This window comes from Micromesistius poutassou (genome assembly GCF_964030765.1).
Source record: "Micromesistius poutassou genome assembly, chromosome: 19".
In the NCBI taxonomy this organism is placed as follows: Eukaryota; Metazoa; Chordata; class Actinopteri; order Gadiformes; family Gadidae; genus Micromesistius; species Micromesistius poutassou.
The window spans coordinates 13,077,737-13,185,373 of NC_140289.1; the positions used below are offsets into that span (position 1 = coordinate 13,077,737).

The 107,637-nt window shown below is 45.3% G+C and overlaps 5 protein-coding genes across 10 annotated transcripts; 2 read left to right on the forward strand and 3 right to left on the reverse strand.

The window, feature by feature from the left end:
• Nucleotides 1–714: 714 nt before the first annotated feature.
• On the reverse strand, nucleotides 715–28,491 carry LOC311363631 (uridine-cytidine kinase-like 1). Of its 3 annotated transcripts, none has more exons than XM_084483586.1 (15): nucleotides 28,358–28,491; nucleotides 27,421–27,629; nucleotides 25,681–25,787; nucleotides 18,191–18,361; nucleotides 16,507–16,578; nucleotides 13,295–13,484; nucleotides 11,922–11,983; nucleotides 11,586–11,602; nucleotides 9,010–9,108; nucleotides 8,783–8,876; nucleotides 7,982–8,044; nucleotides 5,959–6,081; nucleotides 4,865–4,972; nucleotides 4,349–4,490; nucleotides 715–1,221 (listed from the first exon to the last, which is right to left on the reverse strand). In XM_084483586.1, exons 1-15 carry the CDS (start codon nucleotides 28,447–28,449, stop codon nucleotides 1,175–1,177), a joined length of 1,596 nt encoding a protein of 531 aa, XP_084339712.1. In that variant the 5' UTR covers nucleotides 28,450–28,491; the 3' UTR covers nucleotides 715–1,174. The 3 variants fall into 3 exon arrangements, with proteins under 3 accessions (XP_084339712.1, XP_084339711.1, XP_084339713.1); XM_084483585.1 differs by having other exon boundaries at nucleotides 717–1,221; nucleotides 4,349–4,505; XM_084483587.1 differs by lacking the exon at nucleotides 7,982–8,044 and having other exon boundaries at nucleotides 717–1,221; nucleotides 4,349–4,505.
• A 4,340-nt stretch (nucleotides 28,492–32,831) lies between these two features.
• On the forward strand, nucleotides 32,832–49,903 carry slc30a2 (solute carrier family 30 member 2; the record flags this gene model as incomplete). The annotated part of the gene is made up of 8 exons (XM_084483890.1): nucleotides 32,832–32,914; nucleotides 37,046–37,251; nucleotides 42,229–42,375; nucleotides 42,647–42,800; nucleotides 44,936–45,155; nucleotides 45,974–46,079; nucleotides 47,831–47,965; nucleotides 49,758–49,903. 8 exons carry the CDS (start codon nucleotides 32,832–32,834, stop codon nucleotides 49,901–49,903), a joined length of 1,197 nt encoding a protein of 398 aa, XP_084340016.1.
• Nucleotides 49,904–51,674: 1,771 nt separating this feature from the next.
• Nucleotides 51,675–69,035, reverse strand: gtf3c2 (general transcription factor IIIC, polypeptide 2, beta). 4 transcript variants are annotated; one of them, XM_084483659.1, is made up of 23 exons: nucleotides 68,920–69,035; nucleotides 68,610–68,664; nucleotides 68,269–68,354; nucleotides 67,996–68,098; nucleotides 66,735–67,130; nucleotides 66,359–66,689; nucleotides 65,344–65,462; nucleotides 64,682–64,869; nucleotides 63,104–63,198; nucleotides 62,827–62,904; nucleotides 62,573–62,671; nucleotides 61,833–62,060; nucleotides 61,302–61,416; nucleotides 60,985–61,093; nucleotides 59,889–59,923; nucleotides 59,109–59,238; nucleotides 58,097–58,241; nucleotides 57,136–57,297; nucleotides 56,883–56,970; nucleotides 56,278–56,406; nucleotides 54,385–54,633; nucleotides 53,953–54,060; nucleotides 51,675–52,963 (listed from the first exon to the last, which is right to left on the reverse strand). In XM_084483659.1, the coding sequence occupies exons 3-23, from the start codon at nucleotides 68,272–68,274 to the stop codon at nucleotides 52,775–52,777; spliced, it is 3,102 nt and encodes a 1,033-aa protein (XP_084339785.1). In that variant the 5' UTR covers nucleotides 68,275–68,354; nucleotides 68,610–68,664; nucleotides 68,920–69,035; the 3' UTR covers nucleotides 51,675–52,774. The 4 variants fall into 4 exon arrangements, with proteins under 4 accessions (XP_084339785.1, XP_084339784.1, XP_084339783.1 ...); XM_084483658.1 differs by having other exon boundaries at nucleotides 59,889–59,920; nucleotides 66,359–67,130; XM_084483657.1 differs by having other exon boundaries at nucleotides 66,359–67,130.
• Nucleotides 69,036–70,674: 1,639 nt separating this feature from the next.
• znf512 (zinc finger protein 512) lies at nucleotides 70,675–95,176 on the reverse strand. Its single transcript, XM_084483662.1, has 16 exons — nucleotides 94,968–95,176; nucleotides 92,078–92,210; nucleotides 90,986–91,050; nucleotides 90,753–90,805; nucleotides 86,618–87,192; nucleotides 84,441–84,530; nucleotides 84,009–84,125; nucleotides 81,508–81,632; nucleotides 81,199–81,285; nucleotides 80,962–81,060; nucleotides 80,258–80,425; nucleotides 75,011–75,214; nucleotides 74,436–74,537; nucleotides 74,260–74,322; nucleotides 73,891–73,989; nucleotides 70,675–73,789 (listed from the first exon to the last, which is right to left on the reverse strand). Exons 2-16 carry the CDS (start codon nucleotides 92,175–92,177, stop codon nucleotides 72,941–72,943), a joined length of 2,796 nt encoding a protein of 931 aa, XP_084339788.1. The 5' UTR covers nucleotides 92,178–92,210; nucleotides 94,968–95,176; the 3' UTR covers nucleotides 70,675–72,940.
• Nucleotides 95,177–101,998: 6,822 nt separating this feature from the next.
• LOC311363990 (uncharacterized protein) lies at nucleotides 101,999–103,989 on the forward strand. Its single transcript, XM_084483985.1, has 5 exons — nucleotides 101,999–102,025; nucleotides 102,363–102,382; nucleotides 102,516–102,728; nucleotides 102,871–103,311; nucleotides 103,667–103,989. The coding sequence occupies exons 1-4, from the start codon at nucleotides 102,003–102,005 to the stop codon at nucleotides 103,092–103,094; spliced, it is 480 nt and encodes a 159-aa protein (XP_084340111.1). The 5' UTR covers nucleotides 101,999–102,002; the 3' UTR covers nucleotides 103,095–103,311; nucleotides 103,667–103,989.
• Nucleotides 103,990–107,637: the final 3,648 nt, after the last annotated feature.

The window sequence follows — 107,637 nt, forward strand, 5'->3', positions numbered from 1 at the left end:
ACCTGACCTTTGGACTATCATTACATAAAAAAATGTGAATTTAATCCAGTTTTAATAGACATCTTAGTCTTGTCATCGAGCACCTTGAATTGGTTCAGATACACGCCTTCTAGAGCGGTGGAAACACCTGAAAGACATTTACATTAAAATAGTGGAGAGGGCATTCAGCAGCAGGTGTTGTCCTCAGGGGGCAACAAGCTATCCAAGCAGCCTTCTGTCAGCTTGCCACGAGCATGACACATTAAATACCACCAATACAACGCTCTCATCATTAACACAAAAAAGACAGAAGAGATTGTTTTTGGTGCACCACTAGAGATTCACAGATCCCCCATTGCTGTTCATAGTGAACAGATCAACCAGGTCTGTTCGTATACATACCTAGGAGTAGTAATACACCATCTTCTGTCATGGAAAGATCAGATTGAATCAGTGTGTAAGAAAACAAAGCAAAGAATCTTTTTCCTTCGCCATCTGGAGATCTTTTGGTGCTAGTAGAAGGATTCTTCTTTTGTTTTTCACTTCTGTGATTATGAGTGTTCTTCAGTACTGTAGTACCACCTGGTATGGATGTCTGTCTGTAGCCTTAAAGTCACAACTGCTACAACAACTAAGCATTTGTTCAAAGATTGTCGGACAACCACTTCATAGTCTGTATACCTCTACGTATGATAACAGCATTCTGAGGTTGGCAAGGACTATCAAACACCAGCCATGTGTTGTATAGAGAATACAGGTTGGTACCTTCAGGAAGGAGATGCAGTGTTCCAACACACAATAAGGTTAGACTAAAGAAGTCCTTTGTCCATCAGTCAACCTTAAGGCTGAATCAGGAGCTTAGCCATAGGTAAGCTCAGTGGTGGACATTTGCTCTCATCTGTGTCTATATATGTATTTGTGTTTTGTTTCCACTGTGTTATGTCATGTGTAATGTGTATGTGTTCTATGCATACAATGGCTGCTGGGTCGCAAGACAAATTTCAGCCAAGCTGACAATAAAGTTCTATATCTATCTATCTATATCTATAATACCAAGACCTGTTTGATGCCAGATTTCCCATTTTTTATTGAGTTTGAATTAAAATGTATTTTTTAATTCCAGTCCAGTCCAGACTTCAAATGGAATGTCTCACGCTGCTTCTACTCAGTAGTCCGTCTATTGGTCACTTTCATACTAGTCCGAAGGGGCGTCCGTCCCAAAGTAGCGGTCACCAAAGTTACCTGGAGGAAAGAGGAGAGGAGAGAGGAGAGAGGGGTTAGGGCAGGGGTCGGCAACCCGCGGCTCTAGAGCCGCATGCGGCTCTTTAACGCCGCCTAGTGGCTCCCTGGAGCTTTTTCAAAAATGTTTGAAAATGGAAAAAGATGGGGTTTCTCAAGCCAGGTGGCGCATTAGACCAGGGGCTCATCTCCTGTTTCCAAAATGCATCACAAACTCTAGTATAATTTACTACACGCTTACTATCACAAACTCAAACGCGGGAAAATATAACGGCGCCGGGACGTGCTCTCGCTACAGGTCCACGGCACGCTCGTCTCCGGTGCGCGTCGCGGCAGCCGGGGCGGCGGCGTTGACGGCAGACGGCTGGTACGCGTCCGCCTACCGCCGTACCAAGGCGGGTAGCTCGGAGGAAGATTTGGATTATTACAACAACAACAACACCAACTATTTCGACGCTCTGATGTCACGATCAACCCAAAACGTGTCATCGCTCACCCAAGTTGTTTCTATTATCATTGCTACATTGTCTCCAGCATATGGCGCGATTATGGACAGTATATTTTATTAAACACTCAGCTTCTGGTTAGTTCAATTTTGAGAATAGATTAACGGCGATATTTTTTTTATCGCCCGATAAGAGTCTCGCGTTAACGCAGCACGTTAACGCCGATAACGGCCCACCACTACGCAAAATATTATGCTCCTGTGCCACCACGCTGAGAAAAAAAGACTGATGGACAACCACATAAGCCACATTTTACAAACAAACAACAGCCATGCGTGCGCCAATTGAGACGATCAAAAGGGTTAAAACAGCGCCACCTATACGCCTGGAACATGAAGTAGCGTGTTGAGTCGTATTGAGATGGATCCGTGTGGACGCAAATGTTCTTGAAACGATGCCAGGGAAAACGGAGAAAAAAAAGATCGTTTTGGTACGTGTGGACTTGGCCTAAATCATGAAGGCTCATTATGTATTTGTAGTTAATTTAGTCATTTTGATAAGCTAATATAGCTACTATAGATACATACAGCATGCGTTGCCTTCATTATAAGGGTTATATAAGGCTTTTAATTTTTTGCGGCTCCAGACATATTTGTTTTTGTTTTTTTGGTCCAATATGGCTCTTTCAACATTTTGGGTTGCCGACCCCTGGGTTAGGGTTATGAGAGCGATGAGAACCATCTGGTTTGGTCTTGGGACTAGAAAATGCATTTCCTGCAGAAAATGCGGTGAGTGCTGTAATGTAAAGTGAGGTTGAAAATATGTTTGAGTAAAGCCACATAGATTAAGACATGAAGAAATGTTGAATGGCTTAAATCAAGTGAAAAGATTTTAACTGAGTTAAAAAGTCTAAATGTAAACCATTTAAAAAATGTTAAACAGTTGGAAACAAAGTTAGAGTTATACAAATAGCTAAAGTGATAAAGTTTGAATACATTGAGATAAAATATAGAAAAGCTGAGCTGTTTTAGGTGATAAAGTTTGAAATGGTTGAATCAAGTCAGTGTAACAGTCAAGTGTGTGTGTGTGTGTGTGTGTGTGTGTGTGTGTGTGTGTGTGTGTGTGTGTGTGTGTGTGTGTTCAGAGCTGGTCTTACCATAGAGGCATAGGTAGGCGGCTACTTGGGGCCCTCATAGTAGGGGGGCCCCCAACCAGCCTCAAAAAAATATATCTAGATATTATTTATTATTATTATTATTATTTTTAAGTTAACAGATGAAGCAAGACGAGTCTAAACGCGAAAATAAAATAAAGGGTTAGGGAATAAAGTTACCCAAGCGGCTCAAATAAAAGAAAAAACCGAAAAGACGCCGATAAGTATTTGGCAACGCTGCCAAAGATGACACACTTTTAAACGGCTACTGTTGGGATACAGACAGGAACAACAACGTCCAAAGCGTTGGCCGCTACAGCAGCAGCAGCTCGCTGTGAAGTGGCGCTAGGTGAAGACCTGTGAGAAGACGTCAATAAGTAGGAGGGGGGTTTACCCTGACTACTTGTCTTGCTGTTATACTGATATTGATTTGATCTTAAAAATAATAATTAGCATTGGGTAGGAACATACAATTTGGGCTGGTTTTGAAAAAAACTGGCGGGATCATTATAATTCTTTTTATAAACAGCCATGAATACCAATAGACGTGAGGTTGATGTTTAGATTTGACCCAATAACGTTAGTATTAAGGGGTGGCAGATGGACCTGTCCAATAGTAATTAGGGGCGAGGGAAGGACATCAGACCTGTCACTCAAACTTCAGTGCCATCTATCATATGACAAATCGTTTGTGTAGTTAGAATGACATGAAAAATATCGTTCTGTTAGCATTTAGCTTCCACCGGAAGTACATCGGATATGTAAGAAGCCTCTAGCCATATAAACGGGGGTCCCCACACAAACGCCCGATATATAATAATCATATTTCAAATAGATTCATCATTTTAGCACCAGTGTAACAAGAAATAACGTAACCGTTTAAGCTTAGCATTGTGTTTCTAGGTTAAATATTGACTTTGTTAGGCTCTGCGACGTCTGAAATGGTCAGCGGATCACAAAAGCTGTGATCCGCTGTAGCCCAACTAGACGTCATCATGACCTCAACGGAAGACCAGCTGAAAATATATAATAACACAACTGAAGGTATGAAACTCAACTGTTGATTCAGAAAAAAGTATACATGAAATTGAAAATCTGTTTAGATACAGTTTAAGATACAAGTGTGTTGATTCGTTAAGTGTTTGAACGAAGGTTAACTGTTAAAACAATCGACCAAGCGGCAGACTGCTCTGCCGCCTCCTGTTGACTTCCATTGTAAAAAATTATATTTTATATTTATATATTTTTTTAAATATATATTTTTGTAGAATATCTTCAAAAAGGTTTAAAATAATAAAAATAAAAATAAAAGTGAATGGTAGCGCGCGATCTCAAGCTAATCTAAACATTTAAAAGTGGAGTCTAGGTGAAAAATTGTGGAAGGAGATAGGTCCCGAAGTTTGTGGAGAAGAATAAAGAAAAAGAAAGCCTAAGGAGAACAGTAGTTCTTCTTAGAACTGTTGTTCTCAGTAGCGTGACCTCCACCAGAGGGCGACTGTGGAGCGGGGCTCTGAGGAACAGCTCTGCTCACCGATGCCGGGGATGATGTGGAACTGCTCGTTGACCTCCTTGTCCACGGCCGTGGTGATGATGCGGACCCTGGGGAAGGCGTAGGCCACGGAGTGGACGCCCATCTCCGCCATCAGGAGGGACAGCAGGAAGATCCTCTCCTCCTGCACGTCGTGGTCCTGGACACACGGCGCGGGACGGACGGGCCGTGAGCCTGGCGGTCTGAGCGCTGCGTTCATAAAGACTAAGACATGAAGAACCAACTACTACAGCGCTGTGTGTGTGTGTGTGTGTGTGTGTGTGTGTGTGTGTGTGTGTGTGTGTGTGTGTGTGTGTGTGTGTGTGTGTGTGTGTGTGTGAGTGTCTATGTGTATATGTGCGTGCGTGCGTGCGTGCGTGCGTGCGTGCGTGCGTGCGTGCGTGCGTGCGTGCGTGCGTGCGTGCGTGCGTGCGTGCGTGCGTGCGTGCGTGCGTGCGTGCGTGCGTGCGTGCGTGCGTGCGTGCGTGCGTGCGTGCGTGCGTGCGTGCGTGGACCCACCAGCAGCACCCTGACGGCCATGAGGGCGGCGGCGCCGGTGGACACGGTGGAGTCCATCAGGATGACGTAGTCCTCACTGATCTCCTTCGGCAGACGCAGGTAATGCAGCTGGACACACAACACGGCTAGGACCAGGGACCAGGGACGGACCAGGGACGGACCCTGGACCAGGGACGGACCCTGGACCAGGGACCAGGGACGGACCAGGGACGGACCAGGGACTTACCCTGGACCATGGACCAGGGACGGACCCTGGACCATGGACCAGGGACGGACCCTGGACCAGGGACTGACCAGGATGACCAGGTAAACATTAGATTCCTCTCTGCTGCCCCCTTGTGGAGCAGAAGCACATTACCCCCCCCACCCCCCCTGGCTCCCCTGTGGTGGTCCCTCCCCTGTGTGGTGGCCCCCCCCCTCACCTCTGGCTCCCCTGTGTGGTGGTCCCTCCCCCCTGTGGTGGTCCCCCCCCTCACCTCTGGCTCCCCTGTGTGGTGGTCCCTCCCCTGTGTGGTGGCCCCCCCCCTCACCTCTGGCTCCCCTGTGTGGTGGTCCCTCCCCCCTGTGGTGGTCCCCCCCCCTCACCTCTGGCTCCCCTGTGGTGGTCCCTCCCCCCTGTGGTGGTCCCCCCCCCTCACCTCTGGCTCCCCTGTGTGGTGCCCCCCCCCCCCTCACCTCTGGCTCCCCTGTGGTGGTCCCTCCCCTGTGGTGGTCCCCCCCACTGTGTGGTGGTCCCTCCCCCCTGTGGTGGTCCCCCCCCCCTCACCTCTGGCTCCCCTGTGTGGTGGTCCCCCCCCTCACCTCTGGCTGTGGTGGTCCCTCCCCCCTGTGGTGGTACTCCTCACCTCTGGCTCCCCTGTGGTGGTCCCTCCCCCCTGTGGTGGTCCCCCCCCCTCACCTCTGGCTCCCCTGTGTGGTGCCCCCCCCCCCCTCACCTCTGGCTCCCCTGTGGTGGTCCCTCCCCTGTGGTGGTCCCTCCCCTGTGGTGGTCCCCCCCACTGTGTGGTGGTCCCTCCCCCCTGTGGTGGCCCCCCCCTCACCTCTGGCTCCCCTGTGTGGTGGTCCCCCCCCTGTGTGGTGGTCCCCCCCCTCACCTCTGGCTCCCCTGTGTGGTGGTTGGTCTGGATGAGGATCTTTCCCAGACGGATGTCTTTGCACACGGCGGTCAGAGCGGGCTCCATGGTCTCCCCCGCCCTCAGGATGGACACGCCTGTGACCTGCACACACACACACACACACACACACACACACACACACACACACACACACACACACAGTTATGCCTGGTTAATCTAGTTGTTTTGGAAAAAATCAGTGCATACAAAAGTAATCCGAAAAAATATATGAATAGAAAATAATATTATATATAAATATTAGGGCTGGGCAGGTTAACGCGTTAATTACGTGTTAACGCAATCTTATTTTAACGCGATTCATACAAATTGACGCATTAACTCACTTTTTTTTTTCTTTCATTTTGAAAGGTTTTGCCCACAGAATGTCAACTACAACTAATTAACGGCCTGTTTACAATTCCCAAATATGTGGTGTTCCGTAAGTTTCATATTTAACTCAATAAAACTCCCTCAAGATCACATGGTCTAGTTTTTGCTTATTAAGTACATTTGTTATTAATGATAATGTGTCATCACATTTGATAATCTCATTTAACTTCAATTGGAGTAGATTTAGGTTCCAGGTTCCAGATTAAAGAGCTCCTCTCGGCTGACCTCCATAAGTGTAGAGTGAACAGACCAATCTCAAGACTCAAATACTAAATGTATTTGAATCTGGGACTTAATGAGCAAACAGTCGATACAGCTTCAGTTGTTGTTTTTTTCAATAATTTCTGGCAACAGGAAAGGTTCTGTTAAAGGTGTCTCCCCTCAGTCCATAGCTGGTACTGCTCTACTTAAGAGGCTCTACTGAGCCTCTTAAAGGCTCTTAGAGGCTCTACTGAGCCTCTTAAAGGAGGACTTACTCCACTGAGCCTCTTAAAGGAGTACTTACTCTACTGAGCCTCTTAGAGGAGGACTTACTCTGAGCCTCTTAAAGGAGGACTTACTCTGAGCCTCTTAAAGAAGGACTTACTCTGATCCTCTTAAAGGAGGACTTACTCTGATCCTCTTAAAGGAGGACTTACTCTGAGCCTCTTAAAGAAGGACTTACTCTGATCCTCTTAAAGGAGGACTTACTCTGAGCCTCTTAAAGGAGGACTTACTCCACTGAGCCTCTTAAAGGAGGACTTACTCTACTGAGCCTCTTAAAGGAGGACTTACTCTGAGCCTCTTAAAGGAGGACTTACTCTGAGCCTCTTAAAGGAGGACTTACTCTGAGCCTCTTAAAGGAGGACTTACTCTGAGCCTCTTAAAGGAGGACTTACTCTGAGCCTCTTAAAGGAGGACTTACTCTGAGCCTCTTAAAGGAGGACTTACTCTGAGCCTCTTAAAGGAGGACTTACTCTGAGCCTCTTAAAGGAGGACTTACTCTGAGCCTCTTAAAGGAGGACTTACTCTGAGCCTCTTAAAGGAGGACTTACTCCACTGAGCCTCTTAAAGGAGGACTTACTCTGAGCCTCTTAAAGGAGGACTTACTCTGAGCCTCTTAAAGGCTGGACTTACTCTGAGCCTCTTAAAGGAGGACTTACTCTACTGCCGCTGAGCCTCTTAAAGGAGGACTTATTCCACTGAGCCTCTTAAAGGAGGACTTACTCTGAGCCTCTTAAAGGAGGACTTACTCTGAGCCTCTTAAAGGAGGACTTACTCTGAGCCTCTTAAAGGAGGACTTACTCTGAGCCTCTTAAAGGAGGACTTACTCCACTGAGCCTCTTAAAGGAGGACTTACTCTGAGCCTCTTAAAGGAGGACTTACTCTGAGCCTCTTAAAGGAGGACTTACTCTGAGCCTCTTAAAGGAGGACTTACTCTGAGCCTCTTAAAGGCTGGACTTACTCTGAGCCTCTTAAAGGAGGACTTACTCTACTGCCGCTGAGCCTCTTAAAGGAGGACTTATTCCACTGAGCCTCTTAAAGGAGGACTTACTCTGAGCCTCTTAAAGGAGGACTTACTCTGAGCCTCTTAAAGGAGGACTTACTCTGAGCCTCTTAAAGGAGGACTTACTCTACTGCCGCTGAGCCTCTTGCCGTGGTAAAGCGCTCCCTGTGGCGTCTCCACCAACACCGGCTGAGAAAAAAAGATACATGTAGTTAGCAGTGTGTGATAGAACAACGATAAGTCTCTTAATATAATGATTCTTAATACAAATACACAAAGGAAAAAGGGTTGACACAACTATGTTCCATGGTTTCATTGCATGCAAGACAAGTTAAACAAGGCCAACGAAAAGTCAGACCTCACAGGTCAACAGATGAGAGTCCACACACCAACGACGGCCGCGTCATCACTTCACCAATAATCCAGAAAAACCCGCAAAATCAGTCCAACCATTTATTATTGTAGTAGTCACTGTCCCGGAAGGACTCAAGAAATGGTTTGACTCATGGCATGGGAGTGCTTTTAGCAGCACAGTGTTGAAGGGAACATATTCTCCACGTATGTTTGGAGATGCAACAGAGGAGACTGATGTGGTGAACATGTCAATACAAACAAATGGGTGGTCCATAGTATACCAATCCCTAATAAATAAAAAAACAACAAACAACAACTAGTATTCCCAAAAGCCAGCACTGGAGCGTATTCCTCTCCCTAGGTGGATGCTGGTGGATGATGTACAACCACATCCTTTAGGGATTTACCAAAGACGAATCATCAGTGGGAACAGTAATACTGACCCCACTGTTTGGCCAATGCTTTTGTGCACTTCTCTAGGTGCAGAATCTGTCATACAACATCACAACTCAATATATTTAAGACTGCATGTTGTCATGCGTCCAGATCAAGGTGATAACAGAACACACTCACCTTGAGAGGGAGGAAGGAGAGGGCGTGCTCTATCAGCAGTCTCATTAACCTCTTGGAATAGAAGATGAACTCATCGCGATTCGTTTCCTTGTTCCTACAAACACACACAGATGGTTGGTTCAAGGTCTACAATATGCGTGTGTGCGTGTGCGTGTGTGTGTGTGTGTGTGTGTGTGTGTGTGTGCGTGTGTGTGTGTGTGCGTGCGTGCGTGCGTGCGTGTGATCACCTGATGATGGTGTGCATTCCCCGGACCTGTGGTGTGGCCAGCATCAGGCTGAGGGTCTTGGGGAGGGGCTGACCCTGGTGGGCTGAGGCCAGGGCTGACCTGAGACACACACACACACACACACACACACACGCTCAGTGAGGGCTGACAGGGACTCAGATCCAGACAGCAGATAGCCCCCCCCCCCCCCCCCCCGGTCCTACTGGTGGAACATCAGACCCTCACAGCCTCAGCCTGTCCATCGCGACCCCACGGCAGTCTGCCACGTTTCTACTGCTGAGGTGACCTTCATATCACAGAGAATAAGGATTTATATGGAATAATGTTTCCTTCGTCAGTGATTTGTGTGTGCGGCCCAGATGGAGAAGCTGTTCTGCTTTCAGGGGGAAGGGGAGCGCGTTCTCTGGGCCCCGTCGCCCTGCTGCCAGAGGAACCAACTAACAGGGGAGCCGACCAGGACCACCTCTCAGTACGGATGGTTATGAGACACCCGGCAGCACATACTACTTATGTTATAATAATCCTAATAATAAATGAATATGACATGTTAAGAGGATAACATCCATATAAAGAATAACATTCACATAAGACAGTGTAATGACTTTGTTCAAATCTACTTCTTTAAAAACAACAATGGATGCAAATTGCACAATTGTGTTCTCACATCTCCCAGGGAGCCTCTGGAGGGCGACGGACCAGACGATGAGCAAAGAGTGAGGGACAGGAAACAAAGAGGACCACAAACATTGATACAAAGAAAAGAGAGTAAAGGTGAGCAGAAGACCCCCACGGAAGAACTTCAATGAGAAGAAAGAACCAGGCACAGGCGTCCAGACACACCAGGGGATAGCCTGCTGCTAGTGTTTAAAACTACGCTGATTCACTCATTCATTAATCCTGCTGCTATTAAAGGACAATTCTGGTATTTTGAACATTGAGGCCCCTTTCTGGTTTGTCTAGGATAAGATAGAGCGGTTGACACCGACATGTTGACTATTGGTCCTGTCTCGGTATTTGGCTCATTTAGAATCGCCCTGCCTGCTTCAGAATGGCTGGCTACGGGCGTTCACAAACCTGTCCTTAAAACAACCCTCAACGTTTGTTTTCAGAAATGTGCAACTCACCGAGTGGTTAGTGGTGTTTGTTGATGTTCCAAATCAAGTATCGTAGCAAAATACAGTTTCTGTCCTGTTTTATTTGGCATTTTGTCAGGTTTGTGAATGCCCGTAGCCAGCCATTCTGAAGCAGGCAGGGGCGATTCTAAATGAGCCAAATACCGAGACAGGACCAATAGTCAACATGTCGGGGTCAACCACTCTATTTTAAGTTTACTTAAACTTAAACTTAAACTATTTCATCCTAGACAAACCAGAAAGGGGCTCAATGTTAAAAATACCAGAATTGCCCTCTAAGTTATTGTACGTCCTGCTCAGTTCTTGTTGAGTAAAGCGGAGGAGAGCGAGAGAGAGAGCCTATGACAGATCCATCCTTGTCGGAGCTTGTGGTGATTGGTGGCAGGGATGATAATTGAGGTGTTTGATTTGATTTGATTTATTTCTGGATCAAGACGCTAAAACAGTAATCCAAAGGATGTCATGCAAAAGTAAAATACTTATTTCCAGCATGGTCCTTGGTGTTACACACAAGAAACAAACAGACAAGAATCAGACACAATGTATGTTAAGATTCATTCTCACACAACTAATGTACGCATTACAAAACACCTTTTTATAGCTATGACTTGTGGACCGGAGCAACACTTAAAGGCACTTGCTTTGGACATGATCAGAATTGGTTTATTTGTTAAGGCCATACATACACTAACATATAGCTCCAGTTAGTGTATGTTAAGGCCATACATACACTAACATATAGCTCCAGTTAGTGTATGTTAAGGCCATACATACACTAACATATAGCTCCAGTTAGTGTATGTTAAGGCCATACATACACTAACATATAGCTCCAGTTAGTGTATGTTAAGGCCATACATACACTAACATATAGCTCCAGTTAGTGTATGTTAAGGCCATACATACACTAACATATAGCTCCAGTTAGTGTATGTTAAGGCCATACATACACTGTAACATCGGTTACGGTGTATGTATGGCGGTAACAACGTTGTGAGTTGCAGGGGGCTTCTTTGTAAACTGTCGTGTCATGTTATTATTCATTTTGCGTCTATTGCGTGCACAGCTAATGACTATCAAGCAGAAATCTTATTTGGGCCATTCTCCAATTTCAGTTATATGGGAGAACGAACACACACACACACACACACACACACACACACACACACACACACACACACACACACACACACACACACACACACACACACACACACACACACACACACACACACACACCTCTGCCAGATGTTTTGATAGAGCAGCAACAATGACCACAGGGAGCCCTGCAGCAGTAGTAGGGGCTGCGGTGCAGACGCACTTCTCCCTCCCATCGGATGGCAACGCTCAGAAATGTCAGACTGTGTTCAATGTATGACGTCTAGGCTGTCAGTGGAAAAGGAAAGCAAAAGAAGGAAGGGAGGAGGGAGGAGGAGCTCTTACCTTACTGTGATCTCCCGCTGGAACAGTGGCCGGTGAGGAGGACATATGTACACACAGCACACAACCAGAAGAGTCATCAAACAGCACTGTACATGTCTCTAGTCTGGACTCTGTTAGGATGCTAAATCGTAATCATTAATTATTGTCCTTGTTTTTCGTGGGGGGTTTTGCAAAAAACGACTTTGAATACTAGTCCTCAGTAACTGTGAAAAAACATTTGCTGTATGATTGTAAAGGAAACAGGAGAGCTGCAGACATGGGCTGAGGAGAGCAGCTCCCCTCTCCATCTCAACGACCAACACATGTGAGCCTCCTGCTCCACAGGAGACTGCTTACCTTCTCCAGCTGGCTGTGGACGTGCTGGACGATGAGGTCCAGCGCTACGAAGTTGTCCCCCCCTGGGTGAAAACAAGGAGAAGGAAAGACTGACAGCTAGCAGACACCCAGACAACCACTTCATCTGCATCAAGAACGTAGGTCGGCTCCTCCCGTTATTCCATGTGGCCAATAACGATTCAATCAATGTCAAAATACCTGATGATGTAAATATTTAAGACTTGAAATTACAGCGGGATTCGTCTGAAATAAAGTAACAATGATGGTCTATCATGTGCACACATAGACCATAATATGGTCTACATTTACATAATATGTAAATGAAGACCAACTAGTGTGACGACATGGTCACGCCGCTGTCAGATCCATGTGAGTGGTCTTTATTACTCACATACTGCCTGCAGTACAGCATTATCACCACAAATGTACATGAGGTGACGTACAAATATGTAAAGGATCACAGGAAAAGTATTAAAATGAACATGCTGAAAAGTGGTTGGTTTAACGCAGCAACCATCTGAAAATAGTGATATCACAGGTGAATGATCAACAAAACAAAAATTATAACAAATAATTATAAAGTATTGGCTGCTTTCCCACCACATTCATGGTGCTCTTCAAATCAAAACCTTTTTCCATCACTAATAAACACGGTCATACCAACGTAGAAATGGAGAAATCAGCGTAAGATGATATGCTGTGACCCACTGTGGGCACCACCATGTCAGCCCCCTGGACCTCTGCACACTCAGTACGTTTACATGCACAGCTTAATACCATTAAAGCCATAGCTCGACTATGCTCCGCAATTGGACAACTGCAATTGTCCGCGTATACATGGTGGTGAGTAAATCGATTCATTGGCCGAAGACAGCTGTCAGTTCACTACAACAACACGACTATCGTCTCTGTCTACTTCCGGCTCATGGCCCCAGGAAAAGATCTCGAGCATGCGCAGAACGCAATTCAACGCATAATCCAATCCCACTCCGTACATGCATGCTTAACTCGACTATGAATCAAATTATCTATGGGTCTTAATTCGACTATGAGAAACCCAATTCGATTCGATTTTAGCTCGACTAAGGTGTATACATGCATCTTAATAATCCAATCATAGTTGGACTAACCCAATAATTTGACTTTCTTGAGTGTCATGTAAACGCACTGAGTGACCCACTGTGGGCACCACCATGTCAGCCCCCTGGACCTCTGCACAGTGACTCACCTCTGGGCACCACGATGTCAGCCCCCTGGACCTCTGCACAGTGACCCACTGTGGGCACCACCATGTCAGCCCCCTGGACCTCTGCACAGTGACCCACTGTGGGCACCACCATGTCAGCCCCCTGGACCTCTGCACAGTGACTCACCTCTGGGCACCACGATGTCAGCCAGCTGGACCGTGGGTTCGATGTATTGCTCAAAGGCCGGCTTGACGAATCGATTGTACTGCCGGATTACGCTGTTGATGTCCCGGCCGCGGGCCGTGATGTCCCTCTTCAGCCGCCGCACCAGACGGATGTCCGAGTCGGTGTCCACAAAGACCTTCATGTCCAACAGCTGAGGGCAGAGGAACAGTCTTATTAACCCCCAGGGAAACAACCAGTCACTCTGCTTCAGATAGATGCCGGAGCATCTAAAGATACCATCAAAAACCTTCTACGTTCTAAACCAACAATGAAAAGGCGTCTTGGCACTTTTCTGTACACAAGCTTTGATTTCTCTATGCTGACGTTTTACAGACACTGATATCAGAGAATATGCCACTGGACAATTGAAACTTTAGAATCTGCAATGATGACAGTGATGCAGGAAAATATTTTGCACTCAGTAATATAGTATCAACGTTATTGCAGAACAAGGATATGGATATTTATTTTCTATGCAGCAGACCTACTGGGCATTGCATGCAACACCGTATCAAAACTAAGGGATGAGTTTGAAGATACCAAAAGCAAAGCACAGGGACTTGCAGCTAACTCATTTCACTCAGACGCTTAAAGGGACATCTGATGAGCTCTGGTCAGCGCCATGTGAGGCGCTGGTCCTCACAAGTTCAGAGGAACTTCTCAAAGAAGGCGTCTTTCATTTGTGCATCGATACCGTTGTTTCTGAAACACTGATTCAGAGGGATGGACGCAATTGCCACGAGATTCCGTTCCGTCTGCACCCCGGTGAACGCAAACGATGATGCGATGCACGCAGCAGCAGACACTGGCCCTTCTCTTCTCTAAAGCCAGCGCGCACGCCAAATGGATTCATCCAACACTATGTCCACAGAGGAGAGCAACGAGGAGAATATGTTTTGGACATTGTTAAAGAAAGAAAGAAAACATGAGATTATATTAGGGGGAGTCAAATGAGCTCTGGGTAAACTGTTGGCCTCGCCTTTAGGCCTATTTCTATTTTCTGTGCTCTGTGCGTGTTTCTCTTGGACGATCCACTTGAATCTTGTGTTGGTTCTGTGCTGGAGACCAATGTACCTCCAGGTACTGCCTCTGGGGAATAAATGAATGCACATGAGTGCACCGTTTTCTTCCTGACTCTTGCCCGTTGCCAGTGCCTCCTCCTGTCCTCTCTGAGGCCTGCAGTGGAACGCCTGCTGATTTCTAGGGTATTGAGTTCATTTTGCTGGCGTCTCTACAATCACACCTCCATTGTCAAAGAGCCCAAACCCCTTTCCTACAGGGGGGGCCAGGGGGAGTTATGGTGCGCTGCTGGGTCCTGGTAGACAGTTAAATCTATCTCATTAATCTCATTAAAAAGTGATTTAGGATTGAATATAATTGAGTTTGGGCCAGAGACTGGTGTGAGGAGACCATCCTAGTCCCGCTCTCAATGGGCCAGATATAAAGGGTTCTGCTGCTGGCTGTTGGAATCCCAATGCCCCGTCTAGAAGGCCCGTGGTAACCACCGTAACGGACCGTCTATGGCTGGATGGGTTCTCCCAGGAGTCAGCTGTTAGGCTGGGACTGTATGGAGTGATGGATGACTGCAGACGTCAAGCTGCATTGTCCTGAGTACAAGAGGAGGGTGATACGCTCTGGAGGAGGGTGATACGCTCTGGGGGAGGGTGATACGCTCTGGGGGAGGGTGATACGCTCTGGTGGAGGGTGATACGTGGAGGGTGATACGCTCTGGAGGAGGGTGATACGCTCTGGTGGAGGGTGATACGCTCTGGTGGAGGGTGATACGCTCTAGAGGAGGGTGATACGTGGAGGGTGATACGCTCTGGAGGAGGGTGATACGCTCTGGTGGAGGGTGATAAGTGGAGGGTGATACGCTCTGGAGGAGGGTGATACGCTCTGGTGGAGGGTGATACGCTCTGGTGGAGGGTGATACGCTCTGGTGGAGGGTGATACGCTCTGGTGGAGGGTGATACGTGGAGGGTGGAGGGTGATACGTGGAGGGTGGAGGGTGATACGTGGAGGGTGGAGGGTGATACGCTCTGGTGGAGGGTGATATGTGGAGGGTGGAGGGTGATACGTGGAGGGTGGAGGATGATACGCTCTGGAGGAGGGTGATACGCTCTTGTGGAGGGTGATACGCTCTGGTGGAGGGTGATACACTCTGGTGGAGGGTGATACGCTCTGGTAGAGGGTGATACGTGGAGGGTGGAGGGTGATACGCTCTGGTGGAGGGTGATACGCTCTGGAGGAGGGTGATACGCTCTGGTGGAGGGTGATACGCTCTGGCGGAGGGTGATACGCTCTGGAGGAGGGTGATACGCTCTGGAGGAGGGTGATACGCTCTGGAGGAGGGTGATACGCTCTGGAGGAGGGTGATACCCTCTGGTGGAGGGTGATACGTGGAGGGTGGAGGGTGATACGCTCTGGAGGAGGGTGATACGCTCTGGAGGAGGGTGATACGCTCTGGTGGAGGGTGATACGCTCTGGAGGAGGGTGATACGCTCTGGTGGAGGGTGATACGCTCTGGAGGAGGGTGATACGCTCTGGTGGAGGGTGATACGCTCTGGTGGAGGGTGATACGTGGAGGGTGGAGGGCTATACGCTCTTGTGGAGGGTGATACGTGGAGGGTGATACATGGAGGGTGATACGTGGAGGGTGAGCTCCAGGGAGGGTGATAACGGCCTTATCGCTTCAGTCCAGCAGACAATGAATTACAAAAGACGTGAAGAGATAAATCAATATGCTAGGGGTCGATAGGAGGGAAGCACTTTAGTAAGTGTCACACACACACACGCACACACACACACACACACACACAAGCACCAACACACACACCAGACCCCCAAACACGGCACTGCGGGTTGCACCGGTGAGGAGAAAGGCAGAAGGAGCCATCCTCAACAAACATGGCCGCTTTGTGGCTCTTGTTTCTCCTACTGGTGCACCAACACACGTCAGCCAAACAGATGAGCACAGGACCTTCCGGAAAACATAGTCCAAATAATTTGTTCAATATTTTGAAGTCTCACTATAATAGGAAAGCAATGCTTACTCATGAAACTACAGACTTTCTACTCATCGTTTTGCAGTAAAATCCTTACAAATCCCAATAGCTTATTATAATGCGAACCTATGATTTGCACTATTGGACGCAGCTGACCTTTGACCTTACCTTTAGCAGCTCCTTGTTGGCGAAGGCCAGAATGCCCTCGAAGATGACGACGTTGGCCCCGTAAACAGTTTTCTGTCAGATGAGACAAAACAAACACAAACATCCTCAGATCACATCAGAAGGCCTCCCTGTGGCTGAACACACAGGACACACCTCACTGATGAAGGGTTTCAAGAATCTGCTGAAATGCTGTGTAAAAAGTTGATATATTGTTACCGTTGTTCTACAAACATCGACACAGGGCTCACGGGGATGTAAGCAGGGTGCGTCTGTTGGGGGGGATCAACCCCCCCTCTGCTTTTATTTATTTTTATTTTTTGGAAAATGTATTCATGTCTTTTTAGTTTGCATCAAAGATGAATGTTCAACTGTAGGCTAATAGGGCCTACCATTAACTTAAATAAATAATTAGGCCTGTTGAGTGCCTATTAGTTTAGTTTTTTTGGACAAATCGCACCTCAGGGTACGGTCAGCTACAGTAGGGTACACACCAGGGTACGGTCAGCTACAGTAGGGTACGGTCAGCTACAGTAGGGTACGCACCAGGGTACAGTCAGCTACAGTAGGGTACGGTCAGCTACAGTAGGGTACGGTCAGCTACAGTAGGGTACGCACCAGGGTACAGTCAGCTACAGTAGGGTACGGTCAGCTACAGTAGGGTACGGTCAGCTACAGCAGGGTACGCACCAGGGTACGGTCAGCTACAGCAGGGTACGGTCAGCTACAGTAGGGTACGGTCAGCTACAGCAGGGTACGCACCAGGGTACGGTCAGCTGCAGGGGTACTACTGTTACTGTCAGCTACTGGGCTAACGGTACGTAGCGCGCTACTGGGCTAGAGTCTCCAGTGGGAGGCTGAGGGGTGAGTCTCCAGTGGGAGGCTGAGGGGTGAGTCTCAGTGGGAGGCTGAGGGGTGAGTCTCAGTGGGAGGCTGAGGGGTGAGTCTCCAGTGGGAGGCTGAGGGGTGAGTCTCAGTGGGAGGCTGAGGGGTGAGTCTCCAGTGGGAGGCTGAGGGGTGAGTCTCAGTGGGAGGCTGAGGGGTGAGTCTCCAGTGGGAGGCTGAGGGGTGAGTCTCAGTGGGAGGCTGAGGGGTGAGTCTCCAGTGGGAGGCTGAGGGGTGAGTCTCCAGTGGGAGGCTGAGGGGTGAGTCTCAGTGGGAGGCTGAGGGGTGAGTCTCAGTGGGAGGAGAGGGGTGAGTCTCAGTGGGAGGCTGAGGGGTGAGTCTCAGTGGGAGGAGAGGGGTGAGTCTCAGTGGGAGGCTGAGGGGTGAGTCTCAGTGGGAGGCTGAGGGGTGAGTCTCAGTGGGAGGCTGAGGGGTGAGTCTCAGTGGGAGGCTGAGGGGTGAGTCTCAGTGGGAGGCTGAGGGGTGAGTCTCCAGTGGGAAGCTGAGGGGTGAGTCTAAGTGGAGACTCACCCCTCTCACAGCACAGTTAATATCTAGCTTATTTAGCTATTGGACTACCACCGAAAAGCAAATGAACTGAAATTGACAGAGACAGAGAAGGAGAGAGACCAAGAGAAACAGAAAGAGTGACAGAGGCAGAGAGACCAAGGGAGACAGAGAGAGAGAGAGAGACAGAGAGAGAGAGAGAGACCAAGAGAAACAGAAAGAGTGACAGAGGCAGAGAGACCAAGGGAGACAGAGAGAGACAGAGAGAGACAGAGAGAGAGAGAGAGAGACTCACCCAGTCTTTGGTCCTGCTGTGTGAGGTGAAGTCGTAGACGGGCACCTTGATGCTCTTGCCTTTCTTCAGCTTCCTGAGCACCGTGACCAGCAGCTCAAAGTCAAAGGCATCGGGGTGGTCGAAGTTGTACTCATTCTTACCGGCCAACTCCTGCTCTTCTTTACTCAATACCTGGTACACACACACACACACACACACACACACACACACACACACACACACACACACACACACACACACACACACACACACACACACACACACACACACACACACACACACACACACACACACAGTTTAGTTCCAGTGAAGGTAGGTCTACAGAGATGACTAATGATAACTAGTTGTTGGGAGTGTTTACAATCGAAAAAGTGATTTAAAAACCCCTCTGCTCCTTTGTGCATTGTGTCTCACACAGAGGAACGGCCAAATGATTGTGTTTATATAGGTCTGTATTCCTACAATTAGAGAGACAACCTCTCTCTCCCAACAGCCCCAACCAGGGCTGACATCTGCCCAGAGACACGGTACGGTTCGGTAGAGCCAAGAGCTGAGGGAAAACCACCAGTAAAGAGGCATGTCGCCAAGTTTGCACCTTTCTTGTGCTACACAGTGTGAACATGGCGAAAATGTACGATCAAACACCACGTCACAAGGCAACCCTATCACAAGGCATATAATAAAATCAAATTCAAAATCAATTCCGTTGCTCGTGTGGGAGGTCGCTTGCGAGCGGCACTTGCTGTCTCCCTCTGATTTTAATTCAACCATCGTGGTTAAAATGTCCTCATATTGATCAATGACAGAAGACATACTGTAGGCTACATGAATCATGCTGAGACCAGCGGGTGTCGGATAATTTCTGCAGGCGTTTTTTGTTGCGATTGTTTGCCATAAAGCACTGTAGGCGCGTCGGTGAGTCTGTGATGAAGTTCACTATTAATTGGACCGTGTCTAGACAGTTACGAACATCCCTGACCTTAGTGGAGTGCACAAACACCAAGTTGAGAGCGTGGTTTCTGCAGTGAACGTAGACTGCTGCGGGAAACTGTGCTGCGATGCGTGCCTTTCCCGCTTACATTGCCCGCACCATCATACCCCTGCCCAACATGGGCAGGATCTAGACCAGCAACAGCAATAGACGTGTCAATGCCTCTGCATTTGAATGATAATGAGTTAATGGAACGTTGCATTTTTAATGTTTACACCAAAGATTCTAGAGAGTGCGCGGTGCGTCAATCACTGAATGAAACGGAATGCAGGAATCAGAGAAAGTCTGCCCTCTTTGCGGCGCATGTTTGAGAAATCAGCACATTTAAATAAATGCTATAGGCCTAGTTGTCACACAGACACATGCTATTTTTTATTTTTTTAATATGGAATTATTTCAGGGGAGAAAATGCCGTGAAACAATGTACGCACGGTGCGTTCGGGATTAGGACTGATATAGCATATGTCGGCCTAGACCTAATAATAATGTAATATTGTAGCATTCATCTTAGTCTATTCTTTTCGTAGGCTACTCTGCTGTTGGCCTTGATGGGGAGATATTTTTTTGCTGCCACAAAATATAGTTGAATCCAACAACATTCCTGCGTCTCCCCCTCCTACCGAGCCCATTTCAGCACCGTGTCAGTAGACAGCTACAATCCTACGACGTCGTAAGAGCAGAGCACGCGCGTTCATGTTAAGATGAGTTTCGGGAAACGCTCCCCTAAAATTAACGACGCATCGTGAGATCCATCGTACGATGGATCGTACGAGCATGGATCCGTAGTTATCGGGAAACGCGGCCCAGGCCCTTACTTTTTTCTAATGGTGCCATCTACCAGTCAATAGAGAGGTCATTTTCAATACAAAAGTATAAACACTGATAGATGCAACAGGATCGGACAGAAGAGTTTAAGTGTCTTGGAACTTCTGCCGATTGAAAAAAGGATGCTACCCTGATGAATACATCGGTCGCATTCAACAACACCATCCCGGAGGTTAAGCTGCGTATCCAGCGGAGGAACTCTCCCAGGATCAGACAGCAGCCCTGGGGCAGACGCCACAGATCCGGGGCCTCAACCAGACAGGATGCAAGATGAATTCATTCACAAGTGGTTTCAGAATACTAGAATTTTAAAAGGTTTATTTTATGCTCTTACGATTTTTCCCTTTCCTCCAGGTTTTGCTAATCTGCTTTCAGATTACGTTTACCTGTTTTTTTTTTTAACTATGCCAATGGTTATCAGATCACAGGACGTTGAACATGGTTCAAGTGGATTGGATTTATGATCAAACAAGCTGTAATGTTTAGGTGGCGAGTTACATACAATTACTTAACACACTGAGCCACTGCTCTATCATTTGGTCTCTTAGCTCTGTTGAGGCCGTTCTCTATATGCCCGACAGTAGGGCTGTGTGTGATTAAAGGAGCATGTGTTGCTGTGTAACTCTACTCTGGGCTAACTCTGCTAGAGTCTCATCTGTCCTAGATGCAATATCTCAAAGTAATTGCCACAACAACCACAAAGCCAATAAAAACAGGCCCACTTTGTACATTTTTATTAGACAAAAATGAAATAGAAAATATTTCAAATACTTATGGGACCACTTAACATATGTAGGTAGATTCAGAAAAGTTATTTTGTTAACACACATTGTGTAGGGTTATTGTGTGGACGAGCTGATGACACTGGTCTTTGCCAATGGGGACCCAGCGCTATATGTGGAGGGTTAAGAGCCACACCTGTCGTATGAGGGGGTTCAGCCATGTCTCTTAAGTCAGAAGCTAAAACACTGTGCAGTCAGATCAGGAGACTCCTGGCGTGTCCGCAGTACCGCCAGAGGACAGCCCTGACACTCCTTCCTGAGCAGCCCCAGCTGTTGGTTTACATTTGAAAAAAAGTTATTTTGAGAAAAACGCTTCTAATTTCAAATTTTGGTACTGAGGTATATTGAACATCACTGTAGTGATTATATTTGATACCGTTGTTTAATGACATGTAATTCTATGCCTCAAAGGTCCATAGTCAGCTTTATAAATGGCTCCAGGATGTGGAAGGTCTAACATGTAGGGACTGGACCCTGGTTCATTCGTCTTACAACCTAATAAGGAAAATAAGTGATTGACCAAAAACTGTTTTATAATAAAGCAAATAATCCAGGAGGCAACATCCCAGCAAATATTGATCCAGGAAGCAACACGTGTTTCACTGTCAAACTTGTACTTTAAATTAAATTGTGTTTGAATAGAAAGATCATATAAAACATTACCTTATACGCAAAGGATCATGTACAGCGAAAAGGGTGATGGAGGACCCAAGGACCCGAGCTGGTGGCTGTAGTAACGGAGTTACTAGACCTACTGTGGGCTTCCTTTGGAGGCTGTAGTAACAGAGTTACTAGACCTACTGTGGGCTTCCTTTGGAGGCTGTAGTAACGGAGTTACTAGACCTACTGTGGGCTTCCTTTGGTTTCTTTGCAGCAGACATTTTCAATTTCCCTTGGCATTCTAGCTCATTTTACACTAGTGCACCGGGAAAAAAAAGATGAGAATATATCCACTTGTGTCCGTCAGCGAGCCCGGGTTGTGTTCCACTGTGGTACGTCCTGCCCACTCTGCGTTGGACCAGGGCTGTAGAGGAGGCTTACGCAACTTGGAACATCTGCTAGTTAAGAGTTGTTTTTTACGCCGTAGTATATTCAAATGGTGCTGCTTACAGTGTTTACTGCATCTGCGACAAATCACATCACCTACTATGCAGACATGTTTCATCAAATGTTGCGTTTCTTCTACGGGCACTCCGATTTAAATAACTAAGTGATCTATAGTCTTTAAGCTTTAGCCATTAGTTTGAGTCATGCTCCCCATACACAAACATTGCTGAATGTTCAGAATTCCACCTAGATGCGGTTTGTTTGTGTCCTACTGGTTGTTTATTTTACATTCTACAAATAAGTAAACAAATATTTAGTAGATCTTTATTGTTTTCTTTTGTATGTCTTGGACCGCCTTACCTTGACCACAGAATTCATAGTTTACCACCTGCTACACCCCTGGTTGCGACAAGTGCTCAAGTGTCAAACAGAGCCTTAAGTTATCGTTCAGTATGCAACTCGGGCTCCACTCTGGTTTGCCCAATCACAACAGAGTTGGCCAGCTTACCAATCAGACCTTATGGGGAGGGGTAGCCAGGGTTCTGCAGCACTAAGCAGTGTGACAATAATACAGTGTATCTTTAACATTGAAGCATGTGAACCTATTCAAGGAGTACCCACAAATTAAATGATTAACCAAGAAAAGACCACAATATGACCCATTTAAAGAATAGCGGAGGTATGTGATTTAAAGACATCCGTTAAGGTAATTTTACATATATATGTAAAATGATATAAAATGTGATTATTAGGAAAGTAGTCCATGTTGTAGTTGCTTTGTGGTGTTACTTATATCATATATAATTATTAAGAAAGTAGTCCAGGATGTGTTTGCTATGTGATGTAACTTATGTATTATAGGATAATTAAGAAAGCAGTCCAGGCTGTAGTCTAGATGAATCATGTTATAGATATAAGATACAGTATTTAAGGAAGTAATCCATGCTGCAGTTGCTAGGTGATGTAACTTATGACAAGAAGTCCAGGTTGTAGTTTCAGATTCAGACACCTTTATTTATTTATTTTTATTTATTTAAGAAGGGTAATTCATTTGCAGCTTACCCCGTCCATTCACACAACTTAATAAACTTAAAAACTCAGACAAGATAGTCATGTCAAAGGCAAAGATCAACGTACATAGGTCAGGTACAAAGAACCAACGAGCAGCAGTAAATCAAATAAAACATTTGTTATATGGTTGCCAGGTTATGTTACTTATATGATATTCAAAGACGTTGTCCAGAATGTAGTAGCTAGGTCGTGCAAATTATACACTACCGGTCAAAAGTTTGGGGTCACCCAAACTGTGAGTTTTCCATGAAAACTCACTTTTATTCAACAGTTTTCAGCTGTACTAACATAATTGCACAAGGTTTTTCTTATCATTAATTAGCCTTTTAACACGATTAGCTCAGCAACGTATCATTGGAACACAGGAGTGAAGGTTGTTGGGCCTCTGTACACCTATCTATGTAGATATTCCATTAAAAATCTGCCGTTTCCAGCTAGATTAGTCATTTACCAAATTAACAATGTCTAGACTGTATTTCTGATTAATTTAGTGTTATCTTCATTGACAGTGCTTTTCTTTAAAAAATAAGGACATTTCTGTCCACTGCAAACTTTTGAACAGTAGCGTATATGATATAATTAATAAGTAGTCCAGGTGGTAGTTGCTATGTTATGTATATATTATATGATGATTAAGGAGGTAGTCTCTAATGGTGCAGTTCCACCGCAGGGTACACTTCAGACCCCGCACGCCTCAGCCCAGTAGTGAGGGTGCGCTATAGCCCAGGGCCCCGTTTCCTGATAACGACGGATCCATGCTTGGACGATCCATCGTTAATTTTAGGGGAGCGTTTCCCGAAACTCATCTTAACATGAACGCGCGTGCTCTGCTCTTACGACGTCGTAGGATTGTAGCTGTCTACTGACACGGTGCTGAAATGGGCTCCGTATGAGGGGGAGACGCAGGAATGTTGTTGGATTAAACTATATTTTGGGGCAGCAAAAAAATATCTCCCCATCAAGGCCAACAGCAGAGTAGCCTACGAAAAGAATAGACTAAGATGAATGCTACAAATATTAAAACACAATTGATTTGGTCTAGGCCGACATATGCTATATCAGTCCTAATCCCGAACGCACCGTGCGTACATTGTTTCACGGCATTTTCTCCCGTGAAATAATTCCAGATTACAAAAATAAAAAATAGCATGTGTCTGTGTGACAACTAGGCCTATAGCATTTATTTAAATGTGCTGATTTCTGAAACATGCTTTGCGCGGCAAAGAGGGCAGACTTTCTCTGATTCCTGCATTCCGTTTCATTCATTCATTCAGTGATTGACGCGCGATTGGTGTCAACGTTAAAAATGCAACGTTCCATTCATTCATTATCATTCAAACGCAGAGGCATTGACACGGCTATTGCTGTTGCTGGTCTAGATCGATTCCTGCCCACATTGTTGGGCAGGGGTATGATGGTGCGGGCAATGTAAACGGGAAAGGCACGCATCGCAGCACAGTTTCCCGCAGCAGTCTACGTTCACTGCAGAAACCACGCTCTCAACTTGGCGATTGTGCTCTCCACTAAGGTCAGGGATGTTCGTAACTGTCTAGACATGGTCCAATGAATAGTGAACTTCATCACAGACTCACCGACGCGCCTACAGTGCTTTATGGCAAACAATCGCAACAAAAAATGCCTGCAGAAATTATCCGACACCCGCTGGTCTCAGCATGATTCATGTAGTCTACAGTATGTCTTCTGTCATTGATCAATATGAGGACATTTTAACCACGATGGTTGAATTAAAGTCAGAGGGAGACAGCAAGTGCCGCTCGCAAGCGACCTCCCACACGAGCAACGGAATCATTTGACTTTATTACATGCCTTGTGATAGGGTTGCCTTGTGACGTGGCATTTCATCTGTACATTTATTTTTGGAATTTTAAATTTTTGCAATAAATTATATTTGTGTTGACTTCTAACATGTCTCTGTCTTTGCTGTTTAAATCTAAATCTAAACAGTAGTCTACGAGTAATATATATGCGGGAACCACTGTTGGGGTATTGCGAAATAGCGCCAGCTGGACATTCAGTGGTATTGGATGTGTTTTAATAAAACACATCCAATACACGGAGTGTCCAGCTGGTGACTCCACTGAGGCTATAGTAACGATGCTCTGAGCGCTCTACGAGTGCCCCTGGAGCCCTCGTTAGCTACCAGGGTTTTAACGATGTTGTTACGTAACGATGGGGAAACTGTCCGAAAATTCTGCGATAATCGTACGACGGTTTTGACGACGTCGTTAGGCTAACGATGCTTTCGGGGAAACGGGGCCCAGCTCAGTTACGGCACGCGTTTCCACCGCCGCCAGTACCCTTATGGTGGGCGGGTTTTAAGACAGTACCCTTATGGTGGGCGGGGTTTAAGACAGTACCCTTATGGTGGGCGGGGTTTAAGACAGTACCCTTATGGTAGGGCAGGTTTAAGCCGGATGCTTTTGAGCAACATTTTAATCAATAAACAAAGCTTTCGCCGTTGTCCAGAAATACCTTGCGGGTACTGTGTTTGTTTGTTATTATCCCCCTGTCGCACGGAAGGGACGATTCTGTCGACCAATCAACGGAGCGTGTGTAGCTCAAACTTGCCGGGACCCTTTCAGGCGTCTCAGTACCTCAACGGAGGAGTACTGCGAGATGAGAACGGCTCAATACGGCTCACGCCCACTTTTGGCGGTGGAAACGCAACCCGTGCCGCACCTTTGCAGACTGAACCGACCCGCACCCTGCGGTGGAAATGCTCCATATGTGATAGGAAGGGAGATAGGTGGTACCTTGTAAAAGGAGTCCATGGAGAGAAGAACCACCCAGGGAACATCCAGGGCCTCAATGATCTTATTGGCCACAGTGGTTTTCCCAGAAGCACTCCCTCCACAGAGGCCTGCGGGACAGAAAGACGATTCTGGATTATTTTAATTATACACAACTGCATAGGAAGGCCTTGACCATACAGTGGCCTGGACCACGTGTAGAAATATAAGAATGTGAAGGAGCAATAGTATGGCCTGTGGAGTATAGAGGTAGACATTATTTTACATCTAACGACCGATAACATTTCCATTTGATTTGGACAATTCCAGTATTTTGAACATTGAGCCCTTTTCTTGTTTGTCTAGGTTGAAAAAGAGTGGTTGACCCCGAAACGTTGACTATTGGTCCTGTCTCGGGTATATGGCTCATTTAGAATCGCCCCTGCCTGCTTCAGAATGGCTGGCTACGGGCATTCACAAACCTGTCCTTAAAACAACCCTAAACTTTTGTTATCAGAAATGTGCAACTCACCGAGTGGTTAGTGGTGTTCGTTGATGTTCCAAATCAAGTATCGTAGTGAAATACAGTTTCTGTCGTGTTTTATTTGCCATTTTGTAAATCCATTGATTTCTGTTGGAAGACTCATTGCTCGTTGGCCGGAAACGGAAAGGGGGGCTGGTTCCTGGTTGTAGTCTTTTCGCTCTGTTCTAGCCCTACTGTTGAGACGGACAACCGAGCGAAAAGACTACAACCAAACGTAAACAGCCCAGTCCAGTTTCCATTGCAATGGGATTTACAAAATGCCAAATAAAACACGACAGAAACTCGAGCAGTACACATTGTTGCTTATTTTTCTCAATTTCATTGAAGCTCTAAGTTACTCTTATTTATATGATTATTCTCAGGTTTATGTTACTCTATTATGTCTGCTTTATGTTACTATATTTGAAAAATTAGAAGAAGTTATGTTCTGGGAGCTCAGCATTCATGTGAGAGGACAAAGTTTTTGTACTACCCTCCTAAGTTTTTTGCACTTCAGTTAATGCGTAGAAGATATTTTCAGTAATGATCATTTTTGGTAATGCCTTTGAATAATATGGGGTACAGGAATCGCAATATATGCAGAATCTAATCGCAATACTTGCTGTATCGCAAAAATCGCAATAATCAAGAAACATGGCACAAATGTCGCCATACTATCGAATCTTCACATTTTTGCCAATTCCCACCCCTAATGGTGATGCGCCTGAGACACAAGAACACACAGTCCTATGTTCCTACAATTTGAGCGACAGCTCCAAACAGCAACCAGGGCGGAGTTCCATGTGCCCTGCTGGCAGTGGGGCCAGGCAGCCTGGATCAGCCTGGATCAGCCTGTTCAGTCATCTGTACCCCAAACGCTCTGTGAGATCTGTTCTAGTTGACCGTCTCTGTATGAGAACATTATTCTCTAATTTCTGACCAATCAGGGTCCCTGATTTCTTCAGAGATTGCATCTTGTCAATCAGAGGCGGATGAATGCAACACTATTGGACGGTGGGCAGGGAGAGAGTGAGTCTCTTATCGTCTCAAATTGTACCTACAGCACCTTTAAATGACACAGCTGCATAGTCCAAACGATAATGGTGACAATATACAGCAAACGCTTTGAATATTATTCCACAGTATATTTTTTGCAAAGGTACAACTCTGTAGGTTTTAGATAACACCTTCATGGCCCAATCATGTAAAAGTCTGTCAAACATACAAGGGTGTGCTCTCACCAATGACAAAGGCCTCTGTAAAGGTGGTGCCTGCAACGTTGTACCAGGGGGGTCTCCCAGCTGTGTAGATGGTCCTCTTACTGGTTCTCAGCAAAGGGGGATCTGTTTTGGATTGGCTGATTGTCCGTTTCCGTGAGGACAGAGTAGGGGTCAGAGGACATGGCTGAGCGCGGCCCGGCAGGCTGTCCATGGAGTCATCACTGCTCCCGCTGGGGAGAACACAAAGGTCCACTTGACATAGTGTGGTTATTCATTTGACAATGCTGGATGAATGAGTGCAGAGTGAACGAGTGACCATCAGAAGTGCCTAGTGAGCTCATGACCTATCCCAACGCCACTACCATGTGTTTCAGGCATTCAGACGTGAACAAACATGATAACTGTTCTGCAGAGAGAGAAGAGACTGAATCCAAAACCTCTGAATCCAGTCTAGGGAGCTCTCCTGCAGTGGTGTTGTGTGTGTGGTTGAGGGGGGTGCTGGGGGATCTTGCCAGTCTCCCCAGGAATCACACACCTGCCCTGGACACGGCCGGCGATGGGACAGGCTCTCGCATGAGTAAGGTTGTCATCACGTGGCCGTTACTACTGAAGATACATCTTACCACTGCATGGTCACAACCACTTCATGGTCACAACACTATTTCATCATTATATTCCCACAATATATGTGGTTTTTTTTGTTGTTACGGAGAAGTAGACAGATTTTAGGCTACTTTTAAGACAGATGTTAGGCTAGCTTTAAGGCAGATGTTAGGCTAGCTTTAAGACAGATGTTAGGCTAGCTTTAAGACAGATGTTAGGCTAGCTTTAAGAGGAGATGTTAGCTTTAAGAGGAGATGTTAGCTGTGAGACAGTTAGCCCGCCAGCTAACATCAGCCGAGCTGCTCATCGAGCGGTTAGGGGCGGACTACTGCCAGACACATTGTCCGTGTGGTACCTGTCAGGTCCCGGTGAGGGCCGGTCCTCCTCCGCCCCGTCATCCTTGTGTATCGCGGTCTTGTCTTCGTCTGGGCTGGTGGTCGTCGCCATGTTTCCATGTCGAGGACGAGCGGCGCGTGGACACGCGGCAGAGGCGTGGTGACGTCAGCTTTTGTGTACAAAACGGCGCCGAGCATCACACACTCACACACGCGCACACACACGCGCGCGCGCACACATGCACACGCACGCGCACACGCACACACACATACACACACACACACACACACACACACACACACACACACACACACACACACACGTGTGGAGGACTAATTAAACATTGACATTAATATCCATACCATATAGTACCATCGCTGGAGGGTCAGCGTCACATTTATTGATGACAGGAGTGTCCGTATGCACGTAGGTTAACTATGTTCCCCGGGTCCTATGTTCCCCGCTTTGTATGTGACCGTGAATCGTGAATATTAGGGTTACGGTTACGGTTATGGTGAGGGTTATGGTTAGGGTTAGGGTTAGGGTTAGGTTCAGGGTTATGGTTAGGGTTAGGTTCAGGGTTAGGAGTCAGCGTGTGAGTTGCCTGACAGGCTGCTGTCCAATCCTAGCGCTTGAGGCGTAACTTTTCCCGGATTCCGCCTATGAAAAACACAGTCGCGACGGGGGAACAGAGGACCCCGGGGACATAGGTAGCCTACGCTCCCCAATAAAGCACCTCCGTGATATCCAAAGCGATTTACACATAAGGCTGAGAACATCGAAAGAATACCATTTATATTGGATTTAGATTACAAGGAGGTGGGCGGCCATCTTATCTTATCTTTTGGTTTTTATTTGCTCATTATTGTATTTACGATAAATTTTATACGATAAATAAAAAGCACACAAACAATTCTTGCAATTGATTTATAATTGATCTAGGCATAAGCCCAGAGATTGGCAAAAATACATTGAAATCTAGCTATACAAAAGGCAAATGTACTAATATGTATTCACTATTATTGTTATTAAAATAAAAATGTCATTAAAATACATATAATTAGTATTTAAAAATACATAAAGTTAACTTCCATTAACTCATTATCTCTGTTGTGTCTCAGCAGCAGGTGATGATGTTGATTCATGTTTGGTAAATCTTTTTGTATTCAGTTTGATGTTGAACTCTTGTTAACGATATGTTCGACCTTATAGTTCCTATAGTACCTTAAAGTAAAGTACCTTAAAATGAATAAATAAATACAATTACATCGAAATGAAAAATTAAGAATTACTGCAGAGGCAGTTCAGGTCATAGAGCGCAACAGAGCCCCGTAAGTCCCGCCCCTTCCCGCCCTTTCCACTGGGGTTTAGCGGAAGGGGCGGGAATTACCAGCGAAGTCCCGCCTCTTCCGCTAAACCCCAGTGGACCTCTAGGTTGAAAAATCGTTAATGCAAGTGAATGTGAGAAAATAATTATTTTCTGGTCCTGTTTGAATTGTGCCATGAATGTCAACATATGTTGTCTGTGAATTTTTAATATAATTTTTCACGAGTTTGACAGTATATTGTATGATTCTTCGGCTAGCAGTCAACATGTCTTGATCCGTTTTATCCAGCAGTTCCTAGTTTTAACATCAGACGGAAATCTAAAGAAAGAACAGCCCATTTTGTTGGAATGGTGACATTTGGGTACAAAACACACAGGCATCTTGATCTAATGTTTCCTATGGATGTCTCCGTAGATTATGGCAAAATACGCAGCATTAGCATTAGCTAATAGCATTAGCACTGTGATTTGACAAGTGGAGGGAAAATGTGTTATGGGGTGACGTCACACAGGCGACATGTAGTCTTTCTCGTTATGTCTTTTCCACAACTGTTAGCCGAAGAATCATACAATATACTGTCAAACTCTTAACTTGAAAAATTATATAAAAAATTCACAGACAACATATGTTGACATTCATGGCACAATTCAAACGGGCCCAGAAAATAATTATTTTCTCACATTGACATTAATGATTTTTCAACCTACAGGACTGGGGTTTAGCGGAAGGGGCGGGACTTACCAGCTCTATGGGATCCAGTCCGTTTCTCAACACCAAGTACGCGGACTACGTACTCACGGACTTGGAAGTACGTACTTGGCAAGTCCGGACTTCGAAGTACAGACTTCTGAGAACGCGAGTACGCACCTGCAATTGGAACAGCAGCAGACTCGATGACGTCACCACCTCAGCTCTGTTAACTGCTTTACGGCCTCATGTAGGCATACTAAACATAAACAAATTATATAAAACTAAACCCCAGCCTCTTTCATGTTAAAATAGTATGTTAATATTTTGAATGAATATAAATGAAAAGATATGCTTGTCGTGTGTATTTATATACACACGACTTTTTATATGTAGGGTACAGATGCGCGTGCCTAACTGCCGTAGTTGGAGAGTAGGCTATTATAACGAGTAATAATAATAACGAATGAGCGAGAAATTACACAGATTAGAATAGAAACACACACACACACACACGATCGGATGGATCCGACCGGGATTTTCGTTGCCATTGCGATGGGTTTCCTCTATCAGCGACGTATACAATATAAACTAATTATATAAAACAAAACCCCAGCCTCTTTAATTTTAAAATAATATGTCAATATTTTGAATGAATAGAATGAATGAATAAATTTTTGTTATATATGTAAAATGTTCCTATATATAGCCTATTATTATAGCTTACATACTAATATTTTAAAACATGGGAATGCGAAATGCATCCTGGGATATTTAACGGTCCCACACGAGTCACCTCCGATGCGTCCTCGGTGGAACGGCCTCATCGAGAACGCATCGAGAACACTTCAGGTTTTACGACAGTACTCACGTACTACTTGGAATTGGAACAGTACTTGGGCTACCACTGATGACGTTTCACGAGAACGCAAGTACACGTAGGCTACACGACGAGTATGAGAACGCAAATTGAGAAACGGCTCCAGTCTCCTCTTAGGGGATCCGGGGGAGGAGCCTCAGAGCCTGGCCGGAAACCAGAACCTGATAGGGGCGGAGTTACGACCGAGTGGATGAAGCTTTCAAAAATGGATTTAAAAAAGTGTATTTCTACAGTCGCACACGGTTTATGTAAATAGCCAAACACACGCCTCAGGTCCTCCAACAGCATGATTGATTGAAACTATTGTGAAGTAAATAAAGTGAAACGGCCCATTCCAACGTCTGCAGACTTTAGAAAGAAAACCTGCTGCTAATCAAAGGAAACAGTTAAGGTTAACTGTGGTATAATGAACGTATACCACTGACTGCTTTTATAAAACGGTTACGTAAGTATGGCGAAATGAAAGTCATAGACACCCTCAGTTTTGAAAAAGCTAGAAAGTCGGAAAAACATTTTTTTTAACGAATACAAAAAAGTAGTCCCTCCCGGCTGCCGGCAAAGTGTACGGTTGCTATGCAACACACTGTAGCGTCCTTCAGAGAGAAGGCTAGAGACGGTAGCTCGGTTCGCCGGCAATTTAGCCTTTTATCGAGCAGTTCACTCACCGTGTGCCTATTGCTTTACAACATTTCCACCTTCTCCATCAATCAACATGTTTTTAGGCTTCAGTGAACTATGCTAATGCTTTTATATATAAATAAACAACAGTTCAAGTTAGGCGCGGAGTGATACTGAACTCTGTAAACTGAACGGGCGTCATAGCTGTGTGTATACGCTCAATATACAACAGTTGGGAACCAATCAGATCGCTTGATTTAAGCCACCCGTTTTATTAACTATTTATTTAACTATATTTATTTAACTTATTATATCCTCATTTAATTGTTAGACACTATAAATGTAAGTGTTCTTAATACAAACTGGCCAAATATACATATTACATTTAGTTATTTTCACACTGATAAAATGGGATACAATTACAAACAACAATTACAAAATAGCAACAATTATTTAAAATATGTATTTCAACATGTAATGCAAAGGCGAAGGTTCAAGGCAAATTGACAAGCTCAAAGAGGGAGAAGATGTGTTTGAAAAGGTTACCTTGATGTTGTTACCCCTTCTGTAGCGGAGCGTACTCTGCATCGTGGTCCAGCCCGCCCCTCAGTCAGACCAGGAGACACGTCCCGGGTCTGGAGCCGCCCCTCAGACCAGGACCAGGAGACACGTCCCGGGTCTGGAGCCGCCCCTCAGGACCAGGAGACACGTCCCGGGTCTGGAGCCGCCCCTCAGACCAGGACCAGGAGACACGTCCCGGGTCTGGAGCCGCCCCTCAGACCAGGACCAGGAGACACGTCCCGGGTCTGGAGCCGCCCCTCAGCCTCACACCTCAGGGGAGACGCGTCCGTGAGGACGGTCCAAACCAAGGATAACTTGTCCTGCCTCATCCAACACATGTAAACGGACAGTCGAATTGAAGCAGCATCTGCAGAAACCCACCTTCGTTCATAGAAAGAGAACGGACTCCCTCGGGAAGAATGGATAATAACGGGACCAAAACGGAGAAATCGCTACTCATTCATGACAAAAATGCTCAAATGGATTCATTGAAATCGAAGGGGTGAGATATGTGAAAGCATGTTTCAAAATTTTGTTACCCAAGATAAAGGTCCAGTCTGTGTTTCATGCTTATTCGTGTTCTGAAGGTGTTTGATTTAATATTTCTCTCGGTGTTGCGTTTAAAGACTTTATGCTATGACATGGTCTGCCTGCTCCGTGGTTCCGCAATAGTCTAAACCTTTTTCGTTACCGGTCGTCAATTTTAATGCCTTGATTTAAACAAAGGATGTGGCTGTTTCTGAAAATGGTTTATTTGTCGTATTCACAACAAATTAAAGCAACAGCAATGAACTGATTGAGTCTCAGGCTCCATCCAACAATGCATAATAAAATAATACAATGTATAAGAGAAGCACTAGAAAAGTCACCTGAGACTACAATAAACACGAAAGTGGTGCAAAGACAGTGCATTGATTTACAGTGGTTCAGTTGCATATTGATTGATTTTATGTAAATGTGTTGGAAGAAATAAAATGACTGAAGTTTTAAAAGATGACAAAAAAAAAGTGGAAGTAGGCCTAGCACGATTTAAATAAATGCACAGACACAAAACCCATGAGCGGTTCCAGTTGAATAAGGCTTTATGTGAGGCCGGGGGAGCGAGCTCTAGGCGGAGCGGCAAATGAGGTCCTCGCTCCGCTGCTCCGTGGACAGCGGGTGACGGATGGAGAGGAGGACTCCCCGGAGCAGCAGCTCCTGATGTGTCGTTATCTCCCCGAGGACCGGCCTTCAGGGTGAAGGGACAGTGCGGTCTACACGGCCTTTATCACCTCTTTTAATTAGCTATTAGACCTAGGCCTGTTGATGTAACCTCTGTAAAATGGATTGTTTGCTAGGTCAAACAGATATTTGACCTAGCAAATAAATAAATTTAAATATAAATAAAAACACATTATCTTTATTTTGCAGTATGTCCAAAATAATAGCAAAAATTATATATATACCTATGTGTGTGTGTGCGCGTGGCGGCGGGACTTCCATGCAGTCTACCGCAGTAGCTGATGGGGCACTGTGTGGTCATCCTAGCGTCTACTGCAGAGGCCTGGGCCTTGTGTCAGGCCTAATTCTGCATATTTGCACATTCGTTCTTCTATTCTGTCACTTATTGGCACAAATATCTTCCTCTATATGTAGTTCACCCGCCGTCTCCGATTTGTCGACGTCTCGCATTCATATTCAATGAATGGAATTAACGTTGAAATACAGCTTCCATGAGAGGCCGACAGCTAACGGGTTACTGCTGGGTCTTCAACATAATGACAGCTAACGGGTTACTGCTGGGTCTTCAACATAATGGTAGAACTTCCTCACCACTGTCAGGGACTTTCCACTTCCTCAATGTTATACATATTGGCCTTTTCTCTATTTGAATGACAATGTTAATATCATATCAGAAGATAAAAAGCAGTACCATGCAATTGCCAATACATTTGAATGTAAAACAGTATTATATTATACAACATATTATAATGCTGCATCAGTATTATATGATACACATCACAGTGATGGTAATACTACATCAGTATTACATTATACACATTACAGTGATGGTAATTGACATCAGTACTATATTATACATCACTGATGGTTATATTATACACATTACAGTGATGGTAATACTACATCAGTATTATATTATACAACACTGTACTACATCAGTATTATATTATACACATTACAGTGATGGTAATACTACATCAGTATTATATTATACATCACTGATGGTAATACTACATCAGTATTATATTATACAACACTGTACTACATCAGTATTATATTATATTAACACTGTGGTGGTAATACTGCTCAGTATTTTATTATACATCACTGATGGTTATACTACATCAGTATTATATCATATATATTATTATATTCAATATATTGCATGCATACTCCAGATAACCTCTGGGCCTGTATCAGGACATAAATGACTATCACAGAGAGACACTCACAGCATGTCCTGGTCTGATAAGATAGACACACACACACACACACACACACACACACACACACACACACACACACACACACACACACACACACACACACACACACACACACACACACACACACACACACACACACACACACACACTCATTCCATAGAGATATTGCAGCTTGTGGCTGTGACTCTTTTTCTGAGGTTAAATAAATATTAGGTTAATTGTGGTAGGGCTGTATCATCATGGAAATAACTATTGAGTATTAAGTGAGTATTAATATAATCTGTAATCTGTAAACCAACCAAAAGGCTGTCTTATTCACTATGTCTCTCTGTTTAGAGAACTGAAATATCCAGCATACAACACATCATTTCTTAATGAACATCCCTTGTTAATTACAGTTTGGTTAATGGGAATACTGAGAGCATGCTGTGGGTACAGTAGTCGGTGAGGAGGCAGCTGTTGTCCACATGGGACCCAGAGTCCATTCTCCTAGCCAGACTACATTGACTTTACTCACTGTAAAGGTTATTGGTTTAAACATAATGACCACTTTAAGCTCTCTCCGTCACCAAACTGACACGGCAACATTCTTTTATTATATAAATCGCATTATATTAAAGTATATTAGGCGTAATAGGGAATATTGTTATGTGATACTATTAAAATATTGTCTGCATTTGCAATTGGGTGTCGTGTGTTTGTGCATGTGGGTGCATGTTTGTGTGCGTGTGTGTGCGCATGCTGGTTTCTGTGTGTGTGAGTGTGTATTTGTGTGAGAGCATGTCTGGGTGGGTATATGTGTCTGTGTCTGCGTGTGCATGTATATACACACATACATGCACACTGCCAGACATGCTCACACACACACACACACACACACACACACACACACACACACACACACACACACACACACACACACACACACACACACACACACACATGCACAGCATGTCTGGCAGTGTGTGCATGTCTGCATATGTATGTGTGTGTGTGTGTGTGTGTGTGTGTGTGTGTGTGTGTGTGTGTGTGTGTGTGTGTGTGTGTGTGTGTGTGTGTGTGTGTGTGTGTGTGTAATGGAGTCGGTGCTCAGCAGTGCTTATCTCCTCTGAGGGGATGAATGATCTTTTTTCCACCTCATTAACCTCATCTCCAATTGCCACACGAGCACTATTGTGTGTGTGCCCCGTGCGTGCGCTGTGTTCAGCGTGCCGTTGTGTGTGCGCTGTGTTCAGCGTGCCGTTGTGTGTGCGCTGTGTTCAGCGTGCCGTTGTGTGTGCGCTGTGTTCAGCGTGCCGTTGTGTGTGCGCTGTGTTCAACGTGCCGTTGTGTGTGCGCTGTGTTCAGCGTGCCGTTGTGTGTGCGCCGTCCACGCACCGCTGCACGTTGGGAAAACCTCCGGTCAGCGATCTGCTCAGTCCTGGTTCCATCGATCAGACGGAGCTGCTGCAGTGTCTCACTGTCTCACTGTCTCACTGTCTCACTCTGGCTCACTGTCTCTGTGTCTCACTGTCTCTGTGTCTCACTGTGTCTCACTGTCTCACTGTCTCACTCTGGCTCACTGTCTCTGTGTCTCACTGTGTCTCACTGTCTCACTGTCTCTCACTGTCTCTGTGTCTCACTGTCTCTCACTGTCTCTGTGTCTCGCTGTGTCTCACTGTCTCTGTGTCTCACTGTGTCTCACTGTCTCACTGTGTCTCACTGTGTCTCACTGTCTCACTGTGTCTCACTGTCTCACTGTCTCACTGTGTCTCACTGTGTCTCACTGTCTCACTGTGTCTCACTGTGTCTCACTGTCTCACTGTGTCTCCTGCACAACGCAGACTCTGACAATCAGACACCCAAACACTATGAGATTAAAAAAAAGTGTTTTCCATTTTACTCTCTCTTGAGGAAGGTTGTATTTAATTAACAGTGAACAAATGGAATAGAGTACTGTGTTGACGATCAGAACATACATATAACCACATTTACCCCCCCCCCCCCCCAAAAAAAAAACGGTTTAGCATTCACTTCCCCTTTAATGAATAATAACAAATCATTCCAAATGCTTCAAGTCACCTTTTCCAAATCCATATTGTTTGTTTTGTTAAAGGTGTCAGAGTGAGGCAGCAGTGCACTGGGCCACCATCGCTGGATTCTGCCAGCGCGTCGCAAACTCATCCATCTCGTCTCATCCCTTGTAGCACGTTCCCAGACTCCGAAGGGGTCCACCCTCGCATCCAGAATGGAGGGACGGCCGGCACCGTCGAGCTCAAGAGACCAGTTGGTTTACATTGCCATGGCAACAATGCCATGGAGTCTGAGGAGAGGGGGGACAAACGACTGGCCCAGAAGAAGCTGTGCGTAGCCTCCGCTGTGTGCCTGGTCTTCATGATCGGAGAGGTCATAGGTGAGGAATACTCCCAGAATGGGATCACTACTGATGCTCTTACATGACTGTTATGAAGGTGATTCAGAGACACACCTATGGTATAATGTGATGAAGTGAGTTTACTATTCCTTCGTATGTTGTACGTTAATGGTTATTTGTATGTTGGATGGTAAATGCTATAAGTGTCGGTGTGTCTGTTTGCCGGACTACAGATCAAATATTGTGTGTAAATGTGCAGTGCACATGAAGCGTTAACTCTAGCTCCCTAGTACCTGCATTTCTTATGTTATGTTATTGTTACATGAATGTGTTTATGTTATGCAGTTCTCTAGTCCCTCCGCTGCGTCTCAGGACGGACAACGCCCCTTAACTGTGGTATAATGAGAACATACCACAGCCTGTCGTGATCTTATAGTATATTATTGGCGACAGTAGTTAGTTTAAACACCAGCTACATACATATTAAAACAAATAAATCCATGCAAAATATATCATAAGGTTGTAAACGTTGCACAGGTCTTTCAGCTTAATTCTTTGCATTTCCATGATGAATCTATAAAAAGCAATACAGCACTAAATATTTCTGAACGTTCAAATAACTTAATAATAATAATAACTTATAATAATAATAACTTAATAATAATAACTTATAATAAATATAACTTAAGAATAATAATAACTTGTAATAATAATAACTTATAATAATAATAACTTAATAATAATAATAACTTAATAATAATAACATAATAATAATAATACCTTAATAATAATTATAACTTAATAATAATAACTTGTAATAATAATAACTTAATAATAATAACTTAATAATAATAATAACTTAATAATAATAATAAATTAATAATAATAATAACTTAATAATAACTTGTAAAGCAACGTGTATTGCTTTCCATCCGATCACTCTTTGGCAGGAAGTTGGTATCCAAAACAAAGCTGTAGGGACACAACAATATACAGAATGGGGTAATTAATTAATTAATTAATTATAGGTCTATGAATGTAGTTTACTGCTATGGATGGAAATAAGAGGATTGTGTGCGAGCATGTTGAAGTGAACAAAAAATAACGATTAACGGTAGCTTACATCATTTATTTTATAGAAATTAGGCCGCTAACTGTTAAATCCCTACATGGTTTAGGGCTTATTAGCAGGCTATTGTGTCGGGCTGCTATGAGGTCATGATGCTTACGTAGCTGCCGTGGCTATCGCCGTCCGGCTTATGGTGCATCGCTGGGAATTATGGGAAAAACATTTTCGCGACGTGGGAAAGTTCTCGTGAACGACACCTCATGACACTCTTATGATTCTACTTCCGTTCGGCAACTGAGGCCAGATTTTGTTAAGAGTTGCCCAGTTGGGGAGCGTACCTATGTCCCCCGGGTCCTATGTTCCCCGGGTCCTATGTTCCCCGGTCACGACAAACCGGATTCCGCCTATGAAAAACACATTCGCTCCCCGGTCACATACAAAGCGGGGAACATAGGACCCAGGGAACATAGGACCCGGGAACATAGGACCCAGGAACATAGGACCCGGGAACATAGGACCCAGGAACATAGGACCCAGGAACATAGGACCCGGGAACATAGGACCCAGGAACATAGGACCCAGGAACATAGGACCCGGGGGACATAGGACCCGGGGGACATAGGACCAGGAGACATAGGAACGAGGGAACATAAAGGATGACCCCCCCAGTTGGTGACGTATGGTTTACTAGTGAAGAACATGGCGGAACATATATTTTACTCAGTATAAAATAATCAACCATCATATCACATACTTTACTATTGATTGACGTTGTAACCGTCTGTTGGCATCGACTTTGCTCAGTTTTAAACGTTGTGTACTGGTAAACCAGCTCTAGATAAGGGCAGGTGTAGCCCTCCATACAGTGACAATACAATGTGCTTCTCATAAATAAAAGCAAAAGGATAGTAGGTGATAGGCTACAAGGAAACTTGAAACTGATCCTACTAAGTTCTGTTTAGTTCTGACTGTTTTTTATCAGATAAAACCCCTGCTGTGAATAACTTTTAGATTCCAACGCAGCGCACATGAACGGTCGCTGTCGGGAACACGTGTAAGCGCGAGCGTCATCACTGGCGAGCAGTCTCGTTATCACCAGGACCGTGAACGCGCCTGTAAACCCCGCTGGCGGCGGTGGAAACGTGAGCCGTGACTGAGCTGGGTCAAACCGCACCTTCACTACTGGGCCGAGGAAACACGAAACACGGGAAAGCAGGATATAGTTACTATGCAACAAATAGCTGGAATAAACTCCCTGAGGATTTAAGACTTGCCCCAACTCAGTTTTTAAAACAAGACTGAAGACTTTTGTTTGCTTTAGCTTTCTGCTAAATCTTAAACACATTGTACTCTTTTTAACTTTGCCATTGTTTTCTTTTACTTATCTATTTTATTTTATTGTATGACTATATTTCAACGTGAAGCACTTTGAGTCTGCCTTGTGTGTGAAAAGCGCTATATAAATAAAGTTGCCTTGCCTTGCCTACATCTTGCCTACGTTTACATTGGCTCCAGATGTTGAATTGGCTTAAATAAAATGCTGCGTCCTTCACTAATCAGAGATGTTCAGTGCTGCAAGCCCCACCTCCAAAGTTCCTGTACTTATTCCACCGAGGCAGGACTTAATTTAGACCCTGGTTCCTGCTATGGGAACGCAGCTATAGGATATACAGTATATAAAGTTATACCCTGGATATAGGCCAGGACAAAACAGGGGTGCCCTGACTTTTTTGAATGCCCAGGTCAAAATGCAATGAATGGAGTCATCCAGGGTTTCATAGTCCAGAAAGTAGCTGCTGGAAGCTAGTCTCAAGCAGGCTTCCAAATGACAGTCGTGGTGGAACGGTATTTGCACTTAATAATCTTCATGTGGGAAAAGGCTGACTGGCATAACTAAGTAGAGCCAAATAATGAGGTGAAGGAGGTAGCCCATGTCCTCATGGCTGGATACTTTTCCTTTGTGAGAAAGTTCCAAAATGGTCCATGAGCCCTGGACTCAATATCAGCTTTAACTTTCAACATCTCATCCTCCACTGCAGACGAGTTCAAGTGAAACTGCTGCAATTTTGCGAGAAAGTCAACCTCGAACATCTTACTCAAATGAATAGGCTTGAGGAAAGCAAAGTCTGGAAAAAAAAAAAGTTTGTCAAAGTCTGACAGTCTGCCTAACCAGCAAATCAACCATTAACACAGAAGTCTCTTTCAAGAAAAAGGGATATGAGACGTTACAGCCAGATGTTTTTAGTTCAACATGTTTTAAACTTAATGATAATGTGTACAGTGGTAGTTTTGTAGGCCTGCAATGCATTCTTGCATAAATGTAACAATTACTTTCATACAAATTAGGGTTCATTTAAAATATTAGTGGACAGGTAGGATGAGTGAACAATCACTCAAATAATCCATTTAGTTTCCCCTTCTGTGACTGCAAGCCTACATTCCTTTAATTAAAATTTCAAACTTGGTAATGAAGTCATATTTACATCACGTTTATATAGCCTGCATAAAACATCAAGAATGCACAGGGCAAAATATCCAAAAGATTCACATCTTCAGAACAGTGTTTTAGCAGGGCCCAGCCATGTCTATAGCGTCCACCGTTCCATAATGACGTAGCCTTGTGTTGAATGCAGTTGGGTTCCCTTAGTGTTTGTTCCCATTCCCTTACGAGTTCTCCTTCACATGATTCCTCCAAATAGTCAAAAGTTTGACTATTTGACCACAGTTCTTGAGCTTTACCCAACAGCATTATCCATTAATCGTTTTGAATATCAAATGTGAAATACCCGTTTGTATGCTGTGGATATTAACTGCTAGATAGGCAATCGACTGATCACAATGCACACCCAGATGGTCACGTTTGGTTCTTGGGGTGAGGGGAGATGCATTAAACCCTCACCCTTGTATTAAAGTTATGACATATTTCTGCACATGGGGCTATGCCATGGCGCAGCTGTGCCCATGGTAAATGTACAATAGTTTGAAGCCTATAGAGTCAGTGAAGGCCCCCCAATATGATGACCTCTCCTGGCATGCAGACTGGGCAATAAAATAAAACCATTTCAGATTGCCAATACATTTTCTTCGCTGTATGAGCATTGTATAACTAATTCATTGCAGGAACTCCATTTATCAACCTGTTAGAAATGATAATGTGGTCAGTTAATGAACTTCAGGAAATGCATTTCCATAGTCATTGACCCTTTTATACAAGAAATGACAGCAGTTCCAATTAAGAATACTTACCCTTTATTTATGCTGCCGGGGCCAGTAGCCTGGAGCCTGCTGCTCTCTGTAGCCTGGAGCCTGCTGCTGCTGCTGCCCTCTGTAGCCTGGAGCCTGCTGCTGCTGCTGCCCTCTGTAGCCTGGAGCCTGCTGCTGCTGCTGCCCTCTGTAGCCTGGAGCCTGCTGCTGCTGCTGCCCTCTGTAGCCTGGAGCCTGCTGCCCTCTGTAGCCTGGAGCCTGCTGCTCTCTGTAGCCTGGAGCCTGCTGCTCTCTGTAGCCTGGAGCCTGCTGCTCTCTGTAGCCTGGAGCCTGCTGCTCTCTGTAGCCTGGAGCCTGCTGCTGCTGCCCTCTGGAGCCTGCTGCCCTCTGTAGCCTGGAGCCTGCTGCCCTCTGTAGCCTGGAGCCTGCTTCCCTCTGGAGCCAGCTGGAGCTCTTTGGGCACATATCCAATCTGCCAAGGAACATAGCTAGGCTTCTCCATCTCATCGTATTATGTTGTACTGATGTGTTCATGACCTCCAGGAGGTTAGGACTGTTGTACTGATGTGTTCCTGACCTCCAGGAGGTTAGGACTGTTGTACTGATGTGTTCCTGACCTCCAGGAGGTTAGGACTGTTGTACTGATGTGTTCCTGACCTCCAGGAGGTTAGGACTGTTGTACTGATGTGTTCCTGACCTCCAGGAGTTTAGGACTGTTGTACTGATGTGTTCCTGACCTCCAGGAGGTTACCTGGCCCACAGCCTGGCCATCATGACAGACGCCGCCCACCTGCTGACGGACCTGGGGAGCATGATGGTCAGCCTGTTCTCGCTGTGGATCTCCTCCAGACCTCCCACCAAGACCATGAGCTTCGGCTGGCACAGATCAGGTTCAGGAACCAGCTTTCTTTTTATGCCGTATTGTCGACTCCTACACGCTGAAACTAAGAATGAAATGAGCTACGGTCGACAACGAGGCCAGCATCCCACTGAGCCGCATTACGAATAGCAAAGCCAGCCGACCCCACAGCAGAGACTGGCCTCATTGTTAGTGTTGATCTGGTGAACTGAAACAGCTGCGCTCTGTCTTTATGTTCATGGGCCCAGTTCCTTCCCCATTGCTAACAAACATGCGGTTCTACTTCTCTGTCCTGTGGTCAGAGATCCTGGGGGCCCTGGTGTCCGTCATGTCCATCTGGGTGGTGACGGGGGTCCTGGTGTACCTCGCCATCGAGAGGATCGTACGCAACGACTACGAGATCAACGGCCACGTGATGCTGCTCACCTCCGGCGGCGCCGTCGTCGTCAACATCATGTGAGGGAGCGTTCTGAGTACTGGTCTGAACACCAGTACTGGTCTGTACTGGTCTGAACACCAGTACTGGTCTGTACTGGTCTGAACATCAGTACTGGTCTGAACACCAGTACTGGTCTGTACTGGTCTGAACACCAGTACTGGTCTGAACACCAGTACTGGTCTGTACTGGTCTGAACATCAGTACTGGTCTGTACTGGTCTGAACACCAGTACTGGTCTGTACTGGTCTAAACACCAGTACTGGTCTGTACTGGTCTGAACACCAGTACTGGTCTGAACACCAGTACTGGTCTGTACTGGTCTGAACACCAGTACTGGTCTGTACTGGTCTGAACATCAGTACTGGTCTGAACACCAGTACTGGTCTGTACTGGTCTGAACACCAGTACTGGTCTGAACACCAGTACTGGTCTGTACTGGTCTGAACACCAGTACTGGTCTGTACTGGTCTGAACATCAGTACTGGTCTGTACTGGTCTGAACACCAGTACTGGTCTGTACTGGTCTAAACACCAGTACTGGTCTGTACTGGTCTGAACACCAGTACTGGTCTGAACATCAGTACTGGTCTGAACACCAGTACTGGTCTGTACTGGTCTGAACATCAGTACTGGTCTGTACTGGTCTAAACATCAGTACTGGTCTGAACATCAGTACTGGTCTGTACTGGTCTAAACATCAGTACTGGTCTGAACATCAGTACTGGTCTAAACATCAGTACTGGTCTGTACTGGTCTGAACACCAGTACTGGTCTGAACACCAGTACTGGTCTGTACTGGTCTGAACATCAGTACTGGTCTGAACACCAGTACTGGTCTGAACATCAGTACTGGTCTGAACACCAGTACTGGTCTGTACTGGTCTGAACATCAGTACTGGTCTGAACACCAGTACTGGTCTGTACTGGTCTCTACACCAGTACTGGTCTGTACTGGTCTGAACACCAGTACTGGTCTGAACATCAGTACTGGTCTGTACTGGTCTGAACATCAGTACTGGTCTGAACACCAGTACTGGTCTGAACATCAGTACTGGTCTGAACACCAGTACTGGTCTGTACTGGTCTGAAAATCAGTACTGGTCTGTACTGGTCTGAACATCAGTACTGGTCTGAACACCAGTACTGGTCTGTACTGGTCTGAACATCAGTACTGGTCTGAACATCAGTACTGGTCTGAACACCAGTACTGGTCTGTACTGGTCTAAACATTAGTACTGGTCTAAACATCAGTACTGGTCTGTACTGGTCTAAACATCAGTACTGGTCTGAACATCAGTACTGGTCTGTACTGGTCTGAACATCAGTACTGGTCTGTACTGGTCTGAACATCAGTACTGGTCTGAACATCAGTACTGGTCTAAACATCAGTACTGGTCTGTACTGGTCTGAACATCAGTACTGGTCTAAACATCAGTACTGGTCTAAACATCAGTACTGGTCTGTACTGGTCTAAACATCAGTACTGGTCTAAACATCAGTACTGGTCTGTACTGGTCTGAACATCAGTACTGGTCTAAACATCAGTACTGGTCTGTACTGGTCTGAACATCAGTACTGGTCTGTACTGGTCTAAACACCAGTACTGGTCTAAACATCAGTACTGGTCTGTACTGGTCTGAACATCAGTACTGGTCTAAACATCAGTACTGGTCAGTACTGGTCTGAACATCAGTACTGGTCTGTACTGGTCTGAACATCAGTACTGGTCTGTACTGGTCTAAACATCAGTACTGGTCTGAACATCAGTACTGGTCTGTACTGGTCTAAACATCAGTACTGGTCTGAACATCAGTACTGGTCTGTACTGGTCTGAACATCAGTACTGGTCTGAACACCAGTACTGGTCTGAACATCAGTACTGGTCTGTACTAGTCTGAACATCAGTACTGGTCTAAACATCAGTACTGGTCAGTACTGGTCTGAACCCCAGTACAGGTCATCAGTACTGGTCAGTACTGGTCTGAACATCAGTACTGGTCTGAACCCCAGTACAGGTCATCAGTGCTGGTCTGGGTGGTTCCTCCTGAATATATAAAGGTATTAAACACGTTATGACTCAAAGCCTTACGGTGATGTCACTATTAATGATGGTTATTATACTGACTGTATCTTGATCTGGTTGTCCTTCCAGCATGGCTTACATTCTGCACCACTCCACCACCTTCCACGGCCACGGAGAAGGTTACCACCAGCTGGACGACAACGCTGTGAGTTCCACGGCTCACGGCCACTCCCACGCACTCCTCGGTGGTCATGACAACACCAGTGTGCGTGCGGCGTTCATCCACGTGGTCGGCGATCTGCTGCAGAGCGTCGGCGTCCTGGTGGCCGCCATCGTCATCTTCTTCCGGGTGGGTCGTCCTTCTGTCACCGTACACATCCTGTTGTTTACAACGCGCTGAACAACATCACTTCCTGCACCCAGGCTGCCCCAACAGAACGCACACTCAGAACGCACACTCTGAACACACACTCTGAACACACACTCAGAACACACTCCTGTATAAGACGCCTCCCATGAATGGTGAAATACCACGTAATTACAACACAAATGCACCTGCGATTGTCTCGCCCCTTAAAGTTAAATGATTCTAGCGTTTCCTCAGTTCATCCGGTTCTGTGACGATCTGAGGGCTTCTCTCATTTCCTACCACTCAAACCAGGAACCGCTTGATGGACGGACTTTGTAGTAGGATACTGATCATCTCCTTACTTTGTTGTTGGGGAGACGTTAGTTTCATCCTGACAGCTGAGAACAATATGTTATGACTGGCTGATTGGAAACTGTTTGTGAACGAAAGGAGCTGTGTTGAAGTGCGTGCTCTGGACTGATAGGTGGACTGAGAGCTTAGTGACGACCACACAACAGCTCTTCATCTGGCCCCTGACGTATGAAATTATTGATCTGTTTTCTATGTTGCTATGCAAATTGTTATTGTGATTCAAAGAACAAACCTATTATGATCATATTTCTATTATTATGTCTATTATTAATCTTTCATGTGTTTAACTTGTGTCTGGGGGTCCAGTACATTTTCATGGTAAATGCCTGACTCCTTCGTAAGGTGACTGACTCTTCTTAACCCTACACATTGAGACAATTAGACACTCCTTATTAGAGCACACACTCCTCACCATGACCAGATCCATCTCTCCTCTGTATCTTCAGCCTGAATATAAAATAGCAGACCCCATCTGCACCTTCCTGTTCTCCGTCTTCGTCCTCGGGACCACCCTCACCATCCTCAAGGACGTGTTCAGGATCCTCATGGAGGGTAAGAGCTGTTTGAATGTCCTCCTCATCCCACTCAGAGAGAGAGAGCTCCAAACGCTAATGGAGAGAGAGAGCTCCAAACGCTAATGGAGAGAGAGAGAGCTCCAAACGCTAATGGAGAGAGAGAGAGCTCCAAACGCTAATAGAGAGAGAGAGAGAGCTCCAAACACTAATGGAGAGAGAGAGCTCCAAACACTAATGGAGAGAGAGAGCTCCAAACGCTAATGGAGAGAGAGAGCTCCAAACGCTAATGGAGAGAGAGAGAGCTCCAAACGCTAATGGAGAGAGAGAGAGCTCCAAACGCTAATAGAGAGAGAGAGAGAGCTCCAAACACTAATGGAGAGAGAGAGAGCTCCAAACACTAATGGAGAGAGAGAGAGCTCCAAACGCTAATGGAGAGAGAGAGAGAGCTCCAAACACTAATGGAGAGAGAGAGCTCCAAACACTAATGGAGAGCGAGAGAGAGCTCCAAACACTAATGGAGAGAGAGAGCTCCAAACGCTAATGGAGAGAGAGAGAGAGCTCCAAACACTAATGGAGAGAGAGAGAGCTCCAAACGCTAATGGAGAGAGAGAGAGCTCCAAACACTAATAGAGAGAGAGAGCTCCAAACGCTAATGGAGAGAGAGAGAGAGAGCTCCAAACGCTAATGGAGAGAGAGAGAGAGAGCTCCAAACGCTAATGGAGAGAGAGAGAGCTCCAAACGCTATTAGAGAGAGAGAGCTCCAAACGCTAATGGAGAGAGAGAGAGCTCCAAACGGTAATGGAGAGAGAGAGAGCTCCAAACGGTAATGGAGAGAGAGAGAGCTCCAAACACTAATGGAGAGAGAGAGAGAGCTCCAAACGCTAATGGAGAGAGAGAGCTCCAAACGCTAATGGAGAGAGAGAGAGAGAGAGCTCCAAACGCTATTAGAGAGAGAGAGAGAGCTCCAAACGCTAATGGAGAGAGAGAGAGCTCCAAACGCTAATGGAGAGAGAGAGAGAGCTCCAAACGGTAATGGAGAGAGAGAGAGCTCCAAACGCTAATGGAGAGAGAGAGAGCTCCAAACGCTAATGGAGAGAGAGAGAGCTCCAAACACTAATGGAGAGAGAGAGAGCTCCAAACGCTAATGGAGAGAGAGAGAGAGCTCCAAACACTAATGGAGAGAGAGAGAGAGAGAGCTCCAAACGCTAATGGAGAGAGAGAGAGCTCCAAACGCTATTAGAGAGAGAGAGCTCCAAACGCTAATGGAGAGAGAGAGAGAGCTCCAAACGGTAATGGAGAGAGAGAGCTCCAAACGCTAATGGAGAGAGAGAGAGCTCCAAACGGTAATGGAGAGAGAGAGAGCTCCAAACGGTAATGGAGAGAGAGAGAGCTCCAAACACTAATGGAGAGAGAGAGAGAGCTCCAAACGCTAATGGAGAGAGAGAGAGCTCCAAACGCTAATGGAGAGAGAGAGCTCCAAACGCTATTAGAGAGAGAGAGCTCCAAACGTTAATGGAGAGAGAGAGAGCTCCAAACGCTAATGGAGAGAGAGAGAGCTCCAAACGCTAATGGAGAGAGAGAGAGCTCCAAACGCTAATGGAGAGAGAGAGAGAGCTCCAAACGCTAATGGAGAGAGAGAGCTAATTCATTGAGAGGCAAATTCAAAACTGGACTGCAAACTAACCTTTGTTGTTGTGCTTTCAATCTGGCCTTGCTGTCATCTTAGGCCTCGTGTGTAAAGCTGCCATCCCATGAGCTGGTGTGTGAAGCTGTCTGTTTCTGTCCTAGGGGCTCCCAAGGGGGTGGAGTTCAGCTCGGTGAAGGAGGTGCTCCTGTCCCTGGAGGCGGTGAAGGCGGCACACTGCCTCCATCTGTGGGCCCTGACCCTCGGCCGCTCCCTGGTGTCAGTTCACCTCGCCGTGGGTCAGTACCGCACAGGGAGGTCTGTTCACCACAGGAGGTCTGTTCACTACAGGAGGTCTGTTCACTACAGGTAGAGGAGGTCTGTTCACTACAGGAGGTCTGTTCACTACAGGAGGTCTGTTCACTACAGGTAGAGGGAGGTCTGTTCACTACAGGAGGTCTGTTCACTACAGGTAGAGGGAGGTCTGTTCACTACAGGTAGAGGGAGGTCTGTTCACTACAGGAGGTCTGTTCACTACAGGTAGAGGGAGGTCTGTTCACTACAGGTAGAGGAGGTCTGTTCACTACAGGAGGTCTGTTCACTACAGGTAGAGGAGGTCTGTTCACTACAGGTAGAGGAGGTCTGTTCACTACAGGTAGAGGGAGGTCTGTTCACTACAGGTAGAGGAGGTCTGTTCACTACAGGTAGAGGGAGGTCTGTTCACTACAGGTAGAGGAGGTCTGTTCACTACAGGGAGGTCTGTTCACTACAGGAGGTCTGTTCACTACAGGAGGTCTGTTCACTACAGGTAGAGGAGGTCTGTTCACTACAGGTAGAGGAGGTCTGTTCACTATAGGAGGTCTGTTCACTACAGGAGGTCTGTTCACTACAGGTAGAGGGAGGTCTGTTCACTACAGGTAGAGGGAGGTCTGTTCACTACAGGTAGAGGAGGTCTGTTCACTACAGGTAGAGGAGGTCTGTTCACTACAGGTAGAGGAGGTCTGTTCACTACAGGTAGAGGAGGTCTGTTCACTACAGGAGGTCTGTTCACTACAGGAGGTCTGTTCACTACAGGTAGAGGAGGTCTGTTCACTACAGGTAGAGGAGGTCTGTTCACTACAGGTAGAGGAGGTCTGTTCACCACAGGTAGAGGAGGTCTGTTCACTACAGGAGGTCTGTTCACTACAGGTAGAGGGAGGTCTGTTCACCACAGGAGGTCTGTTCACCACAGGTAGACGGAGGTCTGTTCACTACAGGAGGTCTGTTCACTACAGGTAGAGGAGGTCTGTTCACTACAGGTAGAGGAGGTCTGTTCACTACAGGTAGAGGAGGTCTGTTCACTACAGGTAGAGGGAGGTGAAGGGGAATTGACAGAAAACTAGAGAGTAAGATGTCTTGGTGACAAGTAAGTATAGTAGTGTATCATTTGTTTTGGTTGATTTATTTTTATGAATTATATTTTTCTCCAATTGAATACGACCTATATTGCTGGGACTATGTTCTTGACATGGGATACATACTAGAGTGACTATTACTCACCTGCACCAGTCCCTCTAGACATGGGCTAGACACTACTCTAGTATATATACACTAGAGTGACTAATACTCACCTGCACCAGTCCCTCTAGACATGGGCTAGACACTACTCTAGTATATATACACTAGAGTACTGGAAGGCTTCCAGTTTACTCACATCCCATTCTGCCTTTACATGATTTTTGGACCTCCACTATAATTTGTTTTGGGCTCAGATCTATCAATCAAAATAAGTTATTAAGGAGAATTGCATAACGTCAGAAGTAGTTCTCGTAGAGACCTGTACTAAGCTTGAAACTTTGAAACAAAGGGCAAATCCAACCAAATTACATTGTTATCGGTTGAGTCAGCAAAGTCATACATGATTTGTCACTACACTTTAGGCCCTCGTAAATAAATCAAATAATCTCATTTAGTGAAGTCAACTCTTTCCAAAAGGGCCCCTATGTGATGTGGACCCCCAGACCAGCCATACGTAGATGAGGACACAGCGGTGTCTTTACAGGAGGTTTGAGACGTTACAGATCAGATTAACTCCTCCCCCCCTCCCCCCAGGCGAGGGGGCGGACCCCCACCTGGTGCTGACGGAGGCCACAGAGCTGCTGAGGACCAAGTTTGGCTTCACCAGCGTCACCATCCAGGTGGAGCCCTACTCCACAGACATGGACCACTGCGCCCGCTGCCAGGACCCCACCACCTGAACACACACACACACACCCTGGTCTGAGCACACACAGAACCCACACTGCCTGGTCTAATCTCTGAATAATCTCTGGTCTGAACCACAACGCCCACACTGCACTGGCACAGGGTCGCTATCCTGGTCTTGGAAGCATCTCTGTGTTTAAAGCAAACATTGTCCCTTCCACACCTATACCACTATTTTTTTCATTTTTTTTTTCACAAAATTCAGCTTTTTTCATTTATCTATCAGTACTTGGAGATGGAGAGAGAATTGTTTTCATTAAACAAAACCGGTGTTGGCTATTAAACATCCAAGAGTGCATTTCATTATCTGTATCCAATCAACTCCCTTCAAAGTGAAGACCTGTTTGTCACGGCTTCTCATTCATTAGTCATCTATTTTCATCACCATATACAACCACTATATGTTCATATCGTTCCTGTGTTCCCTGTTCCTAATCCGATTCAAGGACTTTCTGGAGTACAATTCTGTTGTCAGAATAATTTTCCAATAGAGTCGAGCAAATAAAGTATTTCTGGATAATAACCATTTTTCTCCTTGGATAAGTGGACTTAGTTCTACCACTCCACCGTGTCAGTTATTATATCATAATGGTAATATCACCAACATCTAAACCCCTCAGACCAAGAGAGCCATTGGGAGACCTTTCCTGACACATAGCACCTGGTCCTTTTAAAGGACCAGGCCGACAGCCAGCCAACCTGTCCAAAGTGTGCTTTGGTAACCAACTCTCTAGATACACTGAAACTAACATTCTGCTGAACCATCGTGAATGGGTACTCATTCCAAACCCAACATTTGCATGGTTACCTGTTGGAAATAATATATTGACCGTAGTCATAAAGAGATAAATTGAACTGTGAATATCAAATGTTTTTCTGAATGTAAGAAAAAAAAGTTAACAAATTAAATAATGATCAAGGCATCCATTTGACCATGGTTTCAGAGCAAAGAAAGCATTTGTTGGCAGTTTGGTGGAACACAATATTTAAAATCATTCCAAAATCAGTGAGTAAAGTAAAAACAATAGATGCAATACCTTTCATTGGTGTTGCTGTGCGTTTTCTGTGGGTATCATTTGAGAATGCGTTGTCTTTTGTACTGTGAATTACTGTAACATTGGTGGCTTTTGTAAATAAATTTCATGTACTTTGTGATTTCTCTAGTGTGAATATTTTTGTAAATATTAGTTTCATTGTTATCATTCTCAGACGCATTGTCAGTTAAAGTGTTTAATTCCTCAGACTCCACAATGTGCTGTTCGATATTTTATGTGTACATGTGCAAAATGATTTTTTCAAAGACTAATAAAAGAATGCAGACTACCAAAAAAGTGAATCTGTTTATATTTCTGCTATATTATATGAAGATACAATACTATCATTGAAGATAATTTATAACCAGTTTAGCCTAATTTTGGGGATTAATAAAGTGCATAAAATCTTATCAAAGCAATTATAAAGAAAAACTAATCTCAGTTGATCCAGTTCGTTGCTTGCTTCCATTACTTCTTAGTACATGTATATTAGTTTCTTATCTGGAAGCACAGGGTACTCTGAGAATAGTGAATCACAAACACCAACACCTAGACAAAAGTTCAGACCCCAAAGCAGTGACTGCAGCCATGATTAGGAGGAGCAGCCGTCAGTGTCTCCTGGTCTGATGGCTCCTTCAAACCACTCCTTTAGCGGAAGAGCACTTGTTGCCAACCGTTATTGAGCGACTGAGAGAACAGATAGTATGGATTAATTTAACATGATGGTTTATTAAAAATAATGTTTATTTAGAATGAGGATTTATTATAGAAAATGTTTAGAAGATTTGTTTTTGTATGGATCATTTTTAGCAAAGCATATTCTCAGTGCTGCTATTATCCAAACAAACCTGGTCTATGAATAAGCACACAAGGGGAGAACATTCTTTCACTAATTGTACATATTTTAAAAGATTACGAACATTTCCAAATTGCTTCTTGAAAGAAAAATGGTGTTTCAGAAAGATAAAAATGTCATGAAACACTATTTGCATTCAGATGAAAGTGATGTGGCTGAGCAGCAAACTACCTTTTGCATATTTAACTGTAAACTAAAAAAGACATTTTAATTCAAACAACCAGAGTGATGAATATTGTTTCAGTCCGAGGGACAATAAAGACTGTAGATAAAAAGCCAAGAAAAAAATAAAATAATAATCTAGATCAGCAAAAGTCATTTATATAAAAACCAATCAGCTTTAAAACATTTCCTCATTATAAATGAACAACGACCGTCACACTTTGACCTGCAGCAGCACGGGACCTCACGCGTACCAGGACCTCACACATACCAGGACCTCACACATACCAGGACCTCACGCGTACCAGGACCTCACGCGTACCAGGACCTCACGCGTACCAGGACCTCACGCGTACCAGGACCTCACGCGTACCAGGACCTCACACGTACCAGGACCTCACGCGTACCAGGACCTCACGCGTACCAGGACCTCACGCGGTCCAGGGTGCTGCTAAAATCTAAAACAACGGCAATGCTGAAAGACAAAGCTTTATCCAACTTGCCCTGTAACGGTGACGTTCTTATGGATGAGTGGATATAACCCTTTTCCTGAGCAGTACAATGTGGGAGTCAATGGAGCAGGTGGTAGAATCACTTCCGTTGGAAGTCATTTAGCTGCAGACCGCCTTCCCTCCCCCACCCCAAAGTCTGCAGTGTAGAAAAAGAGAACTGTGAGTCCACACGGTGGCTTTAAGGTGACAGTTCCCCTCTGAACAGGGGCAGGGTCAGGGTGACCCCGAGGAGGGTGTTCTGTCTCAGAGGCCCCAGTACTGAGGAGTGAGGAAGGTCCGTCTTCCAGGCTAGCCAGCTGGTCACTGTTCCTCCGGGCCCCCCTCCGGGCCCCCCTCCGGGCCCCCCTCCGGGCCCCCGGGGTCCGTGGGCACAGCGCTGAGCTGAGCGTGGGGGCCGGTCATGTTGTGGAGACAGTGGACCCGCAGCAGCCCCGCCTGGCCCACCGAGGCCACCCAGGCATAGCAGCTCATGTTGGGGTTGAACCGGACCTGGGGAGACGGCACAGGACAGTCAGCCCTGCTGACCACTTCAGACTGAACCCAGAGCCTAACCCCGATGACTCTCCTTAAGGAAAAGAGAATCATCTGGAACATTTTGACCAACAATTCCTTTTCTTTCCCGGCATGTCGCTCCCTCTCTCTTTTCTGCTGACCTCAAATTAAAACAGCTCAGACTTCCTCTCCTGTCACACCTCCTCCTCCTCCAGCTCTCAACCGCGACCTCATCTACAGGAACCTCGTGGAGAGCAGCTCTGGGCCCAGGACCAAGTCTAGCTCAGCTCCTCTAGTGTTCAGCTCCTCAGCTACTCTAGTCCTCAGCTCCTCTAGCCCTCAGCTCCTCTAGTCCTCAGCTCCTCTAGCCCTCAGCTCCTCTAGTTCTCAGCTCCTCAGCTCCTCTAGTCCTCAGCTCCTCTAGCCCTCAGCTCCTCTAGTTCTCAGCTCCTCAGCTCCTCAGCTCCTCTAGTCCTCAGCTCCTCAGCTCCTCTAGTCCTCAGCTCCTCTAGTTCTCAGCTCCTCTAGTCCTCAGCTCCTCTAGTCCTCAGCTCCTCAGCTCCTCTAGTGTTCAGCTCCTCTAGTCCTCAGCTCCTCTAGTCCTCAGCTCCTCTAGCCCTCAGCTCCTCTAGTGTTCAGCTCCTCTAGTCCTCAGCTCCTCAGCTACTCTAGCCCTCAGCTCCTCTAGTCCTCAGCTCCTCTAGTCCTCAGCTCCTCTAGCCCTCAGCTCCTCTAGCCCTCAGCTCCTCTAGTGTTCAGCTCCTCTAGTCCTCAGCTCCTCTAGCCCTCAGCTCCTCTAGTGTTCAGCTCCTCTAGTCCTCAGCTCCTCTAGCCCTCAGCTCCTCTAGTCCTCAGCTCCTCTAGTCCTCAGCTCCTCTAGTCCTCAGCTCCTCTAGTCCTCAGCTCCTCTAGCCCTCAGCTACTCTAGTGTTCAGCTCTCTAGTGTTCAGCTCCTCTAGTCCTCAGCTCCTCTAGCGTTGAGGTACCTTGTGTAGTGCAGCCAGGGGCATCCTGTCCAAGTCGAGGTCAGTCTTCACCTCCGTTTGCTTCATGCGTTTCCATGGCACCCGCCTCTTATAATTCTTAAAGCTTCGCTGGAAGAAGCGAAAGAAGGAGTTAAATGAACATCCACTAGTCTGCCAGAGGAAGACGTCACGCAACGTCACTGTGGGCTCACACGTATCAGATAAACCTGTGTGTGTGTGTGTGTGTGTGTGTGTGTGTGTGTGTGTGTGTGTGTGTGTGTGTGTGTGTGTGTACAGCTCAGTGGAGCCAGGGATGGGGAGGTAGAGAGTGTTGGCTCTGGAGCTAATGACGGCTACCTAACGTCTTTAGCAGATGGCCCTGAAAAGCACGCCTTTCAGGGGTGGAACCTGACACACACACACACACACACACACACACACACGCACACGCACCAGGTTGCTGTCTGAGAAGTGGAGGTAGTATCTCTCCACAGCCGCCCTGTAGCTCTGGCTGTCTGGGGCTTCAGCAGGACTCTCCTCTTCATCGCTGCTGGCAAAGTCTTCCTCAGACTGTTTGTTGTTGTTGTCCTTCAACTGGCCTGAAGACTTTTCACCTTTTCCCCGACTCCTTTTCCCTCCGCTCCGCTCCTGGCTCCGTTGCTCCTCCGCATCGTAGCGCACCATATCGGTGAAGTAGATTGGCTGCAAATGCATAAAAGGATGATGAGAGAACATAATGCATAATGATGAGAGAACATAATGCATAATGATGAGAGAACATAATGCATATCACATGTATCTTTAGTTGAACCATTCCCTTTTCCTTCTTGAATCCCAGCAGGTCCTTAGTGGTTTAATGTAAAGAATATGAGAGTGATTCATGGTTCTTCATCGTTCAGGAGAACACATTGATTGCTAGTGGTTCAACTGCTCCAAGAGGCGGGCGCTCAGACCCCTGAGTCAGAACATGGTCACCGCTTTAATGGCTTCAGACCGTCTCTTACAGCTCAGGTTTCATGTTCCATAATAACTGATGATGCTCACGTCATCGGGGAGTTTGATCCAAACAAACGAAACAAGGCGACTTTGTAAGAGGCTCAGATACAGAGGGAAGACCGAATGGACAGGATGGAGGAGTCAAAGAACTAAATAAAGAACAGAAAGAACAAAGAAAAATAGAAAGAATGAACCAAAAGAACAGAAAAAGGAATGGAAAGAATAAAAGAAAGATCAACAGAATGAACAAAAGAATGGAAGAAAGAACAGAAGAAAGAAAGAACTAAAGAAAGAAGGCTGGAACGGTAGAACTAAAGAAAGAACTAAAGAAAGAACTAAAGAAAGAAGGCTGGAATGGTAGAACTAAAGAAAGAACTAAAGAAAGAACTAAAGAAAGAACTAAAGAAAGAAGGCTGGAACGGTAGAACTAAAGAAAGAACTAAAGAAAGAACTAAAGAAAGAAGGCTGGAACGGTAGAACTAAAGAAAGAACTAAAGAAAGAACTAAAGAAAGAACTAAAGAAAGAAGGCTGGAACGGTAGAACTAAAGAAAGAACTAAAGAAAGAACTAAAGAAAGAACTAAAGAAAGAAGGCTGGAACAGTAGAACTAAAGAAAGAACTAAAGAAAGAACTAAAGAAAGAAGGCTGGAACAGTAGAACTAAAGAAAGAACTAAAGAAAGAACTAAAGAAAGAAGGCTGGAACGGTAGAACTAAAGAAAGAACTAAAGAAAGAACTAAAGAAAGAACTAAAGAAAGAAGGCTGGAACAGTAGAACTAAAGAAAGAACTAAAGAAAGAACTAAAGAAAGAAGGCTGGAACAGTAGAACTAAAGAAAGAACTAAAGAAAGAACTAAAGAAAGAAGGCTGGAACAGTAGAACTAAAGAAAGAACTAAAGAAAGAACTAAAGAAAGAAGGCTGGAACAGTAGAACTAAAGAAAGAACTAAAGAAAGAACTAAAGAAAGAAGGCTGGAACGGTAGAACTAAAGAAAGAACTAAAGAAAGAACTAAAGAAAGAAGGCTGGAACAGTAGAACTAAAGAAAGAACTAAAGAAAGAACTAAAGAAAGAAGGCTGGAACAGTAGAACTAAAGAAAGAACTAAAGAAAGAACTAAAGAAAGAAGGCTGGAACAGTAGAACTAAAGAAAGAACTAAAGAAAGAACTAAAGAAAGAAGGCTGGAACAGTAGAACTAAAGAAAGAAGGCTGGAACAGTAGAACTAAAGAAAGAACTAAAGAAAGAACTAAAGAAAGGAGGCTGGAACAGTAGAACTAAAGAAAGAACTAAAGAAAGAACTAAAGAAAGAAGGCTGTAACGTAGAACTAAAGGACAGAGAGAGAGCAGCCTTACGAAGCGCCGCTCCACCGTGCGCCGGAGGCTGGGGTTGCTGCAGTTGAAGTCGGGTAGCAGGGCGAAGATGACCTCTCCCAGCCCGTCCCCGGTCACCAGGGAGTTACACCAGTCACTGAAAGACAGCGACTACAACACAAAGCAACACACAATGTCTGGGAATGCTTGAACACACTGAAGCACGAGAATAAATAAAAGATTAGTTATAACAAGTATAGTTTCTTATATTCTCTTTAAGTACGGTTTGCCACCGTACTGCTAACGCGACGTCGGAATTTCCCTGTGGGGATTAATCCAGCGTCACCTAGAGGTGCTGAAGGTCGGTGTTATTGGAGCGCTATTGGCCAATCGATGACCAATCAGGGCATCCTTCCTGTGATTGGTTCAGGGAATCCGTCCTCCTCTGTACCACTCTATTCTCCATCTCCATTCTATTCTCCATCTTCAGAACTTTCCAGTCTTACCTACAGCAGCTTTAATCAAACCTTTTAAACCAATCAGAAGCTGCAGAGCTCAGTGACGGTGCCCAGTGGGGGGGCTGACCCAGACGGTGCCCAGTGTGGGGGGGGGGCTGACCCAGACGGGGCCTAGTGGGGGGGGCTCACCCAGACGGTGCCGGTCCTGGGGGTGATGAACACGGAGCGCGCGTTGCGGTAGCCCAGGTCGTTGTAGTAGGCTCCGGTTAGGCCCCGTCTTAAAGAGAGGGGACGGGACACAAGTCCATTTAGACAAGTCCACTGGACGAGGACAACGCTGTAATATGTAATGTAACATGTAATGGATAGCTCAGACGCGTAGGTTACTCTATGTGGGTGTATAGTTTACAGCCACACACGGCACCGGGGGCCGGCTCCTTACGATGCGTAGCTGATCTCCTGGGAGTGGAAGGTGCCCGGGGAGGCCAGCGGCCAGCACACCTCCGTGGTCAGGTTGCGTTTCTGGACGTTGATTGGCTGGTAGAGACGCTTCAGGTCCCACAGCTTCACCATGCGGTCGTTACCGCCCGTCGCCATCACCTGGCTGACACACACACACACACACACACACACACACACACACACACACACACACACACACACACACACACACACACACACACACACACACACACACACACACACTTCAGGCCATCAGCATGAAGGGGAATAGAACGTACCTAAAGAATGGAACCTGTACGAACATATTCAGTTTGGTTCCATTTTTGGTAAACCATGGCCATGCTGCCCTCACTGGTACACCCAGAGGACACAAAGCAACATATCCCATCAGCCTTACTTCATCATCCACTGAAGAACTCCACCTCCAACACGCGCTTAACAGAGCAAAGACAATCGCAGAAGGTAACCCTACAAGTCCTCACTATGGACCACAACATCCACAGCCCTCCAGAAGAAGGTCCAAGTCCTCACTATGGACCACAACATCCACAGCCCTCCAGAAGAAGGTCCAAGTCCTCACTATGGACCACAACATCCACAGCCCTCCAGAAGAAGGTCCAAGTCCTCACTATGGACCACAACAACCACCTCACCACAGCTGTTTCCTACTGCAGTCAGACACTAAACAGCCTCAACCCCGATCATTACCACACTGCACGTTGCAGAAAGTATCATATTGTTGTGTCATGTCTGTGGTAACATGTCTTCCACTCTTGTGTCGTGTTGTGGTGTGGTGTGGTGTGTTGTAACTGCAGTAGCTACAACAGGTGTGACAACATGCAGCGATTCTAAACGGGGGGACACAGCAACAACTACAGCCTGAGTGACAGCAGGCGGTGGAGTCACTGCAGGAGATCAACAGGTTCACCTGACATGGTTACCTGGAGGCGGGGCAGAAGCAGAGGGCACGCACAGCGTTGTCATGGGCAACAAAGCAGTGGTAGGGGAGGAGGGTCAGGCCGTGGGAGGGGTCACAGACTCGCAGCAGAGAGGAGCAGCTGGAGAGGTCCCACAGACCAACCGTACCTGAGAGAGGGGAGAGAGAGAGAGAGAGAGACACAGAGAGAGAGAGAGAGAGAGAGAGAGAGAGAGAGAGAGAGAGAGGGGGGGGGGGAGAGAGAGAGACACAGAGAGAGAGAGAGAGAGAGAGAGAGAGAGAGATAGAGATAGAGATAGAGATAGAGATAGAGAGAGAGAGAGAGAGAGATAGAGAGAGAGATAGACAGGGAGAGACAGAGAGATAGAGAGATAGAGAGAGGGAGAGCGAGAGAGAGAACGAGAGAGGGAGAGAGAGAGAGACAGAGAGAGAGAGAGAGAGGGGGAGAGAAAGAGAGAGCGAGAGAGAGACAGAGAGGTATGAAAACGACCCCACCAAAGCACAAAGGGCCTTTAACAGCACCACCACGGTCAATAACAGGAGTCACAGTGCAAAAGGCTACTCAATTATATGGGCTGGGGATCTTCTTTGTGTTTATTGACAGCATGGAGGTGCTCGCCACATCTACGGTGGGAGTGTGTGTGTTGACAGGTGGACACGGTACAGACCATCATGACCAACGTGAGAGCGCTGGGGGAGGGGTGCTGGGTACCAGCCCGTAGCTTCTGATATGAAGACTGCACTGAATGAAGAAAGCTCCTGCAGCGTGTTGTGCTTTATTAATGGAACTCAATGATACAACTGAACTTGTAGGTTGGCAGACTTTTGAAACATGGGACACTCACATGAGGTGGTCTACATTAAAAAGTTGCATGCTGTTTTTAATGTTTTTTAAAGAGCCATCTTTAAAGAAATCTTTCTGTCAACCCTGGTGGAAATCAAAAAGCTCTAATGGCTGGTATGGATGAAAGGATGGACCAGAGCAGAGTGATCCAGGCCAACGCATCAGGCCGTACCGTCGTAGAAGCCGATGGCCATGATGTTGTGGGGCTTCTCGGGCAGCCAGTCCATGGACAGAACCTGGCCGCTCTTGTCATGGTGGGGGGCTTTGGAGGCTCCCAGCTTCAGCGTCAACACCTCTCTGGCCTGGGGAGATGAGAACCTCAAGACATTCAACACAACAACACCTTTTGGACCCAACACGTTTTAGGTCCAAAAGGTCCTGGTCGTACTGCTGAAATGCAGTAGCACAAAATACACTGAGCTGGTCGAGTCAAAGTCACAAACCAAGCGTCACATTAATATCACACCAAGACTCATTGGTGATAGGGGTGTTTCACTTTCTTCTGCCCTATATCGGTTGACTAATATGTGGCGTGAGGTGAGGGTCTGTTAGTGCATTATTGCTGATCATAAACGTTGCCATCAATAGTCAACTGCAAGAAAGTGTTTGGAAAGGTCTTAAATCAAGATTGTGGCCACTGTAGAATACATTTATAGAGTTGGAATGTTGTATTGTGAACACTATCTCCAAAAGGAAACAGGACTCGAGGCATAGCTCCGCCCATTGCAGTCGGTGGGGAGCGACCCAGGATCCCCCAGAGGCTGAAACACAGTAGGACTACTGAATCCTACATTAGACTTTTCACAACCCAACTTTGGCCCCAGATTAGTATCCTGCCTAATGTGTGATGCTATATTATGTAAACAAAATATTGGTGTGAATACAGTATCACAGTACGTTCAACAGTCTGGTGAGATGAGGGTCAATGGAAGGCTGGGGCCAGCGGGCCTACCTGATACACTGGTGGGACGTGGCTGTCTCCTTCTGCTTGGGGAACAAAAAATAAAAAAATTAAAAATTATATTCATCACACATAATCATCACGCCACATATCAGTCATGATTACACTGGAACCCAAACTAAGGCTATGAATAACTTGAATAGAAACGTATGACGTACATATTCTGCCTTTAGTTTGAAGACCAACACTGAAATCAATAACACTGGAGACAACAGAGAGCAAAGAAACAAGAACCTTTGCAGTGAACCATATGCACCACAGAGGGCCCTTCCACTACATGTCAGTGCTTCATAAAGGACTACGGCACTTTGGGTTCAGAAACACTTTACTGCCCCCTGGTGTACGGAGACCCTTCTCTCTGGTCAACACCATGATAATGTCACAGCTGGAAGTAAAAACAAATGGTACTCTACATCGATGATCAGGACTAGTTCATCAGAACTAGAAATAAAGTATTGTCTGTTGTAGGTCCGATGTGTGACTAAGGTCTGTCCACCTCATCAGAAATGAGGGAACTGGGAGGAACAGGTGGTCTTGTAACGCTCTTGAGTTAATCAGCTAAGAGTTATAGAGACAATCCCACAGATTATATTACAATTATGTAGTGAAGTTAATGCTTGAGAAATACTTTCCAATATGAGATGTAGTTTACTGTACTGTTAGTTATCCAACCACGGAATGCAGTCTGCCATTTAGATATAGCCGATTGGTTTATTAAAAAATACCATAGCTCTATAGAACTGGCAGTATTTTGTATAGGCCTACTACATTAGTTCTACAACCAAGTCTCAGATAATAGAGTAACATTATCTGCATTGTTACTCAAATAAGTCCCCCATTTAGAGAAAAAAGGGGTAAATCCTGTGTTTTCCTGTGTGAACGTCGCTGCTCCTGCCCTTTGGTCCGTGGTAGTCTGACGTCTGGACCCATCATAAGAGGCGTCTCCCGCTGTGGTCAGAGGACTTTGAATGAGTCCTCTGACCACACTGACCGTCATTTAGATGACAGAAGTGTTGTTGTTGTTGTTAGAAGCCCTGTAGTTTGGTGTTCTGGTTTGAGGTGTTTGTCAGCCTGTCAGGGGCTGTACCTGAGGGCGGGCTGGAACACAGAGCCTGGGGGTGAGGGAGGCTGTAGATGCTGACCACCCCCGTGGAGACCGCCACGGCCAGCAGACCCAGGCGCTGCAGCAAGGGAGCCTGAGAGAGAACCAAGCTTTAATAGATACAGCGCTCCCAATACCTCAAAGGTCGGGATGACATTTGAGATCGGTGCATGTTGTGCATTTATTAAGGACACAATAGAAAGCATCAAGGGTCACGACGACGAGACCAGATGACAATCATTGACATACCGATGCACCGATAGTAGAGCAAAGACACTGACGCCTTGGACTGGTCCTCCTACCTTTCTGCTGGTGCTGGGGGGCTCCCAGGCCCCCGCCGGACACCACTTCAGCTGCCAGACGAAGCCTTTCTCTTGGCCCAAGCCGTAGGCTAGAGAGGGCGGGCCTTCCTCTGGGCTTTAGGGGGCGGAGGAAAACAAGGCAGAAACAGCTCAACGCAAGAACACCGAGAGGAGCAGCACAACGAGACGCATGTACCATCAGGGTCCATCTAACGCCCAGATAGGAATAGGCAATGTACAATAACAAGCAGTTCTGACCGGGCGTCCCGATTGGTTAACGACGCCTTTAGCATGTGATCAAATGAAGATGACAGCACACACAGACGTGCTCAAATTAAAACTGCATCATCGCTACAACTTCACCATTGAGACAAGAGTGGCTTAAAAATGCCTGAGATGGGGAGGTTTAGGGAGGAGAGCGTGAGAGAGAGTGACCTCCAGGGTGAAGCTCACTCCCAACGCCTAGAGCCACCAAGGCCTATGGTCAGAAATACAAGTGATATAAAGATACCCCCCCCCCCAGGCCCTTACCTGCTGCTGTAGCCCAGCGCTCCCATGTGCCACAGCTGGACCAGGCCCCGCCCGGCGTACATCTGGTTGAAGACGTGCTGCTGGTCCATGCGCTGGTGGCAGGCCAGGGCCAGGTACTGGTGGGCGGGGGCCCGGTCGGGCAGCGGACACCACTCCAGGGCCCACACCGGACCCCCCACAAACACCGTCAGGTCCAGACGCTCTGGGTGGGGGGGGCTGACCTGGAACCTGCCACGGGTTGATTGTTTATAGTAATGTGGTAATGATCAGATCTGAGCAGCATAACCCGTACTCAGCGGCCTCTTAGCGCTGCACCTCCTCCCTACGACCCTTCTCTGTTCATGTGTATCGCATGGAGCTGCTGTGGTCATTCATATGGCAATAAACATGGTCAAAATGTTAACAGAAAGATGTCTTTTTACTTCATTTTTAAGGGAAGGTAATGAAGACGGATGGAACACTTTATGATCTTATATATTCCAAGATGTGTGATCATTGTGTTAAAGGAGAAGTGCCACGCCCGCTACCTTCTAAAGTCGCAACATCAACCCGTTCCCACAAGGTCGACCATTGAAGTCATTCCTCAGATTTGGAGCAATGGAGAACGCAAATCCCGCAACAATGACATCAAGGGTCTTAATTGTTCATGGAAGCGAGAACAGTAGTTTGAAGCATTCAATGTGTACTCTAGTTTGAAATTGCCCAGACGTTCCCAGAGTAATCCATGGTTATATTTCCACCTGTTGAGTCTTTGCAGTGTCTCCTTGTTGCTGAGGCCCTCTCTAGAAACTTTGAAAGCAGCAGACTGTAACTCCTGGGGCAAGTACTTCTCCAACTCACTAAAAGAAAACACAAGAAAAAACCTTTTGTAAGCTCTGCGAGAATCAAGAGCTTGTGGTTCATTAGCATGTGAAGATTAACAGAATATAAAGTCCAACCTCAGAGACCATCTAGTGGAACACAGGTTATTTGGTGTTTAAACTGGGATGACTACCTGCTGGGAACAAGGGTCCAGTCGTTGACCGTGGGGAGCCACTCTGGAAACACTGAATCACTGTGGTGCTCTTCTCGGCTACAACATGAGGAATGTCATCAACAGCATTCTACTAGTCCAACGCATTTGTCTTAGAAGTTAGAAGCCATATTACACACACACACACACACACACACACACACACACACACACACACACACACACACACACACACACACACACACACACACACACACACACACACACACACACCCCAAAAAGAGAGGAGGTTACATACAACTTCTTGTTGGCCGCGTAGGCGTCCAAGGCAGGCCTCATCATGGCATTGGAGATCCCGTTAGCGGCTACTCCAAAAACCCTTCTGTGGAGTATCTGTTCACACAAATGTAGACTTAGATTTAGGGTGTACAATGAACACATCGGTGCAAAAAACACATTATTGTGGGTGCAGTATTTCCTGCTCATGAGAGCAACAATATAGCATGTGAGGAGAAAAACATTCACATTGAGCGCACACATAAAGTGAAGCAGCACGAAACTGATGCCACTGTGCGCACAAATGCTGTCTTTGCTCTTGTGCTCGCAAAGTGTTTTGCTGTTTGCTCAGATATTTTCTCAGGGTGATTGTCTTATGGCACCAAAACATCCATGGCCATTGAAGCCCTGAATGTGATTGGACCTGTCCGGCAACATGTAACCAAACACCCCTTGAAGCTTTACCAAGTCTGCTCAAGAGCTGCCGTCTCAGAACATGCTCTGGAGAACTATAAAGCCCAGTGTTTCACCTCAGACAGCTTGCAGTTGTAGACAAAACATATTGCTACGAGTGAAAGCAGGATCATCAGGTGCAGGGAACCATAGTCAGCCTCAAAGATAGGCGTAATCGAATATCAACAGACCAGGAAATAAAAACAGCTATCCTCGCGTTGACGGAGTCGCTCAGTGCCGCCAGAGACGCGTCCCTCTCACAGGTTCCATTCTCCTCGACCTGTTTGCGGCGTCCGACACTGTGAACCACCAGATCCTCCTCGCCACTCTCGCAGAACTCGGCATTGCTGACTTGATGCTATCCTGGTTCACATCCTACCTGACGAATCGCACCTATCAGGTAACATGGAATGGCTCCTTGTCCAAACTCTCGACACGGGTGTCCCTCAAGGCTCTGTACTGGGGCCCCTTCTGTTCCCCCCGATAAACTAGATCATTGGGCTCTGTAATCACGTCACACGGTTTCTCCAGTCACTGCTATGCTGATGACACTCAACTATTCCTCTCTTTCCCCTCCCCTCCCTCTACAACATCCGAAGGATCTGACCCTTCCTCACGAGGGAAGCAGCTCAGCTCCTGGTCCAAGCGCTCGTCATCTCCCGCCTCGACTACTGCAACTCGCTCCTGGCTGGACTCCCTGCCTCCGTGATCAAACCTTTGCAGCGATATGTTTTTGCGGGAGCCAATCACCAAGCTGGCTTCCCCCCCCGGCGCGCTATTGGCTGGTTTAATACAATGACAACAGGGAAGCGACGGCAAGCAGCCAATTGCGTACAGAGTCATGTGAACTAGGCCCGTTGATCACGCCCGTTGATTGTGCTGAAGAAAATGACAGCAGCTTCCCCAGACCAAGTTCAATCTACGATTGAGCTTGGTCTGGCAATAGCCAGGCTAGCTCGCGAGTGCAGTAAAAGTGGTTGCAATAATTATTTGTGTGCACATGTGTGTTGGTTATACGACCCTGTGAAAGTTATTTCTGCAGTGATATGCCGCCATACTCTGCAACAACATAAATCTTACTTCAGTGTTCAGCCCTTTCTGTTTACATTACAAACGTCCACCCCACTGAAGGAGCTAAATTACTTGCATTGCTTTTATTGAAGTATTGAGTTGCAGGTTCCAGTTCCAATTCCAGACCCTCTGTCTCCTCCTCCTCCTCCTCCTCATCCTCCATGTCGTCAAGCAACTCTTCATCACCACCGCCGGGGAGGAAATCTTCATCTTCCTCAAAGTCGTCGCAATCAAGTCGCCTTCTCTTTTTACACCTCATCGCCGCTGCAGGACAAAGGGGTTACAAATATCTACCATTTATATTATAACCTATTGGTTTACAAGGGACGGCTTGTAAACCTAATCTGACAAGCTGTAGATTTGATGTTAAAGGCCCTGCAACTGTTTGTGATTATTGCTACCATCAGTGTAAAATGTCCATATTCGACACATTGAATTGAATTGCCGCCTTGCAGTGATTGATGGCCAAAACTCAGTAATACCAGTGTCTCCATAATATGGAGAGGAACTTGCCACTGAGATCCTTACCAGACCGAGAAGAAATGTATTTGCGGAAATTATGAGAGTTAAATCTCATATTTCCCACTTACTTACAATGGAAGGTCCCTGTGCCACAAAGCACCTGTTAGAGGACCTCTGATCCCAGCTGCTCAAAGCTGACGCCTAATTTATTCAGCCAGATTCTACCGATGTTAGGAAAGAACATCAATAATCCTCCCAGCAGGGTGCGTAGCGTACCTGCACCTCGACGTGGTCCTGGTCGGTCCGACAGCGAGTCTGGGCTCCCGCTGCGGGAGTCGGAGGCCTCTGGACCACTGAGGCTCTCTTGAGCCAGAGAATGGAGATACTTCAGCGCACTAGAACACACAGCAGTAACAGCCTTAAGAATGGAGATACTTCAGCGCACTAGAACACACAGCAGTAACAGCCTTAAGAATGGAGATACTTCAGCGCACTAGAACACACAGCAGTAACAGCCTTAAGAATGGAGATACTTCAGCGCACTAGAACACACAGCAGTAACAGCCTTAAGAATGGAGGGTCTGAAGCCTCACAAAGCTTTCCAAGGAACGAGATTGTTTAAAGGAGACATATTATGGTGTTTTTTTAACAAGTAAACGTAGTATAGGAGTTCCAGAAAACATGTTTTTGAAGCTGTTTGCTGGAAATAGCTTTTAGGAAAAAAAAACAGTCCCTTCAGAATGTGCTGTTTCTGGTGTCTGTAGCTTTAATGCAAGCTGTCAGAGTGAACCACAGCATGGAGGAGAAGTGACTGTTGCCGTTTGCGGACTCCCGGAGATCTAAATCTATTTAAAATAGCCCTCCATATGTGGCCCCTGACCATATGTGGTCAGGGGCCCCACACCGAGTCAGGGGCCTCAAACCGAGTCAGTGAGGGCCTTATTTTTTTAAGTTAAATTACAATCTGTTAATAAATAGACGATTTGAAGCAATTAATGCACTAAATACATGTAGACCCTTTACAAAATAGTCATTCGAAACAATGTTGATTTTGACTTCTTCTGCATAATTTCTGGCCAATCAGGGCCAGAAACGCCCTCATTGGTTTGGGGACTCTATCTTGACTGGCATCAAATGCATTTGACTTATTTCTGCTAACCTCGCTCCGTCTTTTGGACTTTTTGTCCCTCCCTTAGCAACTAGAAAATCTCCCCTGCAGCAGCTTGCGGTTCACCCTGTTGTAAACATCAGTAAATAAAAAATAAATCTTGTTTGACTGAATGTTACATACGTTTTAGCCGCACTTCTCCTTGGACGGCCACCCAGATTGGTCTCTGGGACTGGCCCAGCGGCGGTTTCCTCGGTCTCGTTTGGTAGCACGGGGACCGTCTCCTGCGGTGGGCCCTTCTTCTTCTTCAGGTACTTCCTCTTTGGCTTGGGCGTCTCCACTGGTTGCTGCTCAGAAAAAGCTTTTTCTTCCTCTGCTGCCAAGAGGTCTTCTACTTTTGTTTTCCTGGCAGGTTTCTTCCTTGCAGGGGTTTTCTTTCTACCTTTGGGGGTAATGTCAGGAGATTTCAGAGAAAGTTCTTTAGATGATGTATGGGAGCTGGTGTCTTGGTCACCTCCATCACTTGGTGCTATAGCTTTCTTATCCCAGTCTTGGTCACCTCCATCACTTGGTGCTATAGCTTTCTTATCCCAGTCTTGGTCACCTCCATCACTTGGTGCTATAGATTTCTTTCCCCAATCATTTCTTTGCTGACTTCTGGATTTATTTTTGGGAGGGCGCCCTCTCCGCTTCTTCTGAGGACTCTGTGGTTCAGGGCTCTGGTCGCCTGCTTCCATTGGTTCTGCAGCTTTGGAACCACAATGCAGTGTTGGTTGAGGAGTGTCTGTGTCCACAGAGGTCTTTTTGGGAGGCCTTCCTCCTCGCTTTTGTTTTGGACTGGTGGTTTCAGGTTTCTCTTCCACTTCATAGTCCGAATATCTTGGATTTTTCTTCCTTTCGCGCTTATGTGATATTGAGCTTAAAGCGGAGAGGATTTTGGATTCCTGATCTTGCCCTGTGAGGAGCAAAAAATAATAATAATATTAATATTAATATTATCAATCCAAGTGATTTTCAATTACATAAATGGTTAAGGTTATTTCATCTACAGGACAATTGAAGGGGTGAGAAATTGTGATAGTGCGCTCTTAATTTACAATTATGGGCCTCTTCAAAATCTTACTGTGATGTCAGTAGGGCAGATGTTGAAATGTATTGTAATCAATAGACAGTACACCTCACGGTCTCCATCAAATCAAAAATTCTTTAAGAAAACCTTATGAAAAGGTTAGGAACAATTGTAACTGGGTTATATGTTTTTTCTACTAAATATTATTTTTCTTTTTTTTTCTTCTATTTAATAGAAAAAAAAGAGACGATGTAGGATTTTGAATCATCCATATTGAAGCTTAATTCTGTAATGTTTGATTCCTACTTCATTGTAAAGACTTTCAGTTTAACACACTGTTCCCACTATCTTCACCACTACCCACTCGCGGTTGAGCCCATGGTTTGGTATACAGCTCTGAAATACTATACTACCTATACAGGACATGCAATACACAAAGTAACATACAATGTCATATGCAGTATTCAACAACCAACCTGATTTTCTCTATTTAAAAACACTGTGGGCCAGTTGGAGCAGCTCAGAGGCCCAACGCGCCAGGGCCCTTACCATGCAGACAACACTTGTTGTAGTGACCCAAGTTCCATTCACAACTGTGTTCTTATGCTACACTCGATCCCCTCTCTTCTTTAACCCATTCTCCTATCATCATATGTATAAATAACACCTCTTCATACTTGAAAAGGGCGATTACAACTATGACCATCAACAATAATAGGAGCAAAGCCACACATAATTAAATGAATTGTACCTGACACGGCTGCGACCATAAAGACCTCTTGTCCTAGTTTTGCGTCAAGGCTTTCACAAGCTTCTTCATGTGCCAGAGCGCTGTCCTTTTCCAACAGAGGTAACTGTTGCACAAAACCAGGAAAACAAAAAACACCACAGCAGTTGGATACTTCACAAAACAAAACAAACTTTTTATTTGAACTAACTTAATATTTGTAATGTAGCATACGTTTCCAAATACAATAACGTTTGTTGTTTCCTTGTTGCTTCACCAATAAAACCATTCCAATACCTCCATCTCTGCCCCGTCTCTGCTGGTTCTTCTGTCGGGTGGGTGGATATCAGCCAGCGGTACAAGTGTGTCTAATGAAAACAGTGCTGCAACAATACAGACATATGTCCCATAACTCACAACCAGCAGGTGTCAACAGGCCAGGTGAGGCCAGAGAAAAAGGAGAGAGACTATATATATCATCAACAGACTGTTTAGTTGGGATCGGATCAAATATATTGCAGGCATTAACTATGGATACCTTCCGATGATATGCTAATGTACAATGTCCAAGCCTTGTGGCTGGCCGCAGAAGATACTAGTTCAATGTTTCTAGTGGATGGATGATGTAGACCACTGACCAAGCTGAAGTCTGCTGCCTCATTTCCACGCCATTTGATCAGATATCATAGCATCCTGTTGGCGACAGACAGAGACAGGCAGACCGTCAGAGACGAATATCCGCTGGTAGCCTCACACGACATCCAGTGATTAGTACAGATGAATGTGCATTCATACATGTCACACATGCCGACATATTACTATTAGTAAGGTTAAGTAAAGTAAGTAAAAAAAATAAGTAAAGTTACTTTGGCTCAATCAAAGACGAGCATCCTGCAAATGAACATCTATTCACATAAAATGCATATGGTAAACTTTACTTATACTTACTCATGTAACATGACAAATTGCAAGTTCCACAAGGGCCCGTTGACGTGTGTGTTCGTCATTATGATAAAGTGGTTCATTATAACCAACTCAACTTGACACACACTCGACAAGGCTGCTACACAACACGAGTCTTGTTCTACACTCCAACGACGGGGACCATGTCACAGACTGCCCCTAGCGGCAGAGGGAGCAATGAGCAGGTATAGAACAATGCACACATGTGGATAGAGCAGGTATATAGAACAATGCACACATGTGGATAGAGCAGGTATATAGAACAATGCACACATGTGGATAGAGCAGGTATATAGAACAATGCACACATGTGGATAGAGCAGGTATATAGAACAATGCACACATGTGGATAAAGAGCAACAGTGTGGCTCTGGAAGTGAAAATCTCGTTCATATTCTGTCTAAGAGACATACTTTTTAACTGTCTATGTTGCATGTTTTGACTTATTACTTTGTATTGCATACGATTGTTATTAAAACTAGCATGGACCATGGAAATATAAAGAATATTGAATTGCATATTGGCACGGACCAGGCTTCCGTAGAGTCATGACGTCAGAAGTAGTGACATCATGCGCGGGAATGAGCCTACGGAGCAACACTATTGATTTGATGCCGTTGTTTGTATTGTTCCTTTTTTAAGTAAAATATCAAACTAACTGAGATATGTGATTTTGGAGGCAAGCTCATTGCTTCTTTAGGCTTACCGAGGACTGTGAAGAACTTTGGAAAGACAACGCTGCGTTTTGCAGAGGTTTTGATTAAAAGCCGTAATGTCGTAACCATCCACGGTATACTCGATACACGAGGCAAGAGATTGTGAAACGACGGTATATGCTTCTGTAGAAGTCAAAAGTTAAAGACATTTTTATTCGCAATGTCATTTAAAAGCACTACACTACCCACAATCCTAAACCTGTCTTTGATTGGTGGAGCTTGCTGTTACCATGGAAACGTTTACCGCACCCGCGAAAGTCAACGATATGGAAGTGAAGAAAAGGCAGGGACGGCGCTACACCGGGGCCAGGGGCGGTGACCCCGGTTAGGCCCCTGTGTATCATAGCTGCTTTTATTGAAAAAAACAGAACCTCTTCATAAAGTAACTGAAGTCGTGAAAATCTATTATTAGCACCGGGAGCACCCCATTAGCACCGGGAGAGAACAAAATCCTGGCGCCGTGCCTGAGAAAATGCATGACTTTATAAAACGGGTGGCTTAAATCAAGCGATCTGATTGGTTCCCAACTGTTGTATATTGAGCGTATACACACAGCTATGACGCCCGTTCAGTTTACAGAGTTCAGTCAGAGACACTATAGGAGAGCTAGAGGTCAGACTGGAGGCTAGAGGTCAGACTGATGTGGAGGCTAGAGGTCAGACTGTGGAGCTAGAGGTCAGACTGATCCGTGATCAGGATGGTCTCCAGGCAAGCATCATGTAAAATTTGATCTTAAGACAAACCCAGGATCTACCAGCTAATGAGATAATCCATGATAAAAGTGTTAAGACATTTATTTAACTAAAATCTAAATGATGGCCATTTAGCTATAACAATCCTCATCACTACAATGATGCCTTTTTTTCACCATCATAAGCAGCCATTCATCTCATGAATTGACTGTTATGCTAAAAAAATTGAGGACAGTAAATTAAAAACCTACTCAATCAAATAAATAGACACAGACCGCAATTTGACCATGAATAGTGCTTTATTTAGTATTAGCTGGTACTAAGAAATAGCAGCACATAACTTCTAGAAAAACAAGAAGGCCTAACAAGTAATGCGTTCAATATATAGGCTATTAACGCAGGCTGAGAGACAACGCCTTTTTTCCACGGAATACAAACTATGCCCAACAAAATAGAGAACGTGGTGCTACTAAAAATGTTAACTTTACAAATGTAGTTATTCACTTACCTGGCCTAGACTTAACATGTACTTGAAGTCTAATCTTTTTTAGACCTTAGAAATCAGAGGTATGGCTCTATTAGTGTGTGCTATGAGTTGGAAAGGTACTACAGTACTTTGACAGCCTTTGAGACCTTAATATTTCAACACGTAACGCCCTTTAGATGAGGGAGTAAAAGAGAGATACGAGCTATCAGAGATTTACAGCAGGTAAAATATAGGACACACTTAAGAGAATTTTCATATCGCCAATATATATTCAATTATCCTTCCCAGAATATTAGATTCAAACAAATGCCTTAAATATTTGTCTTTTTTGCCTTGCCCTGGAAATAGAAAAAAAATCTGATTTTGAAGTTGGCCTCAAATGATGTGTCTTGAAATCTCTTTTTGTCGAGCATGAAGGGCTTTTCTTTGTGCCTGAGCTGGAAGTGCATGCATGATGTTATCACTTTTGGTCCTAGCCTCAACAGAAATGTTATCTTTTCAGTCAATGGTTCTATGTATGGTAACTGGACAGACATTCAGTAGTCCATTACTCCTTTCTATATATTTATTCACTAACTTGAACTAAGCTAAACTTGATACCACCAGATGCCACATACGCCATCTGAGGGAAGGACTTTGAAATGCACTTTGAACACAAACAGATTAGTACCTATTCTCAACATATATATCATTAGAACTGCTTTACAGCGATCAAGTGATCATCATTTGATCAATGGGCTAATTAACATACAACTCAAAAAGTATATAAATGTCTCTAATATTTACTCTAAAGATGATTAAATGGAAGAGCACAGACAGGGATTATATCAACACGAGATAAGAAACAAAACATTAATAATTGAACTGAATAAACATGGTTATAAATTTAACAAAGGATAATTGCCTCTTTGTCCATCCGAACTGTACATAGAACACATTTTGAAAATAAAGCCGCACAAACATACAGCAGACAACCATCCAGGAGCGTACGCCACTATATCAAATATATAAAATGCAGAGTACATAAAACATGACATGCTATTGGTTAAATACACCTGGAGTTTAGACCAAGAGAGAGGTCTCCTTGTCAGGACGGCACATATAGACAGGAGTCCCTTTCTCAACTGCTCCTTTTCTATATGCGTGTTAGGCATGCCCCTCATGTTTTCTGGAAGGATATTCCTCAGTGCCAGGGTAGGAGGGGGCAGAATGGAGTGACGGCGCTGCATGCTGCCATGCATGGAACCCTTTAACTCCCCTCAGGTCACCACTGGAGCAATGACAACATGAGGAGTAAGAAGTGATGACAACATGAGGAGTAAGAAGTGATGACAACAAGAGGAGTAAGAAGTAATGACAACATGAGGAGTAAGAAGTAATGACAACATGAGGAGTAAGAAGTAATGACAGCATGAGAGGAGTAAGAAGTAATGACAACATGAGAGGAGTAAGAAGTAATGACAACATGAGGAGTAAGAAGTGATGACAACATGAGGAGTAAGAAGTGATGACAGCATGAGGAGTAGGAAGTAGGAGATTAGCTATAGAGGAGCACTATCGATATGTTTTACTCATTGTGATACTTGATACTAAATTGAGATCAGGTTTAAGTAAAAAATTAAAAAGTCCAATGTGTTCAGCTGTAGGTTTAATCTACAGCTGTTGGTGACGCGCTCCGTCCACACATGGCCGGGGCGTTAATGGTCGCCACATCACCGCAACATTGTTGTGGAAGGCAGTTGGCGCCGTCTGCTTTTTCAACCTACAAAATTTCCGGTGGTGCGCGACAAATGGCCCATCTCCGAATGACCCGCGCACAAGGCCGTGATGACGGAATTTTTGGTTCATGCCAACTTGTGCAATACACACACGGCGACATTCAATTAGGTTTAACCGTAAGCTACGGTACTTCCTGTACATACTTTGCGTTGTCTAAAACCCATTCTCATGGCAAGCTACCCTCTTGTGTATGTCTCATGTTGTTTTCAAATTAAAAAAAACAAAACAAAATTGCTTGATCAGAATTAAGGTTGAAATTAGACAATGGCAAGACAATTCACAAGTAAGTAAGACCATTATTGACCTCTTGTTGTACCATAAGGTACAGTTCTTTAGGTGTTCCTCTGCCGTTTAGCAGCCTCGTGGTGGACCTCCATGTTCCCAGGCCTCTTCAGGTTCCACTGGTCGATCTGTCTCTGCCGCTCCTGCTGCTCCAGCTCTGATTCGCTGGACGAGCTGCCCGTATTGCTGCTGCTGCTGCTACTACTGCTGCTGCTCCCGCCCACAGCCACTCCTCCTCCTCCTCCTCCTCCGTAAGCGAAGCAATCCTTCCTCCTGCTCTCCGCCTTGCCCCGCTCCTCCACCCGCTCCGCCTTCTCTCTCCGCTTGCACTCTGAGCCCCCGCCCCCCGCTCCTCCATCCATCGGCCGGGGTTTGTCTCCACTCACCATCCCCATCTCCACCTGGGCCTGCTCTGCCCCCGGCCCGCCCCCGGCCACCGTCTCCCTCCGCTCCACCTCCACCCACATGGAGCCCACGGGTGGCTCCAGCGGGGTGTAGTGGAGGAGTGGCGGCGGTGGCTGCTGCTGCTGCTGCTGCACCTCCTGGCTGAGCTGCGGCTCCATCTGGGGGCCACTGTGGTTGTGGTTGTGGTGGTGGTGCTGCTGGTGCTCCACCGCGTGCAGGAGGTGGGCCTGGTGCTGGAGGTGATGCAGGGGCTGCAGGGGCTGCTGCAAGGGTTGGTGCTGGATCTGCTGGAGCTGCTGATCGTGCTGGTGGTGTTGATGGTGGTGCTGCTGGTGGTGCTGCAGGTGGTGGTGGTGGAGGTGGTGGTGGTTCATGTGATGCTGGTGGTACTGCTCGATGATGTGCTGGTCCACTCCATGCACCATCTCCTTGGGCCGGCTCCGAAGGTACTTTTCAAACTTCTTTGATGCTTTCTTGTTTGTCACAAACCATTCCTGTTCAAGCAATAGCAGGGAAGTGAGAGACCAACATAGTTAAGACCTAACCATGTGTGCATGTTAAATCTAGAGAAGAATAAGAGGACTGCCATCTTTACCTGTGAATGAACAGAGTTGATGTGATACTTGACTCCACTCTCGGAATTGAACTCCTTGCCGCAGATCAAACAACGGTATTTCCCCGCCTCAAAGTCACCCTGTAGGAAGAGCAGAAGAGGAACCACTCAGCAGCCACCAGAGTAGAGACTCAGTCGCCCCAGAGTAGAATTTCAGTCGCCACCAGAGTACAGACTCAGTAGTCTCTCTACAAAACCACAGCTTACCTTAATTAAGGGCTGTTAAAACTTGCCAGCTTAAATACTTGTGAGAGGGAACATCTTATAGTTGTGTGTATTCTAGCTGAGCAGAGAGAGAGTGTGTGCCCAGTATTGTGTGGCCTCTTGTGTTGGAGTTCAATGTGTTCCTACCTTAGTGCAGAGTCCCAGATGGGCCTTCAGGCCAGAGACACTGGTGTAGGTGCAGCCACAGCCCTGCATGGGAAGAATCCAATGAGATCAACAGTTACAATATTATCTTCATAGTGCATTTGATCATGAACTGAAGCATTTCCACATCATGTGACTGTGATATCAATAATGAGGACCTGGTTGGGGCACTGGACCTTCCTCTGCAGCTTCACCTCGTTCTTCCACTTCCTGAGGACCTCCTGGCTGAAGGCGGGCAGACCTGGACGGGCGTACTTCAGCTGGTCAGAGGAGAGACATAATGTAGAGATGCTGTCATCAAGAAGTGTTCATCTTTTAGGTCTACTTGTAGAAAGAAAAAAAAACGGATAGAGCGAGGGAATCTCTCTCTCTCAATGATCTATGATCAATAATGTCATCAACTCGCTATGTGTTGGGTTGGTTCTTGCTCTTGTCTGCTCTCTATGATGTCATATATTCCCCTTGTGCTCATGAAGGTTGATGTTTAAGTGAGACCCAGGCCCAGTCCCATTTCTCTCCCCTTAACAAGAACACTTGCTTTGTGTTCCCTTAACTACAAGTCAGCTACCGAGCTGGCTAGCGTTCAAGGGATGATTTTAAGGGGAAAACAGCACTCCCATTTAAGTATTGGGACACCCTACCCCTTTACGGGAACGTGCAAAATCTAGGGTTAGGGCTCAAATCTTCACCTACACTGAAGATAGTATACAGATTGAACAACAACATCTCTTGCCTTTTTGTCGTCTGGCACGAGGTCCGACTGGAACTTCCTCTTGGGCCAGTCCTTGGGCAGGTCGTTGTGGGCGATCTCGGCCAGGTGGAAGTTGGCCACCTGGGCCGAGGCCCGCTGCACCCGGCCGCTGGCCGTGAGCTCTGGGTCGGCCTCGCTCTGGGCTTTAAGGGCCTCCTCTTCCTCCTCCTGCTGCTGCTGGAGCACCTAGGGAGGAGGTGTGATGGGGAAATTATATTTTCACATTATGTTTCTGTAACTGCACTTTGTTGATTGTGCCTTTTCGCCGACACCCTTGGTGGTCAAGGGTCAAAGGGTCTAACTGAGAAGTTACCACTATGAGACCCCACATTACAATCGTCAATGATCAAATCAAATAATGTTTACTTAAAGGACAGAGTGTCCTGTATTCTCAACAGGGAGAAGAATGCATAAGGGGATCTCTGCTTCCTCGTGACCGGTATACCCCAGGCACAAAGGTTAACGTTTGTGGATAACTCTAGGAACAAGTAGAAGAGATGGCTAGACAGTGCGAGGAATAGGAGACAGAGCTTACATGATGAAGGGGAAACAACATGATGGATTTTTCCATCACACATCATGTGTGGAGCAGAGCTGTTGTCAGCATTTCTGAGACCTGTGCCACTGTATAAGAAGTCCTCGCTTTTGTCATTGCATCAGACTTCAGCTTGCTTGGAGCAGCACAGGTTGATTTCCCATGCAGGGGACGTCTGGAGAGACGCTGGGGGAACTCCCATCTAGGCCTTGGATTATTGTATGCTATGTTTTATTGTTTGTTGTATGATTGTTGTATGTTATTGTACCGTTATTACCCAAATATATGTCCATAATTGTTATAAGTTCAGATGACTCTTTATTCTACCAAGCTTAGACAATTGTGATTGACGTGGCCCGGGGATTCCCACCAGGACAGACTGTATTCATACTGCAGGGAGACCTGGTCCAGGGAGGACAGACTGTATTCATACTGCAGGGAGACCTGGTCCAGGGAGGACAGACTGTATTCATACTGCTGGGAGACCTGGTCCAGGGAGGACAGACTGTATTCATACTGCTGGGAGACCTGATTTTTACACCTAACCAAATTTGCACCTGCAATATTTAGATATTTAATATCTGTATGACACACCCATGACTGATATTGTCGTTCTAATCAATGTGTCACCCTTTATTTTTCAATAAGTAATTGCATTGTCTTAATACTTTAGTAGACCCATGCAGTTTAGTGAACTTGAGGATGCATATCAGCGCCTGACGTACCTGCAGACTATAACATTTGGATGGTTGTATAGTGTCATATAACTAATAGCTAGCCAAACCAACGCTGTATAAAATAAAAATAATAATAATAAAAGAAATAACAAATTAGAAAATGAAGGGCGACACATTGATGAGAAGGACAAAATCATTCACGAGAAGCAGGGATGTGTGTAAACTCTGTAAAACTGTCTTTTCTCCGCATTTGTGGAGCAGGAGGTTCGACCGTGAGGGTCATTCACACTTATTCACACTTGATGCCCGATATGCGGAGATCGGTGTCGCTCAGTCATCAGTAGAATCTCCGGCTGGTTTAGGGGGGCGGGCTTGCAAGGGGCGGCATATGACGTAGGGTCGCAAGAGGCGGGATCGGGTTTGTTTTGGTTTGACCGCAGACAGCACGCAGGCAAAACGGGCAGAACTCATCGCGATCATGTTAAATGTTGCTGCAGCGATGCATATATTCCGTTGCATCCACAACATCCGCATCGATCGATGAAAGATTGGAGCATGAGTTACAGACAAATAGAAGAACAAGCGACGAACAAGAAAGGCGTCGCGAACGACTGCGTTACCAGAGGAAGAGAGCGTCTTTTTTGGCTTCATTTCACATCTAACAAACACTGGGGAAAATGTAGTTGATTTCTGTGTTTAACTGAGAAAACAGGGAGTGGAAGGACGGGACCCTATAATGTTCAGCTAACTGTTGTCAATAATAATTGTTACGAGAGTAGCGCATGTGTGTGCGCGAGAATGGCAGTGTGTGTGTGTGAGTGGACGAGCGAGAGAGTGAGCGGTAGCGTGTGTCAGTTTAGTGAGGTAATGAACGAGTCTGGTTGTGTCTGTGCAAACGTGTAGGCCCTACTGTAAAGTTAGTGAAACTAAGAATAAAGTACACAGCCTGTCAATAATCGGTGGCCGCTTCATTCTGACCATATTCAAACCTATAAGCAGACCCACTCCTCGACTATGGTCCGGGAGCCGACAGCAGGAAAGGTGTAACATAATAATAAAAATATTTTTTAAACCATTCAGTGAACAAAAGGCAACAGGCTGATTATCGATTAGGGTGCGGGTGCCACTCAATGACATGCAAACGTAGACCGAAGCGTCATCAACACACCCACTCAACTGGTGTGAAATGCCGACATCCTACTGCTCATTCACATATAAGGTAATTAGCATTTCATCCGGAGAACATACTACCTCGGGGGTAGTATTTTTTCAGGAGGTCCAACGTCAGGATATGTCATTCACATATACGGCACCTCCGTAGAATAGACGAAGAACAGACGGATGCACGTCCATATGTGAATGCAGCTAATGAGTCTAACATGAAGTTTGTTGAGCTCTCCACAAACGCGCTGTTTTTAGAGGCGGTCAAGGCGGGAGTCCTGGAGCTCTATATCTAAATAATATCATATTATATTTAGATATCTATATAATATAATATATATTATCATGCTCAAAGGCTGTTCGCGCCTCTGGATGATATTATGAATCTCAAACGACTGCGTCGGGTTCTCAGACGCCTCTGGTTCTTCCACTTCCACGTCAATATTAAGTACAGACTGAACCGCGAAGTGGAGGAGAAAGGGATTGTTGCCCGGGGTTGTCTGAGTCGGGTTGGTTGGGAGGGAGTTGGGAGCCGCGACATGGAGGAGAAAAGGACCGCCACCCAGGATTGTCCGTCGGAGCCGGGCAGCCCTGGGGGCGGCCAGCGTTCAGCGGGCAGCGGGCAGCCCCGGGGGCGGCCAGCGGGGCTCCGACGGACTGCTGCCGTGGCAGCGGGGCTGGGCGGGTAGCCCCGGGGGCGGCCAGCGGGGCTCCGACGGACTGCTGCCGTGGCAGCGGGGCTGGGCGGGTAGCCCCGGGGGCGGCCAGCGGGGCTCCGACGGACTGCTGCCGTGGCAGCGGGGCTGGGCGGGTAGCCCCGGGGGCGGCCAGCGTTCAGCAGGCAGCCCCGGGGCGGCCTGGGCAACAATCCTTTTCTCCTCCATGTCGCGGTTCCCAATTCCTTCTCAACCAACCCGACGCAGTCTAGTCTTTTCACCAATTGGGAGCTTTATGCCAGCTTGCGTTATTGTGTTGCGTGTTATGCGCCATAACACCAACAGCAGAACGGTTATCCAAATAACAAAAAACACTTGCGTTACACTGTGTGTATTCACACACACACATGTGGCGCTCGCACGGTCCTAGCTCATTGTCTCATTGGCGGGCCAAATTCTCTGGGCGGGCCAAGCAGAGAAAGGGGAGGTAACCTGGTCTGGTATGACGTCATAACCGACCGGAAGCCAAATCGAAGCGTTTCAGCGATCCTTTTTTCAAAGACGGAGTAAGATAGCTACTTCTCGGTTTACACCTAATGCAATTTTTAGCTACTAGGGGACCATAGGGAGGCTAGGGGAACTCAACTTAATGTTAGAAAACCTCATAAAGTGAAATTTTCATGCCATGGGACCTTTAATTCATAAATATGTCCTCATTGGTGTAAAATCACCTCTGCCAATAGTCTGACTTATCCGATGAATTTCTTATATTTATATTATATTGTTTACATTGAACGAGTAAGTCCCATACATGTTATTCCGGACTATGAAAAGCTATAACGGCCGAGAGGGACATAAAGCACTAGGTGGTACTAGCAGGCTAAACGCATTTTCGCTCAAAGCCAGCGTGACTGATACGTAGAAGGAGCTCAGCGAGACGCGCTTGTCACTGCCCCGGCAAATTTGAAAGCATGCACTGCACTTTCATTCATACTGCAAGATTATACTGATGCCACCCCACAGGAGAAGGAATCCTCGTCGCCAAAAAAGGGAATTAAAAAGGCAACGTGAATTCAAAAAACGAGGGTAAACATCTGGGTAGCTTTTCCCAGGTTTAAAGAGCTAATGAAGGATTACTATTTTCAAAGGGACGCTGAAGTTGCCTGCTTTCTTCTCGACAGGTAAGTCAATGTTACTGTCTAAATTACAAGCTTTTCTCATTGCTTGTTTGTGTACTTCATTACATAGGCAGCATAACAGTAGAACACGTATAGTTAAAAGCCTTAAGGGTCTTGTTGGTGGATAGCCGTCCTCTCCCTCTTCCTACCGTTGAATAACCTAATGGTGATGATCTCTGACAATGAATGTTTCACTACTAATTAATTACTAATAATTAATTAATTATTACCCATAGTTCATGCGTTGTAGAGCAATATAAGCACTAGTAAAAAATGTGTTAGGCTACAACATTAATCTTACCAATATCACTATCTTGCTCGAGGAGTAATTACTCGTACATGATCACACTAATGATTCAATGCAGTTTGAAGTTTGTTTGAAATAACGTACCTCATCACCCCAAAGAAACTTGATGAGGTAGTATTGGTTGACATGTCATAGCTTCTTGGCACATACCGCCTACCATAGTTTATTTGAAAAAGCGAGCACTATTCGTTTGAATGCAATATATCATTTTACCACTAGATGGGAGTTATTCCTACACAGTGACCCTTTAAGCAAAACAAAGAACAATAAAAAACATAAAAAAATATATGTCTTCATCACCAAGATATATCTTTGATAAAATATATTGTTAGTATTCTCTTAAGTTAATATTTGCTCCACTTTCCTTTAACTATTCAATTTCTGTTGTTAAAGCACACTTCAATTTTCTTACTGTGAAAGCACACATACAACATAAGACATGTCCAACATGAGACTGGTACATGTCCAACACAAGACTGGTACATGTCCATCACAAGACTGGTACATGTCCAACATGAGACTGGTACATGTCCATCACAAGACTGGTACATGTCCAACACAAGACTGGTATAAGTCTAACATAAGACTGGTATAAGTCCATCATAAGACTGTTACAACACAAGACTGGTACAACATAAGACTGGTACAACATGAGACTGTTACAACTTAAGACTGGTACAACTTAAGACTGGTACATGTCCAACGTGAGACTTACGGGTGCATGCTCTGACTTGAGGTGGTACTCCAGACCGGCCTTTGATTTGTAGGCCTTCCCACAGTGAGAGCAGTTGAGCAGCATCTTCTCCAGCTCAGACTCCTGCTTACCACACTTCTTCATGTGGTACACGTAGCCCATGATGCTAGTGAAGCCTGAAGTGCAGCCCTATCCAAGAGAAGGGGAACATACACCAGACACCGTTATACTCAAACAATAGAACTAAAGAACGACAATAAGGAATCAGGGAAAACAAATGTCATGCTCGCTTATCTTGACCTTAGTCACAGTCTGAGGTTATAGTTGGAAATTATCTTAGATTGCCATAGCTTTTTTATCGTAATCTTTTACAAATGTGATAGACAAGTTATAGACAAGTTTGAAATAAACAGAAATGCTTTGGTTTTGATGTTAACTCTGAATGAATGTCTGAATCCAGACATTTTAACCACAACACTTACAACTTAAAAACACTTCAATCATGATAAGAATTGTGAGCTATATGAACATCTTGGTTGAATATGGTTAAATGAGTTGCCATTGCATGTCTTGGTTGCGTTTATTTTGAACAGCCCTTTCCCAGCCTATTAAACTGGTGGTGTGTGTGAGCTACCTGCAATGCCAGTTAAACATAAAGTGGCATGACTTCATATTTTTCAGCCATCAAACGGCAAACTCCCTCTGATGCACTGTCAGAGCCTTACCTCGCGGGAGCACTTTAACTTTCCAAGTCTCTTAAGAATTTTGCGCAGTTTCTCTTTGACAGCACGTTCGTCCAAGCCTTGGGAATCGTCCAGAGAGGGCTAGAGAGGAAGATAATGCAGCCCAAATTTTGCAACAAATAACTGACTTGACGAAACTAAAAGTTGTACAAACTATAAGTCTGTGAAACACAAATGAATAGTCTTACAAGTTGGTGAAACAGGCGTGAATAGTCTTACCAAGTGGCTGTGGTCGGCCATGACGTGGTACTTCATCCCAGTTGAAGACTTGAGTTGTTTCCCACAGTGTGGACAGCTGAACGGTTGCTGCAGACGTCACACAAGAGTTTACTTCTTTACTACTAAATTCTCTTTACACCCAGTTGCTGAAAATCCCATAACCTGCAGATTTGTTAATACTTAACTAGCAGAAATTAGCAGTTAAGATAACCTAAACCCTAACATTCATTACACCACCAAGGGACCCTCCCTTGGTGGTACAAGCTTATATTCTAAGGATAATATATTGGTGCCTTGGCCAATACCCACCAGGCGGCAGTTCTCCATGTGTTTCTTCAAGCCCTCCACCGTCTTCCTGCTGACACTCTTGCATTTGGGACAGGTCACTCTTCCTTTGGCCACGATGTGCAGCTGCCAGCGCTCTTCTTGGCTGCCTGCCCATCCAACAGACAATAGGAGTCAGTAACTGGGATACTCTGGTGTTTAGGGCCCTTATTCCACCACCAGGTGTGAGTGGGATCAGCCATTACCACACGTTTCAAATCTGCCCTGTCCTTAGACTAGGTGACATCCCAAGTGGGAGAGTCCACCCAGTACTAAGCGATGGTCAACTACTTCCAGCAGTGAAGGCACGGTCCTTGAACAAAGATGGAACCAAGCTACCTTTTGCCGCTTTTCCACCGACAGTATCAGCTCGACTCGACTCAACTCGCCTCGACTCGGTTCCAGGTGCGTTTCTATCTAAAAAAGTACCTCTTCAATGTGGGCGGGTCGTAGAAAAGAACCTCTCCACCATGGGCGGGTCGTCATTAGGTTTTATTCACGGGAGACGCGATTCCCGGGAAATCTGAATCTGATCAAGACTATTTCCTGATTCCCGGGAAAGGTTATGATGGGAAATAAAATAAAATAAAAAGCGCAATGACTATTGTTGTCATACGGTAACGGACGGACTCCAACCACGCCGGATTATTCCCATTTACAGCCGCTGGCCAATCAGTTACCAGCAGTCTGTTTACGTCACACAAAAGTACCTACTCTACTCGCTTGGAACCTCGACGGAGGTAGTACTAAAAAAAAGTACCCGGTACTAGGTACCAGGTACTTTTTTTGCCAATGGAAACGCAAAAAAGGCGTGGCGAGTCGAGTCGAGCTGGTACTGGCGGTGGAAAAGCGGCATTTGAGGCAGTTGGCTGTAATGGGCTGGTCTACATTGTAGCAAATTACAGCAGTTTGATCTGAGAAATTGCATGAAACATGATAATGGTCCATTTCCTTAGTTTTCCAATTTTCTTCCATATTTGGGCACATCTGCGTGGTGGTAATTGCACACAGGTAATTGCTGCTTGCAGATATATTTCACGATTGTTATTCTCATGGGCAATAAAATTGTAGAATGTGCTTTTAATGTGCGTGTTTTCTTGTTTTTATCTATGCCACTGTGTATTTGACAATTAACGAGTACATTTATAACATTAGAACAGTAATGGATTATTATACATAATCAGTGCCAGAGGGGTTTTTAGCTTTTAATAATAATAAGTTATTGTATATATAGCACCTTTATCAAACCCAAGGTTGATTTACATAGTGGAAAGGAAAATACACCAACAAAGAAAAGAAAAGAAAAGGAGAGTAGGAGGAAAGATGGAGCTATGCGTTGGGTGTGGAGAAGTGATCATTAGACAGAGTGGTCTTGAGATGTGCTTTGAGGAGAGGAAGAGAAGGACAGTCACAAAGAGGTTGGGGGAGGGAGTTCCAGAGTGGCCAAGGCACTGAAGGACCTGCCACCCAGGGTGGAGCGTCTGGTGCGCTGATATCTAAGAGATTTTGGTCAGAGGATCTGAGTGTGTGGGAAGGAGTGTAGTGGCGCATTTCCACCGAGCGGTGCGGTACGGTTAGTTGCGGTACGGTTAGTTGCGGTACGGTTAGTTGCGGTACGGTTAGTTACGGTACGGTTAGTTGCGGTACGGTTAGTTGCGGTACGGTTAGTTGCGGTACGGTTAGTTACGGTACGGTTAGTTGCGGTACGGTTAGTTGCGGTACGGTTAGTTGCGGTACGGTTAGTTGCGGTACGGTTAGTTACGGTACGGTTAGTTACGGTACGGTTAGTTGCGGTACGGTTAGTTACGGTACGGTTAGTTACGGTACGGTTAGTTGCGGTACGGTTAGTTACGGTACGGTTAGTTGCGGTACGGTTAGTTGCGGTACGGTTAGTTACGGTACGGTTAGTTGCGGTACGGTTAGTTACGGTACGGTTAGTTACGGTACGGTTAGTTGCGGTACGGTTAGTTGCGGTACGGTTAGTTGCGGTACGGTTAGTTGCGGTACGGTTAGTTACGGTACGGTTAGTTACGGTACGGTTAGTTACGGTACGGTTAGTTGCGGTACGGTTAGTTGCGGTACAGTTCGCGTACAATCCTGAAACAAGCAAGTACGGGAGTAATGTGCTTCCGCTTGCGTGTTCTTGTTCCAATACGGGCAGCAGAGTTTTGGACTAATTGAAGCCGGGATAAGGAGGAGGAGCTTATGCCAGCACAAAGAGCATTGCAATAAAAAATAAAAGCATGTATATGGTCCTCATTTATAGAGCGCTTTTATCCAAAGCGCTTTACAGTGTTGACTGACATTCACCCAATCAGGCACACATTGACGGCAGAGTCAACCACGCAGGGCGACAGCCAGCGGGTCAGGGTGAGGCGTCTCGCTCAGAGACCTCCACACTCAGCTAGGAGGAGCCGGGGACCGAACTAGCAACCTTCCGGTTACCAGCCAACGCGCTTTACCTGCTGAGCCACAGTGTCTCTCACCTGGAGGGTAGGAAGGAAGCTCCTTCTTGGAGGGGAGGAGCAGCGCTCGAGGCTCCTGGCTTGGCGGGGCGGGGTGGGGCTCTGCAGTGCTGTGGAGGTCTCTTATGTTGTCTGAACCTATAGCGTGTCACACAGGGAGACAAAAGCTTCATTTATAGTAGATTTGTGTTTCTGTTTTTACTAATACCCAGACCTGCACTAGCTTTTTGGGTCCTGCTAGTGATGAAGGATGCAGTCAATGCGGTACTTTGGTTCATTTTAGGAGCTGTGTAAAACTCAATGCGCTCCATGTGGATGCTTGATGCAAACTGCCACTTTGTGTACGTGTGTATGAATGTACTTATCTAGCTGCTTCCCTCAATGCAAGAGAACTTTGCATGTTTTTCAGGAACTTGCTAGAAGTGTTTTTATACTATATAAAGTAATACTTACCAGAGGTTTTGTGTTCTGGGGCCTGTTGATAGGTGATTACCGGCTGATTCCTCTCAACTTCGACTCTCTGGCTCTTCTTTAAAGGCAAGTCTTTAAAAAAGACACCAAATGGTTGGTTATTTGTATTTTGTCTGTGTGCTGTTTTGTGTAAACAAGTGTAAGCAAATCATAAACGATCGAAAATCACTTTGAAGTAATTTTAACAACATCTTACAAATACATTATATATTATGTTGATGTTGGCAAGTTTTGGAGCAGGATATATCGTTAAATAATCAAAAGCCTTCTCATTTACGCAGTCATGCATTGTTCAGGGGCTGTAACATGATGACATAAAACTAACAGTGTTAGTTTTAGTCATTTGTTAGTAATCTGTTTTTAGAAGGGTATCACATTAGCTCTACAACAGTAAGATAAAAAAGGAAAATAAACTGTTTCCAGCCAAGCTGTGGGTGTAACACAAGTGAATAAAATACTGATTAAAGCTGACTTTCAATCAGTGCGTTTACATGATACTCAAGAAAGTCGAATTATTGGGTTAGTCCAACTATGATTGGATTACTAAGATGCATGTATACACCTTAGTCAAGCTAAAATCGAATCGAATTGGGTTACTCATAGTCAAATTAAGACCCCTAGATTATTCGACTTTTAGTCGCATTAAGCGTGCATGTACGGCTTGGGATTGGATTATGCGTTCTGCGCATGCTCGAGATCTTTTCCCGGGGCCGTGAGCCGGAAGTAGAAGGAGACAATAGTCGTGTTGTCGCCGTCGGAAAATGAGAAGCGGCGATTTATTTTAAAAGGTGGCACAGAAGATGGAGGAAGCCGGTGAATGTAGTTACCCCCTATAAGAATTGTGTCCCGGCCGCGGGAGCGCGCATGGCATGCATTCAGTAAAGGTGGAAGCACACGGACACTACGCTTCCATTTCACCCAAGGCTGAATTAAAAGTACATGTTTTTCTAAATGTGGGTCATCAACGAGGTTGTAAAGTAGTAACTTCGGGCACATCTGTCAAAATAAATGTTTTTTTCTTCCAACGTGTTTACGATCTTTATTCATTCCTTGCGATGCGGCGGGGAATGCCGTATACGGACGGGCGGCGGAGGGGCTGCTCTGGCGGGAGAAAGATGTTTTCAGTAGACAGCTGTCAACTCACTTCGGGTCGGCGATTTATTTAAAAAGCTGAAGAAGATGGAGGAAGACGGTGTCGTGCCAATGTAGTTACCCCCTATAAGGAGTGTATCATCATCAACATGCATTCACTACACACTACGCTATGATTTCACCCAAGGCTGAATTAAAAACACATGTTTTTCTAAATGTTGCTCATCTAAATGTTGCTCATCAAGCGAGCTGAGCTGGTACTTTTGTATGACGTAAACAGGCTGCTGGCCACTGATTGGCCAGCGGCTGCAAGCGGGAATAATCACCCAAGTTAAACTGGAGTCCACGGACCCGCTCCCGAGGGGGACACGGATCGGCGTTTCACCGTGTGTGTCGCTCCTTTCCCGGGGCTAGAGTTAGGCTGCGTGTGGTTGTGTGTGTCCGGCGTGGTTGTGTGTGTCCGGCGTGGTTGTGTGTGTCCGGCGTGGTTGTGTGTGTCCGGCGTGGCTGGAGTCCACGGGCCCGCTCCCGAGGGGGACACGGATCAGCGTTTCGCTGTTTCGTTTCAGTGTCGTTCCTTTTCCCAGGGCTCGAGTTTCCCCTCCATCAACGTTACCGTATGACAATAGACGCGCAGTTATTGGGTTTTTTATTTTATTTTATTTCCCATTTCCCATCATAACCTTTCCCAGGAATCAGGAAATAGTCTTGATCAGATTTCCCGGGAATCCCGTCTCCCGGGATTAAACCCTAATGACGACCCGCCCACGTTGAAGAGGTACTTTTTTAGATGGAAACGCGACGTGCCTGGAACCAAACCGAGTCGTGCCGCGCTAAGTCGTGGTGAGTTGAGCTGGTTCTGTCGGTGGAAAAGAGGCACTATCGTACAGGGGTATGACACGGCCAATGAATCGATTTACTCACCGCCATGTATACGCAGACAATTGCAGTTGTCCAATTGCGGAGCATCGGATTAAGCTGTGCATGTAAACGTACTGAATGTGTCAATTAGTGGAAACACAGCACACACACAACACACACATTAAAGTCTTTATATGTGTGCCTACCAGGTCTCCAGACTTGTGCCTCCCCTCTGTCCCTGGTGGCCGGGCCCCAGGCCTGGTCCTGGCTGCGCCCGGCGCCCCAGCCCTGCCCGCTCCCAGAGGGGGCTCTGTCCCGCCCGGGATCACGTCCGGGGTTCCAGGCCTGGTCCTGGGCTCGGTCTCTCCCAGAGCTCCAGGCCTGTTCGGGGCCCCTCTCCCGGCCGCTGGCCCAGGCCTGCTCGCTGTGGCCCCGCTCTCGCCCCGGGATCCAGCTCTGGTCTTGTCCGGAGTGTCCCGCTCGCTCTCTGCTGGAACTCCAGAGCTGCTCCTGGGGCCGCTCGCGCCCCGCCGCCCAGCTCTGGGGCTCGGAGACTCTCTCCCGGCTGGGGCTCCAGGGCTGCGCCTGGGGCCTCATCCTGCCCTGCTCCGGGGCCGAAGGCCAAGTGTCCTTGGCTACCAGCCTGGGGGGCAGCCTGGCAGCGGGCGGGGCTAAAGAGCCCAGGTCCGAGCCGTTGGCCAGGGGGCCCGAGGCCATCACAGAGCAGCTGGCGGTGGGGTACTCCACCGGCCCCACGGGGACGCCCTGGAGGTCCTCAAACCTGGAGAGAAGCATGGAGTAGGGGCCCTTTACATTACAGGCTCTGTGTACCAGCGCAACGTACCACCCTGTAACATAATGTACTCATTATGTAATAACATGACAGACCAGCCTGTAACTAGTGTGGTTAGTGAGTAAGGTTAAGGTAAGGTTAAGGACCAGCCTGTCACTAGTGTGGTTAGTGAGTAAGGTTAAGGTAAGGTTAAGGACCAGCCTGTAACTAGTGTGGTTAGTGAGTAAGGTTAAGGTAAGGTTAAGGACCAGCCTGTAACTAGTGTGGTTAGTGAGTAAGGTTAAGGTAAGGTTAAGAACCAGCCTGTAACTAGTGTGGTTAGTGAGTAAGGTTAAGGTAAGGTTAAGGACCAGCCTGTAACTAGTGTGGTTAGTGAGTTAGGTTAAGGTAAGGTTAAGGACCAGCCTGTGGTTAGTGAGTAAGGTTAAGGTAAGGTTAAGGACCAGCCTGTGGTTAGTGATAGGGCTGTAAATCGGAGCCTTGATTCTATATGATATTGATTTCTTAAGCCAACGATTTCATTATTTTCGATACTTCAGAATTACCCACGATAGGATTCAATTAGATTCGATACGATTCAATACTCAATATTTTTACATTATATCTATTAATATAATATCTATCATATAAATCAACAAAAAAAGGAATCATTTGCCTTTTATTGAGAATACAGAAACAGTATTCTATACACACTTCAGTGCTCACTGTGCAGGTCTAGTACGGCACACAGCCTGTTCACTGTAAAAGAACTGAACTGTTTAATAATCAATACTCTTACGGACCAATCGATGCACAGAATCGTCAGCTGTATAATCGATTAATTGATACAAATCTATCAATATTTACACCCCTAATTAGTGAGTGAGCAAGGTTAAGGTAAGGTTAAGGACCAGCCTGTCATTACAGTGGGGTTAGTGAGTTAAAGCAAGGTTAAGGTAAGTTTAAGGACCAGCCTGTCACTTTGGTGGGGTTAGTGAGTTAAGGCAAGGTTAAGGACCAGCCTGTCACTTCAGCGGGGTTAGTGAGTTAAGGGATTTTCTGGAGAGAATTGATCTGACATGTCTAAGGCAGAATCACGTTCACGGACGAGGTAATGTGTTCACGTGTTATTCATGTGTTATGTAACATTTTTCACGTTATGTCATTTCATTCTGATGAAATAACCACAAGTAACTAGTAAAAAGCCCTGTAAACTTGAATAACAATACCTATGTTCTGGGTTTGAACATTGTTGGAAACAAAACCAAGACCTATATATAACATAGGTCTTGTCGTAGATATTTCAATGCAGAAATTTTAAATATTATACCTTCACTCAGTCTTGTTTGCATGCAACAAAAATAAGTAATTAAACACAACTTACAACAAGGCCAGGGGCCTCATTTATCAACCCTGCGTAGAAAAGGCTCTAGATTCTCTCTTATAAAAGGCAATTTAGGATGTGCTTAAGTACAAAAAAAAATTATTTATCAAACGTGCGCAAGGCAATTGTACGCTCAGTAAGTAACCAATCGTGATAAATCCCGCCTGTTCTTAAGTACCACGCTCATGCACGCTCATCCCATTTGCATTCGAAACGCCTCCAATGAACCATATATGGTCACAGACCTGCCTTTCCTTACCAAGGAAGGGGAAGTCTGGGGCCCCCTGCTGGAGCTGCTGCCCCGCGACCCGACCCCGGATAAGAGGTTTGAAGATGAGGATGAGGTCACAACGCGTCCCTTTATCAACCATGAGAATGTGTTTCCCCCTCACCGCTATAATGGCAAAGAGAGCGAAGAAAATAAACTTCTCCAACACTAAAATGGAAACGCTCATAAACGAGGTTGATTTAACCAAAAGTGACTTTTTGGTTAACTTAGTGCAGGAGGCATTACAAATAAAAGAAGCTTGCTGCATGGGGAAAAGTGACTGATGCAGTTAATTCAGTTGGGTCGGAAGAGAGAACACTATCGGAAGTAAAAAAAAAGATAGTTTGACAAAAAAAAAAAAGTCACAGCCCACAGACGTGAGTCGTCAGCAACTCGCCAAGCAGATCAGCACCATCTTTGAAAACGCACTCCCTGCAGATAGCATGGTTGGCCAAGTCTTACAATAACGCAAGACAAGCCATTGCACTACATTTCCAATATTTATTTTATAGGGTTTGACACCAATTTGTCTGTTTAAAATTAGACAAAGGAGTAATTTAATGTTTTCTAATTAAAGGAAACATGGGACATATGTGGATGTTGATTGCTTAATGCATACGTAGACACTCTTAATGCTTTGCTTTTTGCTTGTAATATCACCAGAGCTGTGCTTATAGAGCTGTGCTTATATTTACACACATTCCTAAGTATAAGTACATTTTGGTAAATTTCATACTTTGTGCGGCAATGTTTGTAAGTACAGTTGATAAATGAGGCCCCAGAACTGTGGATTGTTCCAAATGCTTATTGATCTTGTCAAACTGAGTAAAAGTTACTCAGTTAAGAATATTGGATATTCACGGTGCGAAATAAGGCAACCTGGGGGCCTATTGTCTAACGGGACAATAGTGCCTCTTTTCCACCGACAGTACCAGCTCAACTCGCCACGACTTAGTGCGGCACGACTCAGTTTGGTTCCAGGCGCGTTTCCATCTAAAAAAGTACCTCTTCAATGTGGGCGGGTCGTAGAAAAGAACCTCTCCACCATGGGCGGGTCGTCATTAGGGTTTAATCCCGGGAGACGGGATTCCCGGGAAATCTGAATCTGATCAAGACTATTTCCTGATTCCCGGGAAAGGTTATGATGGGAAATAAAATAAAATAAAAAACGCATCTATTGTCATATGGTAACGTTGTTAGAGGCGAAACTCGAGCCCTGGGAAAGGAACGACACTAAAACGAAACAGCGAAACGCTGATCCGTGTCCCCCTCGGGAGCGGGTTCGTGGACTCCAGCCACGCCGGACACAACTTAACTTTGAGTGCTTATTCCCGTTTGCAGCCGCTGGCCAATCAGTGGCCAGCAGCCCGTTTACGTCACACAAAAGTACCAGCTCTGCTCGCTTGGAACCTCGATGGAGGTGGTACTAAAAAAAAGTACCCGGTACCAGGTACTGGGTACTTTTTTTGCAAATGGAAACGCAAAAAAAGGCGGGCCAAGTCGAGGCGAGTGGAGCTGGTACTGTCGGTGGAGAAGCAGCATATGCGGTGGGTCTTCTAGTGGTGTTAACGGAAACCTAAAAGCCCAAACAATGGAGTTGAAGAGATGTTCCCCGTAAAGACCACCGACTTCACCACTAGACCCACGGTAAGACCACCGACTACAAAGTTAGCATACTTTAGAATATATTGTCCAATTACCACTTATATTTTTCCTATATCAATCTATTAATAGCAATTTATACTCTGGTAACTATTGCTTAGAGTGGTGAATCAGGTTATCAAAACGAATCAGGTTATCATAACTAATCATTAGCATTACTAACTAATGCCTTGGTTTGAAGTGTACAAATCTGTGACATGTCAGGAAATTACAACGATTTCATCGAATAATGTGTTTCGATAAGGAGTCACTCACCTCTTCCTACCATAAGTCCTTTTCATTTTATGAGCGTCTTGGGCCTCGTCACTCTAAAATATTCAAATACATAACGGTAGAGTAAAACCCAGCCGTGTGCATGACGCTCACAGACTGGCAGTATTAGAAAAGGGACACAAACACAGAAAAGTGTTGTTTCTCATATGCAGCTATACCATTGTTGGTAACAACGTGTGTTTGCTATTAACAGGTCTGTATAGATTGATTCTTACCTTTGAATGTCCAAGGACGCTCAACTCAAAGGCTCTGTCTGGCAGCCGTTGAACCACTGTTACAACTAAATGAAAGGCTTTTGTTACACACAGTCTTGTACTTAACTAAATGAATGAACAACAACAACAACAACCAAGTAAACAACCACCAATTCTATGTGGTTTGCAAAAGATATCACAAATGGAATGGAGGGCAGTAAGTGTTGACTGGTCGTCTGCATGTACAGACGCTGGGCGTACAGACGCTGGACGTACAGACGCTGGGTGTACAGACGCTGGACGTACAGACGCTGGACGTACAGACGCTGGACGTACAGACGCTGGACGTACAGACGCTGGGTGTTTGTTTCGATGTATGTTGATGTATGTTTCTTGGAGGTTGATGGTGTGTCCAAGCTTGTTGGTGTAGGATACTATGCAATCTAGCAACAGGGCTCATAACCAACATCCAGAAAGGTGTGTGTCATAACGGGAACACTCACACCAGCGCTGCATACAGCCACTCAGCATTGCTCTAAACCTTCATGACCAACCGTCGTATTCAACTTAAAACAACGCCTAAAATCGTTGGTTGAGTGCAGGACATGGAGGTTATTTCCTTTAAAACTAAAACCACTCACAATCTGACGACAGCTGTCCGTTAGTTATTTTGATCCCAATGTGTGAACCCAGCCTCAACTAAAAATGTTCCTCCAGGCTTTGAACCTTTTCAGTTTATCCCCGTTATAGTACAAGGTTTGCAGTACAAGGAAACTTCCATGGTCTACTGACTCAATAGTGTGTAAATCGTTAATATTACGTGAACATTTATTATTTTTTTCCTTCTGGTATCTTTCTTGATCATTTGAACACATAAAGAGTACTGCTGCTTGACGTTCTCCCCTTCCTGCCCGCCCACATGCCTGTCACGTGAATGCAAAGAACAAATTGACCCCCAGAAAAATAAGAACTCATTTGCATTAAAGCATTTAAGCATTTAAGCCATATTTTAACAGATGTTTGAAAGATGTGTCAGAGGGCACCAAAATGATATTTTGAATCATTTAGAATCAATAACTACAACTAACATATGATCACAGGCAGGGTGATTACCTGGACATGGCACACCGCCCTTGGGTTGAGACTGGCCTGATTTCCTCTTCCTTGGTGCATACGGAGGTGACATGTCCCCACCGATGTGTGTGTGGTCCATTGTTGGAGCTTCGGTTCACCTCACAGATAACTCCTGGAACACACACAAACACGGACAAATGACTGCAGTGATCAAACCATCAGCCACCCTCCAACTCATTATAAGAACTCACACTGATATTTTGCCATATTCATAAATCGAAAACGTTTGTGGAGATTTCATTAATTTACATACATAAATACACAAGGTACACGTGAGACTTCTGTTGGTTCTCACAATCAAATGATAACAGCATTAAACTCTAAGACTCAATATTGCTCCATATAACTTTGTGACTACCAATTCATTATAGTACAGCCACACTACAGCATCAGACCACCTGATAGTAAACACTACAACATGACCTGATAGTACACACTACAACATCACCTGATAGTAAACACTAAAACATGACCTGATAGTAAACACTACAACATGACCTGATAATAAACACTACAACATGACCTGATAGTAAACACTACAACATGACCTGATAGTAAACACTACAACATGACCTGATAATAAACACTACAACATGACCTGATAGTAAACACTACAACATGACCTGATAGTAAACACTACAACATGACCTGATAATAAACACTACAACATCACCTGATAGTAAACACTACAACATGACCTGATAATAAACACTACAACATGACCTGATAGTAAACACTACAACATCACCTGATAGTAAACACTACAACATGACCTGATAATAAACACTACAACATGACCTGATAGTAAACACTACAACATCACCTGATAGTAAACACTACAACATGACCTGATAGTACACACTACAACATCACCTGATAGTAAACACTACAACATCACCTGATAGTACAGCCACACTACAACATGACCTGATAGTAAACACTACAACATCACCTGATAGTACAGCCACACTACAACATCACCTGATAGTACACACTACAACATGACCTGATAGTAAACACTACAACATCACCTGATAGTACAGCCACACTACAACATGACCTGATAGTACAGCCACACTACAACATGACCTGATAGTACAGCCACACTACAACATGACCTGATAGTAAACACTACAACATCACCTGATAGTACAGCCACACTACAACATCACCTGATAGTACAGCCACACTACAACATCACCTGATAGTACAGCCACACATGTTCATCCACCACAGATGTGACTGTTGAATGTGATTGTGATTGTTGAATGTTTATCAAGTTCATTTGGTTCTTCTTTACCAACAGTCACAAATGTTATACATGCATGTTAATTATTTTGCAAATATATAAACACATTAGATCAATCGATTTGTACCTAGTTTTCCATGAATGTAAAATAAGAAATATTTTTCAGAGCGTCTGAAACGTATTTGTGATTCAAATTGATATTGTGAATAATTTGTGGATCTTGCTCTGTCCCTTTAAGATATAATCAATAGTATGCTTCATGGTCTACTCAAGACAGCACTAAAAGTACTTTCCATTATCCATTCATGACAGTACCAACAGTATCTTTCATGATAGTACTTATGGTACTCTTTGTGATCAATTAATTGTAGTACTAATAGTACTCATTATGATAGTACTAAGAGTACCTTCATGATAGTACTACTGGTACTCTTTGTGATCAATTCATTGTAGTACTAATAGTACTCATTATGATAGTACTAAGAGTACTTATTATGATAGTACTATAATACCCTTCATGATAGTACTACTGGTACTCTTTGTGATCCATCCATGATAGTATTAATAGTACTAACATGATAGATACATGACAGTACTATAGTACTCTTTATGATCCACTCAGTACAGTACTATAGCACTCTTCATTATACATACATGACAGTACTATAGTACTCTTCATGATACATGACAGTACTAATTCTACTCTTCATGATACATGACAGTACTATAGTACTCTTCATGAACCATTTCTTGAACTTGATGCCTTTCTCCCTGAAGTGATGGCACAATCACAACCAGACGTTCCCTGATTTATTCCCATCATTTAAGAGTGAGACGTTTTAGGGTAAATGTTATGTTTGCCTTCCTAATATTTACCCTAATTAACAGCCTACTCACATAGCATTTCAGAAAAATCACATGGGATCTCGCTTATAAAAAGAGGAGCCGCGTTGTTTACAACATGCAAATAACAGTGCATCGTAGTTTGTGTTTGAAATCGTTTAAATGCGAAGAAATTATACTTTATAATCTATCTGCACACATGATCATATTCCTTGGTTCCCTCTCACCTCCCAGTAGGCCCACATAAACTCCTGCAAAAACTGAAATGGTCACACAAAGTTGCAACTGCACAAAAACGCTATAAATAACAATATGAATATTATATAACATACAAGATAACATAACATATTTATAAGAGTAAAATGTGAATAATAATAATAATAATACACTATTGTTAATATATGCATCATAAATGTGTTTGTTGTCTGAAGCGAAGATGGATTATAGATCCATGGGATCGAACCCCACCTGGTCGGTTATAGCCAGGGTTTAACAGATAGATATGGATAATAAGATAATAGATTTTAAAAGGAGAAAATAGCGGTGATCTTGGATCAACAAATGACATCCATAAGGCTGTGCATATCGCGTAAAAAGCAACCACCATCGTAATCTCTCTGCATAGCCGCACAAAAAAAGAGTTGCTTTTCCCTTTCGACCGAGAGCAGAGCCCGGTGCTCTGCAGAGCCGAGCCCTGCAGCCTGCAGCCTGCTCAGTCCTCTTTGTATCTGCGGACTGTTGATCTCAGATCTCTCTCCCAGACTGTAGCATACGTACCCTCCCTCTGCAGGGTTGGCCTCCATGTCTCCCCGAGCTAGTCCTCCTCCTCGGCCTGCACCCCGGCTCCGATCCGAGGCTCGGTGGGGGAATTCGGGCCTACTCGGGGAAAACCCGCCGCAGAAAGAGTAATCTCGGTCAGAATCTATAAATGACGATACGCACACAAACGCCACAATAAGTCCTCTACAGATCACTGAGAACGGCCATACGCGACATCCCTGGGTTGGTTGAAACGCCCTCCGTATGCGGAGCGCAAATAAGGATGTGGGACCCGAGGCTCCGGGGGCGGGGCCTGGTCTGGACCGGGAGGGCGGGGCCTGGTGGTCTGGACCAGGGGGCGGGGCCTGTGCTGGTCTGGACCGGGTCGGGTCTGGACCGGGGCCTGTGCTGGCCTGGACCGGGGCTCCAGGGGGCGGGGCCTGCTCTGGGCTGGGACCACGGGGGGGTGGGGCCTGTGCGGGTCTGGACCGGGTCTGGACTTGTCTGGACCGGCTCTTGAGCGGGTCTGGACCGGAACCTGTGTTGGTCTGGACCTGGTCTGGACCGGGCCCTGTGTTGGTCTGGACCTGGTCTGGACAGGGGCCTGTGTTGGTCTGGACCTGGTCTGGACAGGGGCCTGTGCTGGTCTGGACCGGATCTGGTCTTGGTCTGGACCGGGGCCTGTGCTGATCTGAACAGGGGCCTGTGCTGGGGTCTGTGACCGGGGCCTGTGCTGATCTGAACAGGGGCCTGTGCTGGGGTCTGTGACCGGGTCTGGACCGGGTTTGATCCGGGATCCTGCATCAGAGGAGGCGGCCGTTTCTGGACCGCACTTCTAGGACCGCAGTACTGACAGTAGGGCTGTGGTGCTGACAGTAGGGGGCGCTGTGATGCTGACAGTAGGGGGCGCTGTGATGCTGACAGTAGGGGGCGCTGTGATGCTGACAGTAGGGGGCGCTGTGGTGCTGACAGTAGGGCTGTGGTACTGACAGTAGGGGGCGCTGTGGTACTGACAGTAGGGCTGTGGTACTGACCGCAGGGGGCGCTGTGGTGCTGACCGTAGAACCAACATGATGGGGAAATAAGTTCCAGGTTGAAGTTGTCTTTGAACGTCTTTAAGGCAAACACACCTACACATCCGAGGGTCCTACAACTGCAGACTGTGGCTACGTCATTGGTTCAGAGACGCGACGTGTCCCATGGTGTTCACCTTGGTCCGCACTGGGCTATTTACAGTGTTGGGAAGGATACTTTTAAAATATATCCAGTACAGAATACAGAATACATGCCCAAAAATGTAATTTGTAACGTATTCCGTTACATTGCGCAATTTGGGTATTGTATTCTGAATACTTAGATTACTTCCACATTGAATTGCATTTTATAAATGTAGGAATGCGGCATCAAATCCTGCTTACTAAACAGGCCTATTCTGGTGTGTTCTTCTGTTCCAACTGGCTGAATGTGTTGGGCCCAAGTCTCCCTGAAAATGCACTAGATTATATAATTTGCTGTAGAGGAACAAAAACTATAAGGATATGTTTATGCAAAAAAAAAGACCAACAGACGAATTGAGAGAGAGAGAGAGAGAGAGAGAGAGAGAGAGAGAGAGAGAGAGAGAGAGAGAGAGAGAGAGAGAGAGAGAGAGAGAGAGAGAGAGAGAGAGAGAGAGAGAGAGAGAGAGAGAGAGAGAGAGAGAGACACGCACACACACGTGTGCAAAGATCGTTAAATCATTGGACAAAAATGTCTGGGGCGGGGTAAAGCGTTAAATAAAAAAAAGGGGGCGAAAGCGCCGGTGAAAGTAAACACTGCGGACCGGTCGAACTCCTTCTCCCTCATCCTGGTGCTGAATGTGTTAACTGCATCAGCATTTTTATGTGTGTTTTCCAGCATACGTTGTATGTGGGCGTCTGCCCAAATATCCAATAGACATTCCGTCTCCTCTTTGCTCCATGTTGAGCCACGACTCATTTTCACCCGACGGTCCGACAATGTGGTGTTACCGCTAATCAAACAATAATTCCCATAATGCGCGCGGCTGAGCGGGTGCCTGATACGTCCAAAGAGGCGTATGCTTTTTAGAACTGGATCGGACCGAGGTGCGTTTGCTTTCACATCTCAAGCGAACCGCACCAGGGTTCGTTTGGAAACAAACCGAGACCACCTCTTCAGGGATGTCTCGGCCGGCTGATATGGAGCGAACCAAAGTGAGGTGGTTGCATTCACACCAACGCAAACGTACCGAACCAAGGGACCAAACTCGTTTAGTGCGCACTATTAAACGCTGTTGGTGTGAAAGCAAAAGAGTGAATTAACTCGTGAAACAGAGACGTATCGACATGTAATCCATTGATTTAAACAATGTAACTGTATTCTAAATACCAACTATTTAAATTGTAACTAACGAATTACAGTTACTTATAATTTGTATTCTGACTACGTACGTCGGTAGGCCTACAAGTATTCCGTTACTACCCAACACTTATGGTTACTAATTTAGAAATACTGTCATCATGTGCGAGCATGCACACTAACGTGTTAATTTTGACAGCAAGTTTGGATTTAGTTTTAGTCAAAGTCTTTTGACTAAAATTAAATTTAGTTTTAGTCATATTTTAGTCATCTGAACAGTTTTAGTCGACTAAATATAATTTAGATTTTAGTCGACTAAAATCGAATGGGTTAAAGTGTAAAGCATTATTTAAACGTTTCTCTAGAATTTCCAAACTTGTATACTCCTAGAGGAAAGACCTGGTATTATGGAATGTTATTAAGGTTTAAACGTGCAATATACAGACACAGACTTAACTGCTGTGATATCGTCTTTATTTATCTTAAAATCAAATAGAAATATAACCAATTCTCTTATAAAAAGGATATGGCCTTGCTTTTTCAATGCATAAAATTGAAAAATTGCAAAAACACCAATGATGATTCATAATGTTTGTCAATCAGATTGCTTATTTTAGTTTTCTGAGGAACAGTCAGCCTCAAAGTCCTCATCTTCAATCATTGGGACTGGTAATCCTGTGTGTACAATCCATTTTGCTCTGGCGTCCTCCTTGGTCTGTTGTTGTTCTGGGATGCACTAGCTTTATTTGCACTCAGTGGCCCATCCTTGTCAGAGGCCTTCTGTACCTGTGAGGTAGAGTAGAGGTTGGGTATGGGGTCAGTTCAGTCTCATTAATAATGAATGCACAGAGAAGGATTCACAAATGTATTTTGTGATTTATATATAAATGACTCTCTTCTCACAAATACATTTCAATGCACACACAAATGGATATCGGTATGTATAAATGTAAAATAAATCCATAAACAAAAATAAGTTTCACAAACACATTTCTGATCCACACACAAATGTGTCTTGTTTTAAATAAATGTAATATAAATCCATAAATATATTAATTAAAAATATATTTGCAATTTTCATCAAAAATGCAGTTGGATGTTGTTACATTTATATACAAACTGTTAAACTTGAATTTACAAGACGCTGTTCATTTGTGAACTTGTTTGCATTTGTGTGTCAACTGGTCTGTATTTATATGTGGATTTTTGAGACTCTCCTGACGTGGCTGGATTCACGAATTAGTGGTGGCTCGTTCGCGAACGAATCAGTTCGAACGAACGACTCTTTAAAACGAACGAACCGACCTGATTCGCCGCTCTCGTTCGTCGTCGTTCGTCTCTTTCGTTCTCCGAGACTCGACTCCCAGCTCCACCCACTAGTCGCTGAGTCGCGCTGACTCGCGAGTCGCCGTTCGTTCACTGACTGTGTTTAGCTGTGAAGACTCGAGGACTGAGAAGTCACGAGAGTCAGCCGGGCAACAACATCCCGATTCCGAACATGAAGCGCTCCTCAGCTAAAAGGAACTTAGTTAATGTTGTGTTGATTGATGACCGTTTGCACCATTGCACGATCGTGATTCGTTTGAGAATGAGAACGACGGAGGAGCTGAGTCTGACCGACTCGGCTGAGAACGTGCATTCGCGATTCGTTTGAACGAGAACGAGGGAGGAGCCGAGTCTGACCGACTCAGTGACTGAGAATCATGATTCACCACTACCGGAAATGCGAACGAACGAACGAATGAACGACTCTTCTTGGCGAACTGACCGACCCGAACTGATTCATTCAAACGAATCATGAAATCCACCACTATCACGAATGCATTTTTTTCAACAAGGAACTCTCTGTAGCCAATCAGATGCCTCCCTCGTTTTCAGCCTCCCTCATCATCACATGACTGCAGTCACTCAAGGCTAGTGATGGAAATTTCGGCTCTTTTTAGTGAGCCGGATCTCTTGGAACGGCTCACCAACAAGAGCCGGCTCTTTCGGCTCCCAAACGGCTCTTCATATTACCGCTTACTGTATACCTTTTATAATGGTGCCATGCCGTAATTCCGACGCTTATTTTGACACGTGCGTGCGTGTTGACCTTTGTGTTCTCACACTGATCAAAATGCATCCAAATGCTGCTTCTTTTCCTTGTCTCATTCATCTTGTACATCTTGTAATCGCGCATCGAAATCCCCGGCCCTCGCTGCTTGTTCTCGTGATTGGTTGCTGGCTGCCATGCATGCGCTGTGACACGCATAGCACGCGTAGAATGAATGCATGTAGCACCCGTAGCGCGGGAGAACAAAAAAGACAACGGCTCGCGTTCGGGAGCCGACTCCCATCGTTCACTTAAAAGAGCCGGCTCTTTGAGCCGACTCGTTCACGAACGACCCATCACTACTCAAGGCCAATTTCCACAAGAACCGTCACGGAAGCGCCACGGCAGTGAAGTGGCTGTGTTCCGTGTTCCGTACTGCAATCCCCACTGGAAGCGGTCCGGACACGTTACGACTGAGACGTCACAGGACAGGACACAGTGTTTTTCCACCTCGATGATCAACGATTCATCATCCATATTTCAGCTGTTGACTTCTGACTGAACTCGTAACGTTAATGTATCAATCGGCGGGAGGAGCTCCTCCGGGAGTCGGCATACGACAACAATCCCTTTCTCCTCCTGTCGCTGTTCAGAGTCGAAGCCAGAGTTCCTTTCCCCCAATTCCTTCTTCCCCATGGCCGAGATAAACCCCACTACGAGTCTTCACTTGTTGTGGAAGTACCAGAGAGTCTATAGCCGTTTCTCAATACCAAGTACGCGGACTACGTTCTCACGGACTTGGAAGTACGTACTTGGCAAGTCCGGACTATCAAGTACAGACTTCCGAGAACGCGAGTACGCACCTGCAATTGGAACAGCAGCGGACTCGATGATGCATTCTGGGATATTTAACGGTCCCAAGTCCACACGAGTCACCTCCGATGCATCCTCGGTGGAACGGCCTCATCGAGAACGCATCGAGAACACTTCCGGGTTTTACGACAGTACTCGCGTACTCGGAATTGGAACAGTGCTCGGGCTACCACTGAGGACGTTTATCGAGAACACAAGTACACGAGAACACACGAGAACGCGAATTGAGAAACGGCTTGAGACTCGACGCAGTCTTTATTCAGTAGCCGTTTCTCAATACCAAGTACGCGGACTACGTACTTGCGGACTTGGAAGTACGTACTTGGCAAGTCCGGACTTTCAAGTACAGACTTCCGAGAACGCGAGTACACACCTGCAATTGGAACAACAGTTGACTCGATGATGCATTCTGGGATATTTAACGGTCCCAAGTCCACACGAGTCACCTCCGATGCATCCTCGGTAGAACGGCGTCATCAAGAACGCATCGAGAACACTTCCGGGTTTTACGACAGTACTCGTGTACTCGCGTACTTGGAATTGGAACAGTGCTTGGGCTACCACTGATGACGTTTATCGAGTACACGAGAACACACGAGAACGCGAATTGAGAAACGGCTATAATATCAGAGAATATCCTCGTTAGTAAAAAACGAGAAAACGAGGGAGGCATCTGATTGGCTACAGAGAGTTCCTTGTTGAAAAAAATGCATTCGTGAATCCAGCCACGTCAGGAGAGTCTCAAAATCCACATAAATACAGACCAGTTCACATACAAATGCAAACAAGTTCACAAATGAAAAGCGTCTTGTAAATTCAAGTTTAACAGTTTGTAGATAAATGTAACAACATCCAAATACATTTTTGATGAAAATTACAAATATATTTTTAATTAATATACCTATTTATGGATTTATATTTCATTTATTTAAAACAAGACACATTTGTGTGTGGATCAGAAATGTGTTTGTGAAACTTATTTTTGTTTATGGATTTATTTTACATTTATACATACCGATATCCATTTGTGTGTGCATTGAAATGTATTTGTGAGAGGAGAGTCATTTATATATAAATCACAAAATACATTTGTGAATCATTCTCTGTGCATTCATTATTAATGAAACTGAACTGACTGTTTCTGTGCTGTGGTGTCGACAGCACAGAGCACCGGTACCGTTACAGGACAGCGGTGGCTGATAAAGCTGATAAAATAACATTAGCTCGAAAGAAAGAAAACGTTTAAGTATGCTTACCTTTACATGAATTTCGGGATGACTCGTCTGCAAACGACGCTTCCAGGTGGTTGTGTTTTTGCCGGTGATTGTTGCGCCACTGTTTACAGAACGACCCTTGCTTGTGACGCAGCAGCTGCTCGTTGACCTGAGGGCGGGACGATCAGGCCAACACAACCAGATGAGTTCTGATTGGATCTCTTCCCAAATCGTCCCGCTAACATTTTCGTCTCTTGTTATTCGTTGACGAAAGTGTCAATAGATTTCGTCTCGTTTTCAGTCATTGACAACATGTCGTTGACGAAAACTATGACAAAAATTATTCGTCAACGAAATTAACACTGCAACGAACGCACATGCACACTTATGCGCATGTGCGCACACATTCTCGCACGCACGCACACACACACACACACACACACACACACACACACACACACACACACACACACACACACACACACACACACACACACACACACACACACACACACACACCAAACGCTCAAAAGCGAAACCTAAAGCATAAGCTAAAGCAAAGCGAAACAGAGCAGTGTCATGGTCAAATATAACACTATCGAGTAAGTCTCAATGTTTACGACTGTTTTATCGTATGAATGTCTTTACTTAAAACACTTTAAACGGAGTACCAAAGAGCGCAAACTATTTCCCGGGCCTTTGTCTGGTTGTTATGCCAAACCTACTGAAACGCAGATTCATGCTTCGTGTGGTAAAAAAGAAGGCGAGGTTTTACTGTAATATTTAATTATATATATTATATAGCCTTATGTAGAAGGGAGATCAACTCATGTATCCACAATAACGCATGTCCATATCCCTACATATCACAACATTGTTACCACATAGAATGGATGTTCTCTTCCATTAATATTTTTTCTTTCCTATTCGTTGGAGAAGGGATCCACAAGGGGTTACTGGTAAGATACTGACAAGTACAACTGCAGTACAATTGTACAACTGTACAATTAATTTGTGTGATTGTGAAAACAATATGTATGTTGAAGATATGTACGCCTCCTGGGCTTTCTTTGCTGTCATTTCTGACCAAAGGTAACATGTCTACCGGCGTGGAGGGGTTGAAGAAGTCGAAGAAGTTTTTCACAGTCAACGGGGACACTGCTGTTACCAATGAATTTACTGCCAAACTCAAGAAAAAGGGCAAGATTGAAGTGTCAAAGGAGCAGCGTGACTTCACCCTGGCTTTCTGTCGGATCTGCACCAGGCCTGGCATCGACATCCAGGAGACTCTGGACCAATGTCCAGGTTTGAACACGTCAGCCCCAAACAGCATCTATCATGTTTAAATCAAACAAGCTTCATTATGTTAACATCTTTCAACATTGTACAACAGTTGGCAGTAATTCATTGGCCTTCAACAAATGACCTTTTCATTTTGATCCTGCAGACGGTAAGCCAGTCATCCTGGTGCTGCTGCATCACACCTTTGATCCAAACCATTGTGGGCTGGGGATGAAGACCCCTCTCTCTGTGGAGCTCCTGTACCATGAAGAACGCCTGCACCAGTGTCCTCTCAACGACAAAGCACTGCAAGAGGTCCTGGACCTGGTCGGACGGCCGTCCCGTTGGGTAAACCCACGATGTTCATTATCAGCCAGCCCATGTGTTTAAAGAGTCATGATACATTACTCTTCTATATCACTCATGCTGATTCGTAAATCGTTCCCACCATTTGAAACTTTTGCAAATGACTTTAGGTGTTTATTTACTTATTTAACAGTAATAGCTAATGTGTGGATTAACATATCAACACATTGAATTCATGGATTTCATTATTCAACATTAATGAGTGTGTCTTTTTTGATTTCCCAGGAGAGCTGCAATCTTTGTAAGTACACAATACTTGTGTATCATGTATAAGTTCATTAAACTGTTCGGTGCATGCTCAGAGATTAATAATCAGTGAATAATTGATACTGAAAGCACCCTACACTCTGACCCTTGTCCAAGATATATCTGGCCTTACAACAATGACATTACTGATTCATCTAAATGTGATTCAGTTATGTATGATTAGATCCATGCAAAATACATGTTGAACTGTGGGTAATGGTTAATTCAGAATGAAACAGTTTTAGCATTGCTTTAAGGAAGCAGACGAACACAAGCTGTTTTACCTTCAGTATGAATGGTGAATGGCATATGTACATCCTGTCTTAACATTTTCTATTTCTCCTCCACAGGGTTCCGAACATATATCTGCTGTTGCTTTCCGTGCAACAACACTCAATAAATATTGTAACAATGGAATTACTAATCTATACAAATCTTTGTCAAATTTGTGTATAATTGTGCACTACATATAAAAAAATCATGATATCATACAATAAAGTAAACAAAACACATATATATATGTGTATATATGTAACCCTAACCCTAACACATATACGTGTGTGTGTGTGTGTGTGTGTGTGTGTGTGTGCATGTGTTATATGTCATATATAATAACCAGGATGCACTTCGTATTGCTCTGTATTCCAATGATTAATTAAAGCTGATGAAACAAGTTGTATTGTGTTGTTGTGTTTTGCTGGTCCGGTCAGCATGTGAAGCAGAGACCCCAGAGACCAGCGGGCTCCAGGAGGGCCCTGTGCTGGTCCTCAGACCAGCGGGCTCCAGGAGGGCCCTGTGCTGGTCCTCAGACCAGCGGGCTCCAGGAGGGCCCTGTGCTGGTCCTCAGACCAGCGGGCTCCAGGAGGGCCCTGTGCTGGTCCTCAGCATCAAGGCCCTCGCTGCAGCCATCAGGCGGCCCACATCTGTCTAAAGGGCCTTCTGCCTCCCGTGAGGGGGTCTGGACCAGGGCGGGGTCTGGACCAGGGCGGAGTCTGGACCAGGGCGGGTTGGAGGGGAGTTTTTCCAGGGCCATTCAGGGTCACATTCATCTCTGCAGTTGAGGTAAAGAAACAGACTGTTAAAGAGACAGACTGTTAAAGAGACAGACTGTTAAAGAAACAGACTGTTAAAGAGACAGACTGTTAAAGAAACAGACTGTTAAAGAGACAGACTGTTAAAGAAACAGACTGTTAAAGAGACAGACTGTTAAAGAGACAGACTGTTAAAGAGACACTTCACCCATTTGCATGAAGCTTTGTATCGTTCGGTCGTATCGGTCATATTGTTGAATGGTCGTGCATCATTCCCTCATTTTCCCCTGAGACAGGACAGATCCGTATATACCTCCAACACTCCCTGCTTTAAATGACACGAAATGACGTGTTTTGCGTCATTTAAAGCAGGAAGTGTAAGAGGGGGGGGGGCTCTATCTAAACTACAAGCACTAGTTCCAGTGGGCGGGACTTAGGGGTGTATGGTATAAACATTATAGAGAGAGTGTGAATTTGCGCTACGTATGGATTTTGACGTTACCGTGTGACCGGTGTGACCAGTAAATCACACGAGTGCTAAAGCAGCAATGACATAGTACCAGAGACGCAGTCGTTTATTCATAATATCATCCGGACGGAGGCGCACACAGCTTCTGGCTGTGTTCTATAAGATATTTTAGAACACTCCTGGAGCTCTATATCTAAATAATATAATATAATATATAGACATCTATAATATAATATATAATATCAAAAGCTGTGTGCGCCTGGTTGATAATATGAATAAATGACTGCATTGGGTTCTCCTACGTCTCTGGTCCTTCGGTCAATCTGAAGTCATGGTTCAATCTTCAGAGAGTCAAAGCCAAAGTTTCTTCCCCCAATTCCTTCTCCACCATGGCCGAGAATCAATACAGGGGTCTTATTTAGCAAACCCGCCTGCACCTGCAATTTGATAATACACCACCCAAATTACATTCCGCACCCGACCAGACCCGTTATAAATTGATATTGACGGAACAGTGGGGAATTACACTATGGTGGCGGGGCGCTGCTCATGTGGCAACCTGACGGCACAGAGTAGCGTGTTCTTATGTTGTTTATGTTTTTTTATGTGTGTTTGTTTTATGTCTTCATTATCCTCGCGAGTGGGATTGTTGTGCACAGTCTATCATCCATAATGTTCGGGCAATCTGAGTTTCTAAATATACTCTAAAGCTTTTTCTTGAGAAGGATCTACTTCGCTAAGGAATGGATAGTGCATTTTCGAGGCACTTTCGGCTGCAACTGCAACATTATTCCCATGAAGTTGCGTTCTCTTTGAGGCTTCCGGATGAGATCCAGCGTAAACATCAGCAGAACGATAAGGACACCATACACACGAGAAAGGTATCAAAGTGAGGCAAGAAGGGTGGAATTAGAGCCAGACTCAAAAGGGAAAAGAATAAACACAGCGCACTTCCCTCTATTATACTAGCCAATGTGCGCTCTCTGCGCAACAAAACGGATGAACTGCAAGCCAATGTCAACTACATGCATGAGTATCGGACCGCATCTGTTCTGGCATTTACTGAAACATGGCTTAATGCGAGCGATGCAAATGGCAAACTGCATATTGATGGATTTGAATCCCCCATACATCTAGATCGAGGTCCCATGCTCACAGGCAAAAAGCTAGGAGGCGGTGTTTGCTCAACAGGGCTGGTGCACGACAACTGTTATTAGGCAAGGCAACTTTATTTATATAGCACTTTTCATACACAAGGCAGACTCAAAGTGCATCACATATACATTTTTTTGTTTTCTTTGTTAGAACTCTAGCAGCAGCGTTCTGAACAAGCTGTAGTTGCCTCATGCCGCTTTTCCACCGACAGTACCAGCTCAACTCGCCACGACTTAGCACAGCACGACTTGGCTTGGTTCCAGGCACGTCACGTTTCCATCTAAAAAAGTACCTCTTCAACGTGGGCGGGTCGTAGAAAAGAACCTCTCCAACGTGGGCAGGTCGTCATTAGGTTTTAATCCCAGGAGACGGGATTCCCGGGAAATCTGAATCTGATCAAGATGATTTCCTGATTCCAGGGAAAGGTTATGATGGGAAATAAAATAAAATAAAAAGCTCAATAACTGTGGGTCTATTGTTGTCATATGGAAACGTTGATCGAGGCGAAACTCGAGCCCTGGGAAAGGAACGACACAAAAACCAAACAGCGAAACGCTGATCCGTGTCCCCCTCGGGAGCGGGTCCGTGGACTCCAGCCACGCCGGACACAACTTCACTTTGAGTGATTATTCCCATTTGCAGCCGCTGGCCAATCAGTTTCCAGCAGCCTGTTCACGTCATACAAAAGTACCAGCTCCGCTTGCTTGGAACCTCGACGGAGGTGCTACTAAAAAAAGTACCCGGTACCAGGTACCGGGTACTTTTTTTGCCAATGTAAATGCAAAAAAAGGCGGGCCAAGTCGAGGCGAGTCGAGGCGAGTTGAGCTGGTACTGTCGGTGGAAAAGGGGCATTAGAGTTTTTTTTGGGAGACCTGTAAGGAGACCATTGCAGTAATCAAGCTCGCTAGTGATAAAGGCATGTACAAGTATTTGTAAGTCTTTGGTGAACATGAGCCTTCTAAGTCTTGCTACGTTTTTAAGGTGAAATATGTCGATTTTTGGAACTGATTTGATGTGACTGTCGAAATGTAAATCTGAATCCATGATAGCCCCTAGATTTCTGGCTTTGATTGAGGTTTTCAGGGACAGAGAGTGAAGGTGTTGGGTTACTATAAGCCTTTCGGTTTTAGCACCAAATACAATTATCTCGGTTTTGTCCTCATTTAGTTGAAGGAAATTTCGGCACATCCAGTCTTTGACTTGCTCACTACACTGGCACAACAGATCTATGGGCTGATAGTCATTTGGTGATAGCGATACATAGATTTGCGTGTCATCAGCATAGCAATGATGATCAATATTGTTATTTTGCATGATTTGCCCTAGTGGGAGCATGTAGATGCTGAATAGAGAGGGTCCTAAGATCGAACCTTGTGAGACTCCACATGTCACGTTTGTTGATTCTGAAACAAAGTCGCCAATGGAAACAAAGTAGTTCCTATTTTCTAGGTAGGACCTAAACCAAAGGGGTCGAAATCCTGATTGTAAGGTGTCATAGCAACCAGTTGATGCTTGGAAGTCACTAAGTTGCTGAAGGACAACTTTCTCAATGATTTTACTTATGAAGGGTAGATTTGATATTGGTCTGTAGTTGTTTATAATAGAGGCATCTAGGCTCCGCTTTTTTAAAAGGGGTTTAATAACTGCAGTTTTTAAGGCTTTTGGG

Coding starts and splice junctions, on each gene's coding strand:
- LOC311363631 (XM_084483585.1), bottom strand. CDS start 28,449: ATGGCGACGACCACCAGCCCAGACGAAGACAAGACCGCGATACACAAG. Junction 13,485..16,506: donor CCAACAAGGAGCTGCTAAAG/GTAAGGTCAAAG, acceptor CTCTGCCCTCAG/CTGTTGGACATGAAGGTCTT. Junction 1,222..4,348: donor CCACATCATCCCCGGCATCG/GTGAGCAGAGCT, acceptor TCTTTCCTCCAG/GTAACTTTGGTGACCGCTAC.
- gtf3c2 (XM_084483657.1), bottom strand. Junction 67,131..67,995: donor TATGGTCGCAGCCGTGTCAG/GTACAATTCATT, acceptor TGCTCCTCACAG/GGCAAGATCAGGAATCCAAA. Junction 58,242..59,108: donor GGCCATCGGCTTCTACGACG/GTACGGCCTGAT, acceptor CCCCTCTCTCAG/GTACGGTTGGTCTGTGGGAC.
- znf512 (XM_084483662.1), bottom strand. CDS start 92,177: ATGGACCACACACACATCGGTGGGGACATGTCACCTCCGTATGCACCA. Junction 80,426..80,961: donor AGTTAAAGTGCTCCCGCGAG/GTAAGGCTCTGA, acceptor TCTCTTGGATAG/GGCTGCACTTCAGGCTTCAC. Junction 73,790..73,890: donor TCAACTCTGTTCATTCACAG/GTAAAGATGGCA, acceptor TTGCTTGAACAG/GAATGGTTTGTGACAAACAA.
- LOC311363990 (XM_084483985.1), top strand. CDS start 102,003: ATGGTCAAATATAACACTATCGA. Junction 102,026..102,362: donor GTCAAATATAACACTATCGA/GTAAGTCTCAAT, acceptor TCGTTGGAGAAG/GGATCCACAAGGGGTTACTG. Junction 102,729..102,870: donor GACTCTGGACCAATGTCCAG/GTTTGAACACGT, acceptor TTGATCCTGCAG/ACGGTAAGCCAGTCATCCTG.